Genomic DNA, 144,179 nt, shown 5'->3' on the forward strand with positions numbered 1-144,179 from the left:
CTGGAGTCTGGGTGTTCTGCAGAATAAAAGGAGTCAAAGAGGCTGCAGATGGGCCTCAGGCCCCCTACTAAGAAGAGAGGAGGCTGGAGCTCCCAGCCAGCCCTTCACAGACCCATCCCCATCACAGTCACATCCCAGCTCTGCCTGTCCCCCTCTATCCCACATCCAGGGGGCCCAGAACTGGAGTTATGATGAGCAGCCTGCCTCTCATAACCCTCCTTCTGTGGGTGTCATACACAGGCCTGGCAGGGAGCATGCCTGCCCGTAGTTGAGGGCACTAGTTGAAGACGCTAAGGTCCCCTCCCACCCTTGGGCACCTCGGCCTGCGTCATTGCGCTCTGCCTGGCTGCGGCCGCTGTGGCCGACACCTCCCCGGAGCTCCTGGAGAGTGAGGCGAAGAAAGACTCAGCCGTCACAAGGCAAAGGTTCAGTGGGTTGAGGGTTCGAGGACACGGAACGGGTGCCTGGGTGGAAAGCGGTCACCAGGTGTGAGTGTCACCGTGGGGCCAGTGCCCAGTTTTGCTGCCCCCACTTCCTGAAGATCGCAGCTGGAGCCACCTGGGCGCAGCGTTTGATGTGGCACCTGCAGTGGCCAAAGTGACACCCAACCGTGAGGACGCTGCAGGGAGTCGGCACGGAGACGTCTGTCCCCTCTGTCCCAAGGTCCCAGTTCCTGGCCAGCTTTGACCAAAGTGAGAGGCTGGACTTTGGAGTGTGGGTATGAGTGCATGAGCTCATGTCCAGCCCCCCAGTGCTGGGCACGACAAGGTGACACCCTCTAGCATCACCACTGCCCCCACCCTGCTTTCATACCTGGTGGGCTAATAGGGGTGCTGGCAGATGTCCCAGGGCTGTGGGGCCGCTGGCTGTCAAGGTCAGGAAGAACGTGGTGGCTCTTCTAGAAGGGTTTGTGGGGCCAGCAGGGGGAAGGGTGCGCCCATCCCAACCTGCAGGCATAACACGGTCCCCGAGGTGCAGCACCTACAGTCCCCCAGCCGAGTCGGGCTAAGTGCTGTGCATGCCACCTGCTCCTTACATGTGCCCCAGGCTCCACGCAGTAAGCTGAGAGCAGTGGCTTGGTGGGCGGCTGCCAGGCACCTGCCCACTTGGGACAGCCATTCTAGGGGGACTGAGGCTTCCTCATCCCTAGCCTGGCAGCTTTGCAGGAAGGCTGTCGCCTGATAAGTGGAAGGGGAGGGTTTGGAGAGGGACAATGGCCCAGCCAACCTGAGTAATTTCCAAGTGAATGAGCTGGGGATCTGGCCCACAAGGTGGGGCTGGTGGTTGGCTTCTGTCTGCAGGAAGCCCGGGACCCCCATCTAACAAAGGAGGACCCAGGCTGGGGTGAGGAAGCTATCAGAGTCACCAGGTGAGTGAATTGCCAATTGGCTAACTTTTTGTAAGTGGTGGCATATCCGGGTATGGAATGGGATTGGGTTAGTAGCCCAATTTAGGGGAGTTAGAGTGTCTCCTAAGGCAGATAAGACAAAAGGTCCCCTTTAATAAAAGGCAAGAACACTTGACAAAACTTGTGGTTGAGGCACAACTTCAAAAGGTTAGTCTTTTCTAAGATTTAGGGGGTTAGAGTCCCCTCTCAGTAAAGTCCCTCTGAGCTAAGATTAGATTTGGCATTATGAAATGTTAACCACGATTGTCTTTGTGTTTGTTTGTTTGTTTTGAGATGGAGTCTCGCTCTTGTCACTCAGGCTGGAGTCCAATGGCGAGATCTCAGCTCACTGCAACCTCTGCCTCCCAGGTTCAAGCGATTCTCCTGCTCAGCCTCCCAAGTAGCTGGGATTACAGGCACACGCCACCAAGCCCAGCTAAGTTTTGTATTTTCAGTAGAGATGGGGTTTCCCCATGTTGGTCAGGCTGGTCTCAAACTCCTGACCTTGTGATCCGCCCCCCTCAGGCTCCCAAAGTGCTGGGATTACAGGCATGAGCCACCGTGCCCATCCCTGTTTTTGGATTAATCTGCCTTGCACTTTTCGCTGATGACTGTGGCTGATAGAATTAGGCGAGTACAGGATCATGGAACAAGTGGAGCTTTTTCCTCCCTAAAGTGGGAAACTTGAGAGCAGATGGGACTGCCAAAAAAGATTCTTTCACAACCAACAAGTGGCCACCTAAACTTTTGATTCAGTGCAATGCATAGGTCTTTCTCAGGCTTTTCTGAGCTCCTCACCTTTCCCACCCTGCCATAGGCAATGCTTGTCTCTCTCTCTCTCTCTCTCTCTCTCTCAGAAAGAGAGATACACCAATGGAAGATGGGCTAATTTTCTCTTTTTGGGATCCAGGTTCTAGTATAAAATAGTAATCTTAATTTGGAGAGGGATCTGCTTGCCTTCATATATATGTGTATATATATACATATATGTATTTCCCTTTCCTATCTTTTCTGTTACTCTGGGCCACCATCTTTCCCAGAGACCACATGTTGAAACTTCTGGTCAGAAGTTCCTGAAACAGGCCTGGCAAGGTGGCTCACGCCTGTAATCCCAGCACTTTGGGAGGCTGAGGCAGGTGGATCACCTGAGGTCAGGAGTTCAAGACCAGCCTGGCCAACATAGTGAAACCTCATTTCTACTAAAAATACAAAAATTAGCCAGGGTGGTGGTAGGCACCTGTAGTCCCAGCTACTCAGGAGGCTGAGGCAGGAAGAACTGCTTGAACCTGGGAGGCAGAGGTTTCAGTGAGCCAACATCACACCATTGCACTCCAGCCTGGGAGACAGAGCAAGACTCACTTTCAAAGGTACAGAAAAGAAGTCCTTGAAACAAACAACAACAAAATGGATGAAGTTTCCCTCTTGTTTTATGTTCTTGGGAGCTTGACCTTGTAGCCATATGGCAATATGTTCTCTTGGTTTCTACCATCCAGCATACAGAAGTTTTACAATTTATGTTATAGTTAACCCTAAAAATTATCTTGAGCAGTTAAAAACCTTTGCAAGCTCAAAATTGGCTGCTGGAGGCTTCTTCTGGGAGACTCCAGTGGAGACTGCTCAGGGCTGTAGCTCAGTAGCTGGGCTTTGCTGTCTCACAGTGGCAGCCCAAGTTCAGGGTTCAATTTCTGGCTTAGGAAATGAGTCCTTTCTGATTTGATAACTGTGTGAACATTTGTGGATTCTCTTCCCCCTCATGAACTATCTTGGATTTTCCTTTCTCTGAGCTACTTTTAAAGATTTTATATTTTGTAAAAAGTGCTTGCCACCTTTTTGAAAATACCTTGTACACTTGTGGTTAGGTTAATAACCTTAGTTAAAACTTATTGATTTCAGGAGGCAGAAGTTGCAGTGAGCCAAGTTTGGCCACTGCACTCCAGCCTGGGTGGCAGAGGGAGACTCCGTCTCAAAAAAAAAAAAAAAAAATGCTTATTGGTTTCGCCTGGGAGGTTATGTTAGCAGAGTTCAAAAGTCAGAAATATTGACACTTTGGTATGGCCTAAGTCAAGTAATAAGAGAATGAAATAAATTTTTTGCCAGGCTTTGTGGCTCACATCTGTAATGCCAGCACTTTGGGAGGCCAAGGCGGGCAGATCACCTGAGGTTGAAAGATTGAGACCAACTTGACCAATATGGAAAAACCTTGCCTCTACTCAAAATACAAAATTAGCCAGGCATGGTGGTGCATGCCTTTAATCCTAGCTACTCGGTTGGCTGAGGCAGGAGAATTGCTTGAACCTGAGAGTTGGAGGTTGCAGTGAGCTGAGATCACACCATTGCACTCCAGCCTGGGCAATAAGAGCAAAACTCAGTCTAAAAATAAATAAATAAATAAATAAATAAATAAATAAATAAATAAACAAATTTTTTTAAAAAGTGCATCATGGTTAAAATTCAGCTTATTTTTGTAATTTTTTTTTTTCTGAGATAGTCTTGCTCTGTCACTCAGGCTGGGGTGCAGTGGAGCAATCTTAGCCTTACTGCAACCTCCGCCTCCTGGGATCAAGCAATCATCCTGCCTCAGCCTCCGGAGTAGCTGGGATTACAGGCACCCATGACCACACTCCACTAATTTTTGTATTTTTCATAGAGATGGGTTTCCACCATGTTGGCCAGGCTGATCTTGAACTCCTGATCTCAAGTGATCTGCCTTCTTCGGCCCCCCAAAGTGCTGGAATTACAGGTGTGAACCACCATGCCTGGCCCAAAAGTTTGCTTAATTAAATGCAGATATTCAAGCTCTAACAGCTGGAACTCCTTGGAAAAAACAGAGGAGGTGCCACAATAGGCATTTTGGGAAAAACATCTGTTTTCCTCATGAAACCCCAGGAATTGGAAGTGGATAGATCCCTCTCAAAGTCTAAGGCTCTGTTGCATTTTGCATTGCATTGTCTGATGGTTTTTACTTTCTGGAGTATCAGAAATTACTTCACATTATGAGAGAACTTAGATATGTAATAACTAGGTAGGAAATATACATTTAGGGATGGTGAATGGCAGCTATGGGGGGATACTCGGCTTTTTGCAAATTTGAATCAGAGAAGTGTGCTCTTGGCCACCTAGAAGATATGAAAATGTCCCCTCCCCCTACTGAGAGATAAGATGCCAATGGAAGATGGGCTAATTTTCTCTTTTTGGGATCCAAGTTCTAGTATAAAAATAAGAGTCTTAATTTGGAGGGATGTGTTTTGCCTTCCAGCTGTGCCTACTTACTAGGCTGTAGAAACTGCTTGTTTTTTGCTTTCCTGGCCCTGTTTCTCTGAGGCATCCACCCTAAAGCCAGGGTGGCAATCCAATTAAAAAACTGACAAAGGAAAAATCTTAAAGGTACTTGATCTTCTTCTTCCAACTGTGTATTTATATGTGTTGTGTGTGCAATATGAAAGAGCTTTGAATAATTTGTTTAAAAATAATAAGAGCTTAAAGCAAATATTTTACCAGAAAAATAGAAACCGTGGTGTATTTTACTAAAGTCATGTTTTAGTTTATATGACTTTAGTAATCTTTGGGAAATAAAAATAGTTTTACATGCTAGGTATGTAGAAAAAAGTAAAATGTGTTTTTGGTAAAAGATTACGAGAAGTCATGGGAATGTGGATTACTTTTGGCCTAAATTACAGAGCTGAAGGTTTAACCAAGTTGTGAAAGGTTTGTAAAAAATTAAATCTTGTAAAAGAAATTCTTTGTGTTAACATATTGGCTAAAGTTAAAGGAGCATTCAATTTTTTTATAAATTGAACACTGGAATAAAAGAACAGCTGGCTTCCTTTAGAGCACTAATCTGCTTTTTCACACAAAATTGTAAAGTGTTATCAGAGGATTATAGGAATTTTAACTTATGATCAAAGTGATTAAGACTAGATAGATTTGCCTATAAGATTTTATTAAGAATTAGGTTTGACATCAATAGTGCACTAATGCAAGGGTGAGATTTAACAAACTGTGAACAAGATTTTCATGTAATATTTAAAAAATGAAAGATTTTTGTCTGCTCTTTTGAATAAACTGGAGCAAAACGAAAAGAAAAAAAAGATTATTTGGAAAGTGAAGTCTTCCCTCTATTAATGAGTAAAGGTTTTTGCCTGTTTAAATTTTTTTTTTAAGATGGAGTCCTAGTCTGTCACCCAGGCTGGAGTGCAGTGGTGCAATCTTGGCTTACTGCAACCTCCACCTCCTGGGTTTAAGCAATTCTCTGCCTCAGCCTCCTGAGTAGCTGGGATTACAGGCACATGCCACCACATCCAGCTAATTTTGTATTTTTAGTAGAGACAGGTTTTCACCATCTTGGCCAGGGTGGTCTTGAACTCCTGACCTTGTGATCCACCCGCCTCGGCCTCCCAAAGTACTGGGATTGCAGGTGTTGAGCCACTATACCCGGCCTTAAAATTTTTGAGTTATCATTTTGGTTAATGAGTGACTTATGATAATATGGGATTTGATATTTGACAAACTTTTAAAAATCAAATTATAAATTATGTATTTTTCTTACCTAAATATCTTTTAGACATTAGATCTCTTAAAGGACAAAAATGACATTTGGCTTATTTGGTATAAAAATCATACAGGAAGAATTGTCAGAAAGCATTGTCAGGCTGGGCACAGTGGCTCACACCAGAAATCCCAGCACTATGGGAAGCTGAGGAGGGTGGATCACCTGAGGTCAGGAGTAAAAGACCAGCCTGGCCAACATGGTGAAACCCCATCTCTACTAAAAATACAAAAAAATTAGCCAGTTGTGGTGGCAGGCACCTGTAATCCCAGCTACTCAGGAGGCTGAGGCAAGAGAATTGCTTGAACCCAAGAGACGGAGGTTGCAGTGAGCAAGCTGAGATTGCAGCATTGCACTCCAGTCTGGACATCAAGAGCAAAACTATCTCAGAAACAAAAAAGAAAGCATTTGTTCTTAGAGTTAGATAGATACAAGCAGCCCTCCTCCAAAGATTGGTTCTTGATTTCGGTCCCCTATTCACACCCTTTATTGAGATGAGTCTCCACTTTCTCTGTGTATCAAACCCTCCCAATAAATCTAAGATGAAGAGAATGGAGCCAGGCAGTGTGCTGCCCAGGGAATTCTCTAATCCCTGGCCCATAGATAAACCCCAGCCATGCTCCCTCTCATGCTGCACTACCACCAGTGCCACCAGGGTCAGGTTTTGGTATCAGGATGGTGAAGTCCTCATTAGATGAGTTAGGAGGAGTCCCTCTTTTTCAATCATTTGGAATAGCTTCAGAAAAAATGGTACCAGCTCCTCTTTGTACCTCTGGCAGAATTTGGCTGTGAAAACATATGGTCCTGGGCTTTTTTTGGTTAATAGGCTATTTATTACTGCCTCAATTTTATAACTTGTTATTGGTTTATTCAAAGATTCAACTTCTTTCAAAAAAATTTCAAAAACAACAGATAAATCTAGAATTTAATAACAGATGTACCATAGTTCTTGAAGCATAATTTTTTTCTCTCTCCAGTCTCCCATTTTACTAAAGATGAATCATGGTATGACCAAGTTGCTTTATTATACTTGGCCTGATTATTTGTATAAAGTGCAGCAAGAATAATTATTTTTACATAGGTTTTAAAAATTGGATTTGATGAAACCTTGTTCCATGAAATGAATCTCAGATAAGACTTTTTAAAGCTGAACCCAGCCATGAGTCTATACCCTCAAATATGAGTTGCATAAATTTCTCTTTTGAGATCATAGGATAACTTGGGGCTCATGAGCCTGTCAGGAAGTGACATTATTTACTTACCACAGGTTAGGAACCCTGTACAGGGACTGTGTAGACAAGGTATAAAGCCAGTTTTCCCAAGGGACCTTTATTGGCTCTACAAGTCAAGTTTGATTCCTTAAAGGAAAGCATGCCATTCTAGTCAAAGCCTTGGCAAAATAACTAATTTCTCCAATTGTGTCCTGTTTACAGAAGAAAACACTCTTTTGCACTTATGCAAATTATATTGCCATAAGTTAAGAATACTCACAAATAGTTTCCAAATTCTGGAGTAAAACAGGTAGAGAGAAACAAATATGCTCCAAATTTTGTTTACGGAAGTATATTTTACTCAATTGCTAAAAGCTATAAATAGCTCAAAATAAAAGTTTCCTGGACTCTGAAAAACAAAACAAAGAATCAGTAATATTTTAAGCAAAGTAAGAAAAAAGTTTACTTCAATCTTATATTAGTTTACTCCATGCAGTTATGTCCTGTTCTGCTTGATATTCATGGACATTTCAGCTCTCCGTGAGAGTCCTGAAAGTTTTTTCTTTATTCTAATGCCAAAATTTCCAAATTTATCAGAAACCTGCATTTAAGAGCACCTGTCCACATCCTATAGCTGATTATCAATCACCTTTCAAAGAGGATTAAAACAAGACAACAATTGTCTGTCGATGACAAAGAAGTCTTAGGACAGCCACTATTAAAGCCACAATTGACAGGGAGATTTTGGTTACTTCTGTTGCATAGAACAATTTTACATAACAATTATTACTATTAATAACATACATAAGTCATATCAGAATTATAGGAGTTTTCCATTTTTTGAAACACATACCAATAACATATTTATACAAATACAACCCAAGGAAAACCAAACACCATTTCATATTTGACAATGGTTTCTTTCTTTTTTTTTTTTTTTTTTGAGATAGCGTTTCACTCTTGTTGCCTAGACTGGAGTGCAATGCCGCAATCTTGGCTTGCTGCAACCTGTGCCTCCTGGGTTCAAGTGATTCTCCTGCCTCAGCCTCCTGAGTAGCTGGGATTACAGGTGCCAGCCACCACACCTGGCAATTTTTTTTCTTTTTTGTATTTTTTGTAGAGACAGGGTTTCACCATGTTGGCCAGGCTAGTCTCTAACTCCTAACCTCAGGTGATGCATCCTCCTTGGCCTCCCAAAGTGCTGGGATTACAGGTATCAGCCACTGTACCCAGCCTGACAGTACTTTCTGACAATTCTTCCTGTATGATTTTTATACCAAATAAGCCAAATGTCATTTTTGTACTTTAGGGGACCTAATATCTAAAAGAATTTGGGTAAGAAAAATAAATAATTTATAATTTGATTTTATAAAATTTGTCAAATAGCAAATTCCAGATTATCATAAATCACTCATTAACCAAAATGATAACTCAAAAATTTTAAGAAGGAAAAAACCTTTACTCATTAATAGAGGGAAGACTTCACTTTCCAAACAACCTTTTTTTCCTTTCCTTTTGCTCCAGTTTATTCAAAAGGGCAGACAAAAATGTTTCATTTGTAAAATATTACATAAAAATCTTGTTCATGGGAAAAAGCTAAATCTCACCCTTGCATTAGTTGATGTCAAGCCTAATTCTTAATAAAATCTTATAGACAAATCTATCCATTCTTAATCAGTTTGACCATATGGTAAGATTCCTATAATCCTTTTATAATACTTTACAATTTTTGTGAAAGAGCAGGTTAGTGCTCTAAGGAAAACCAGTGTACTTTTATTCCAGTGTTCAATTTATAAAAAAACTGAATACCCCTTTAACTTTAGCCAATATGTTAACACAGAGAATTTCTTTCACAAGATTTAATTTTTTACAAACTTTTCACAACTTGATTAAACTTTCAGCACTATTTTACCTAACTTAAAACAATCCTGTTAACCCTTTAATTTAGGCCAAAATAATCCACATTCCCATGATATCTTCTAATGTTTTACCAAAAGCACATTTTACTTTTTTTACATACCTAGCATGTAAAACTGTTTTTATTTCCCAACGATTACTAAAGTTATGTAAACTAAAATACACCATGGTTTCTATTTTTCTAATAAAATATTTGATTTAATCTCTTATTATTTTTAAACCAATTAATCAAAGCTCTTTCATATTGCACACAAAACACATATAAATACACAGATTTATATGTGTTTTGTATTTTTAGTAGAGACGGGGTTTCACCATGTTGGCCAGGCTGGTCTGGTCTTCTTCCAGTGCAAGAAGATCAAGTACCTGTAAGATTTTTCATTTGTCAGTTTCTTAATTGGATTACCACTCTGGCTTCACGGTGGATCCCTAAGAGAAACAGGGCCAGGAAAGCAAAAACCAAGCAGTTTCTACAGCTTAATAAGTAGGCACAGCTGGAAGGCAAAACAGATCCTCCAAAATTAAGACTACTATTTTTATACTAGAACCTGGATCCCAAGAAGAGGGAATCAGCCCATCTCCCATTGGCATCTTACCTCTCAGTGCGGGGAGGGAACATTTCCATATCTTCTAGGTGGCCAAGAGCACACTTCACTGATTCAAATGTGCAAAAAGCCGAGTATCCCCCCATAGCTGCCATTCGCCATCCCTAAATGTATATTTCCTAACCACTTATTACATATCTAAATTCTCTCATAATGTGAAGTAATTTCTGATATCCTGGAAAGTAAAAACCATCAGATAATGCAATGCAAAATGGAACAGAGCCTTGGACTTAGAGAGGGATCTATCCACTTACAATTCCTGGGGTCTCAGGAAGAAAACAGACGTTTTTCCCGAAATGCCTATTGTGGCACCTCCTCTGTTTTTTCCAAGGACTTCCAGGCTGTTAGAGCTTGAATGTCTGCAATTAATTAAGCCAAATTTTGGGCCAGGCATTGTGGCCCATGCCTGTAATCCCAGCACTTTGAGGGGCCGAGGCAGGCGGATCACTCGAGGTCAAGAATTCAAGACCAGCCTGGCCAACATGGTGAAACCCCGTCTCTACTAAAAATACAAAAATTAGCCGGGTATGGTGGTGGGTGTCTGTAATCCCTGCTACTCAGGAGGCTGAGGCAGGAGAATCGCTTGATCCCAGGAGATGGAGGTTGCAGTGAGCCAAGATTGCACCACTATACTCCAGCCTGAGTAACAGAGCAAGACTCTGTCTCAAAAATAAATAAATAAATAAATAAATAAATAAATAAATAAATAATAATTAAGCCAACTTTTAACCATGATGCTCTTTTTTTAAAAAAAAAAAATATTTAATTCTCTTATTACTTGACTTTAGCCATGCCAAACTGCCAATATTTCTGACTTTTGAACTTTACTAACATAACCTCCCAGGCAAAACCAATAAGCTTTTTTGTTTTTGTTTTCTGTTTTGTTTTGTTTTGGTTTTTGAGACAGAGTCTCCCTCTGTCGCCCAGGCTGGAGTGCAGTGGCCAAACTCAGCTCACTGCAACCTCCACCTCCTGAAACCAATAAGCTTTAACTAAGGTTATTAACCTAACCACAAGTGTACAAGGTATTTTCAAAAAGGTGGCAAGCACTTTTTACAAAATCTGGAATCTTCAAAGGTAGCTCAGAGAAAGCAAAATCCAAAAAGGTTCGTGGAGGGGAAGAGAATCAACAAATGTTCACACAGATATCAAATCAGAAAGGACTCATTTCCTAAGCCAGAAATTGAGCCCTGAACTTGGGCTGCCACTGTGAGACAGCAAAGCCCAGCTACTGAGCTACAGCACTGAGCAGTCTCTACTGGAGTCTCCCAGAAGAAGCCTCCAGCAGCCAATTTTGAGCTTGCAAAGGTTTTTAACTGCTCAAGATCATTTTTAGGGTTAACTGTAACATAAATTTCAAAATCTCTGTATGCTGGATGGTAGAAACCAAGAGAAAATACTGCCCCATGGCTACAAGGTCAAGCTCCCAAGAACATAAAACAAGAGGGAAACTTCATTATTTTGTTGTTGTTTGTTTCAGGGACTTCTTTTTTGTTTCTTTGGTTTTTTTGTTTGTTTGTTTTTTTGAGATGGAGTCTCTCCTGTCTCTCTGGCTGGAGTGCAGTGGGACGATCTTGGTTCACTGCATCCTTTGCCTCCCAGGTTCAAGCAATTCTCCCTGCCTCAGCCTCCTGAGTAGCTGAAACTATAGGCACCCACCACCACCCTGGCTAATTTTTGTATTTTTAGTAGAGACGAGTTTTCACCATGTTAGCCAGGCTGGTCTTGAACTCCTGACCTCAGGTGATCCGCCTGCCTCGGCCTCCCAAAGTGCTGGGATTACAGGCGTGAGCCACCATGCCCAGCCTGTTTCAGGGACTTCTGACCAGAAGTTTCAACATGTGATCTCTGGGCAAGGTGGTGGCCCAGAGTAACAGAAAAGATAAGAAGAGAGAAAGAAGAGAGAGAGAGAAAAGTATGGCCTATGGTGGAGCAGGAAAGGTGAGGAGCTCAGGAAAGCCAGAGAAAGACCCATGCATTGCAGTGAATCAAAAGTGTAGGTGATCGCTTGTTAGTTGTGAAAGAATCTTTTTCAGCAGTCCCATCTGCTCTCAAGTTTCCCACTTTAGGGAGGAAAAAGCTCCCCACGTTCCATGATCCTGTACTCGCCTAATTCTGTCAGCCACAGCCATTAGCAAAAAGTGCAAGGCAGATTAATCCAAAGACAAGGCCGGGTGCAGTGGCTCATGCCTGTAATCCTAGCACTTTGGGAGGCTGAGGTGGGTGGATCAGCTGAGGTCAGGAGTTTGAGACAAGCCTGGCCAACATGGTGAAATCCCATCTCTACTAAAAATACAAAAATTATCTGGGTGTGGTGGTGGGCGCCTGTAATCCTAGCTGCTCAGGAGGCTGAGGCAGGAGAATCACTTGAACCTGGGAGGCGGAGGTTGCAGTGAGCCAAGTTCTTGCCATTGCACTCCAGCCTGGGTGACAAGAGTGAGACTCTGTCTCAAAACAGACGAACGAACAAACAAACAAACAAAAAAAAACATGAAGACAACAGTGGTTAACACTCCATAATGCCAAATCTAATCTTAGCTGAGAGGGACTTTACTGAGAGGGGCCTCTAACCCCCTAAATCTTAGGAAAGACTCTAACCTTTTGAAGTTGCGCCTCAAACACAAGTTTTGTCAAGTATTCTTGCCTTTTATTAAAAGAGACCTTTTATCTTATACGTCTTAGGAGAAACTCTTAACTCCACCCAATCCCATTCTTTACCTGGGTACACCCCCACTTGCAAAAAGTTAGCCAACTGGCGATTCAGTCTATTTCCTTTGGGTTGGGGGTTTCCTTAGTTTCGTCCCTTTGTGATTCACTGAAATGAAGCTTCCAGAAATGGTCCCAATTCAGAACCGAAGAGCGGGTTCTTGGATCTCGTATAAGAAAGAATTTAGAGCCAGGGGTGGTGGCTTCTGCCTGTAACTCCGGCAATTTGGGAGGCTGAGGTGGGAGGATCACTTGAGGTCAGGAGTTTGAGACCAGCCTGGCCAACATGGTGAAACCCCCATCTTTACTAAAAATACAAAAATTAGCCGGGCATAGTGGTGCGTGCCTATAATCCCAGCTAATCCAGAGGCTGAGGCAGGAGAATCTCTTGAACCCAGGAGGTGGAGGTTGCAGTGAGCCAAGATGGCGCCACTGCACTCCAGCCTGGGTGACAGAGGGGGACTCTGTCTAAAAGAAAAAAAAAAAGAAAAGAAAGAATTTTGGGTAAGTCTGCAGTGCAAAGCAAAAGCAAATTTATTAGGAAAGTAAAGGAATAGAAGAATGGCTAACCAAGGGGTGGATTATTAATGAGTTTTACAAGAAAAGGGTGGGCAAGTCCCAGAACTGAGTGTTTCTCTTCTTTTTAGACCATGTAAGGTAACTTTCTGATGTTGCCATGGCATTCATTAACTGTCATGGCGCTGGTGGGAATGTCTTTCACATTATAATTAGCGCGTAACGATCAGTGAGGATAATCAGAGGTCACTTTCACTCCCATCTTGGATTTGGTGGATTTTTTGGCTTCTTTACTGCAAACTGTTTTATCAGCAAGGTCTTAGTGAACTGCATCTTGTGCCAATCTCCTATTTACCCTGTGATTTAGAATGCCTGACCTCATGGAAAAGCAGTCCTGTAGGTCTCAGCCCCATTTTACCCAGCACCTATTCCAGATGCAGTTCCTCTGGTTCAAACGCCTTTGATATGGCCACAGAGTGCTGGAATATGGCTGGTCTGAACTGCAATGTGCTGGAAAGGTAAAATACAAGAGTACATTCAAAGATTTAGCTTCAAAAATGTATATGCTTTATTAACCATTACATACTAATCACATAGTAAAATAATAATATTTTGTATATATTGGGCTGATTAAATTGTTACAGTCAATTCCACCTGTTATTCCACCTGTTTCTTTCTTTTTTATTTTGAGACAGAGTCGCTCCGTCTCTAGGCTGGAGTGCTGTGGCATGATCTCAGCTCCCTGCATTCTCTGCCTCCCGGGATCAAACAATTCTCCTGTCTCAGCCTCCCTAGTAGCTGGGATTGCAAGTGCCTGTCACCACACCCAGCTAATTTTTCTATTTTTGGTGGAGCTGGGGTTTCGCCTTGTCAGCCAGGCTGGTCTCGAACTCCTGACCTCAGGTCGTTCACCACCTAGGCCTCTCAAAGTGCTGGGATTACAGGTGTGAGCCACTGTACCCGGCCCCACCTTTTTCTTTTTACTTTTTAACATTTGGCTACTAGAAAATCCAAAATTTACATGTGGCTCATATTTTACTGCAGAGGATTGTCTCCTTTTTGAAATCTCATGCTGCCTGCATGTATTAGTCCATTTTCACACTGCTATAAACAAATACCTCACACTGCGTAATTTTTTTAAGTGGTTTAATTGAATCATAGTCCTTCAGGGCTGAAAAATCCTCAAGAAAATTACAATCATGACCATGACAGAAGGTGAAGGGAAAGCAAGGCACATCTCACATGGTGGAAAACGAGAGAGAACCGGGAAGGTGGGGAGGGGGGATGTGCCACATTTTTAAACCATCAGGTATCTTGAGAGCTCCCTTATTATCCCAAGAACAGGATGAGGATAATCCACCCCAATGATCCAATCACCTCCTACCCGGTCCCTACCGTGACACATGGGAATTACAATTTTTTTTTTCTTTGAGACGGAGTCTCCCTCTGTCGCCTAGGCTGGAGTGCGATGGTGCCATGTCGGCTCACTGCAACCACCACCTCCTGGGTTCAAGCGATTCTCCTGCCTCGGGCTACCGAGTAGCTGGGACTACAGGCACACGCTGCCACGCCCGGCTAATTTTTGTATTTTTAGTAGAGACGGGGTTTCACCATATTGGCCAGGCTGGTCTGGAACTCCGGAACTCGTGCTCCGCCTGTCTCGGCCTCCCAAAGTGCTGGGATTACAGGTGTGAGCCACCGCGCACGGACGGGAATTACAATTTGAGATTAGATTTGGGTGGAGCCACAGAGTCAAACCATATCACTGCAAAGGATCCGCAGCAAGGAAGGTCATAAAATCCGAAATTTTAAAATAATTGTCATTGTATTATTTCAATTTGTGAATAACTATATTATATATCATTGATAAATGCATATGACGTTATACACAAGGTTAAATGCAAATATCCTCTGGTGTTGGCCTGGCTCAGATCAGGGAAGAAGCTCTGCCTGTAAAGGGTGCAGCTTAGGCTGTTATTTTTGCTTCATTCAGCCGAGCGTCTGATCAAATATTCTGTCGCTCAAGGCGTGAAGGGTGGGGCCTGAAACCTAATCCCATCAGGGGCCATATATTAGAAACTGTATAATCAGGCATGCAGCTGGAGAGAACAGGACGCCTCCGTAATTTTACCGTTCCTTTTGTGTTTCTCTGCGTCCAGAGCTCCAGTTCTTCTCTTCACTGCTCTGCGTCCTCTGCTCTTGGAGGTCAAGCCTCTGTGGCCTTGTGTCCTGCAGGTATCCGCAGATTTATGGCTAAAAGACCGGGACCCCCTGGAAGCCGAGAAATGGTGAGTGCTGGGTCTGTCATCGTGAGAGAGGGGTGGGAGCTGGTTGGAACCGGCTGAAAGTGGCTGCAGCAGGACCCATACTTCCTCACAGTCAGCTCCGGAGTCTGAGGACCCAAATCCTCCTTGGCCCAGTTCGGCTGTTAGCCCCCTCCAGCCCTAAGACGGTGCCTGGGCCAGCGGCTGGGACCCTGGGAATTCTGTCTTTTCCCTCTGCAGTGGCTTTGCCCTGGGCTGGAGGCCTCTCTGGGCAGCTCTGCACTCCCAGCGCCTCATCTCACCCAGATTGTACAGGGATTGGGAAAGTTATCAGGGGAGAATCCTGACACGGTGCAGGATTCATAAGTGGTAAGAGCTGTGGTCCCTGGGGTCCCTAGTTCCTCATTTTTCCTTTTAGAGATGTGTGGGAGTCACTGTAAAAATATTAGAGAATTTAATCAAAACGTGATTCAAGAATCATAGAGCGGGGCCGGGCGCGGTGGCTCACGCCTGTAATCCCAGCACTTTGGGAGGCCGAGGCGGGCGGATCACGAGGTCAGGAGTTCAAGACCAGCATGACCAACATGGTAAAACCCCATCTCTACTAAAAATACAAAAATTAGCTGGGTGTGGTGGCACGTGCCTGTAGTCCTAGCTACTCAGTAGTCTGAGACAGGAGAATCACTTGAACCCGGGAGGCGGAGGTTGCAGTGAGCAGAGATCGCGCCATTGCACTCCAGCCTGGGCGACAAAGCAAGACTCCATCTCAAAAAAAAAAAAAAAAAAAGAATCGTAGAGCGCCCAGCTATGGCTTGTGGATTGTGATCCATGGGAGAGACTTGAAGAAAAGTCTGTTATAAGTTGCATGATGAAGCAAACCAAATGCAATAATTGGTTTGGTACAGTTATTTAGTGTTTTTATTTGTAAGATCCAGGTGAAAATTTCTTGGTTATGTCATCAGAGATTCATTGGCAGATTGTGGTTGCCTAGGCCTGAATATTTTCTTCAAGATAGTAATTTCCAATAATTTTTTTTTTTTTTTTTTGTAGAGGGAGTCTCACTCTGTCCTCCAGGCTGGAGTGCAGTGGTGCAATCTCACCTCTTTACAACCTCTGCCTCCTGGTTCAAATGATTGTCCTGCCTCAGCCTCCCGAGTAGCTGGAATTACAGGTGTAGGCCACCACGCCCAACTAATTTTTGTATTTTTAGTAGAGACAGGATTTCACCACGTTGGCCAGGTTGGTCTCAAACTTTTGACCTCAGGTGATCTGCCTGCCTCAGCCTCCCAACAGGCTTGGGTTATAGGCATGAGCCACCACACTCAGTCAAGTTTTTTTTCTTTTACCTTTTATTTTAGGTTCAGGAGTACATGTGCAAGTTTGTTATATAGGTAAAATCATATCACGAAGTTTTTGTGTACAGATTATATTATCACTCACGTACTAAGCATAGTACTCAACAGATTTGTTTTCTGATTTTCTTCATCTTCTGACCCTCCACCCTGAACTGAGCCTCAGTGTCTGTTCTCTTATTTGCGACCATGTATTCTCATTATTTCGCTCCCACTTACAAGTGACAACATACAGTTTTTGATTTTCTGCTTCTGCACTAGTTTTCTAAAAATAAATCTCCAGCTCCATTGACGTTGCTGCAAAGGACATGATGTTGTTCTTTCTTATAGCTGCATCATATTTCATGGTGTTTACGTAACACATTTTCTTTATCCAGTCTACCACTGGAGACATACAGGTTTATTTCTGGTTTTTGCTATTGTGAATCATTTTCTGTAATAAACATATGTGTGCATGTGTCTTCATGGTAGAATAACTTACATTTATTGGGTATATTCCCAATTGTGGGACTGGGAATGGTAATTCTGTTTTCAGGTTTTTGAAAAAATGCCAAACTGTTTTTCTCAATGGTTAAACAAATTTATACTCTCACCAGCAGCGTATAAGCATTCAATTTCTCCACAACCTCACAAGCATCTGTTCCGTTTTTTTTTTTTTTTTGCCTTTTTAGTCTAATTGTTTTTATTTGAATTATTTCTTTTTTCTTCATTACTCTAGTGTTTTATCTATCTTATTATTTTTACACAGAATCAACTTCTGGTTTCGTTGAACTTTTTTTTTTTTTTGAGACGGAGCTTCGCTTTCGCCCAGGCTGGAGTGCAGTGGCGTGATCTCGGCTCACTGCAACCTTCGCCTTCCATTTTCAAGCGATTCTCCTGGGATTACAGGCATGTACCACCATGCCTAGCTAATTTTTGTATTTTTAGTAGAGACGGGGTTTCACCATCTTGGCCAGGCTGGTCTCAAACTCCTGACCTCGTGATTTGCCCGTCTTTGCCTCTGAAAGTGCTGGGATTCCAGGAGTGAGCCGCAGTGCATGGCCTGTTGAACTTTTTATAGTTATTTAGGTCTCAACTTTCTTCATTTCAGTTCTGATTTTGGTTATTTCTTGACTTTTGCGAGCGTTGAAGTTGGTTTGCTCTTTTGAAATTCTTTTAATTGTAACATTAGATTTTTAAATTGAGATCTTTCTAACTTTTTGATGTGATGTTTAGTGATATACATTTTGTTCTTAACACTGCCTTAGCTGTAACCCTGAGATTCTGGTATGTTGTATTTAATCTCTAATTGGTTTCAAAAATTTTATTTCTGCCTTAATTTCATTATTTACAAAATAGCCATTTGGAAGCTGATTATTCAATTTTTATGTAATTTCATCATTTTGTATGTTTTTTGTATTGAATTATTATTCTATATATTTTCTTTTTAAAATTAATGATAGAGAAACATAAGAATAAATAAAAATGCTGTGCTCTTAATCTAAATGATGAAAATTATTCAACACTTAGTACCAGCTCCCAGGGTGCTATGAAAATTAAATCACAAAATGTGTTATTCCCAGCACAGTGTTCTGTGATATGCTCCTGAGCACATAGTACCTGCTTAATAAACATTTTATTAGTACATGTGTGCAGGTTTTCCAGGTGCAGATTTACTCAGATATTGCTGCCTTCTGTTTTCTCTGTAAACTTAAAAAAGCCAACAAAAAATATAGTATTTCAGCATGGTGATTGGTTGTCTTTATTTGTACCAGATGTATTTGTTTTGTGACAAATTTGGTGGGTGTAAGGGACTCTTTGCTGTGCCTGCTTTCTCTCGCTAATGCTAATAATGTGTCTGGGAAAGCACAATCAGCATTTACAGGGGACTTGTTGAAAAAGCCCATTCCTGGACCCTTTTGGATCCTGCAGAATCACTTTGCATAAAGCAGGGCCAAGATTACCAAGTGATTTATAAACTTGAGGGGTTCAAGATACATTCAGGAGAGTTTAGTTCAACCTTTGCATCAAAGGAAGGCTGCACTGCCTGCCCTGTTTCAGTTTGGTAGGAAGAGGTCAGTGCGGTTCGTGCTCCCATTACTGTAAAGAACATTGCTGGAGTCTGATAGGGGAGGGCAGGGAAAAAGAAACTTATATTTTATTAGTTATGGAGAAGCTCATTGTTCTCTCATTGCTCTTAAATCTTTTCAATTATACACAACAAAAATGGGTGAATGTTTTCTGCAAGTCTCGGTCTTTCTGCCCATGGGTGTGTGTGGTGGTAGCAGGTGAATAGGTTGTGCTTTAAAGGCATATTCTCAAGATGCAGGTTTGATATGTCCAGAGCATCTTACCTGAAAATACATTTCAGAGAAAGAGGAGGAAAAGAAAAAAAATCACTTTTTCTCAGGTGAGCATGTTTCAGATCAAGAGCAGTGTCCACTCTGCCTTTTGGAATGCCATCTGTTTGGAAATTGTAAATTTTTACTTCTGTACTTGTACTGTTGATCCCTAATGAGTTTGTTTCAACTACTTTTTGTGATTTGTATGATAGTCAAGGGGTTCTGAAAAAAATATTTTTTTTCTATATGCTGTAGCGTTCTATACATTCTCTTCATCTTGGATTCTTGTATGCAATGCAGAATTCTCACTACAAATTTATAACCTGCAATATTTAAAATGTTCCCATTGTAGCTGTTGAACATGAGAAGGTGTAAATACTCAAGATTTCTATTGAGGAAACACAGTTGTCTTTGGATATTAGTGAAAAGTGAAACATACCTTGTTGAGGTTTCATCTGTGTGCTCTATTAGTTCCATGTAGAACAGGGTTTAGAAAATGTTCATTTAAACAGAATGGCATGTATTACCCAGAAAGTTCTGAAAAAACTATTAGGAGATACTTGCTCTCCAGGGTGCTAAACAAAGACTACTTAAAATTACTATTAAAAATTACACAACAGGGAAGTTATCTGTACCTTCAACTTTGCATAAAACTGATGTTTCTTTATAATTAAATTTAGGTCAGGCACGGTGGCTCAGGCTTGTAATCTCAGCACTTTGGGAGGCCGGGGCAGGCAGATCACATGAGGTCAGGAGTTCGAGGCCCGCCTGGCCAACCTGGTGAAACCCTGTCTCTACTAAAAAAATACAAAAAATAGCCAAGTGTAGTGCCATGCGCCTGTAATCCCAGCTACTTGGGAGGTTGAGGCAGGAGAATTGCTTGACCTCAGGAGGCGGAGGTTGCAGTGACCTGAGATTGCACCATTACACTCTAGCCTGGGCGACAGAGCAAGACTCCATCTCAAAAAAAAATATATATATATATTTATTTATTTATTTAAATTTAGTTATAATTTACTTTTCTGAGAGGAGAGAAATACCACAGCAGTGATGTTGTGTTGTGTGTGCATCAGCACATAATAAAAATGTGTCCTAATAAAGGTGATAACAATTTTAGTCACTTGGTTCAAGATCTCTATGACATTTTTTCCACGATAGAGTTAATTATTATTCTCTTAATTATTAAGTACACTTAGGAGATTTACTAGCTGAAGTGCATAAACGATCACATTTAATCTGGAAGCTGTCCTTTCTTTTCAGATGACTTTTGCATATATTTGTCTTTTAAAGTTGAAGGCTCTTATCTTTATTTACAGGTGAGAGAAACTGGGGAAAACCCAGACTGCCACTTACTGGATGTTTGACAAAATATTCTTACTAGGCTAGAAACATTGGTGAACTTGCTAAAAATTCAGAAATTCAGACTTTATCCCAAATCTCCTGTAACAAAATCTCACAACAAAATATTTAGTTTATTGCACATATTTAGACTTAAGAGGTACCCTTCCAACTCATCATGACTGTTTTATCTGAGAAATATACACAACTTATTCTGTATGATGTAAATATAGCACTCAAAAATAGACATGTCCGACCGGGTGAGGTGGCTCATGTCTGCAATCCCAGCACTTTGGGAGGCAAAAGTGAGTGGATCACGTGAGGTCAGGAGTTCAAGACCTGCCTGGCCAACATGGAGAAACCCCTTCTCTACTAAAAATACAAAAATTAGCCAGGCGTGGTGGCCTATGCCTGTATTCCCAGCTACTCGGGAGACTGAGGCAGGAGAATCGATTGAACCCGAGGCGGAGGTTGCACTGAGCCAAGATCATGCTACTACACTCCAGTCTGGGCAACAGAGTGAGACTTGGTAAAAAAAAAAAAAAAAAAGAGAGAAGAAAAAAGAAGGACAAGTCCATGTTGATGCCCTTAATTTTATAATTTATCATCCAGAAAATTATCAAAGCTACTGTGGTATTGTGGATCTTATGCTCTCCTCTTTTCTCAGAATTAGAGAATACTTCCATGTTAAAAATTATCTTACTGAGTAATTTTAGTCACTCTTGTAAGTGAGAAACACTTCTTTTTACTCTCTTTTTTAACTTGAGTCAAATAAAAATCTCTGCTTACGGCCATATGGTAAGTGTGTGTTCATGAGGTTTTTCTTTTTTTTCTTCAGGGACTGTTGACATTCAGAGACATAGCTATAGAATTCTCTCTGGCGGAGTGGCAATGCCTGGATCGTGCTCAGCAGAATTTATATAGAGATGTGATGTTAGAGAACTACAGAAACCTGTTCTCCCTGGGTGAGGGTAACTTCAATACATAATTCCTAATATATTGCCGTTCTCTCTTTTCTAAGATGATTTTGGTAATTTCTGCTTTGCATGAATGAATTTTAGCTCTCCGATTTAAAGAAAATCTTGGGGATTCATTGGTGTAGATTAAATTCTTCAAGATGTTTTATCTTGACCTGAACTTTTCCCTTTCCTGAGCTTATGTATCTTTTGCTCTAGGTTAGTGGCAATTCCAAAAATGTCATGGCATAAAATAGCATTGCCCACACCTTAGAATTCAGTTGTCACCAACGTTTGATTCAGTAGTACTGAGTAGTGAAAATAAGGACTTACAAATTTAAAATATTTTCTAAATATTGAGAAAGTTCTGTTACAAATAATATTAATTTTCTAGAATTTTCTATTATATCCTTTTTACTGAGCATAATACTAGTTTGGTAATTAAAGAATTCAGCAAGATTTACATGACCGGGCACAGTGGCTCACACCTGTAATCCCAGCACGTTGGGAGGCCGAGGCAGGCAGATCACAAGGTCAGGAGTTCGAGACCAGTCTGGCTAATATGGTGAAACTCCGTCTCTACTAAAAATACAAAAATTAGCTGGGCGTGGTGGTATGTGCCTGTAGTCCCAGCTACTCGGGAGGCTGAGGCAGAAGAATTGCTTGCACCTGGGAAGTGGAGGTTGCAGTGAGCTGAGATCATGCCACTGCACTCCAGCCTGAGCGACAGAGTGAGACTCCATCTCAAAAAATAAATAAATAAATAAGATTTAAGTTACTTTTTTTTCTTAATAAAACAGGTATGACTGTCTCTAAGCCAGACTTGATCGCCTGTCTGGAGCAAAATAAAGAGCCCCAGAATATAAAGAGAAATGAGATGGCAGCCAAACACCCAGGTAGGTGAGAGCAAATGAAGCAGATGACATGGATGAGATGTCCACAAGTCAAGGAGGTAGCCAGTCTTTAAAATGTGGTCTGCGGAGCTGTGCTTTGATGGAAAGAGTTTCTGAGAAGCTTGAGTATTTTTTATTTTTTATTTTTTTTATTTTTTTGCTCTCACATTGGGACACCTTCTGCCCCATGCTGTTAAATTCTCTAAGGATTCTACTTTCATTTCAATAATCTTTCTTCAGGTTCACAGTGTGAGCCAAAGTTTTCTTTATGGCTTATCAGGGACTGCACAAACTGACTACTTTGCCATTGCTTTTGGGGACACACTAATATCTGCATATTTTTGAGAAACTCTATGTTAAACCATTTAAAAAACTTTTTGCATCATGTCTAAAATGTGTGAGAATAGTAATTTCTGTTTCATTGGTGGTTGTCCATTTTTCTGTACATGTCATTCTGTTTTTATTACTGTAGCCTTGAAATATAGTTTAAAGTTTTTTACAATTTTTTTATTTTTTAATTTTATATATGTATTTATTTATTTAAAGGGTGGGTTATGATACTTGCTGTAGGGGGATATGCAAGCAGGGTACCTCATGTCTTCATTTTACTCTGTTGCATATTTTAGATATAGATTCATAAATGGTATTGCTGTGTTATATAATAATTTCATTTTTAATTATTTGAAGAACATTCGTGATATTTTTTATGATGGCTGCATCTTTTTTCTCATCAATAACTTTCATAGGTTTCAATTTCTTTACATCATCAACATAGTTGGTGTTTTTAAAAAAAATTATAGTGGTCATCCTAATTGATGTAAGGTAATTTTGTTTTGTATTGTGATTTTATTTTGCATTTTTCTATAAATTATTAATTTTGTGCAACCTTTCAAATACTTCTTCCCATTTGTATATCTTTTTATTAAAATTTAGTTTAATCATTTGTCCATTTCTTTTTTCTTTTTTTTTTTTGAAACAGAGTTTTGCTCTTGTTGCCTAAGCTGGAGTGCAATGGGGCAATTTTGGCTCACAGCAACCTCTGCCTCCCAGATGCAAATGATTCTCCTGCCTCAGTCTCCTGAGTAGCTGGGATCAGGGATGTGCCACCATGCCCAGCTAATTTTGTATTTTTAGTAGAGATGGGTTTCGCCATGTTGGTCAGACTGGTCTCGAATTACTGACCTCAGGTGATCTGCCCACCTCAGCCTCCCAAAGTTCTGGGATTACATGAGTGAGCCACTGCACCCGGTTCATTTGTGCATTTCTAAATCAAGTAATTCAATTACTGTTGTCTACTTCTAGGAGTCGTTTATATATTTTCAATATTAAGCCTTATCACATGTGATTTTCAAATATTGTCACCCATTTCTTGGGTGACACTGTCACTCTATTAAATGTTTTATTTGATTGCAGAAATTTTGAAGTTTAGCCCAGTTACATTTTCCTGTTCTTCTCTTTGTTGCTCATGCATTTGATGGCATGTCTAAGAAAATGGTGCCAAGACCAATGTCATGTCTTTCCACTATATTTTTTTCTAAGAGTTTCATTATTTTTTTTCAGTCGAAGTATTTTGTTTAAAATATTTTTTGTATATGGTGCAATTAAAGCATCCAACTTCATTTTTTCAATGTAGATATCCAGTTTTCAACATTATCTATTGAAGGGATTATATTTTCTCCATTGTCTGCTCCTGGCAACCTTGTGGCAGATTATTTGGTCATACACAGAAGAGTTCATTGCTGGGCTCCCTATTTTGTTCTATCATGTCTTTATTTGTCTTTGTGTGAATACCACATAGTTATTGTTATTGTTGCTTTTTATTATGTTTTGAAATCATGAAGTATAATGCCTCTGTTTTTCATGTGTGTTTCTCTAGATATAGTTCATAATAAAATTTAAAAATTTTAGGTCAAGTGTGGTGGTTCACACCTGTAATCCCAGCACTTTGGGAGGCTGAGGCGGGTGGATCACGAGGTCAGGAGATCAAGACCATCCTGGCTAACACGGTGAAAACCCGTCTCTACTAAAAAATACAAAAAATTAGCCAGGTGTAGTGGCGGGCACCTATAGTCCCAGCTACTTGGGAGGCTGAGGCAGGAGAATGGCATGAACCCAGGAGGTGGAGCTTGCAGTGAGCCAAGATCGCACCACTGCACTCCAGCCTGAGCAACAGAGTGAGACTCCATCTCAAAAAAAAAAAAAAATTTAAACAATATTTCAATAATAAATATACTTTTGGAATTTTGATATAGATTATATTAAATTTGTTCACCACTGTGGGATATATTGACATCTTAACAAATTAAGTTGTCACTTAAATATGTTGAGCCTTGAGCAAAAATATTAAATTAGGTTAAATTAAATTATTTGACCCTGTGCAAGAATACACTGAAGAGTGTGTTTATTTCCATATATTTTTGATCTGCCAGTTTTACTTTTTTTCTTTTTAGTTTTATTGAGCTTTGATTAGAAAACATACACTGTATGATTTTGCTCTTCTTAAATTTTTTTTTTTTTGACACAGGGTTTCTCACTCTGTTGCCCAGACTGTAGTGCAGTAGCACAATCTTGGCTCATCACAACCTCAACCTCCTGGACTCAAGTAATCCTTCCACCTTGGCCTCCTGAGTGGCTTGCACTACAGACCTACCCCGACCATGCCCAGCTAATTCTCAATTATTTGTAGAGACAGGGTCTCACTGTGTTCCCAAGGCTGGTATCAAAGTTCTTGCCCTGAATGATCCTACCACCTTCGCCTCCCAAAGTACTGGGGTTACACCTGTGAGCCACTGCACCTGGCTGATCTTTTTAAATTTACTAAGACTTATGTGTTCTAACAGAATGTACCAGATGCAAATAAGAATATTGTGTATCCACTTGCTTTTGACTGGAGAGTTCTGTACATGTCTGTTTAGCCTATTTGGTTTGTGATATGGTGTAGGTGCCCTCAAAATCTCATGTTGAAATGTAATCTCCAATGTTGGATGTGGGGCCTAATGAGAGCTGTTTGCATCACGGAGACAAATCCCTCATGAATGACTTGGCACAATCATAGAGTTCTCACGCTATTAATTCACATGAGAGCTGGTTGCTTAAAGGAACCTGGCTCCTCCAACTCACACTCACATCATCTTTCACCATGTGACATGTTTGGTTCTTTTTTGCTTTAGACTGTAATTGCAAGCTTCCTCATATCCTCACCAGAAACAGATGCTGGCATATACTTCTTGTATAGTCTACTGAACTGTGAACCAAAGAAATCTTTTTCATTATAAATTACCCAGTCTCAGATTGTTTTCTATAGCATTGCAAAATGAATTCATATACAATATAATGTTCTTCAGGTTTTCTGTTTTTTTAATTGATTTTTTATTTAAATTTTTTATTTATTATTGAAAGTGAGGTCTTAATGTTTATAATTTTATGTTGCTATTTTATTTCTTGCTTCATTTTTGTCAATATTTGCTTTATATATTTTGAAGTCCTGATGTTATATATGCATATGCATATAGATAGACATAATAGTTACAGATTCCTAGTAAATGGACTCATTTTACTATTATATAATATCAGTCTTTGTCTCATGCTAGTAATGGACTCATTTTCTTTTGTGTGTCTATAAAGATTTTTTCTTTGTGCTACATTGGAGATTTTATAAAACCTCTTAATGTTACAATAGTATATTTTACACTGGTAAAAAAAAATGACTTCAGTTGCATAGAAAAATTTGTCCTCATTATATCTACCCTGTGCTTCTTACTGATCTTGCTAATTGTATCTTTTTATGTTTTATGATTATTTTTATGCTTATATCTTTCAAATTTTAAAGAATAACTAAAAATGTTTTCTGTACAATCACAATAATGCCACAGAATTTTATTTTTTTGTATATGCATATGTTTTTCAGAAAGTTATGTATTTTCATATGATCTTTTTTCATTATATTATTTGAAGTGGAAAGACCTCTTTTCAGCATTTTATTTAGGGCACATGCAGTGCTTATATGATTTTCCAGCATTTGTTTATTCTGGAAGATCTTTATTTTTTCTTTATTTTGTAGTACATTTTTGATGGTTATATTTTCACTGTGAAGATTTTTTTTCAGCACTTTGACCATTTTACACAGTTCTTTTCTGACCTGAAATGTTTCTGTTGACAAATTCACTGGTTGTCTCGGAGGACTAGGCTTATAAATAATACCTCATTTTTATCTTGCAGCTCCAAACATTATCTTCTGGTTTGTGATTTTTGAAACTTTGCTTAAATATGTGTTATGGATCTTTTTGTGTATATCCTAGTTTGTTTGTTTAACTTCTTCATTTGTTACATTACTTTTTTCTTACCTTTAAATTATTTCAGTTTTCTTTTCTATGTCCACAATTGTTTATTTTTATTATTCCAACCCTTTTGTTGACATTCTCATTTATCTGATGTCTGGTTTTCCATTTTTTTCTCATTGAGCAAAATATGGATTATCTTAAATTTTAAAAATTAATATATACATCTTTATTTTTATAGTTGCTTTTCGAAAATTTTGATTTTTTTGATTGGACCATGTTGCCCAAATATTTTGTATACATTATAATCTTTGGTTGAGATTTAGACATTAACATAAAACTACCTTTCACAATCTTTGTAATGCAGCTCTTTCTTGGCATAGCCTGAAAGCAATTGTCTTGGGTAGAGATTCTGGGAGTCTTGCAAACATGTTCTCAGGATGTGTCTTGTCTGCAATTTTGTATTTATTTTTCAGTTAAGACTTCTTCATATTTCTCCTTACTGGTCAGTAACCACTTTCTACATCTATTTTCTGTCCATGATAGTGCAGTCTTTCTGCTGTTGTAACACTCACTTTTGATCTCAGAAGACTTAAAGCTGTCATTAAAGGCACCATGTTCTTCTACTGGGGATGAGGAAGGGCTGTGTTGGGTAAATGTAGCAGAATTTTCTCTATATATGGTTCTTGACATTGTGCTCACATGGTGCACACACTTACTTTATTTATAAACTTCCAACAAAGGTATTTTGATAACTATGATTTTGTTACATTTATATATCTATGAAGGAATTATGGCCTGTGGTATTTTGATATGCCATTTTGCTAATGTACCTTGAATAATTTTATATATTTGATTTGTACAGTATATTTATCTGAGTCTAGTAAGTGGAGTAACTTATGATTTTTATGTCTTTCAGTTACATGTTCTCATTTCAACCAAGACCTTCAGCCAGAGCAGGGCATAAAAGATTCACTCCAAAAAGTAATACCAAGAACATATGGAAAATGTGGACATGAGAATTTACAATTAAAAAAATGTTGTAAAAGAGTAGATGAGTGTGAGGTGCACAAAGGAGGTTATAATGACCTTAACCAATGTTTGTCAAATACCCAAAACAAAATATTTCAGACTCATAAATGTGTCAAAGTCTTCAGTAAATTTTCAAATTCCAATAGACACAATACAAGATATACTGGAAAGAAACATTTGAAATGTAAAAAATATGGCAAATCATTTTGCATGTTTTCACACCTAAATCAACATCAGATAATTCATACTAAGGAGAAGTCCTACAAATGTGAAGAATGTGGCAAATCCTTTAACCACTCCTCAAGCGGTACTACACATAAAAGAATTCTTACTGGAGAGAAACCCTACAGATGTGAGGAATGTGGCAAAGCCTTTAGGTGGCCCTCAAACCTTACTAGACATAAGAGAATTCACACTGGAGAGAAACCCTACGCATGTGAAGAATGTGGCCAAGCCTTTAGGCGCTCCTCAACACTTACTAACCACAAGAGAATTCATACTGGAGAGAGACCCTACAAATGTGAAGAATGTGGCAAAGCCTTTAGCGTATCCTCAGCCCTCATTTACCACAAGAGAATTCATACTGGAGAGAAACCCTACACATGTGAAGAATGTGGCAAAGCCTTTAACTGCTCCTCGACTCTTAAGACACATAAGATAATTCATACTGGAGAGAAACCCTACACATGTGAAGAATGTGGCAGAGCCTTTAACTGCTCCTCAACTGTAAAGGCACATAAGAGAATTCATACTGGAGAGAAACCATACAAATGTGAAGAATGTGACAAAGCTTTTAAGTGGCATTCAAGTCTTGCTAAACATAAGATAATTCACACTGGAGAGAAACCCTACAAATGTAAATAATGTGGCAAAGTCCAGCCCTCAGGCCTTATAATACATAAAATAATTTATACTGGAAAGAAAGCATGACAAGTGTAGAGAATGTAGCCAAGCCTTTATCTAGTTCCACACCTTAATTGTACATAAGAGAATTCATATTGGACAAAAATCTTATAAATGTAAAAAAATGTAACAAAGCCTTTAACCAACCCTCAAAGCATAATGAACCTAAGAGAATTTATTTAAAAACAGTTTTTTTTTTCTTCAGATGGAGTCTCACTTTTGTCATCCAGGCTGAAGTGCAGTGGCATGATCTCAGCTCACTGCAACTTCTACCTCCTGGGTCCAAGTGATTCTCCTGCCTCAGCCTGCCAAGTAGCAGGGACTACAGGCACATGCCACTAGGCCTGGCTAATTTTTGTATTTTTAGTAGAGATGGGGTTTCACCATGTTGGCCAGGCTGGTCTTGAACTCCAGACCTCAGGTAATCCATCCACCTCAGCATCCCAAAGTGCTGGGGCTACAGGCGGAGGTCACCACACCTGGCCTGCCAGTGGTCTAAACTGAAAATGAGTTGAAGAATTTTGTTCTCATAAATCAAATTTGTATTCTTTTTTACCCTATTTAGATTTTTAAAAAAATTTTGTGGGTAGTTAGCGTGCATACACATGCCGAGACCAGCTCGGTCAGGGAGACCCTAACCCAGTGGCACTAGAGGAATTAAAGACACATACACAGAAATATAGAAGTGTGAAGTGGGAAATCAGGGGTCTCATAGCCTTCAGAGCTGAGAGCCTCGAACAGAGATTTACCCACATATTTATTAAGAACAAGCCAGTCATTAGCATTGTTTCTATAGATATTAAATTAACTAGAAGTATCCCTTATGGGAAATGAAGGGATGGGCCAAATTAAAGGAATAGGTTGGGCTAGTTATCTGCAGCAGGAGCATGTCCTTAAGGCACAGATTGCTCATGCTATTTTTGTGGTTTAAGAACGCCTTTAAGTGGTTTTCCGCCCTGGGCAGGCCAGGTGTTCCTTGCTCTCATTCTTGTAAACCCACAACCTTCCAGCGTGGGCTTTATGGCCATCATGAACATGTCACAGTGCTGCAGAGATTTTGTTTATGGCCAGTTTTGGGGTCAGTTTATGGCCAGATTTTGGGGGGCTTGTTCCCAACATACACACAGCATATATGAGACATTTTAACACAGGCATATATTATTTAATTATCACAGCAGAGTAAATGAGGTATTCCTCATCACGAGCGTGTATTTATCCTTTGTATTACAAACAATCCCATTATACAGTTTTAGTTATTTCAATATGTGCAATTGAATTATTAACCACAGGGTCATTTTATGGTCATAAAAATTACATGATTATAATTAATATCCATACATTTCTGAGTCTTGATTAAATATTTTTAAAAACTTGTTTTATATGTATTTTTGTACATGTGCCTCTCTGCTGACAAACAAAAACAGACTTTTAGTTTTGATTTACATAGAGTTACATATACAAACATATTTCTCTAAAGATATATCAGCCAGACACAGTGGCTCATGCTTGTAATCTCAGCACTTTGGGAGGCCTAGTGGGGCAAATAATTTGAGGTCAGGAGTTCAAGACCAGCCTGATCAACATGGTGAAACCACATCTTTACTAAAAATACAAAAAATTAGCTGGGCGTGGTGATGCGTGCCTGTATTTCCAGCTACTATGGAGGCTGAGGCAGGAGAATCACTTGATCCTGGGAGGCAGAGGTTGCGGTGAGCCAAGATGCCACCACTGCACTCCAGCCTGGATGACAGAGCAGGACACCATTTAAAAAAAAAAAGATATACCGTATGCATAAGAAAGTTATGTAGCAAGTGAGTGTGTTTGTGTGTGAGTCTGTATGCATTTTCAGAACAGAAGAACAATATTGAAACAAAAAAGAATATTTTAATAAGGTGGATAATTAACAAAAAACCTGGAAACCTCAGAGAACCTCAAAAAAATAAACCTATATTCTGTGTCTTGTATTGAATTCATTACTGTAAAATCATATCCCACCCAAATCTTATCACAACTTGTAATCCCCACGTGTTAAGGGAGGGACTTGGTGGGAGTTGATTGGAACATGAGGGTAATTTTCCCCCATGCTGTTCTCATGATTGTGAGTGAGTTCTCAAAAGATCTAATGGTTGTATAACTGGTGGTTTTTTTCTGCTCTCTCTCCTGCTGCCTAGTGAAGAAGGTACTTGCTTCTCCTTTACCTTCCACTGTAATTGCAGGTTTCCTGAGACCTCCCCAGCCATGCAGAATTGTGAGTAAATTAAACCTCCTTTCTGTATAAATTACCCATTCTCTGGTAGTATCTTTATAGTAGTGTTAAAACAGACTAATACAGAAAATTAATACTGGGAGTTTGGGGCACTATAAAGATAATTGAAAATGTGGAAGTGACTTTGGAAATGGGTAATAGGCAGAGGTTGAAACAGTTTAGAGAGATCAGAAAAAGATAGAAAAATGTGGGAAAGTTTGGAACTTCTTAGAGACTTGTTGAATGCTTTTGACTGAAATGCTAAGAGTGATATAGATGATAAAGTCCAGGCTGAGGTGGTCTCAGATGGAGATGAGAAACTTATGTTTAAAGTGGAAGCAGAACATAAAAGTTTGGAAAGTTGGCAGCCTGATCATGATTTAGAATATAAAACCCCACTTTTTGGAAAGAAATTCGAGGCACTGCAGAAATTTGCAAAAGTAAAGAGAAGCTGAATATTGATAGCCAAGACAATGGGGAAAATGTCTTCAGGTCATGTTAAAGGTCTGAGGCAGGGCCTTCCATCATAGGCCAGGTGCCCTAGGAGGAAACACTGGTTTCATGTTCGAGGTCCAGGGCCCCATTACTCTATGAAGTCTTGGGACTTGGTGCCCTGCATCCCAGCTGCTCCAGATCCAGCTGTGGCTAAAAAGGGCCAAGGTACAGCTTGGGTTATTTCTTTAGAAAGTGCAATCCTCAAACCTTGGTGGCTTCCATGTGGTATTGGGCATGTCAGTGAACATAAGACAAGAGTTGAGCTCTGGGAACCTCTGCCTAGATTTCAGAGGATGGATAAAAATGCCTGGATGTTCAGGCAGAAGTCTTCTACAGGGGCAGAGCCCTCATGGAGAACCAGTAATAGGGCAATGCAGAAGGGAAATGTGGGGTTGGAGCCCTCATGCAGAGTCCCCCCTGAAGCTGTCTACTGGACTTGTGAGAAGGCCTCTATACTCCAGACCCCAGAATGACAGATCCACCATGAACTTGCACTGTGCACCTGGAAAAGCCACAGGCATTCAATTCCAGTCCATGAAGGAGCTGCCCAAGGTCATGAGGCCCACCCCTTGCATCAGCATGTCCCACATGTGAGACATGGAGTCAAACGAGATCATCTCAGAGCTTTAAGATTTAATGACTGCCCTGTTGGAATTCAAAATTGCATGAGGCCTGTAGCTCTTTGGTTTTGGCCATTTTCTCCCATTTGAAATGGGATAACTTATCTAAGGCCTGTACCCACACTGTATCTTAGAAGTTTCTACTTTGCTTTTGATTTACAGGCTCATAGGTAGCAGGGACTTGCCTTGTCTCAGATTGGACTTTGGAGTTAGACTTTTGGGTTGATGCTAAAATAAGTTAAGATTTTGGGGGACTCTTGGGAAAGCATGTTTGGTTTTGAAATATATAAAGGGTGTGAGATTTGGAAGGGGCCATGGGCAGAATGATACTCATGGTGTTCTCACGATAGTGAGTGAGTTCTCATGAGATTGGATGGTTTTATAAGTGGTAATTTTTCCTGTTCTTCACTTAGTGAAAAAGATACCTGCTTTTCCTTCACCTTCTGCCATTATTGTAAGGTTCCTGAGGCCTCCCCAGCCATGCTGAACTGTGAGTCAAATTAGCCTCTTTTCTTTATAATTTACCTAGTCTTGGGTGTGTCCTTATAGCAATGTGAGAATGGACTATTAGACACAGTAACTTAATAACAAAGGTATCATTATTATCTTTAATTTACAAAGAAAGAAACAGAGCCAGGGAGAGAAATAACTTGCCAGGGAGAGAAATAATAGCAGAGCCAGTATTAAAAAACAAGCAACTTTGACTCCAGAGATAATACTCTTGAATACAACAATAAAAACCCTGTCAAACAGAAAAGAAGTTACCTTTAACATCCATTCTTAAAAATTTAACAAAAATGAAAATGGATACATTTGTATTGTTATATATGTATATATGTGAATGTATACTATAAATACGAAATACTTCATACGAGCCAGAAAAAGATAAGTAATTCATGAATAAAATTGAAAAGTAGTTCAACTAATTATTATTTTCAGATGATATCTTTGTTTACTTAGAAAGACAACAAAAGCAACTGAAAGGCAATTTTAGAAATCTATTCAAGTGGGTAGGCAAAATTCTCAAGTGACCCTCAGATTCCCACTTCAGTGCACATCTGCTATGTAATCCTTTTCTCTTGAGTGTGACAAAATGTGTGACTGTGGTGGGACATTATTCATGTAATTATGTTACTAATGTATTGGCTTCCTGTTTATCATAAAAGATTATCTTGATTAGACTAAACTTAATCAGAGGTCTTTTTAAGAGAAAGAGCACATCATGGAAAAACACCATGATGTGCAGAAAACAGAGTTTGAGAGCAGAGAACTGGTTTGACCACAAATTTACCAGGGTGGAGTTTTTCCCCACCCTAGTAAGCCTGAGGGTATACAGGAGACCAGGGCATATCTCAGCTCTTATCTCAACCACAGAAGACAGACATTCCCAGAGTGGATGTTTATAGACCGCCCCCCAGGAATGCATTCCTTTCCCAGGGTTTTAATATATTAATATTAAAACCTTGCTAGGAAAAGAATTTAGTGATATCTCTCCTACTTGCATGTCCATTTATAGGCTCTCTGCAAGAAGAAAAATATGGCTCTTTTTGCCCGACCCTGCAGGCAGTCAGACCTTATGGTTGTCTTCCCTTGTTCCCTAAAAATCACTGTTATTCTGTTCTTTTTCAAGGTGCACTGATTTCATATTGTTCAAACACACATGTTTTACAATCAATTTGTACAGTTAACACAACTATCACAGTAGTCCTGAGGTGACATACATCCTCATCTTACAAAGATAACAGGATTAAGAGATTAAAGACAGGCATAAGAAATTATAAAAGTATTATTTAGGAACTGATAAATGTCCATATTAAAATGAAATCTTCAAAATTTTTGTTCCTCTACTGCGGCTCCAGCTGGTCCCTCCGTTCAGGGTCCCTGACTTCCCGCAACAGGTCAGGAGTTCAATACTAGCCTGGCCAACATGGTGAAACCCTGTCTCTACTAAAAATACAAAAAAATTAGCTGGGCATGGTGGTGCATGCCTGTAGTCCCAGCTACTCAGGAGGCTGAGGCAAGAGAATGACTTTGACCTTCCAGGTGAAGGTTGCAGTGAGCCAAGATCACACCATTACACTCTAGCCTGGGCGACAGAGTAAGACTCCATCTGGGGAAAAAAAGAAAAAGAAAAGAAATATGTCAGAATGCCCTTTGTTGACAGATCCCAGACAAGACAGTCACATCACCTAATTGTTGGGGCCAATGATATGTCACAATTATCCATGTGGGCAGGGCCCAGAAAAAAAGGATAGTCAAATCACCTAAGTGCTGAGCTCATTGATATGTCACAAGTGTCGCTGTAGGCAGGCCCCATGTAGAAGAGGAGAATCACATCACTTAGGTGCTGGGTGCAGTGTAATATCACTATCTTTCTGAGAGCAGGGCCCAGGCACATGAGTCACACCTCTTTGGTTCTTGGCCCAGGTATCTGTCACAATTTTATTTGTGAACTGGGCCATCTGGAGAGTCAAATTACTCACATGTTGGACAAAGTTATATGTCACAATAACACTGTGGAAAGGTCCAGTGATAAGTTCCATCATCCTGCACATGTCTTGACTCCAGGTAAAAAATTCATCATTGTGCTTGTAATTTGGTCCCAGGTATATGGCACAATACAACCTGTGGGGAGGAAGAGGCCAGAAAAGACACATCACTTGGGTGCTGGTCCAGAAATATGTCACAATCCCCCTTGTAGGCAGGACCCTGGCAGAAGAGTCACATCACTTGGCTGCTGGGCCCAGTGATATATCAAAATCCCCCTTGTAGGCAGAGCTTAGGCAGGAAAGGGGAATCACTTCACCTAAGTAATTAGCCTAGACAGGTGTCACAGTGGCCCCCATGGGCACAGCCAAGGCAGGAGAGTGACATCACCTTGCTGCCAGGCTCAGCAATGGGTCACAATCTCTCCAGTGGGCAGGAACTAGGCAAGGGGAGAATCACATCACCTAGATGCTGGGCTAAGTGATATGTTCCAATGCTTCCTGTAGGAAGAACTCAGTCAGGAGAGTCACATTACGTGGGTGCAGTACCCAGCTAAATGTCACAGTGCACTCTAAGTGCAGAGCCAAGGCAGTAGAATGAAGTCACATCACCTATGTAATGAACCCAGAAATAAGTCACAATGCTTTTTGTAGGCAGGGAGCAGGCAGGGGAGTCACAGGACCTGGGTTGATGCTGGTTGCTATGAAATGTAAAAATGCCCTTGGCAGGCAGGGCCCAGGAAGGAGTTTCACATTACTTAGGTGGGTGGTCCAGGTATATGTCACAATTTTATCTGTGGGCTGGGCCTAGGAAACAGTCAGATCACTCAGGTTCTGGGCAAAGGTATATTTCCCAATCACACACTTGGGAATGTACAGAAATGAGTTTCACAGTTTCACACGAGTCCTGGCTTCATGTATGAGAGGCAACCCCTCCTGTGAGTGGGGTTCAAGTAAAGGAGATACAGTCTCAACAATGCACAAAATCCATGCACAACAGCCCCAATCTCACCTGCAGATTGTGTTCCAATAGGGAACTCACAGCCTCACAGGTCTGCCGAATCATGGTTCGAGAGTCACCAAACCACCTGGAAACCAGATCCACATATGAGAGTAATAAATCCAACTTGCAACTGTTTTTATGTGTGAGATTAAGTGCCTCATTCGTAGGCTCTGTTTATCTGTAAGAATGAAGAAGAGCCTGTCGGCTGGGTCTGCATACAAGAGTCACAATCTCAGCTGTTAGCTAGGCCTTGTTATCAACTCTATCACTCTAGGGCTTCCTATGATAGTCCTGAGTGTTGTAATGTTCTGTGAACTTTATACAAGTAGGAGACCCAGGACATTACCTATGGCCTAAGCCTGGCTACAAAAGTCAAAATACCTCCCACTGGCTGTGTCCAGGTAAGAGAGTCATCATTGTGGTTGTGAGCTGGGCCCAGGTATATGCCACAATTTCACCTGCCGGCAAGAACAAAACAGGAGAATCACATCACCTGGGTGCTAGATCCAGTGATATGTCACAATGCCCACTGTAGGCAGGGCACAGGCAGGAGAGTCACATCATCTGAGTTCTTGGCTCAGCAGTATGTCACAATCCCTTCTGTAAGTAGGGCCCAGAGAGCAAGAAAAATCACATTACCTAGCTGCTGAGCCTGGCAATGTCACAATGCTCCCTGTTAACAGGGCCCAGGAAAGAGCACAGAGTCATATCACACAGCTGATTGGCCCAGAAATTTGTCAAAATCTTCACTGGTGGCAGGGCACAGGAAGAAAAGGAGAGTCATATTACCTAGGTGATGGACCCAGCCAAATGTCATGAACTTGCCTGTAAGCAGGGTCCAGGCAGGACAGGAGAGTCACATTACCTAGGTTATGGGCCCAGAGAGATTTCACAATTTCTACTGAGACCAGGGTCCTGGAATGAGAGAAAAGTTATACCACTTCTGTGAGGTGTCCAGAGGTATGTCACAGTGACCCCTTTGGCCTTGCCCACACAGGAAATGGGAGTCATATCACCTAGGTAATAAACCCAGAGTCATGTCACAATTTTTCCTGAAAGCAGGGCCAAGGCAGGAGAGTCACATCACCTAGGTTCTTGGCCCAGCAATATGTCACAATCCCTTCTAAATGCACAAGCAGCAAAGAAGAATCACATGACTTAGGTACTGGGCACAGAAATATGTCACAATCCCCAGTGGAGGCCAAGACAAGGCAAGTCAGTAGAGTCACATCACATAGGTGATAAGTCCAAAGATATGTCACAATGTACCCTGTGGTAAGGCCTGGGCTGGAGAGTTATATCACCTAGGTACTTGATCCAGGTATATGTCACATTCCCAACTGTTGGCTGGGCCCAAGCAAATTAGTAAAATAAATTAGGTGCTGTGTGAAAGTATACGCCACAATCACACCTGCGGGAAGGACCAGGAATAAATTTCACAATTCTACATATTTCCCAGATTTAGGTCTGAGAGTCTACACTTCTGGTGAGTTGCATCCAAATACACGAGACACAGTCTTAACACTGGACAGGATCCGTGCATGAGAGCTCCATCTCCACCTGCAAACTGAGTCCCCATAAGATAGGCACAGCCTCACCAGGGTGCTGAATCTTGGTCTCAGAGTCACTATCCTACCTGTTGACCAGATGCATGTACGTGAGTCAAACTTTCAACTTTTCATTGCCTCTGGGTGTGAGATTCAGAACATCAACAGTGAGCTGTGTCTATATGGGAGAGTGACCATCCTTATTGTTGGCTGGGTATCCATATGAGATTCACAATTTCCTCTATGTTTTTGGCTCTGTTATGACACTCTTTATACCATTTGAGATCTTCACACAACATGCTTGAGAGTGGAATTCTGCTCTGAGAACTTTATGTTTTTATGGATCCAAGATCTTACCCGTTACCCTAAGCCCAGGCAGAAGTTACCACATTTTCTCTTGCCTGGGTCCAGGTATGAGAGTCATCACCATGTTTGTGAGCTGGGCCCAGAAATGAGTCACAATCTTACCTGTGGTCAGGTATTACAGTATTACAGAGAGTGTCAACACAGCCCAATACAAAGTTGCGTACAGTATAATAGGGCATTATACTGTACGCATGAGTGTTGTGATTTTTTTGTGACCTTTGTACAGTTAGAAAACCCAGAACCATCCCCATTTTCCCAAGCGTAACAATGAGACAACGTCTCTTCTATTAGCTTGGTTCAAGTATAAGAGACAACACTGTGCCTGTGAGTTAGTCAAGAAATGACTTCCCCTTCGACCTGTGGCCAAATCCACATACGACAGTCACGATTCCAACTGTGGTCTGCATCCATATGTGAGATTTATAACCTCACCAGTGGGCTGTGTCTAGGTTTAAGAGTGATAATCCCATTGTTGGCTGGATGTGCCTATGAGAGTCACAATCTCACCTGCTTGTTGGACTGCATTATGACACAGCTCATAAAACTCATGGACTTTATAAAATATTTATGTCATATTTCCTGTGACCTTTTATAAGGAAATGCAGACCCTTACCTGTGTCCCTAAATCTAGCCAGGGGAGTAAAAAATCTGTTGTATTTGCTGGGTCTATGTATGAGAGTCATGTTCATGTCTGCTAACTGGGCCTGGGTATATGTAACAATTTCACTTCAGAGTGTGGATCAGGTAAAACAGTCATATCATCTGAATTCAGGGCCAGGGATATGTCAACATTCTCCTTGTGTGCAGTGCCACGGCAGGAAAGCCACATCACCTGAGTGCTGGGCTTAGTGATATGTTACAACACATGCTGCGAACATAAGAGGATAGTCACATCGCTTAAATGTTGGGCCCAGAAATGTCACAATTCCCACTGTCGGCATGGCCCAGGCAGGAGGGTAACATCATTTGGGTGCAGGATCCAGCGATATGTTACAATTCTTACTGGAAGCAGGACCCAGGCATAAGGGAAGAGTAACATCACCTAGGTGATGGGCCTAAAAATATACTATGATTTCCCCTGTGGGCCACATTCAGGCAGAAAAAGATGGTAACATAACCCAGGTGATATACCCAGAGATATGTCCAAATTTCCCCTAAGAAAAGGGCCAAGAACAGGAGAGTAATATCACCAAGGTGTAGCCCAAATATATGTCACTGTCTCGTGTGTTTTATCCAGGCAAAATAATCAAATATCATGAGCTGGGCCAAGGTATATGTCACAATCACACCTGCAGGAATGTCCAGAGATTAGATTCACAATCTCACATTGGTCCCAACACCAGGTATGGGAGTAAACACTTGTGAGTTGGGTACAAGTTTGCAAGTCAGAATCTCAGTGGTGATCTGGATTCCTGCATGAGAGCCCCAAGACCCCTGCAGACCTTTTCCTGGTAGAATAGTAACAGCCTCACACGTGTGCTGAATATATGAAAGTCGTCATCTTTTTCTGTGGAACAGATTCACATATAAGAGTCACAGTTCCAACTTTTGACTGTCTCTGAGCATAAGATTCAGAAGCTCAGCAGTGACTGGGCTGTGTCCATGTGGCAAAGTGACAATCCTGACTGTTGGCTGTGCCTATGAGAGTCACAGTCCCATCTGTGTGCTGAGCCCTGTTATGACACTCTCTGTGCCACTCAGGAACTTTATAAAATATGCATATGAGTGTTGTAATCTCTGACCTTTCTACAAGTAAAAGACCCAGTAGATTGCCTATTACCATAAGACTAGTTGGAAGAGTCAAAATCTTTTCTATTGTCTTGGTCCAGGTAAGAGAGTCATCATTATGCCTGTGAGTTGGGCTTAAGTGTATGTCACAATCTCACATATGGGCAGGGACCAGGCAGAAGTTCACATCACCTTAGTGCTAGGCAAGGAATATGCCAATATTTCCCTTGTGAGCAGGGCCCAGAAGGAGAGTTACATCAACTGGGATCTTGGCTCAGTGATATGAACAATTTCTTCTGTAGGCCGAGCCCAGGCAGGAAAAGAGAGTCAACATCATGTAGGTGTTAGGCAAAGCATTATGTCTCAATGTACCCTTTAATCTTGGCTTAGGCCAGGGAGCAGAGTCATGTCACATAGTTTATGGGCTCATTAATATGTCACAATCTTTAGTGGGGCTTGGCCCAGCTGGGAGTGTAGAGTCACATCTCCTAGGTGATGAACCCAGAGATCTGTCACAATGCCTTCTATAAGTTGGGCCTAGAAAGAAAGGGAGAGTCACATCACTAGGTGATTGGCCCAGAGATATGTAAAAATTTATCCCGAAGGCAGGGCCCAGGCAGGAGCATCACATCACCTATGTAGCCCAAGTATATGTCACAATTTCAACTATTGGCTGGGCCCAGGCAAAAAAGTAGAAGCAGTCAGGTGCTAGGCAAAGGTAGATGTCACAATCGCACTTGCAGAAAGATCCAGAAATAAAATTTCTAATCTTGCAAATGTCCCAGCTGGAGGTATGGGAGTCAACGTCTCCTGTGAGTTGAGTCTATGCATGCAATTCACAATCTCAACAGTGGACAGGATCCATACATAAGAGCCTCAACTCCACCTGCACACAGTGTCTTAGTAGGGCAGAGACACCCTAGCAGGAATGCTGAAGTTTTGTCCAAGAGCTGAGGCAGGAGAATTGCTTGAACCTGGGAGGTGGAGGTTGCAGTGAGCAGAGATGGTGAGACTGCACTTCATCCTGGGCAACAGAGTGAATCTCCCAGGTTTGAGACTGAGAACCTCAAGAGTGGGCTGTATGCATGTGTTGAGGGTGCAAATCTTAATTGTTGGCTAGGTGTACCTATGGGAGTCACAATTTCACATGTGCACTGGCCTGTTACAACATCTTTGTACCACCCAAGGTCTTTGTAAAATATGCATGAGCATCCTAATAGTCTGTGACCTCTCTACGTGTAGAATACTCAAGAGCATACCTGTTGTAATAAGCCTAACTACAATTAAAATCTCTCTTATTGGCTGGGTCCATGTATGACAGTTATCATCATGCCTGTGAGCTGGGCCTAGGTATATGTCAATCCCATCAGTGGGCAGGAACCAGGTAGGTGAGTCACGTTACCTTGGTTCTGTGCCAGGGATATGTCACAATACCCACTGTAAGCAGAATGCAGGCAGGCATGTGGGTGCTTGGCCCCGTGATATGTTTTAGTCTTTTCTGTAGACAAGGCCCAGGCAGAAAGGGAAAGTCATATTATTTGGGTGCTGGGCCCAGTGATTTTCACAATCCCCTTTGTAATCAGGGCCCAGGCAGGAGAGAAGAGTCATATCGCCTAGATAATGGGCCTGGTGATATGTCACAATCTTCACTTGGGGCAGGGCTAAAAGGGGAGAGTCACATTACCCATGTGATGGGCTCAGAAATATGTTTCACTGCTGCCTGTAGACAGGTCCTAGGGAACAGAAGTAAGTCACATTCCTAAATGTTTAATCCAGAGGTATGTCACAATACCCCTTAAGGGCAGGGCCCAAGAAATAGAGTCATAGGCCGGGTGTGCTGGTTCACCCCTGTAATCCTGGCACTTTGGGATGCTGAGGCAGGCAGATCACCTGAGGTCAGGAGTTTAAGACCAGCTGGCCAATATGGTAAAAACCCCGTGTCTACTAAAAATACAAAAATTAGCTGGGAGTGGTGGTATGCACCTGTAATCCCAGGTACTTGGGAGGCTGAGGCAGGAGAATCACTTGAATCCGGGAGGAGGTTGTGGTGAGCCAAGATCGCCCCACTGCCCCACTCCAGCTTGAGTGACAAAGTCAGACTCTGTCTCAAAACAAATAAACAAAAAAGAAAGAAAGAAAGAAAGAAAGAAAGAAAGAAAGAAAGAAATAGAGTCATAGACCAGCTTGGGCAACAAAGGGAGACCTCGTCGTTAAGAAAAATTTAAAAATTAAGCTGGGCATGGAGGCATGCTCTTGTAGTCCTAGCTATTGGGAGGCTGAGGTGGGAGGATTGCTTGAGTCTGGGAGGTTGAGGCTGCAGTGAGTCGAGATGGCGCCACTGCACTCCAGCCTGGATGACAGAGTGAGACTCTGTCTCAAGAAAAACAAAACAAAAAACAAAAAACCTTTTTCCTCTCAGTTAGGATCTGGTTTCCATCCTCCTAGTCACCCTTTCAGGTCTTTGCTTCCGTGTAACCTGCTTGGGGCAGTGCTCCTCCCCCAACCTCGGTGTTCTGTGATACTACGTACTTCCATTCATTCCATCCATAACAGGGGAAGGTGGAATAAGGAAACCACCTTCACCTTCATTCCCAATTGCAAGACAAATGCTTGGGAGTAGGGTGGTCTTGATTTAAGGATTTAATCTGGTAGATCCTTACAGGCAGTGACAGCAAAGCCTTAGCCAAATCATCAGAAGTGCAAAAGGTCTACTCTGGAGATGGGGAAAATGGAATCCGTGTACATAAGAAAAAGGAGACACAGGGCTGGCTTGTGAGAAACAAGAAGTAAGCCACCGAGAGACGGGACACTGGAAAAGAGAGAAGAAAGAGAGTCAAGAAGGATGAAGGAGCTCTGAGAAGTGAGATGCTCGGTGCTACTGGGAAGAGGATAGAGGGGTGTCTCAAACCCTCATTAGAATCAACTGCTGCTCCCACCAACACCACAGCGACTGGGTGTTTGTTTCAAGAATAGAACAGGGCTGAGTTCCAGATCCGGGCTGTCGTGAGACCTAACAAGGACCCTTCATGGGAACAGCAAGAAGGTTCACTGACTGACCCAATTCAGAGGAAGGAGGAACCTGACCTTCAAAATCACTATGACCATCAGAATGCCTTAGGAGATCAAAGAAATACTGGAGTGGGTGTGAGACCTTTAACAAATGTGTGCACTCAAACAGTGCAAAGGCAAACCTCCTGGTGGGTAATCAGAATTCAGACCCCACCTCTAGAGAGCTTTCTCTGCCAGCAGCAGAGGAGGAAGTCAGAGATTCAAAGTAGGCTGGAGATGCGATGCACTTTTGCTGACTTTGAAGATGGAGGGAGCAAATTGAGTAAAATGTGGGGGGACATCTACTTACAGAGAGCGGGTCCTAGCTAGCAGCGAGCAAGGGAACAAGGATCCCAGTCCTACAACCATGAGGAATTGGAAATTGGCAACAACCAGAATGGGTTTAGAAATGGGTTCTTCCCAGCACCTCTAGATGAGAGCCCAGCCTGGTTGATATACTGACTTCAGCGTTGTGAAAACCAAAGCATAGAGCCCAACGGAGTCTTCTGGACCCTGAACCATAAGTTCTACAGGACTATGAGCTAGCAAATGGGTGTGTTCTAAGCCACTACATTTGTGGGGACTTGTTATGGAGCAATAGAAGACTAATATACCTCTCATGTCCTGCCCGGTGGTGACCTCAGCAGCACTTTCTAGGTCTAGGGGACTCATGTAATATACTTTTTTTTAAAGACAGAGTCTCACTCTGTCACCCAGGCTGGAGTGCTATGGCACAATCTCAGCTCACTGAAACCTCTACCTCCAGGGTTCAAGCGATTCTTGTGCCTCAGCCTTTCGAGTAGCTGGGACTACAGGCATGTGCCACCATGCCTGGCTGATTTTTGTATTTTTTCTAGAGACAGGGTTTCGCCATGTTGGCCAGGCTGGTCTTGAACTCCTGACCTCAGGTGATACACCTGCTTCAGCCTCCCGAAGTGCTGGGATTACAGGTGTAAGCCACTGAGCCCGGCCATATCAACTTTTTAAATTATAATTTAATAAAATGAGAAATCAATAGCCAAAGAAAAATTTTAAAACTCACAAATATGTGGATAGTAAACAACATGTTCCTGAACAACCCATGGGTCAAAGAGAAAAACCAAAGGGAAATCAGAAAGTATATTGACAAAAAAAGAAAATAGAAACAACATACAATAACTTCTGAGATACAAAAAAAAAAAAGACAAACCCACAAAACAGTTCTAAAACAGAAATTTATAGTGCTATATTAAGAAAAAGGAAAAGATGTCAAATAAAAAACATAACTTTAATCCACAAAACACTTGAAAAAGAACAACTAAATAATCCCAGCATTAGCATAACAAAAAAAAATAGGCCGGGCTAGGTGGCTCATGCCTGTAATCCCAGCACTTTGAAAGGCCGAGGTGGGTGGATCACCTAAGGTCAGGAGATCAAGACCAGGTTGCCCAAAATGGCGAAACCCTGTCTTTACTAAAACTATAAAAATTAGCCAGGCACGGTGGCACAAGCCTGTAATTCCAGCTACTCGGGAGACTGAGGCAGAAGCATCGCTGGAACCCAAGAGGCAGAGGTTGCCATGAGCCGAGATCATGCCACTGCACTCTAGCCTGGGCGACAAGAGCGAAACCCCGTCAAGAAAGAAAGAAAGAAAGAAGAAAGAAAGAAAGAGACAGAGAGAGAGAGAAAGGAAGGAAAGAAGAAAAAGGAATAAAAATTAGAGCAGAGATAGATTTCATAGATACTTAAAAGACACAAAAAAGAAAAGAAGCAGAGAAAGAATTTACAAATAAAATGTATCTAAATAAAAAAAATTTCTTTTTTTAAAAAAGAAAAGGCCGGGCGTGGTGCCTCACGCCTGTAATCCCAACACTGTGGGAGGCCAAGGTGGGTGGATCATGAGGTCAGGAGTTCAAGACCAGCCTGACCAACATGGTGAAACCCTGTCTCTACTAAAAATACAAAAATTAGCCTGGTGTGGTGGCTCACACCTGTAATCCCAGCTACTCAGGAGGCTGAGGCAGGAGAATTGCTTGAACTCAGTAGGCAGAAGTTGCAGTGAGCTGAGATTGAGCCATCGCACTCCAGCCTGGGCAACAGGATGAGACTCTGTCAAAAAAAAGGAGTAAATTCTTTTTTTTATTTTTAAGTTGAATGATTGTCTTATTTTTATTTTGTATTTACGCTTACAATAAGCAGGCCGAAAAAATTTATCCTGAATTCATCGTCATTTGATTTCCAGTAGGGTTTGTATTTAGGCACCAGAGGTGTGGTTTTGAGTTTGTAAAAGAGCGTTTGTGGGGAAAAAAAAAAAAAGGCGAATAAGAGAACCTGATATAAAAAGTCTATGGGGGCAGGGCTCAGTGCCTCACTCCTGTAATCCCAGCACTTTGTGGAGGCTGAGGTGGGTGGATCACCTAAGGTCAGGAGTTTGAGACCAGCCTGGCCAAAATGGCGAAACCCCATCTCTTAAAAATACAAAAATTAGCTAGGTGTAGTGCACGCACTTGTACTTCCGGCTGCTTGGGAGGCTGAAGCAGAAGCATCACTGAAACTCAGGAGGCAGAGGTTGCCGTGAGCCGAGATCCTGTCATTGCACTCCAGCCTGGGCGACAAGAGTGAAACTCGAAAGGAAAGGAAAGGAGAAGGAAAGAAAAAGAAAGAAAGAAAGAGAAAGAAGGAAAAAAGGAGAGAAAGAAACAAAAGAAAGAAAGAAAAGAAGAAAGAAGAAAGAGAAAGAAAGAAAAAAAGTAAGAGAAAAAGAAAAAAGAAAGAAAGAGAGAAAGAAAGAAAGAAAGAAAGAAGAAAGAAAGAAAGAAAGAAACCTATGGGTAGGGAACAGTACACAGTTGGTGAAAAGACTGGTTAGGGCTACAGAGACTGGTCCAGGCAAGATAGCTCTGACTTATAAATGTGTGCATGCAGGCAGATGGGAGGGATGGATGACCCAGAATCCTAGGCTAGTGGAGAAAACGGGTCACTGGTGCAGATTCAAGATCTGGCCATAAAAAGAAACCATGAGTCCTCTGGGCACTTGCGTAGCCTATAGGTGGAAAACTCTAGCAACAGAAGTAATTTCAGCACAATTTCTGAAGGTGAAGCCTTGTCATGGGAGGACTGTAGCTACATCACTGCCCAGGGTGCATGGGTGTGAGTGTGCAGGAATCACTTTCTAGCAGCCAGGTGGGGAGAGGAGTCCGCCCTCAGAACTGCTTTCCTTTGAGTTCTCAGTTCCCCCTGAACCCGGATGAGACATGGAATCACAGGACAATTCACAGCGCAACAGCTTGTGTGCTGAAGAATAGAGTCTCCATTCCCCAAAAGACTCACAGTCTCCCTCCAGCCAAGGCTCCAGTGATGTCTTTCTTTTTAGACCAAACACACGGCATTTGCTGACACCAGCCAACTATTCAACACCAACTGGGTGTTCAACAACTCAATTCTGACAGAATCAAGAGTCATCATGGACCCAACCACATCAGGACTCAGTTCCTCAATACAGTCCCCAATGCACACACCAGTGACAGGCACCAGGGGCCCATCTATGCCTATAAGCAGCTATCTATAAATTATGGGCTTTTTAAAACTTCTCCCTGAAGTTTAATAATTTGATAAAACTACTCATAAATTTGATAGAACTTTACCAGGTTATTATAAATAATATAATTCAGAAAATGCCAATTGGAAAAAAATGTATAGGGCACAGAAAAGTGGGAGAGAAAGACGGGGTGGACTGGCCCAGGCAGAAAGGGAGAGTCATATCGCCTAGGTGATTGGCTCAGAAATATGTCACAATACCCCGGGAGGGCAAAGCCCAGGCAGGAAAGTCACATTATCTAGGCGCTCAATCTAAGTATATTTCACAATCTAAACTGTAGGTGAGGCCTAGGCAAAAGAGAAAAATCAGTCAGATACTGAGTGAAGGTATACGTCACAATCACGTCTGTGAAAAGGTCCAGAGATAAAATTTACAATCTCTTACATGCCCAACTTCAGGATCAGAGTCAATATCTCCTGTGAGTTGCACCCAAAATGCATATTGTGGCACCTCCTCTGTTTTTTCCAAGGAGTTCCAGGCTGTTAGAGCTTGAATATCTGCAATTAATTAAGTTGACTTTTGGGCCAGACACGGTGGCTCAAGTCTGTAATCCCAGCACTTTGGCAGTCTGAGGCGGGCAGATCATGAGGTCAGGAGTTCCAAGACAGCCTGACCAATATGGTGAAACTTGGTCTCTACTAAAAATGCAAAAATTAGCCAGGTGTGGTGATGGGCATGTGCAATGTCAGCTACTTGGGAGGCTGAGGCAGGAAAATTGCTTGATCCCGGTAGGTGGAGGTTGCAGTGAGCCAAGATTGTGCCACTGCACTCCAGCCTGAGTGACAGAGCGAGACTCCATCTCACAAAATAATAATGGTAATAATAATTAAGCTGACTTTTAACTGTGATGCTCTTTTTAAAAAAATTATTTAATTCTCTAATTACTTGACTTTAGCCATGCCAAACTGCCAATATTTCTGACTTTTGAACTTTACTAACATAACCTCCCAGGTGAAATCAATAAGTTATATTTTTGTTTGTTTGTTTCGTGACGGATTCTCTCTCTGTCGCCCAGGCTGGAGTGCAGTGGCCAAATGCAGCTCACCGCAACCTCAGCCTCCTGAAACCCATAAGCTTTAACTACGGTTATGAACCTAACCACAAGTGTACAAAGTATTTTCAAAAAGATGGCAAGCAGTTTTTACAAAATCTAGAATCTTCAAAGTAGCTCAGAGAAAGGACAATTCAGGATGGTTCATGGAGGGAAAGCAAATCCACAAATATTCACACAGATATCAAATCACAAATGACTCATTTCCTAAGCCAGAAATTGAACCCTGAACTCAGGCTGCCACTGTGAGACAGCAAAGCCCAGCTACTGAGCTACAGCACTGAGCAGTCTCCATTGGGGTCTCCCAGAAGAAGCCTCCAGCAGCCAATTTTGAGCTTGCAAAGGTTGTTTACTGCTCAAGATCACTTTTATGGATAACTATAACACAAATTTCAAAATTTCTATATGCTGGATGGTAGAAACCAAGAGAAAATACTGCCACATGGCTACAAGGTCAAGCTCTCAAGAACATAAAACAAGAGGGAAACTTCATCCATTTTGTTGTTGTTTGTTTCAGGGACTTCTTCTTTCTTTGTTTTTTAGCTTTTTGAGATGGAGTCTTGCTCTGTCTCCCAGGCTGGAGTGCAGTGGTGCCATCTCGGCTTACTGCAACCTCTGCTTCCCAAGTTCAAGCAGTTCTCCCTGCCCCAGCCTCCTGAGTAGCTGGGACTACAGGCACCCACCACCACCCTGGCTAATTTTTGTATTTTTAGTAGAGACAAGGTTTTGCCATGTTGGCCAGGCTGGTCTTGAACCCCCCCGCTCAGGTGATCCACCTGCCTCGGCCTCCCAAGGTTCTAGGATTACAAGCATGAGTCACCATGCCCAGCCTGTTTCAGGGACTTCTGATCAGAAGTTTCAACATATGATCTTTGGGGAAGATGGTGGCCCAGAGTAACAGAAAAGATAGGAAAGGGAGAGAGAGAAAGAGAGAGAGAGAGAGAGAGAGAGAGAGAGAAAGCATTGCTTATGGTAAGGCAGGAAAGTTGAGGAGATCAGGAAAACTAGAGAAAGACCCATGCATTGAATCAAAAGTTTAGGTGATCTCTTGTTGGTTGTGAAAGAATCTTTTTTGGCAGTCCCATCTGCTCTCAAGTTTCCCACTTTAGGGAGGAAAAAGCTCCCCTTGTTCCATGATCCTGTACTCATCTAATTCTGTCAGCCACAGTCATCAGCAAAAAATGCAAGGCAGATTAATCCAAAGACAGGGCCAGGCATGGTGGCTCATGCCTGTAATTCCAGTACCTCGGGAGGCCGAGGTGGTGGATCAGCTGAGGTCAGGAGTTTGAGGCCAGCCTGGCCAACATGGTGAAACATTGTCTCTACTAAGAGTACAAAAATTATCTGGGTGTGGTGGTGGGTGCCTGTAATCCCAGGTACTCAGGAGGCTGAGGCAGGAGAATCGCTTGAACCTGGGAGGCAGAGGTTGCAGTGAGCCAAGATCTCACGATTACACTCCAGCCTGGGCAACAAGAGCGAGACTCCGTCTCAAAACAAACAAACAAACACAAAGACAATAGTGGTTAAAGTTCCATAATGCCAAATCTAATCTTAGCTGAGAGGGACTTTACGGAGAGGGGCCTCTCACCCCCTAAATCTTAGGAAAGACTAACTTTTCTAAGTTGCACTTCAAACACGAGTTTCGTCAAGTGTTCTTGCCTTTTATTAAAAGGGACCTTTTATCTTATCTGTCTTAGGAGACACTCTAACTCCCCTAAATTGGGCTATTAACCCAATCCCATTCTTTACCCAGGTGTGCCACCACTTACAAAAAGTTAGCCAATTGGCGATTCAGTCTATTTCCTTTGGGTTGGGCGTTTCCTTAGCATCATCCTTTTGTGATTCACTGAAAAGAAGATTGCAGAAATGGTCCCAATCCAGAACCGAAGAGTGGGTTCTTGGATCTCGTACAAGAAAGAATGCAGAGCTGGGGGTGGTGGCTCATGGCTGTAACCCCAGCACTTTGGAGGCAAAGGCTGGCAGATCACTTGAGGTCAGGAGTTTGAGATCAATCTGGCCAACATGGTGAAACCCCATCTCTACTAAAAATACAAAAATTAGCTGGTCATGGTGGTGTGCACCTGTAATCCCGGCTCCTCCAGAAGCTGAGGCAGGAGAATCTCTTGAACCCGGGAGGCAGAGGTTGCAGTGAGCCGAGATGGTGCCACTGCACTCCAGCCTGGGTGACTGAGCAGGACTCTGTCAAAAGAAAGAAAGAAAAGAAAGAAAAAGAAAGAGAAAGAAAGGAAGGAAGGAGGGAAGGAAGGAAGGAAGGGAGGGATTTTGGGCGAGTCTGCAGTGCAAAGCAAAAGCAAATTTATTAGGAAAGTAAAGGAATAAAAGAATAGCTACTCCTTAGACACAGCAGCAGTGTTGGCTGCTCAACTAAAAATACTTACAGTTATTTCTTGATTATATGCTAAACAAGGGGTGGATTGTTCATGAGTTTTGCAAGAAAGGGATGGGCAATTCCCAGAACTGTGTTTATCTTCTTTTTAGACCATGTAAGGTCACTTTCTGATGTTGCCATGGCATTCGTTAACTGTCATGGCGCTGGTGGGAATGTCTTTCACATGCTAATGCATTGTAATTAGCGTGCAATGATTCCTGAGGACAATCAGAGGTCACTTTCATTCCCACCTTGGTTTTGGTGGATTTTTCTGGCTTCTCTACTGCAAACTGTTTTATCAGCAAGGTCTTTGTGAACTGCATCTTGTGCCAATCTCCTATTTATCCTCTGACTTAGAATGCCTGACCTCATGGAAATGCAGTTCTGTAGGTCTCAGCCCCATTTCACCCAGCACCTATTCCAGATGCAGTTGCTCTGGTTCAAACGCCTCTGACATGGCCACAGAGTGCTGGAATGTGGCTGGTCTGAACTGCAATATGCTAGAAAGGTAAAATACAAGGTTACATTAAAATATTTAGCTTTAAAAATGTATATGCCTTATTAACCCTTACATACTAATCACATATTAAAATAATATTTTGGATATATTGGACTGATTAAATTGTTACAATCAATTTCACTTGTTATTCCACCTGTTTCTTTCTTATTTTGAGACAGAGTCGCTCTGTCACCAGGCTATATTGCGGTGGCACGATCTCGGCTCACTGCAACCTCTGCCTCCTGGGTTCAGGCGATTCTCCTGCCTCAGCCTCCCAAATAGCTGATTACAAGTGTCTGTCACCATGCTTGGCTAATTTTTGTATTTTTAGTAGAGATGAGGTTTTGCCATGTTAGCTAGACTGATCTCAAACTCCTGACTTCAGGTGGTCGACCACCTCGGCCGCTGAAAGTGCAGGGATTACAACCGTGAGCCACTGCGCCTGGCCCTACCATGTTTTTTTTTTTTTTTTTACTTTTTAACATTTGGCTACTAGCACATTCAAAATTTACATGTGGCTCATATTTTACTGCAGAGGATTGTCTCCTTTTTGAAATCTCAGGCTGCCTGCATGTATTAGTCCATTTTCACACTGCTATAAACAAATACCTCAGACTGCGTAATTTTTTTTAAGAGGTTTAATTGAATCATAATTCTACATGGCTGAGGAATCCTCAGGAAACCTACAATCATGACCATGACAGAAGGTGAAGGGAAAGCAAGGCAATATCTTACTTGGTGGAAAAAGAGAACCGGGGATGGGGAACATGCCACATTTTAAAATATCTTGAGAGCTCCCTTACTATCACAAGAACAGCATGAGGATAATCCCCCCTAATAATCCAATCACCTCCCACCTGGTCTCTGCCCGGACATGTGGCAAATACAATTTTTTTTTTTTTTTGAGACCGAGTCTGGCTCTTTCGCCCAGGCTGCAGTGCAGTGGCACGATCTCGGCTCACTGCAAACTCCACCTCCCGGGTTCAAGCGATTTTTCTGCCTCAGCCTCCTGAGTAGCTGGGACTACAGACGCCCGCCACCACCCTGGCTAAGTTCTGTATTTTTAGTACAGACAGGGTTTCACCGTATTGGCCAGGCTGGTCTCCAACTCCTGACCTCATTATCCACCCGCCTCACCCTCCCAAAGTGCTGGGATTACAGGCCTGAGCCCCCACGCCTGGCCATGAATTACAATTTGAGATGAGATTTGGGTGGAGCCACAGAGCCAAACCATATCACTGCAAAGGACCCGCAGCAAGGAAGGTCATAACATCTGAAATTTTAAAATAATTATCATTATGTTTTTTCAGTTTATGAATAACTATATTATATACCATTTATAAATGCATATGACGTTATACACAAGGTTAAATGCAAATGTCCTCTAAGGTTGGCCTGGCTCAGATCAGGGAAGAAGGCTTGGCTGTAAAGGCTGCAGCCTAGCCTGTTATTTTTGCTTTGTTTAGCCCAGTGTCTGATCACATTTTTCGTCACTCAGGGCGTGAAGGGTGGGTCCTGAAACCTTATCCAATCAGGGGCCATATATTAGAAACTGTACAATCAGGCGTGCAGCTGGAGAGAACAGGACGCCTCCGTAATTTTCCGGGTCCTTTGTGTTTCTCTGCGTCCAGAGCTCCAGTTCTTCTCTTCACTGCTCTGCGTCCTCTGTTCCTAGAGGCCAAGCCACTGTGGCCTTGTGTTCTGCAGGTATCCGCAGATTTATGGCTAAAAGACGGGGATCCCCTGGAAGCCGAGAAATGGTGAGTGCTGGGTCTGTCACGGTGAGAGAGGGGTGAGGGCTGGTTGGAACCGGCTGAAAGTGGCTGTAGCAGGACCCAAACTTCCTCGCAGTCAGCTCCGGAGCCTGAGGACCCAAATCCTCCTTGGCCCAGGTGGGCTGTTAGTCCCCTCGAGCCATAATATGGTGCCTGGGCCAGCGGCTAGGACCCTAGGAATTCTTTTTCCTTTGCAGTGGCTTTGCCCTGGACTGGAGCCCTCTCTGGGCAGCTCTGCACTCCCAGCGCCTCATCTCACCCAGATTGTACAGGGATGGGAAAGTCATCAGGGGAGAATCCCGACTCAGGGTGTGGGATTCATAAGTGGAAAGATCTGTGGTCCCTGGGGTCCCTAGTTCCTCATTTTTCCTTTTAGAAATGTATGGGAGTCACTGTAAAAATATTAGACAATTTGATCAAAATGTGATTAAGGAATCATAGAGTGCCCAGCTATGGTTTGTGGGTTGTGGTCCATGGGAGAGACTTGAAGAAGTCTGTTATAAGTTGCATGATGAAGCAAACCAAATTCAGTAACTGCTTTGGTAAAGTTATGTAGTTTCCTTATTTGTAAGATCCAGGTGAAAATTTCTTGGCTATGTCATCACAGATTAATTAGCAGTCTGTGGTTGACTAGGCCTGAATTTTTTTCTTCAATATAGTAATTTCCAAGAAATGCAATATTTTTTTGAGAGGGAGTCTTGCTCTGTTGTCCTTACTGGAGTGCAATGGCACTATCTTGGCTCACTGCAACTTCTGCCTCCCAGGTTCAAGCAGTTCTCACGCCTCAGGCTCCCAAGTAGCTGGGATTATGGGTGCCCGCCACCGTGCCTGGCTAATTTTTGTATTTTTAGTAGAGATGGGGTTTCACCATGTTGGCCAGGCTGGTCTCGAACTCCTGACCTGAAATGATCTGCCCTTCTCGGCCTACCAAAGTGCTGGGATTACAGGCATGAGCCACCGCCCCTGGCCATAAGAGATACATTTGAGTTAGATTTTTTTTTTTAAGTGAGAGCTGAGAAAAATCAATCCACCTTAGTCTAATTGCCTGCTGTTTAAATATTTTTATACTCTACAGGAAACTGGCTTTCCCTTGGTTTTTTTTTTTTTTTTTTTTTTTTTTGAGACAGTCTTGCTCTGTTGCTCAGGCTGCAGTGCAGTGGTGTGATCTCAGCTCACTGCAACCTCCACCTCCTGGGTTGAAGTGATTTTCCTGCCTCAGCCTCTTGAGTAGCTGGGATTAAAGGCACCCACCACCACGCCCGGCTAATTTTTGTATTTTTAGTAAAGATAGAGTTTTGCCATGTTGGACAGGCTGGTCTCAAACTCCTGGCCTCGAGTGATCTGGCCGCCTTTGCCTCTTAAAGTGCTCTGATTACAGGAATAAGCTATTGCAGGCCGCCTGCATTTTTCAACTGTGTCTTTTTTTTTCTTTTTTTTCTTTTTTTTGAGACGGAGCCCCATTCCGTCACCCAGGCTGGAGTGCAGTGGCTCAATCTCGCCTCATTACAACCTCTGCCTCCCTGGTTCAAGTGATTCTCCTGCCTCAGCCTCCCGAATAACTGGGATTACAGGCCTGCACCACCACACCCAGCTAATTTTTGTATTTTTAGTAGAGATGGGGTTTCGCCATGTTGGCCAGGCTGGTCTCGAATGCCTGACCTCAGATGATCCGCCTGCTTGGCCTCCCAAGTGCTGGGATTACAGGCGTGAGCCACCACGCCAGGCCTCAACCGTGTCTTAAACAAGGTCTTAAGTCAGTTTCCCTGTTCCCACAGACTAACTGCCTTGCAGTAAAATATTAAATTTCCAGTTCCATCTGACATTCCCAAATGCCAACTTTTCTTTCTAACTCACATTATTACCTATTTGTCCTTTCTTATATGTTTCAGACACAGTACTTACACTAATTTTTTTTGAAAGTCATTGGATGACACTTAAAGAGTGCCATTCAATGCTTTGTTAAAAAAAAATTTCCCATTTATAAATATTTCACATAAGAAGAAAGCAGAGGTCAGGCGCAGTGGCTCACAACTATAATCCTAACACTTTGGAAGACCAAGGTGCAGATCACTTGAGGTCAGGAGTTAGAAACCAGCCTGGCCAACATGATGAAACCCCATCTCTACTAAAAATACAAAAAAATTAGCCAGGTGTGGTGGTGGGCGCCTCTAATCCCAGCTACTCAGGAGGCTGAGACAAGAAAATCACTTGAATCCAGGAAATGGAGGTTCCAGTGAGCCAAGATCATGCCACTGCACTCCAGCCTTGACAACAGAGTGAGACCATATCTCAAAAAAAAAGAAAAGAAGAGAAAAGGCAGAGAGTAATCCTCTGACACTGTATTGTAAAAAAATCTATGTGCCTCTTCTTTTGTCTTGTTCAAGCTCAGACGTCTTATCATAATGCGTGGGTTGAGTTTTTTTGGGGGAAACCCTACAGGGTAATGTTTCTTCAGCCACACTTTAGGTTTTTCCTGGTTCTGGGTCTTAGTACTGCTTTGGGATAAACCAAGATACCCACCGTGGCCATGTCTGCCACAGTGTCTAGTGAATATCAACCCACCTTGGCCATGTCTGCTGGAGTGTCTAGTGAATATCATCTCCTGAGTTATTTTCTTTTAGAGAACAGCACACGATATGAAGTGTAGCCTTTCAAGAGAAGAGAGCAAACGAATGCCTTGGGGCTGTGAGCAATCTCCTAGTATACTTTTCCTATAAAAAGCTAATCCCTTGCGACATTAGAATTGTCTTTACCCAACTCAGCTTCCATTTCATGGAGACACATTGCTAGTCAGCCAATCATATGCTGGTATTGAGGGAAAAACACAGAAGTAATTTCTGCCCTCTGGATTCTGTCAGATTTGTGAAGGAAAAAAACTATTTCTAAAGACAAGAAAAACTGACCCCAATAAGATGGTGCAAGAATCTCAAAGTAATTGCACCTGGGGAACTCACCAAGGCACGGTGCAGTGTCTCCTGGAATGGTTGTCATTGAGCATTTCAGTGAGCAGGATGCGCGTGGGAGACTCTCAAATGATTAGATAGCTTGACTTGACACATGAGTCAGACGTGTCTGTGTTCCAGTCAGCACTGCCACTCCCTGGGTTGGTCACCTTGAAAAGATATTTTCACTTCTTTCAACTTATGTTAGTTAACTGTAAATTGCATTTTATCAGTAGAGCTCAATATGTAACAAAATATTTACAAAGGTCGTGAAAGAGATGAGTTTCAGAAAAAAAATTCAGTCATGTATTCTGTTTGTTAAAAATTTGCATTTACCCTTTTGTTTTTCAGAGTGAGCATAGAAGTTTTCTCAGGTGTGTTATTTTTTGGCTGTGTGATTTCACACAGTATTCTAAGGCTTAGCTTTGTGAATATTACCAAGGGAAATAATATGAAAAATGTCTCTTCCATTATGGCTGTTGGAAATGAATACATTTGCACAAGAAAATGTGGTAGATAACTGGGGAATTACATAGATTCATCAAAACATCAGTGTCTCTTTTTGCAAAATTAATGTGACAGTAAATACTTCTGTTCTACATCCTGTTATCTTATTTTTATTTTTATTTTTGAGACGGAGTCTCACTCTGTTGCCCAGGCTGGAATGCAGTGGCATGATCTTGGCTCACTGCAACCTCCGAAAACTGGGTTCAAGTGATTCTCTTGCCTCAGCCTCCCAGGTAGCTGGGATTACAGGCACCTGCCACCATGCCCGGCTAATTTCTGTATTTTCAGTAAGGACGGGGTTTTGCCATGTTGGCCAGGCTGGTCTCGAACTCCTGACCTCAGGTGATCCAGCCACCTGGGCCTCTCCAAATGCTGGGATTACAGGCAAGAGCCACTGCTCCTGGCCCTGTTATCTTGATTTCTGAATTTTATGCTAAACTTTATGAGATGGGACTGCGCACCTTCTAGGAATTTGGTCATAGTACTAATTACAGAATGTCCTGTTATGGAAATAAGAAAATGATATGTGTATTGTCTGAAAGAGATAGATACTTTTGCTTTTCTCATTGAGCTATAAAATATAAGCACCTTAACATTTTTCCCTTTGTATAAACACTGTGTTTCAGTAATTTTTCTGAATTTATCTAACACTTAGTTTCAAAAACTAAGTGAACATCTCTGACTTGGAAATTAAAGCCTGAGCCCTGTAACTCCAAGCTAAGGGCAATATTGAGTCTGCAAAAGGAGGTTAATGAAGGCCTAGTCAGTTCTTTCTAGGGAGCCTCTCCAGCAGATGTCCCAGCCTGCTCACACCAGCAATGGAAGAAGCCTTTATACTGAGATGAGCAACAGAGCCCAGGAAAGCTGGGGACCCACAGACAGATGCAGTTAGAATTAGAATAGATGGGAATTGGAAAGACCTTACTGAAAATAAAGGTGTTGCTGTTTTGGGGAAGTTTCTAGACTTTGTAAAATAAAACAAAATCAGATTTAGGTAATAAGTTCTGAATCCCAACAACAGAAAAAAGTACCAGGTATAAGATTTTTAAGGATATCAATGTTTAGGCAGACAAGGACTTTCTTTCATAGAGAATAGCAAACAAATTTAGAAAGAAGGTGGAGTAAGTAAGAATGGTATGATATAAGGGGGCAAAATTAGATTCTAGATCAGAGAATGTTTTACCCTGAAGACAGCATGTTTTTAAGGAAAGACAGAAAATGGGGTTGTATGTTGGCTTAGACTGAAAGTAGCTCAAAGGTCAGAAGCCCTGGGAAAAAAGAAAAATGTAAGCAAAGTTGATTAAGAAGTATTTTGTTTTGACCACTGAAGAAAAGTATTTAGCAGATTCTTTCATAAGAAAAGTAGAAATTTGCAGAGTTTATGTCTGGCTATGTGATAAGTGAGAAAATACAACACCTTCTAAGTCATAATGGGGAGAATGTTTCTTTCTATTAAGCTGTTGCTGAAGACCACAAAGGATGGAGAATTTTATTTTGTTTTATTTTATTTTATTATTACTTTTTTTTTTTTGAGACAAAGTCTTGCTCTGTCACCCAGGCTGGAATGCAGTGGCGCGATCTCAGCTCACTGCAACCTCCATCTTTCAGGTTCAAACAATACTCCTGCCTTAGCCTCCCAAGTAGCTAGGATTACAGGCCCACCATGTCTAATTTTTTGTATTTTTAGTAGAGATGGGTTTTCTCCATGTTGGCCAGGTTGGTCTCAAACTCCTGACCTCAGGTGATCCACCTGCCTCAGCCTCCCAAAGTGCTAGAATTACAGGCATGAGCCATCATGCCAGGCTGGAGAATTTTACTAATCACAGCTATTTACCAAGATTATCCAAATGCCCCATCTTCCCCTTATTTTTTTTTTTGTCTTATACATCTTTTCCATTTCACTGTTTCTTGGTTGCATGTTTTATAGTAAACTGGCTAACATAAGTACAGGATTTTGCAGAATTCTGTGAGTATCTCTATCAAATTATTGAACTTGAGGGAGATTATGGGAGTCCCCAGTTTACAGACAGTAGCTGAGAAGCATAGATGAGTCCCTGGGATTTGTGACAGGCATATGCAGTAAGGGCAATATGATGAGACTGAGCTCTGAATTATGGTCTGTGCTGACTCCAGGTGGTATCAGGATGGAAATGTTAGACAATAAGTTGGTGTTAAAAAATTGCTTGTTGCCAACCTGGCCAACATGGTGAAACCCCATCTCTACCAAAAATACAGAAATTAGCCGAGCGTGGTGACAGGTGCCTGTAATCCCAGCTACTCAGGAGGCTGAGGCAGGAGAATCACTTGAACTCAGGAGGTGGAGGTTGCAGTGAGCTGAGATCATGCCACTGCACTCCAGCCTGGGCAACAGAGAGAGACTCCATCTGAAAAAAAGAAAAAAGAAAAAAAATTGCTTCCTAGTTAGCAAACTCCACAGATTTGGTGTCAGAAAAGAGATATTACAGAGGCCTGGCCTGGAGGGGGACTCTGGGTGTCTGGTAAGGTGAGGCTCTGTTCTCCTGCACACAGGCTGTCACACTGCACATTGTCCTGTGATTCTAGGTCTCCTCTCAGGGTGATAGGGGACTAAAAACTTAGAGAAAAGGAATTCTGATAACAGACCTCCTTCTTTCACCGCTACCACCACATGATTCTCACACATTCACAGACCCACTAGACATTGATGCGTCCACACCCCTCCCAGGACTAGGTATCACCCTCAAGTATTCCACCACAGCGCTTTTGCTTTTAGTGCTTCTTGCCAAAATCCCATTAATGTGCCTACAAGTTTCCTGGCATATCCCCAACCCCAGACACTGAATCTGCAGTAGCAACCTGTTTCCTCCACCAATGTAGGGATCTGTACCACTTGATCATAGTCTAATCTGCCTGCATGGACACAGGACTAAATCAGAGTATAGCCCCACTTGGATCTCTGTCTGTAGTACAAACCAGTCCTATCACTTACCTTGCACTCTTTCCCACCCATGAATTTTTTTATTTTTTTTTGAGACGGAGTCTTGCTCTGTCACCCAGGCTGGGGTACAGTGGCATGATCTCGGCTCACTGCAACCTCCGCCTCCCGGGTTCAAGAGACTCTCCCGCCTCAGCCTCCTGAGTAGCTGGAATTATAGGTGCGTGCCACCACACCCAGCTAAATTTTGTATTTTTAGTAGAGACAGGGTTTCACCATGTTGGCCAGGCTTGTCTTGAACTCCTAGCCTCAGGTGATCTGCCTGCCTCAACCTCCCAAAGGGTTGGGATTACAGGTGTGAGCCACCGCGCCTGGCAGAATTTTTTTTCTTTTACCTTTTATTTTAGATTCAAGAGTACATATGCAAGTTTGTTATATAGGTAAAATCATATCATGAAGTTTTTGTGTGCAGATTATTGTATCACTCAGGTACTAAGCATAGTACCCAATAGATTTTTTTTCTGATTTTCTTCATCCTCTGACCCTCCACGCTGAACTGGGCTTCAGTGTCTGTTCTCTTATTTGTGTCCACGTGTTCTCATTATTTTGCTCCCGTTTATAAGTGACAACATACAGTATTTGATTTTCTGTTCCTGCACTAGTTTTCTAAAAATGACGGTCTCCTCCTCCATTCATGTTGCTGCAAAGGACATGATGTTTTCCTTTCTTATAGCTGCATCATATTTCATGGTGTGTACATCCACATTTTCTTTATCCAATCTACCATTGAAGACATACAGGTTTATGTCTTGTTTTTCATATCGTAAATAGTGCTGTAATAAACATGTGTGTGCATGTGTCTTTATGGTAGAATAACTTACATTCATTGGTTCATATTCCCAATTGTGGGATTGCTGGGTCAAATGGTAATTCTATTTTCAGGTTATTGAAAAATTGCCAAACTGTTTTTCTCAATGGTTAAACAAATTTATACGCTCACCAGCAGCATATAAGCATTCCATTTCTCCACAACCTCACAAGCATCTGTTGTTTTTGGACTTTTTAGTCTGAGTGTGTTTATTTGAATTATTTTTTTCTTCATTAATCTAGTATTTTATCTATCTTATTAATTTTTTCATAGAATCAACTTCTGGTTTCGTTGAACTTTTTTTTTTTTTTTTTTTTTTTTGAGACAGAGTTTCACTCTTTCGCCCAGGCTGGAGTGCAGTGGCATGATCTCAGCTCACTGCAAACTCCGCCTTCTGGTTTCAAGCAATTCTCCTGTCTCAGCCTCCTGAGTAGGTGGGATTGCAGGCACCCGCCACCATGCCCAGCTAATATTTGTATTTCTAGTAGAGACAGGATTTCACCATGTTAGCCAGGCTGGTCTTGAACTCCTGACATCATGATCCGCCCGTCTTGGCCTCCCAAAGTGCTGGGATTATAGTCGTGAGCCACTGTGCCTGGCCTGTTAAACTTTTTATGGTTATTTATGTCTCACCTTCTTAATTTCAGCTATGATTTTGGTTATTTGAAGTTAGTTTGAAGTTATTTGAAGAAGTTGGTTATTTGAAGTTAGTTTGCTCTTACTTTTGGAATTCTTGTAATTATAATATTAGGTTTGTAAATTGAGATCTTTCTAACTCTTTGGTGTGGATGTGTAGTGTTATACACTTTGTTCTTAACACTCCCTTAGCTGTGACCCAGAGCTTCTGGTATGTTGTATTTCAGCTCTAATTAGTTTCAAAACTGTTTTTATTTCTGCCTTAATTTCATTATTTACAAAATAGCCATTTGGAAGTTGATTATTCAATTTTTATGTGATTGTATCATTTCGGATGTTTTTTGTATTGATTTATTGTTCTATATATTTTCTTTTAAAAATTAATGATAGAGAAACATAAGAATAAATAAAAATGCTGTGCTCTTAATCCAAATGCTAAAAATTATTCAACACTTAGTAGCAACTCCCAGAGTACTATGAAAATTAAATCACATTATGTGTTATTCCCAGCACGGTATTCTGTGACATGCTCCTGAGCACATAGTACCTGCTTAATAAACATTTTATTAGTACATGTGTACACATTTCCCAAGTGCAGACCTACTCAGACATTGCTGCCTTCTGTTTTCTCTGTAAACTTAAAAAAGCTAACAAAAAATATAATATTTCAGGGTGGAGATTGGTTGTCTTTATTTGTACCAGAAGTATTTATATTGTGACAAATGTAGTGGGTGTAAGGGACTCTTTGCTGTGCCTGCTTTCTCTCGCTAATGCTAATAATGTGTCTGGGAAAGCACAATCAGCATTTACAGGGGACTTGTTGAAAAAGCCCATTCCTGAACCCTTTTGGGTCCTGCGGAATCACTTTGCATAAAACAGGGCCAAGATTACCAAGTGATTTATAAACTTGAGGGGTTCAAGTTACATTCAGGAGAGTTTAGTTCAACCTTTGCATCAAAGGAAGGCTGCACTGCCTGCCCTGTTTCAGTTTGGTAGGAAGAGGTCAGTGCGGTTCGTGCTGCCATTACTGTAAAGAAAATTGCTGGAGTCTGATAGGGGAGGGCAGGGAAAAAGAAACTTATATTTTAGTGGTTATGGAGAAGCTCGTTGTTCTCTGCTCTTAAATCTTTTTAGTTATACCCAACAAAAATGGGTGAATGTTTTCTGCAAGTCTCGGTCTTTCTGCCTTGGGTGTGTGTGGTGGTAGCAGGTGAATAGGTTGTGCTTTAAAGGCATATTCTCAAGATGCAGGTTTGATATGTCCAGAGCATCTTATCTGAAAATACATTTCAGAGAAAGAAGAGGAAAAGAAAAAAATCACTTTTTCTTGGTGAGCATGTCTCAGATCAAGAGTAGTGTGCGGGCCGGGCGTGGTGGCTTACGCATATAATCCCAACACTTAGGGAGGCTGAGGCAGGTGGATCAAAAGGTCAGGAGTTCGAGACCAGCCTGACCAACATGGTGGAAGTCCGTCTCTATTAAAAATACAAAAATCAGCCGGGCGTGGTGGCACACACCTGTAATCTGAGCTACTGAGGAGGCTGAGGCAGGATAATTGCTTGAACCTAGGAGGTGGAGGTTACAGTGAGCCAAGATTGCACCACTGCACTCCAGCCTGCTCGACAGAGCAAGATGGTCTCAAAAAAAAAAAAAAAAAATTCAGTGTGCACTCTGCCTTTGGAATGCCATGTGTTCGGAACATGCATATGTTTACTTCTCTGCTTGTGCTGTTTATACCTAGTGAGTTTGTTTCAATTATTTTTTGCTATTTTTATGATAGTCCAGGGGTTCTGAAAAAAAATTTTTTCTATATAGCATAGTCTTCTTTTTTTGTTGTTTTTGTTTTGTTTTGTTTTGTTTGTTTTGAGACCGAGTTTTCACTCTTGTCCCCCAGGCTGGAGTGAAATGGCACAATCTCAGCCCACTGCAACCTCCGCCTTGTGGGTTCAAGCGATTCTCCTGCCTCAGCCTCTCTAGTATCTGGGATTACAGGTGCCTGCCACCACACCCAGCTAATTTTTGTATTTTTAGTAGAGACAGGGTTTTACCATGTTGGCCAGGCTGGTCTCGAACTCCTGACATCAAGTGATCCCCGCCTTGGCCCCACAAAGTGCTGGGATTACAGGCGTGAGCTACCGTGCCTGGCCATACCATAGCCTTCTAGATATTTTCTTCATCTTGGATTTTTGTATGCCATGCAGAATTCTCACCACAAATTTATGACCTGCAGTATTTAAAATGTTCCCATTGTAGCTGTTGAACATGAGAAGGTGTGGATACTCAAGATTTTTACTGGGGAAACAGTTGTCTTTGGATATTAATGAAAAGTGAAACATGTCTTATTGAAGTTTCATCTGTGTGCTCTATTAGTTCCATGCAGAACAGGATTTAGAAAATGCTAACATAAACAGGATGGTACTTATTACCCAGAAAGTTCTGAAAAAACCTATTAAGAGATACTTGCTCTCTAGGGTGCTAAAGAAAGGCTACTTAATGTTACTATTAAAAATTACAGAACAGGGAAGTTATCTGTATCTTCAACTTTGCATAAAACTGGTGTTTCTTTATAATTAAATTTAGGCCAGGTGCGGGGGCTCATGCTAGTAATCCCAGCACTTTGGGAGGCCGAGGTGGGTGGATCACCTGAGGTTAGGAGTTCAAGACAAGCCTGGCCAACGTGGAGAAACCCCATCTCTACTAAAAATACAAAAATTTGCCACGCATGGTGGCTCACGCCTGTAGTCCCAGCTACTTGGGAAGCTGAGGCAGGAGAATCGCTTGAACCCAGGAGGCGTAGGTTTCAGTGAGCCAAGATCATGCCACTGCACTCCACCCTGGGCAACAGAGTGAGACTTGGTCTCCAAAAGGAAAAAAAAAAAGAAAAAAGAAAAGAAAAAAATAGACATGTCCATATTGATGCCCTTAATTTAATAATTTATCATCCAGAAAAGTATCATGTCTACAGTGGTATTGTGGAGAGTTAGAGAATACTTCAGTGTTAAAAATTATCATTGAATAATTTTAGTCACTCTTATAAGTGAGAAACACTTCTTTTTACTCTCTAACTTGAGTCAAATAAAAATCTCTGCCTACGGCCACATGGTAAGTGTTTGTGTGTTCATGAGTGTTTTTTTGTTGTTGTTATTGTTTTTCAGGGACTGTTGACATTCAGAGATGTAGTCATAGAATTCTCTCTGGAGGAGTGGCAATGCCTGGATCACGCTCAGCAGAATTTATATAGAGATGTGATGTTAGAGAACTATAGAAACCTGGTCTCCCTGGGTGAGGATAACTTCAATACACAATTCCTAATATATTTCTTTTCTCTCTTTTCTAAAATGTTTTTTGGTAATTTCTGCTTTGCATGAGTGAATTTTAGCTCTCTGATTTGAAGAAAATCTTGGGGATTCATTGGTTTAGAACAAATTCTTCAAGATGTTTTATCTTGACCTGAACTTTTCCCTTTCCTGAGCTTATGTATCTTTCACTCTAGGTTAGTGGCAATTCCAAAAATGTCATGGCATAAAATATCGTTGCCCACACCTGAGAATTCAGTTGCTGCCACCAATTTTTGATTCAGTAGTACTGAGTAGTGAAATTAAGGACCTACAAATTTAAAATATTTTCTAAATAGTTAAAAAGTTCTGTTATGAATCAATATTAATTTTCTAGAATTTTCTATTATATCCTCTTTACTAAGCATAATACTAGTTTGGTAATTAAAGAATTCAGCAAGATTTATGTTACTTTTTTTTCTTAATAAAACAGGTATTGCTGTCTCTAAGCCAGACTTGATCACCTGTCTGGAGCAAAATAAAGACCCTTGGAATATAAAGAGAAATGAGATGGTAACCAAACACCCAGGTAAGTGAGAGTGGATGAAGCGGATGACACAGATGAGAGGTGCAAAAGTCAAGGAGGAAGCCAGTCCTTAAAATGTGATTTGGGGAGATGTGCTTCCATGGAAAGAGTTTCTGAGAAGCCCGAGTCATTTTTTTTCTTTTGCTCTCAGATAGAGATACCTTCTGCCCCATGCTTTTAAATTCTCTAAGGATTCTACTTTCGCTTCAGTAATCTTTCTTCAAGTTCACAGTGTGAGCCAAAGTTTTCTTTATGGCTTATCAGAGACTGACTGGTTTGCCATTGTTTTGGGGGCATGCTAATATCTGCATATTTTTGAGAAACTCTATGTTAAACCATTAAAAAATTTTTTTTGCATCATGTCTAAAATGTGTGAGAATAGTAGTTTCTGTTTCATTGGTGGTTGTCCGTTTTTCTGCACATGCCATTCTGTTGTCATTACTATAGACTTGAAATATAGTTTAAGGTTTTTTTACAACTTTTTTATTTTTTAATTTTTATCCATGTATTTATTTATTTAGAGGTTGGGTTATGAGACTTGCTGTGGGGGGATATACAAGCAGGATACCTCTTATGTCTTCATTTTACTGTGTTGCATATTTTAGATATAGATTTATAAATAGAATTGCTGTATTGTATAATTTCATTTTTAATTATTCAAAGAACATTCATATTTTTTATGATAGCTGCATCTTTTTTCTCATCAACAACTTACATAGATTTCAATTTCTTTACATCAACATAGTTGGTGTTTTTGAAAAAATTTATATTGGCCATTCTAATTGATGTAAAGTAATTTTGTTTTGTATTGTGATTTTGTTTCGCATTTTTCTATAAATTATTAATTTTGTGCAACCTTTCAAATAGTTCTTCCCATTTGTATATCTTTTTTATTAAAATTTAGTTTAATCATTTGTCCATTTCTTTCTTTCTTTTTTTTTTTTTTTTTTGAGACTGAGTTTCACTCTTGTTGCCTAGGCTGCAGTGCAATGGCAATTTTGGCTCAGGGCAACCTCTGCCTCCTGGGTTCAAATGATTCTCCTGCCTCAGCCTCCTGAGTAACTGGGATTATAGGAATGTGCCACCATGCCTGGCTAATCTTGTATTTTTAGTAGAGATGGGGTTTCGCCATGTTGGTCAGGTTGGTCTCAAACTCCTGACCTCAGGTGATCTGCCCACCTCGGCCTGCCAAAGTTCTGGGATTACAAGAATGAGCCACCGCGCCTGGCTCGCTTGACCATTTCTAAATCAAGTAATTCAGTTATTGTTGTCTACTTCTAGGAGTTGTTTATAAATTCTCAATATTAAGTTTTATCACATGTGATTTTCAAATATTGTCACCCATTTCTTGGGTGGCACTGTCACTCTATTAAATGTGTTACTTGATTACAGAAATTTTGAAGTTTAGCCCAGTTAAATTTTCCTGTTCTTCTCTTTGTTGCTCATGCATTTGATGGCATGTCTAAGAAAATGGTGCCAAGACCAATGTCATGTCTTTCCACTATATTTTTTTTCTAAGAATTTCATTAGTTTTTTTCCAAAGTATTTTGTTTAAAATATTTTTTGTATATGATGCAATTAAAGCATCCAAGTTTATTTTTTCAATGTAGATATCCAGTTTTCAACATTGTCTGTTGAAGGGATTGTATTTTCTCCATTGTCTGCTCATGGCAACCTTGAGGCAGATTATTTGCTTATACACAGAAGAGTTCATTGCTGGGCCCCCTATTTTGCTCTATCATGTCTTTATTTGTCTTTGTGTGGATACCACATAGTCATTGTTATTGCTGCTTTTTATTATGTTTTAAAATTAAGAAGTATATTGCCTCTGTTTTTCATGTGTGTTTCTCTAGATATAGTTCAAAATAAAATTTAAAAATTTTAAACAATATTTCAGGAATAAATATACTTTTGGAATTTTGATACAGATTATATTAAATTTGTTCACCACTGTGGGTTATATTGACATCTTAACAAATTAAGTTGTCATTTAACTATTTTGACCCCTGAGCAAAAATATTAAATTAAATTAAATTATTTGACCTGTGCAAGAATACATTGAAAAGTGTGTTTATTTCCATGTATTTTTGATTTGCCAGTTTTACCTTTTTTCTTTTTAGTTTTATTCAGTTTTGGTTAGAAAAAATAGGCTGTATGATTTTGCTCTTCTTAAATTTTTTTTTTACACGGGGTTTCTCACTCTGTTGCCCAGACTCTAGTGCAGTAGCACAATCTTGGCTTACTGCAGCCTAAACCTCCTGGACTCAAGTAATCCTTCCACCTTGGCCTCCTGAGTGGCTGACATTACAGACATACTCCACCATGCCCAGCTAATTCTCAATTATTTGTAGAGACTGGGTCTCACTGTGTTCCCAAGGCTGGTATCAAACTTCTTGCCCGAAGTGATCCTTCCACCTTGGCCTCCCAAAGTGCTGAGAGTACACCTGTGAGCCACTGCACCTGGCTGATCTTTTGAAATTTGCTAAGACCTATGTATTCTAACAGAACATACCAGGTGCAAATAAGAATATTGTGTATCCTCTTGCTTTTGACTGGAGAGCTCTGTGCCCTCCAAATCTCATGTTGAAATTTAATCTCCAGTGTTGGATGTGGGGCCTAATGAGAGGTGTTTGCATCGTGGAGACAAATCCCTCATGAATGATTTGGCACAATCCCCTTGGTAATCATGGAGTTCTCCCTCTATTAATTCACATGAGAGCTGCTTGCTTAAAGGAACATGGCTATTGCACCTCACACTCGCATCATCTTTCACCATGTGACATGTTTGGTTCTTTTTTGCCTTCCACTATAATTGTAAGCTTCCTCATATCCTCACCAGAAACAGGTGCTGGCATATACATCTTGTACAGTCTACTCAACTGTGAACCAAAGAAGTATTTTTCTTTATAAATTACCCAGTCTCAGGTTATTTTCTATAGCAATGAAAAATGAATTCATACACTATATAATGTTTTTCAGGTTTTCTGTTTTTTAATTAATTTTTTATTTCAATTTTTTATTTATTATTGAAAGTGAGGTCTTAATGTTTATAATTTTATGCTGCCATTTTATTTCTTGCTTCACTTCTATCAATATTTGCTTTATGTATTTTGAAACCCTGATGTTATATATACTTATACATATAGATAGACATAATAGTTATAGATTCCTAGTAAATGGACTTATTTTACCATTATATAATATCAATCTTTGTCTCATGCTAGTAATTGACTCATTTTCTTTTGTGTGTCTATAAAGATTTTTTCTTTGTGCTACACTGGAGATTTCATAACACCTCTAAATGTTACCACAATATTTTTTAAACTGGTAAAAAAAAAATGACTTCAGTTGCATAGAAAAATTTGTCCTCATTATATCTACCCTATACATCTTATTGATGTTGATAATTATATCTTTTTATGTTTTATGATTATTTTTATGCTTATATCTTTGAAATTTTAAAGAATAACTAAAAATGTTTTCTGCATGATCACAATAATACCACAGATTTTTATTTTTTGTATATGCATATGTTTTTCAGAAAGTTATATATTTTCATATGATTATGTATTTTTTTCATCATGTTATTTTAAGTGGCAGGACCTCTTTTCAGCATTTTATTTAGGGCACATGCAGTGCTTATATGCTTTTCCAGCATGTGTTTATTCTGGAAGATCTTTATTTTTTCTTTATTTTGTAGTATATTTTTGCTGCATTTATTATTCTCACCATGAAGATTTTTTTTCAGCACTTTGACCATTGTACACAGTTCTTTTCTGACCTGCAAGCTTTCTGTTGTCCAATGTGTCAGAGGACTATGCTTATAAATAATACCTCACTTTTATCTTACAGCTCCCAAGATTGTCTTCTGGCTAGTGACTTTTGAAACTTTGTTTAAATATGTGTTATGGATCTTTTTGTGTATATCCTAGTTTGTTTAGCTTCTTCATTTCTTACATTATTTTTTTCTTACTTCTAAATTTTTTCAGTTATTCTTTTTTAATTCCATGATTGTTTTGTTTTTATTATTCCAAGCCTATTGTTGTTATTCTTATTTTTCTAATTTTATTTAGGTGTCTGGTTTTCCATTTTTCTCACTGAGCATAATATGGATTATCTTACGTTTTTAAAATTAATATATGCCTCTTTATTTTCGTAGTTGCTTTTTCAAAATTTTTGATTTTTTTGATTAGACCATGTTGTCTTCATGTTTTGTATACATTGTAATCTTTGGTTGAGATTTAAACATTAACATAAAACTACCTTTCACGATCTTTATAATGCAGCTCTTTCCTGGCATAGCCTGAAATCAGTTTTCTTTCTTGGCTAGAGATTCACAGAGTCTCTCAAACATGTTCTCAGGATGTGTCTTGTCTGCAATTTTGTATTTATTTTTCCATTAAAAGACTTCTCCATGTTTCTTCTTACCAGTAGGTAGCTACTTTCCACACCTATTTTCTATCCATGTACTACAGTCTTTCTGCTGTTGTAACATTCACCTTTGATCTCAAAAGACTTAAAGGTGTCATTTCAAAGTATACTACCATTTGATTCAGCACTTTCTATCATGGAAGACAGAAAGGCCCCCATAAGCTGAAAGTAAAGATATAGGTGCCAGTATTTTTCTGGTCTTTTGTAATAAAAGCCAGTTTACTCCTAAAGACACCATGTTCTTCTATTGGGGATGAAGAAGGGCTGTGTTGGGTAAATGTATCAGACTTTTCTTTTCTGTCTATATGGCTCTTGGTATTGTGCCCACCTGGTGCCCACACTTTATTTATAAATTTCCAGCAAAGGTATTTTGATCACTATGTTTTTGTTACATTTATACACCTATGAAGGAATTATGGCCTGTGGTAATTTGATATGCCATTTTGCTAAAGTACCTTGTATAATTTTATATATTCGATTTGTAAAGTATATTTATCTGGGTGTAGTAAGTGAAGTAACTTGTGATTTTTATGTCTTTCAGTTATGTGTTCTCATTTCACCCAAGACCTTCCGCCAGAGCTAGGCATAAAACATTCACTCCAAAAAGTAATACCAAGAAGATATGGAAAATGTGGACTTGACAATTTACAAGTAAAAAAACGTAAAAGCATGGGTGAGTGTGAGGTGCAAAAAGGAGGTTGTAATGAAGTTAACCAATGTTTGTCAACTACCCAAAACAAAATATTTCAGACTCATAAATGTGTCAAAGTCTTCGGTAAATTTTCAAATTCCAATAGACATAAGACAAGACATACTGGAAAGAAACATTTCAAATGTAAAAAATATGGCAAATCATTTTGCATGCTTTCACAACTAAATCAACATCAGATAATTCATACTAGGGAGAATTCCTACCAATGTGAAGAATGCGGCAAACCCTTCAACTGCTCTTCAACCCTTTCTAAACATAAAAGAATTCATACTGGAGAGAAACCCTACAGATGTGAGGAATGTGGCAAAGCTTTTACCTGGTCCTCAACCCTTACTAAACATAGGAGAATTCATACTGGAGAAAAACCCTACACATGTGAAGAATGTGGCCAAGCCTTTAGCCGCTCCTCAACACTTGCTAACCACAAGAGAATTCATACTGGAGAGAAACCATACACATGTGAAGAATGTGGCAAAGCCTTTAGCTTATCCTCATCCCTCACTTACCACAAGAGAATTCATACTGGAGAGAAACCCTACACATGTGAAGAATGTGGCAAAGCCTTTAACTGCTCCTCAACCCTTAAGAAACATAAGATAATTCATACTGGAGAGAAACCCTACAAATGTAAAGAATGTGGGAAAGCCTTTGCCTTCTCCTCAACTCTTAATACTCACAAGAGGATTCATACTGGAGAGGAACCCTACAAATGTGAAGAATGTGACAAAGCTTTTAAGTGGTCCTCAAGTCTTGCTAATCATAAGAGTATGCATACTGGAGAGAAACCCTACAAATGTGAATAATGTGATAAAATCCAGCCTTCAGACCTTATAATACATAAAATAATTTATACTTGAAAAAATCACTACAAGTGTAAAGAATGTGGCCAAGCCTTTAACCAGTTCCAAACCTTTATTGTACATAAGAGAATTCATATTGAACAAAAGTCTTATAAATGTAAAAAAAAGTAACAAAGTCTTTAACCAGCCCTCAAACCTTAAGGAACCTAAGAGAATTTATTTGAGAAAAAAAATTTTTTGAGATGAAGTCTCACTTTGTCACCCAGGCTGGAGTGCAGTGGCATGATCTCAGCTCACTGCAACCTCTGCCTCTTGGGTTCAAGCAATTCTCCTGCCTCAGCCTCCTGAGTAGCTGGGATTACAGGTGCATGCAACCACACTGGCTGATTTTGTATTTTTAGTAGAGATGGGGTTTCACCATGTTGGCCAGGCTGGTCTTGAACTCCTGACTTCAAGTGATCTAACTGCCTCTCAGCCTCCCAAAGCCTAAAAGAGTTTATATTAGAGAGACTCTATGAAGGTAAAAAATGTGACAAAGCCTTTAAGCACATCTCAGGCCTTACACAATATCAGATAATTCATTTTAGAGAGAAACCCTACAAAAACAAAAATGTGGTTAAAAGCTTTAGCTTTTAACTAGTCTTGAACCCTTATTCTACATTAAGAAAATTAATACTGAAAAGAAACCCTACAATAAGGAATATGGAAATGTCTTTAAAAAGTCCTCAAATTTTTGTTTGAATAAATGTAAGATAATTGATATTGGAGACAACCCCTGCAATTGTAAAAAAAAAAAAAAATGTGGCAAAGCCTTTAACTGGTTCTCCATCCTTATTAATTAAAAATTTTATGCTGGAGAGAAACTCTACATACATAAAAAATGTAACACAGCATTTAACCACACCTCAAACTTTCTAACAAAGAGAAATCATCCTGGTGAGAAACTCCAGAAATGTGTTAAATGTGGCAAGGCCTTTAAATGGTAGTCACACATTAGGGTAGGTAAGATAATTTATACTGAAGAAAACTCCTACAAAAATGAAAAATGTGTCAAAACTTTTAACAAATTCTCACACCTTATGGCACAAGAAAGCATTTATAACCAGAGAAAAATTGTACAAATACAAAGAATGTGAAAAGCCATTAATATCTGTTCACATCTTACTCAATATCAGAAAGTTTATACTTAATAAAAGCATTATAAGCCAGGTGTGGTGGCTTATGACTGTAATCCCAGCACTTTGGGAGGCCAAAGCAGGTGGATCATGAGGTCCAGAGTTCAAGACCATCCTGGCCAACATGGTGAAACCCCATCTCTACTAAAAATAGAAAAATTAGCCAGGCATGGTGGCATGCACCTGTAATCCCAGCTACTTAGGAAGCTGGGGCAGGAGAATTACTTGAACCCAGGGGGCGGAGGTTGCAGTGAGCCAAGACTGGGCCACTGTACTCCAGCCTGGGCAACAGAGCAAGACTCCATCTCAAAAAAAAAGTATTATACATGTGATTACTGTAAAAAGACCTTCAGAAAATATAGGCCTTTAAAGTAAAGACTGTTTATTCTGAAGACAAACATTTCAAACATAAAGAGGATTGTAGTACCTTTACTTGTAATATAGATTTTATTGTACACATTTTATATTAAAGGAAAACCCTGAAGCAGATGCTCAAACTTTGGTGAACGTCAGAGAATTTATATTTGAGAGAAAGCCTGAAAATGTAATGAATGTGAAAGAACATTTGTTCAAAAACTACAGCTTAGAAAACACCAGTTTCTACTAAAAAATATTTTTGCAGATGTAGCAGATGGGGAAAATATATTTAATCAAAAATTAAGTCTATATAAACATTTGAGAATTCACAGTAGAAAGAATGAAGGCACTGAAACTTCAGACATTACACTAAATCAGGGTGCTAGTTATAAAAATGATCCAAAGCTAACATTATATACATTTTAATGAAGTAGTTTTTTTTGGAGATTTATAATTACATCCGAGGTATGCTTCTTTTTCTGTAAAAAAAATATACATTTTCTGAAAAGCAAATAATAATGTAACCCAAGTCTCGAGTTACCTCATGTTGATTCTTTCTTCCCATTGTTTGTGTAAGTATTTGATGAATTGTTGCATCAGAGATATAAGAGATTATTTTTTATAGGTGTCCATTATTCATGAACTTTCCTATGAAAGAGTAAGGACATTAGGTTGTAACATGCATAATGAAAAATCTAAATGGAGAGGCTCTTTGTGGTTGACTTATAAAATTGTTTTAGTGATGTATAAGGTGGGTGTTCACAGTAATATTCTGAATTCTAGTGAGAGGAAAACCTTTCAATGTTAGTAATAAATTATTTTATCAATTGTACCTTTGTGTAATAAAATGCAATAAATTTAAAATTTTTTAAAGATTATGTATGAACTTAATTTTTTCATTAAACAAAATTGTTTTTAATGTGTTAAGACTTGTGCTTTGAAAGAAGTGTTAATTTGCTATCAATTTTAACGTGTCCCATCTTACTTAAGGTTCTAGGTTAAAGATGGTAACAATACAGTATTTGTTAATGTAGGGGAATGACATGTCTAGTAATCTCTTTTTTGCCAGTGTGTGTTTGTTTGTTTGTTTGTTTTGAGACAGAGTCTTGCTCTGTCACCCAGGCCGGAGTGCAGTGGCGCAATCTCGGCTCACTGCAACCTCCACATCCTGGGTCCAAGCGATTCTCCTGCCTCAGTCTCCCAAGTAGCTGGAACTACAGGCACATGCCACCACACCTGGCTAATTTTTGTATTTTTAGTAGAGATGGGGTTTCACCATGTTGGCCAGGCTAGTCTCGAACTCCTGACCTCAGGTCATCCACTTGCCTCGGCCTCCCAAAATGCTGGGATACACGTGTGAGTCACCATGCCTTGCCTGCCAGCGGTTTTAAACTGCAAATAAGTTGAAGAATTTTGTTCCCATAGGTCAAATTTGTATTCTTTTTTATCTTATTTAAAATTTTTTTAACTTTTGTGGGTAGATAGTGTGCATACACACTTATGGCATGTATGAGATATTTTAACACAGATATACAATATTTAATTATAACAGCAGAGTAAATGAGGTATTCATCACCTCGAGCATGTATTTATCCTTTGTATTACAAACAGTCAACTTTTAGTTATCTCAGTATGTGCAATTGAATTATTAACCATAGGGTCATTTTGTGATCATAAAAATTACATGAGTATAATTAATATCCATACATTTCTGAGTTGATTATTTTTTTAAATTTGTTTTATATATTTTTTTACATGTGACCTCTCTGCTGACAAACAAAAACAGACTTTTAGTTTTTATTTACATAGAGTTATATATACAAATATACTAAAGATACACCAGCTGGGTGCAGTGGCTCATGCTTGTAATCCCAGCACTTTGGGAGGCTGAGGTGAGTGGGTCATTTGAGGTCAGGAGTTCAAGACAAGCCTGGCCAACATGGTGAAACCCCATCTCTACTAAAAATACAAAAATTAACTGGCCATGGTGGTGCGTGCCTGTAGTCCCAGCTACTCAGGAGGCTGAGGCAGGAGAATTGCTTGAGTCCGGGAGGTGGAGGTTGCAGTGAGCTGAGATGGCACCACTGCACTCCAGCCTGGGTGACAGAGTGAGACACCATCTAAAAATAAATAAATAAAAGATATACCTTAAGTGTAAGAAAGTTATGTAGCAAGTGAGTGTGTTTGTGAGTTTGTATGCATTTTCAGAAGAAAAGAACAATATTGAAACAAAAAAGATCATTTTAATAAGGTGGATAATTAACTAGAAACCAAGAAACCTCAGAGATTCTGAAAAAAATACATATATATTCTGTGCCCTGTATTGAATTTGTAACTTTAAGATCTTATACACCCAAATCTTATCTCAAACTGTAATCCCCACATGTCAAGGAAGGGACTTGGTGGGAGGTGATTGGAATATGGGGGTAATTTTCCCCCATGCTGTTCTCATGATAGTAAGTGAGTTCTCAAAAGATCTGATGGTTTTATAAATGGTGGTTTTTTCTGCTTTCCCTCTCTCTTGCTGCCTAGTGAGGAAGGTATTTGCTTCTCCTTTGCCTTCCACCATAATTGTAGGTTTCTTTAGACCCTCCCCAGCCATGCAGAATTGTGAGTAAATTAAACCTCCTTTCTGTATAAATTACCCATTCTTTGGTAGTATCTTTATAGTAGTGTGAAAACAGACTAATACAGAAAATTAATACTGGGAGTTTGGGGCACTGCTATAAAGATAATTGAAAATGTGGAAGTGAATTTGGAGCTGAGTAATAGGCAGAAGTTGAAAGTTTAGGGAGCTCAGAAAAAGAAGATGTGGGAGAGTTTGGGACTTCCTAGAGACTTGTTGAATGCTTTTGACCAAAATGCTAATAGCTATATGAATGATGAAGTCCATGTTGAGGTGGTCTCAGATGGAGATGAGAAACTTATGTTTAAAATGGAAGCAGAATATAAAAATTTGGAAAATTTGCAGCCTGACCATGACATAGAAAATAAAACCCCAGTTTTTGAAAAGAAATTCAAGGCACTGCACAAATTTGCAAAAGTAAAGAGAAGCTGAATGTTGATAGCCAAGACAATGGGGAAAATGTCTTCAGGTCATGTTAAAGATCTGAGGCAGGTCCTTCCATCACAGGCCAGGAGCCCTAGGGAGAAACAATGGTTTCATGGTCGAGGCCCAGGGCCCCACTGCTCTGTGAAGCCTCAGGACTTGGTGTCCTGCATCCCAGCTGCTCCAGATCCAGCTGTGGCTAAAAGGGGCCAAGGTACAAGCTTGGGTTATTTCTTCAGAAAGTGCAATCCTCAAGCCTTGGTGGCTTCTGTGTGGTATTGGGCATGTGAGTGCACATAAAACAAGAGTTGAGCTCTGGGAACCTCTGCCTAGATTTCAGAGGATGGATAAAAATGCCGGGATGTTCAGGCAGAAGTCTTCTACAGGGGCAGAGCCCTCATGGAGAACCTGTAATAGGGCAATGCAGAAGGGAAATGTGGGGTTGGAGCCCTCATGCAGACTCCCCCATGAAGCTGCCTACTGGAGTTGTGAGAAGGCCTCTATACTCCAGACCCCAGAATGACAGATCCACCATGAACTTGTACTGTGCACCTGGAAAAGCCACAGGCATTCAATTCCAGTCCATGAAGGAGCTGCTCAAGGCCACAAGGGCCCACCCCTTGCATCAGCATGGCCCAGAAGTGGGACATGAAGTCAAATGAGATCATCTCAGAGCTTTAAGATTTTATTACTGCCCCGTTGGAATTCAAACTTGCATGAGGCCTGTAGCTCTTTGGTTTTGGCAAATTTCTCACATTTGAAATGGAAGAATTTATCTAATGCCTGTACCCCCGTTGTATCTTGGAAGTAACTAACTTGCTTTTGATTTACAGGCTCATAGGTAGCAGGGACGAGACTTTGGAGTTAGACTTTTGGGTTAATGCTAAAATGAGTTAAGACTTTTGGGGACTGTTGGGAAAGCATGTTTGGTTTTGAAATATAAAAAGGGCATGAGATTTGGGAGCGGCCAGGAGCAGAATGATACCCATCGTGTTTTCATGATAGTGAGTGAGTTGTCATGAGATCGGATGGTTTTATAAGTGGTAATTTTTCTGCTCTCCCTCTCCACTGCCACCTAGTAAAGAAGATACCTGCTTCTCTTTCACCTTCTGCCATTATTGTAAGGTTCTTGAGGCCTCCCCAGCCATGTGGAACTGTGAATCAACTAAACTTCCTTTCATCATAAATGTTCCAGTCTTGGGTAGTATCTCTACAGCAGTGTAAAAAGAGACTAATGCACAAATATAAGACAGGACTATCTGTGTACTAGATGCTTCATAATTAGCCATAGTTATTCCTGCTTGATTTTCTTTGTAACACTCAATCACAGATGGAAAATATTCATGGTGAAAATATAACATTGATTCTGCATGTGCAGAGGACATCAGTTCTTAGGTTGCAAAATGGCCTCTCTGAATTTAAATAAAAATTCTACTTTTTAAATTTTCTGATTATCTTTTGTTTTGTGGCTTTTTATGTTTATCCTAATGATGTGTCCATCACAGCCCTTCCCATTTATTTCTGTGCTATGGCTACAGCTTTCTCACTGTTCTCTCTGTGCCACATCATTTCACACAGTACTTTGTAGGTTCTGATGAGAAAATTGGAATTTTTTAATATGGTGAAAAACTGTGTTAAACTTGGGAGTTTCAGCTTATTTATAGCTTCTCAGTGTAGCTTCCACATAAGTTAATTGAGATAAGAGGCATACACTGTCCACAGGTGAGACAATTAAGTCAGATAGCACTATTTGTCTTTGCAAAAAAATTTTTTATTAGATTCTAAGACGAACTGAAGCATATACAAAATTATTTAGAAAATATATCTTATAAATCTGAAGCAGGTGGATCACAAGTTCAGGAGAGTTAATATTAACGGATAATTATTAAATAATTTTTACGATATATTTATAGCACAACTTAAGTTTTCATGCAGGATCTTGTATTTTTGAGTGTGAATGTTAAATGTTGCAAATAAAATGAGCTCTATGAATTTAAAAATTGGAATAATATTTCCTTTTCATATTAATGTTACATATTATGAACATATAATGTTTCATATTAATGTTACAATCTTGAGAGATTTTTCTATTATTTTATGATTATTTTTTAGTGGGTGAGATTCAGTCTACAGTTTTCACTTACTCACCTAACCGTAGCCAACATTTTGGTCATTTTCTCTGGGAAAATTTTGGAGATTATGGCAGATTTAGATTAAAACAATTACTCAGTTATTTTTCATGCAAAGATGTTTATTGTGTTCACAGAGTGACCAATCATGTGACAGGTGGCAACACCTGATTTTTAGTGTCTTCCGCTACATTGCCGTCAGCACCAGAAACTAAAGGTTTCCAAGCGAAAGTAAAAGCCCTGAAGTATATTGGCTCCTCCCATATTCTGCTGGACCCAGAATATGCTGTAAATATCAGAGTTTCTATTGCTATTGCTGACAAGTTAAATAACAGAAACAGCACAGAAAAACTGAGTTATCTTTAAGTTCTATCTAGGTGATGGTATTAATATTGTAATTGCTTATAAGATAGCAAGAATTGGCCAGGTGCGGTGGCCCACGCCTGTGATCCTGGCACTTTGGGAGGCTGAGGTGGGCAGATCACAAGGTCAGGAGTTCAAGACCAGCCTGGCCAATATGGAGAAACCCCATCTCTACTAAAAATAGAAAAAATTAGCCGGGCATGGTGGTGCATGCCTGTAATGCCAACTATTCAGGAGGCTGAGGCAGGAGAATTGCTTGAACCCAGGAGGCGGAGGTTGCAGTGAGCTGAGATCGCACCACTGCACTCCAGCCTGGGCGACAGAGTGAGACTCCATCTCAAAAATCAGAAAACAATAAAAAAAAAGAATTACTCTGTTTGGTCTAATGCAAAGTAGTTATTTCTCTTCTAAATGTAAATGGTAAATAGAGTTTCTATGATCATAAGCATATAAGGTATTTTAAGATGATCACTAAGATTAGAACAAAATTCATAGGCTTTTAGCAACATAAATTTTAATTTTTTTCTAATAGAAGTGAAGAAGCAATAGAAATAAGTTGTTAAAATGAGTTCAAGGAAACTACACATGTGGTCATTAAATAATATTAAAAACCACGTTGTAAGTGACTGGTTAGTAATTGTAATTTGTTTCATTTTAGTCACTGAGAAAACAATATGCTTTAATCATTCTATATGAAAAAGTATTCTTTTTTTTTTTTTTTTGAGACAGAGTTTCGCTCTGTCACCCAGGATAGGGTGCAGTGGCGCGACCTCAGCTAACTGCAACCTCTGCCTCTCAGATTCAAGTGATTCTCCTGTCTCAGCCTGTTGAATAGCTGGGATTACAGGCACGTGCCACCATGCCCAGCCAATTTTTGTATTTTTAGTAGAGACAGGGTTTCACCATGTTGGCCAGGCTGATCTCGAACTCCTCACCTCGTGATCTGCCCATCTCGGCCCCCCAAAGTGCTGGGATTATAGGCGTGAGCCACTGCACCTGACTGAAAAAGTATTCTTATATTAGTGTTTTCAAAACTTTCAGAAACTTTAGACCACTCAATGAATAATGATGTACATTTAGATCACAAATTTTAAATAAAATAATAGGCTTATTCTAGCTTTTTTTTTTTTTTTTCAGATGGAGTTTTGCTCTGTTGCCCAGGCTGGAGTGCAGTGGTGTGATATCGGCTCACTGCAACCTCTGCCTCCCAGGTTCAAGTGATTCTCCTGCCTCAGACTCCCAAGTAGCTGGGATTACAGGCACCGGCTATCACACCCAGCTAATTTTTGTGTTTTTATTAGAGACGGAGTTTCAATATGTTGGCCAAGCTGTTCTCGAACTCCTAACCTCAAGTAATCCACCTGCCTGGGCCTCCCAAAGTGCTAGGATTGTAGGTTTGAGCCACTGCACTCAGCTTCATTCTAGCTTTTAATATAAAAGATATTTTTCAAAAGTACCATTAGTGACTCTTTTAAGTAATGGGAGGAATAAGGTCATTAGAAACCATTTACCAACCAAAATATTTGTGATAGGCTTTGTTTTGAGCCCTTTGAACCCTAAATGAAGTTCTCTATACTATCTAGGGGTGAAAAAAGTTGTTTTTAAATTCTGCTTCATTTCTAATAAATTAGAAAATTCAAAGCAAAAATGTTAAATAAAAAATGGAAAAAAAATTGAGTGAGAGGGGGCTGGCCATAAGGGCTAATATTAAAGCTAGCTATCTGGTGGTCCCTGATTACATCCTGGTTCTGCCACTTATGGGCTGTGTGACCTGGAGACAGTTTCTTGACATCTCTGTGCTTGACTCTTCAGCTGTACAGTAAGGATAATACTGCCTAAATCCTAGGGTTTTGATAAAATTAAAGCAATTAATACAAATGAAGGTGTCAGAAGAGTGCCCAGCATAGAGCGAGTGTACAGAAAATTTATTAGCGCTGGTGATTTGTAAAGTTTTTTAGATCAGGACCAATGTTACGCCTGGGATCAACAAGGTGGCCACACCAGGGGGTTGTAATTTATGTTCATTTTAATTGGTCAGTTTGGGACTATAATAGTCGATGGATATTTTTAATACTATCCTTGGCAAATTTTCATATATTCTCATACAGCATGAATATAAATACTAAAAAGAGATCCCTCATCTTGTTCTGCTCTTTACCACTCTAGTAACACTAGAGAATAAGCACTTAAATGCTGAGTGTTATCAGTTTTAAAATTAGAGAAAGAGGCAAATTGTTTTCTGATCTATTTGTTTAATAAATTCTTTTTTGCCAGCTAATTTTTTATGTTCAGTTTATAAATTTAAAGGTAGTTTAAAATATATATTTAAATAACTTTATAAGTGAAGAAAATCATTTATGTTGAGAAGATTTTACTTTAAACAGTTGCTTTAGAGTCTGTCTTTGAAAGTATTCTATTATCAAATAAGGCCAGGCACAGTGGCTCATGCCTGTAATCCGAGCACTTTGGGAGGCTGAGGCAAGTGGATCTCCTGAGGTCGGGAGTTTGAGACCAGCCTGACCAACATGGAGAAACCCCGTCTCTACTAAAAATGCAAAACTAGCTGGACATGGTGGCACATGCCTGTAATCCCAGCTACTTGGGAGGCTGAGGCAGGAGAATCAGTTCAGCCTGGGAGGCAGAGACGGCAGTGAGCCGAGACTGCACCATTGCACTCCAGCCTGGGCAACAAGAGCAAAACTCCGTCTCAAAAAAAAAAAAAAAAAAAAAAAAAGAAAAAGAAAGAAAGAGAAAGAAAAAGAAAGAAAGAAAGAAAGAATTGTATTATTCTGAACAGTAATAATTAACATTTTATTATTGAGTGGTAGGTTCAGACTATTCACAATATCAAAAGTTTACTTATCTACATCACTAAATAAGCAAGCCATGTGTAATTAAAAATATATGTATATTTTCCTGAAATTATAAGATATGAAGAAACATTTATTTCTCTGGCCCAGTTTTTTAAAGTTAATTTAAAAAAAACATGTATTACTAGTATATTTGGTTGACTAATCAAAATTGTATACATTTATGGGGTACAGAGTAATGTTTTGATATATGTATAAAATATGAACTAAGTCAATTAACATATCTATCACCTCACTTACCTAGCATTTTTTGTGGTGAGACATTAAAACTTACTGTTAGTTATTTTGAGATATACAATACATTATCATTGACTATAATCACTCTACTGTGCAATAGATCTCAAAATCTCTTTGTCCTGTCTGTAAAACTTTGCATTCTTTTATCAACAACTGCCTCTGGTAACCAATTATTCCACATTCTACTTTGTAAATAACAAATACAACTTTATTAGATTCTACATACAAGTGAAATCATGCAGTATTTTTCTTGTGTGTCTGGGTTATTGTACTCAGCAAATATTCTCTAAATTTATCCTTATTTTTTCAATTGACAATATTTCCCTCTTTTCAAGGCTACATAGTATTCCATTGTGTATACTATTATTCTAAATGTATATACCACCTTTAAAATAAAATTGTAATTCAAATATATATTCATCTATTGGTTGGAAAACTCATATGTAATGGAAAAATATTTGTGTGAAAGCATGTATTAACATAATTCAGCATATAAATATCTCATTAATAATAGCTAATTTGTACTGAGCACTAACAATAACATTATACATGTGTTAATAAATTTTGTTGTCACATTGATGTGGTCTGGCTGTGTCCACACCCAAATGTAATTTTGAATTTTAGTTCCCATAATTCCTATGTGTCATGGGAGACACCTGGTGGGAGGTAATTGAATCCTGTGGTCAGTTACCCTCATTCTGTTCTCATGATAGTGAGTGAGTTTGCATAAGATCTGCTGGTTTTATAAGGGACTTTTCTCCCTTTTGCTCAGCACGTTTTCTCTTCTTATCACCATACGAAACAGGATGTGTTTGCTTCCCCTTTCATTATGATTGTAAGTCTCCTGAGGCCTCCCCAGGCATGCTGAACTGTGAGTCAAATGAACCTCTTTCCTTTACAATTTACCTAGTCTTGGGTGTGTCCTTATAGCAGTGTGAGAATGGACTAATAGACACAGTAACCTAATAACAAAGGTATTATGAGCCTCAATTTATAAAGAAAGAAACAGAGCCAAAGAGAGAAATAACCTGCTCACAATAGCAGAGCCAGTATTAAAACACAAGCAACTTTGACTTCAGGGATAATACTCTTGAATACAACAATAAAAACCCTGTCAAACAGAAAAGAAGTTACCTTCAACATCCATTCTTAAAAATTTAACAAAAATTAAAAAGGATACATTTGTATTGTTATATATGTACGTATGTGAATATATAATATAAATGAAAAATACTTCATATAAGCCAGAAAAAGATAATTATTTTAATGAATAAAATTGGAAAGCAGTGAAATTATTATTTGCAGATGATATCTTTGTTTACTTAGAAACACAACAAAAGCAACTGAAAGGCTATTTTAGAAATCTATTCAGGAGGGTAGGCAAAATTCTCAGATGACCCTCAGGTCCCCACTTCAGTGCACACCTGCTGTGTATCCTTTTCTCCTGAGTGTGAGAAAATGTGTGTGACTGTGGTGGGACATTTTTCACGTAATTAGGTTACTAATGTATTGGCTTCCTGTTTATCATAAGAGAAATTATCTTGATTAGACTAAATTTAATCAGAGGTGTTTTTAAAAGAAAAAGCACGTCATGGAAAAACACCCCTGCTTCCCTGAAATTAATCAAACTTCTAGGTAAGCCATGTTGTAAGCTGCTTATGGTGGCCACATGACAAGGGATATATTTGTATACTGCCTCCATTTCTGCCTTCAACATGTTGCTTTCTGTAGGGATAACTGGAGGATCTCATGGCAGAGAAAAGAGAAGAGATCTCACTTATGCAAGAAATAATCACCCTTCATCTGGGACAGCTTAATAAAAACAGAGGCCAGAACATGACCACATCAATGGGAAACAAAGGCAACTTGGTTGCAAGGGCTCACTGGCATTAGGAAGTAATGTCTACACAGCTGAAGTAAATGATCAGCCTCTGGGATACCAGTAGTCTACCAACAAGGCTGAATTCATTCTCATTCTGATTAAATTAGCATTTCTGTTCCATTCTGTTAACTCAGTTTTACATAATTCATGACAAAAATACCAGGCAGACCAGTAAGTACTCTCCTAGAATTGAACTTATCATGAAAAAGCATACCCAATTATTTAATTTCAACACTGGAAAATGTTGAAAAAATAATGAATTTATTAATAATAATTTGACATTGAAATTTCAGAGAATTCTACTATTCTGTAATAGAATATCGAACTTTGAACATCTTAACATATTTCTTGAATGCACAAATTGTGATGTAGATCATTTCTCTTTTAGATTAACACAATAAGACTAACAATTAGAGAGAACATTTGAAATAAAATAACAGTCATCAGAACCACATCTTTCAATGGCTTGGCATAATTGCCATGTTCTTTGAAATTGTCAAGAAGCAAAGACAAGATTTTGGCTTTGCCCAATTATTAAGTCCTTGACCTTTTAAAATCTAATATCCTGGCTAAAAAATTAGGAGGGAATATTTTTTAGGTGGCTGCCTACAGTGTCAAAGGCAATATGAGAAGAATTTTGATAGTTAGGCAGGAAAATGCATACTACATACCCACACTACTCTTCTCTGATTTGCTTTAACATTGAAAGATTGGAAACTGCAAATCTAGTCCCTCAATTGAGGGTAAATTAACAAAGGTTCATGTCTCAGCTGAGCAAGTTATTGTATGAAACTTATAGGTAACAGATGTCATTAGCTGCAAAAAACAAAATAGTATGACTACATTCAGTAACAATCTAGCCATGCAAATGATAGACCAATTAGATTAGTATCCTAATAGGTGCATGCAAAAAGAATTTATGTGCAATATTGTGACCCTCCCCCAAGCACTTTTTCTGTCTCCTTACAGAGATACCAGTTTTTCCTGAATGACTCAGGGTGAATACTGGGAACTGAGAATGCTCAGTGTTCAGAGTTGATACCGGGAACATAGTTAACCACATTTCTTCTATATTATAAAGAAATTTTATGAATCTTACTCTGCCTCAGAAAGGCTTTTAGCAAAAGATTGTTCATGTATAACACTCTATTTGGATTCATGGAAATTTTAAATATTCCATTTAAGTCAGAGACACTGAAATGTCAACCAAATTTCATAAAACATATTTGAATGAGATCAAGCCTTTCTTAGCTAAGAATTTTATTTCATTAGTACATTTAGAGGAAAATAATAAATGTGTGTACTTTAGGCCAAATCACTGTGTTTGCCACATGGGAACGATTCAGACAAGTGCTCTTCATCATTACTCTTAAAGTAGCACTAGCAAAACACCCATTTCCTGGCACCAGCTGGCCTGTTTTTCACTGAAAGGAAGTGCAGAAGGCATTGAAACAGTGAAGAAGGGTGATATAAATGGAATGAAGTACAATTGTTAATAAAAAGTAGCATGACCCATAGTTAACCTGGACCATACACAGACTACTCACCAGTTGTCGGGGAGTCAAACACGCATATCTGTGGACCAAACCGATGACATTTCTCCACACCTACCAAAGGGAATTGGGTTCCCACATGCACTTAGGAAAAAAGAAAGACCACGTGGGCACCAGATATTGGGTGAAATTCACCCCCGATATTTCATGTGGGTCCTTTTCTACTTTCCCCTAAGTGTCGGCTGGTCTGAGAAATAAAGGGAAAGAGTAGAAAGAGAGAAATTTTAAAGCTGGGTGTCCGGGGGAGACATCACATGTCGGCAGGTTCCATGATTCCCCCCAAGCCACAAAACCAGCAAGTTTTTATTAGTGATTTTCAAAAGGGGAGGGAGTGTACGAATAGGGTGTGGATCACAGAGATCACATGCTTCACAAGGTAATAAAATATCACAAGGCAAATGGAGGCAGGGTGAGATCACAGGACCACAGGACCGGGGCGAAATTAAAATTGCTAATGAAGTTTCAGGCATGCATTGTCATTGATAACATCTTATCAGGAGATAGGGTTTGAGAGCAGATAACTGGTCTGACCAAAATTTATTAGGCGGGAATTTCCTCATCCTAATAAGCCTGGGAGTGCTACAGGAGACCAGGGCTTATTTCTTCCCTCCGCTATGACTGTAAAAGACAGCCATCTCCAAAGCGGCCATTTCAGAGGCCTCCCCTTAGGGATGCATTCTCTTTCTCAGGGATGTTCCTTGCTGAGAAAAAGAATTCAGTAATATTTCTCCTATTTGCTTTTGAAAGAAGAGAAATATGGCTCTGTTCCACCCGGCCCACAGACAGCCAGAGTTTAAGGTTATCTCCCTTGTTCCCTAAACATTGCTGCTATCCTGTTCTTTTTTCAAGGTGCCCAGATTTCATATCGTTTAGACAATTTGTGCAGTTAACGCAATTATCACAGGGTCCTGAGGCAACATTCATCCTCAGCTTACGAAGATGATGGGATTAAGAGATTAAAGTAAAGACAGGCATAGGAAATCCCAAGAGTATTGATTGGGGAAGTGATAAGTGTCCATTAAATCTTCACAATTTATGTTCAGAGATTGCAGTAAAGACAGGTGTAAGAAATTATAAAAGTATTAATTTGGGGAACTAATAAATGCCCATGAAATCTTCACAATTTACGTTCTTCTGCATGGCTTCAGCTGGTCCATCCGTTTGGGGTCCCTGACTTCCTGCAACACTGAACCTTGGTGTGAGAGTCACCATCCTACCTGTGGACTGCATTCATGTATGAGAGTCACAATTCCAACTTTTGACTGCCTCTGAGTGTGAGATTCAGGATGTTGTAAGGAGGCTGTGTTCAGGTGGGAGGATGAGAATCCTTATTGTCAGCCAGGTGTGCATATGAGAGTCAGAATCTGACCCGTTTGCTGGTTTCTGTTATGACACTCTCTGTACCACCTGAGGGTTTTATATGGCACATGTGAGACTCACAATCTGCTTTGAGACCTTTGTGCTTGCCCAGGTGTTTCTTACAATACCAAATGTAGGATCTCACCCATTGCCCTAAGCCCAGGCATGAGAGTAAACATCTCTCTTATTTTTGGGTCCAGGTAGGAGAGTCATTTTTGTTCCTGTTATCTGGTTACAGAAATTGGTCAACATCCCTCCTGTGGCTCAATCCACATGTGACAGACATGATCTAACTGTGGACTGTGTCTGTCAGTGAGATTCAGGAACTCACTATTTTGCTCTCTCCTATGTAAAGGTGACAATTTTAACAGTCAGCTGAGTGTGCATACAATAGTCACAACCTCAGTGTTGTGCTGGGTCCTGTGATGACACTCTCTGTACCATCTGAGGGCTTTACAGAATATGCATGTGTGTGGTAATCACCTGTGATATTTTTTAAAGTAGAAAACCCAGAACTTTATTTTTTGGCCTAATCCCAGCTATGAGAGAGAGTTAACACCTCTCTTATTGGTGGGGTCCAGGTATAAGAGTCATCACTGGGCCTGTAAGCTGGGTCCAGATATGATCCACCATCTGACCTTTGTCCAGATCCACATGGGATGGTCAATATTCTAACTGTGTATTGTGTCCTCATATGAGAGTCAGGACCTCACCAGTAAGTTTTGTCAACGTGTGAGGGAGACAATTTTAATTGTCTGCTGGGTGTGCCTGTAAGAGTCACAATTTTACTTCTGTGCTGGATGCTGATATGACACTCTTTATATCACCCAAAGACTTTATAGAATACGCATGAGTGTGATATATTGTGTGATCTTTCCACATGTAGAAGACCCAGATCATTGCCAGTTTTTCTAAGCCTAGCTAGAAGAGTTAAAATTTCTTCTATTGGCTGGGTTCACATATGTGAGTCTTCATTACACCTGTGAGCTGGGCCAAATGTGTGACCATCCCACCTGTGGGCAAAGACTAGGAGGGAGAGTCGCATCAACTAGGTGGTGGCCCAGCGATATGTCAATATTTTTACTAAGGGCAGGGTCCTGACAATAAAACTTACAACTCCTGGGTGCTAGGAAAAGCAATATGTCACAATCCACCCTGTAAACATGTTCCAGGTAGAAGACGGTCACACCATCTAGGTGATGGGCCCAGTGATATGTAACCATTTCTCATGTAAACAGATTCAAGGCAAAAAAAGTCACATAACATAGGTGATGGGCCAAAGGATATCTCATGGTAACCCCTGTGGACTGGCCCAGGCAGAAAGGGAGAGTCACATCGCCTAGGTGATTGGCCCAGAGATATCTCACAATACCCCGGGAGGGCAGAGCCCAAGCAGGAAAGTCACATTATCTAGGCCCTCAACCTAAGTATAATTTACAATCTAAACCGTAGGTGCAGCCTAGGCAAAGAGAAAAATCAGTCAGATACTGAGCGAAGGCATATGTCACAATCACACCTGTGAAAGTGTCCAGAGATACAATTTACAATCTCTCACATGCCCAATTTCAGGATCAGAGTCAATACCTCCTGTGAGTTGCACCCAAAAGGCAAGTAACAACCTCAACAGTGGACTGGATCCATGTTTGAGAGCCACAACTCCACCTGCAGACAGTGTTCCACTAAAAAAGTCAAAATATCACAGGGGTGCTGAATCTTGGTCCAAGAGGTGTATGGAATCCATATATGATGGTAACAATGCCAACTTTGACTGCCTCTAAGTGTGATATTCAGAACCTTAACAGTGCACTGTGTTCATTTGGAAAGTGACCATACTGTTGGCTGGTTGTGCATATGAGAGTAACAATTTCACCTGTGTTTTGTGCCCTTTTATAATGCTCTCTGTAGTACCTGAGGGCATTATAAGGTATGCACAAGAGTCACAATACTGTCTGAGATTTGCGTGCTTGTGTGGACACATGATCTTACTGATTACTTTAAGCCCCGAGAGGAGAGTCAACATCTGTCCTATTTGCTGTGCCCAGGAATGAGATTTATCACTGTGCCTGTGAGAGGGGTCCAGAAATGAGTCACTATCCCACCTTTGTGCAGATCCATATATGACCGTCACAATATCAACTGTGAACTGCACCCACAAGAGATTTAGGACCTCAGCAGTGATCACTGTGTGTGTGAGGGTGACAATCTTAATTTTTGACTAGATGTGTATATGAGATTAACAATCTTAACTCTGTGCTGGGCCCTGTTTAGACCTACTCTGCCTGTACCACCTGAGGGAATTATACCAGTTATACTATGTGTTAGGGTTTCATAGTCCTCTGTGACCTCTGTACAGGTAGGAAAAGCAGGACCTTACCCATGGTCCTAAGTCTAGCTATGAGTCAATATCTGTCCGATTGGCTTGGTCTAAGCATGAGAGTCAACACCATGCTTGTAAGCTGGATCTAGAAATGACTCACCATGCAGCCTGAGGCCAGATCCACATATGACAGTCACAATTCCAACTCTGGACTGCATCCATGTGTGAGATTCAGAATCTCACCAGAGCGCTCTGTCCACGTGTGAAGGTGACAATTGCGATTGTTGGCTACATGTGTCTACAAGAGTCACAATCACCCCTGTGTACTAAGCCCTGTTTATCACTCTCTATACACCCCAAGGGCTTTATAAAATACATGTGAGTGTCATAATCTTTTGTGACCTTTTTATAATTACTAGACCAAGGCTTTTAGTTGTTGCCCTAAGCCTAGCTATTAAAGTCCAAATTTCTCCTATTGGCTGGGTCCATGTAAGAAAGACACCATCATGACTGTTGCCTGGGCCTAGATATAGGTCATAATCCCACCTGTGGGCAGAATCAGGGAGGAAAGTCACATCACCTGAATGCTGGACCAGGGAAATGTCAATATCCCTCCATGGGCAGGACCCATGCAGGAAAGCCGTATCACCTTTATTGCTAGGCTTAGTAATATGTCACAATGCCCACTTAGGAAGAACCCAGTCAAGAGCCACATCACCTTAGTGCTTAGCTTAGCAATATATCACAATCCTTTGTGTAGGCAAGGCCCATGCAGGAAAGGGGTGTCACAACACCTAGGTGCTGGGCCCAGTACTGTGTCACACTCCACCCTGTTAACAGGGCCCAGTCATGAGAGGAGAGTCATACCACCTAGATAACATGCCCAGATTATATGTCACAAATCTTACTGGAGAAAGGGATAGTCAGGAAAGTAGAGTCTCATCACCTAGGGGATGGTCTCAGAGATACCTTACAATGCCTCTTGTGGGCAGGGCCCAGGCAGGACAGTCACATCACCTAGGTGTTTGGGCCAGGTATGTCACAATCCCAACTGTTGCCTGAGCTCAGGCAAGACGGTAAAGTCAATCAGGTGCTGGGAAAAAATTATATGTCAGAGTCACACCTGCAGTAAGGTCCAGGGATGAGATTCCCAGTCCCACATATTTCCTGGCTCAAGGTTTAAGAGAAAACACCTTTTGCGAATTGTATTTAAGTACACAAGTTACAATCTCAATTGTGGACAGAATTCATGCATAACAGCTCCAGCCTCACCTGCAAACACTATCTCATTAGGGCAGTCACAGCCTCACAGGTGTGCTGAGTTTTGGTATAAAATCATCATTCTACCTGTGAACTGCATCCATGTAACAGATTCAACTTTCAATGGATGTGGGAGTGATACTCAGAACCTCAACAATGGGCTGTGTCCATATGGAATGATGACATTCCTCACTGTATGTTGTGTGTGCACAGAAGAATCACAATGTCACCTGTGTGCTGGGCCTTTGTATGATACCCTCTGTTCTACTCAAGAGCTTTTTATTTTTTATTTTTTTAATGCATGAGAATGAAAACCTGCTCTGAGACCTTCATACTGGTATAAACTCATGATCCTACATATTGCCCCAAGTTCAGGTATGAGAGTCAACGTTTCTCTTATTTGTTGGGTCCAGATATAAGAGTCATCAGTATGCCTGTAAGCTGGGTCTAGAAATTTGTCACCATCCCACTTGTGGATGGGTCCATATATGACAGTCACAATTCCAACTGTGAACTGTTTCTTTGAGTGACATCCAGGACCTCATGAGTAGATTGTTCACATTTAATAGTTACAATCCAAACTGTGGCCTGTGTACGCATGAGTCACAGTCTCAATTTTGACAGGAGCCCTGTTTTGACACTTTTTGTACCACCTGAGGGCATTATACAATATGCATGAGTGTTGTAATTCTCTGAGACCTCTGTAAAAGTGGGAAATCCAGTACCTTATCCGTTGCTCTAAGCCTAGATACAAGAGTCAACATCTCTTCTATTAACTGGGAGCAGGTATGAGAGTCATTGAGATGCCTATGAGCTGGGTCCAGAAACGAGTCACCTTCTGACCTATGGCCAGATCCACATATGACAGTCCCAAATTCAACTGTGGACTGTTTGCACATGTGAGATTCAGGACCTCACCAGTGGGCTTTGTCCATGTGTGACAATCCGAATTGTTGGATAGTGTGCCTCATATGAGAAGCACAATTTTACCTCTGTAATGAGCTCTGATATGACTCAAGTATTTTATAGAATATTTATGAGTGTCATAATCCTCTGTAATTGTGATACATTTAGGAGACCCAGAACCTTACTGATTGTTCTAAGCTCAGCCATGAGAGTCAGAATCTCTTCTATTGGCTGGGCTCTCATATGACAGTCATTATTATTCCTGTGATCCGAACCTAGGTATATGCCAGAATCCCACCTGTGGGCAGAACCAGGCAGGAGAGTCACATCATCTGAATACTGAGCCAGGGGTATATTAGTATCCCCCCTGTGAGTTGAGTGCTGGTAGGAAATTCACATCACTATGGTGCTGGGACCAGTGATGTGTCAAAATGACCCCTGTGGGCAGAACCCTGGCTGAAGGTTTACATCACAGAAGTGCTGGCCTCAGCAATATGTCACAATCCCCTTGTGAACAGGGTCCAGGCAGGAGATGATAATCACTCCTCTGGAAATGAGACCAGAGGTACATCGCAATGCCACCTGCAAGAAGGGATTAGGCAGGAGGGTCACTGTACCAAGGCTATTGGCTTAGGCATATGTCACAATTCAAACTGTGGGCTTTATTCAGGCAGTATAGTCTAATCAGTCAAGTTCTGGCTGGGAAAAGTTATTATGTCACAATCACACCTGTGAGAAGGTCTAGGAATGGAATTTACATTCCTGAACATGTTCTGTGTCCAGGTATAAAAGTACACACCTCATGAACTTTTACAAACCTCATGTGTCCAAGAATGCAAATCACAATTTCTTTTCTTTTTTTTATTATTTATTTATTTTAATATTTTATTTTTTTTGGAGACACAGTTGCACTCATGTTGCCCAGGGTGGAGTGCAGTGGCATGATCTCGGCTCACTGCAACCACTGCCTCCTGGGTTCAAGTGATTCTCCTGCCTCAGGCTCCTGAGCAGCTGGGATTACAGGTGTGTGCCACCACACCCAGATAATTTTTGCATTTTTAGTAGAGACGAGGTTTTGCCATGTTGGCCAGGCTGGTCTTGAACTTCTGACCTCAGGTGATCCACCTGCCTTGGCCTCCCAAAGTGCTGGGATTACAAGCATGAGCCACCATGCCCAGCTGCACATCACAATTTCAACAGCAACTTGAATCCACGCATGACAGCCAAACCTCAGACAGCACCTATTAGGAGAGTTAGAGCCTAACATAGGTGCTGAATCTTGGTCAGAGACTCATCGTCTCCCCTGAAGGCTGGATCCACATATAAGAGTAAAAATACCAACTTCTGACTGCCTTTGGGTGTGAGATTCAGAACCTCAACAGTGGGCTGTGTCTATGTGGGAGAGTGACCTTCTTTACTGTTGGCAGTGTATGCATATGAGAGTCAAAATCTCAGCTGTGTACTACTGGACCTTGTTATATTACTCTTTGCGTCATGTGCGGCTGTATATATGTGTAAGACTTGCAATGCACTCTGAAACATTTTTGCCTATATGAACCCATGATCTTACTCATTTCTCCAAGTCTAGGGATGAGATTCAACATCTCTTCTATTGACTGGTTTAGATATGAGAGTCATTACCATGCCTGTGGGCTAGGTCCAGCAACAAGTCACCATTTTACCTGTGGCCAGATCCACATATGACAGTCAAAATTCCAACTGTAAACTGTGTCTATTAGTGACATTCAGGACCTTAACTGTGGGCCCTGTCCATGTGTGATATTGACAATTTTAACTGTTGGCTATGTGCTGGGCTCCAGAATGACATGTTCTGTACCACCAAAGGGCATTATAGAATATGCATAAGCTTCCTCATACTTTGTGATCTTACCAGAAGCTGGAGACTGAAGACATTATACATTGTCATAAATCCAGCTAGAAGAGTCAAAATCTTTTCTATTGGTTGCACCCATGTATGATAGTCATCATCATGCCTATGAACTGGACCCAGATATATGTCACAATACCACCTGCAAGCAGGGACTAGGAAGGAAAGCCACATCACCTGAATACTGAGCCTGAGTAGGTCAATGCCCCTGCTGTTGGAAGAGTCCTGGCAGGAACGTGACATCATCTGGCTGCTGAGCCCACTCATATGTCACAATGCCCTCTGTGGGCAGGACCAAGGCAGGAGAGTCAAATGATCTGGGTGCTGGGTCCAGCAGTATGTCACAAATTACCCTGTGGACAGAGCCCAGGAAAAAGAGGAGACTCGCATGACTTAGGTGATGAGCACAAAGATATATCATGATGTTCTGTGAGAAAAGGGCTCAGAAAGAACGGTTGCATTACCCAGATGTTTGGCCCAGGTATATGTCACAATCTCAGCTATATATAGGCACTGCTAAGACAGAAAAGCCATATCACCTGGATGCTTGGCCCACTGATTTGTCACAATCCCTTCTGTAGGCAAGATCCAGGCAAAAAAGACAGTAACATCTGCTAGGTGCTGGGCCCAGTAATTTGTCTCAATTCCCCATGTAAGAAGGTCCAAGGCAAAAGAGGAGATTCATATCACCTAGGTGATAGGCCCACGGATATGTCCAAATTCCAAATGGGGGTGGGGCCCAGGCAGAAGAGGAGAGTCATGTCACCTAGGTGATGAACCCAGTAATATGTCACAATGCCCCTGTGGGCTGAGCCCAGGCAGGAGAGGAGAGTCACATTAGCTAGGTGATGGCTGCATAAGATATTTCTAAATCACCTCTGAGAGATTGGCCCAGGCAGGAGAGTCCCATCACCTATGTGCTTGGCCTAGGTATATGTCACAATCCCACATTTAGTCGGAACCCATGCAGAAATGTAAAATCAGTTAGGTGCTGGGCAAAGTTATGAATCAAAATCACACCTGCAGAAAGGTCCAGGGATGAGATTAACAATATTGCATATGGCCTGGCTCCAAATATAAGAATTAGCAGCTCTTGTGAATTCTGTCCAAGTACCTGAGTCACAATCTCAACCGTGGACTAGATCTGTGTATGAGACCCCCAAGCTCATCTGCAAATAGTATCCTGATAGGGGAGACACAGCCTCACAAGGGTGTTTGATCTTGATTCAGAAGTCATCATCTTACCTGTGATCTGGATCCATGTATAAGAATCACACATCCAACTTTCAATTGCCTCCAGCTGTGAGATTCAGAACTTCAACAATGGGCTGTGTCCATATGGAAGGGTAATAATCCTTACCATCAGCTGAGTGTGAAAACAAGAGTCACAATTTCATCTGTGTGCTGGGCCCTGTTATGAAATTCTCTATACCTCCTGAGGGCATTGTATAATATGTTTGCGTGTTGTAAAGCTCTTTGACTTTTGTACAAGTAAGAAACCCAGGACATTACCTGCTGCCCTAAGCCTAGTTACTGAAGTAAACATCTCTTCTATTGGCTGGGTCTTGGTATTAGAGTCCTTACCATGCCTATGAGCTGGGACCAGAAATGAGTCACCATCCCACCTGTGGCCAGATTTACATGTAACAGTCACAATTCCAACTGTGGACTTAATCAGCATGTGAGATTCAGGAGCTTACTAGTAGGCTCTGTCCACATATGAGAGTGACAATCCTAATCTTCTGCTGGGTGTGCCTATGAAAGTCACAATTTCACCTGTGTTCTAGTTTGTATTATGACGCTGTCTGTACCAGCCAAGGACTTCATAATATATGTGTGTGTGTAGGAACCTTCTGTAACCTTTCTACAAGTAGGCGATTCAGGACCTTATCATTTGCCCTAAACCTATCTATGAGAGTCAAAATCTCATCATTTGGCTGGTTCTACATCTGAGAGACATTATAATTTCTGTGTGCTGGGCCTAGGTAGAAGTCACAATTCTACCTGTGTGTGAAAAGAAGGCAAGAAAGTCATATCACTTGGGTGATGGGCCATTGGTATGTCACAATTCTTTCTGTTGACAGTCCATAAAAAGGAGTTACATCACCTGGGTGCTAGGCTCAGTGATAGGGCACAATGCCCTGTGTAGGCAGGCTACAGGCAGGAGAGTCACATTACCTGGGTGCTTGGCCCAGTGGCATTTTTTTTTTTTTTTTGAGACGGAGTCTGGCTCTGTCACCCAGGCTGGAGTGCAGTGACTCGATCTCGGCTCACTGCAAGCTCCACCTCCAGGATTCACACCATTCTCCTGCCTCAGCCTCCTGAGTAGCTGGGGCCACAGGCACCTGTCACCATGCCTGGCTAATTTTTTGCATTTTTAGTAGAGACAGGGTTTCACCATGTTAGCCAGGATGGTCTCGATCTCCTGACCTTGTGATCTGCCCACCTTGGTCTCCCAAAGGGCTGGGATTACAGGCGTAAGCCATTGTGCCCCGCCCTGGCCCAATGGCATTATAATCCCGTATGTAGAAAGGGCACAGGTAGCAAAAAAGAGTCACATTACCTAGTTGCTTGGCTCAGCTATATGTCACAATTGTTTTAGTTAGCAGGGCACAGCCAATAGAGAGCCATATCACAAACTGGTGAGCTCAGTGACATGTCAAAATGCTTAATGGAGGCAGAACATAAGCAAGAAAGTAGAGTCAAATCACTTAAGTGATGGGCCCAGAGACATGTCACAATGTCCCCTATGGGCTGAGCCCAGGTCAGAGACTCACATCACCTAGGGGCCTGGTTCAGGTATATTTCATAATCTCAACTCCAATTGTTGGCTAGGCTTCCACAGGACAGAAAAATCAGTCAGCTGCTGGGCAAAAGTATATGTTACATCTGCAGGAAGGCCTGTGAATAAGATTCATAATCCCACACATTTTCAGGGTTCAGGTATAAGAGTCAACACCTTCTGTGAGTTTTGTCCAAGTATGTGAGACAGAATCTCAATGGTGGACAGGATCCCTGAATGAGAGCCTCAACTCCATCTGTGAACAGTGTCTCAGTAGGGTAGCCATATGCTCACAGTTGTGCTGAATCTTAGTTTGAGAGTCACCCTCCTAACTGTGGACCAGATCCACATAGAAGAGTCACAATGTCACCTTTCAACTTCCTTCAGATGTAAAATTCAGTGGGCTGTGTTTATGTGAGAGGGTGTAAGTTCTTACTGTTGGCTGGGTATACACACAAGGGTAACAATCTCACCTGTGTGCTAGGCCCTGTTATTACACTCTTTGTATCACAGAAAGCTTAATAGGGTATGTGTGAGAGTTTCAGCCTGCTCTGAAACTTTAGTGGTGGTATAATCCCATGATACTACCCATGGCCTTAATTAAGCCCAGGCACAAGAGTCGATACTTCTCTTATTGGCTGGGTTCAAGCATGAAAGTTATCACGTTGCCTGTAAGCTGGGTTCAGAAATGAGTCACCATCTTATTTGTGGCTGGATCTACATATAGTAGGTACAATTCCAACTGTAAACTGTGCCTACAAGTGAGATTCAGGATCTCACCATTGGTCTCTGTCCATGTGTGAGGGTGACAATCCTGTCAGCTGGGTGTGCATAGGACAGGAATAATCTTATCTCTGTGTTGGGTCCAGTTATGACACTCTGTGTACAGCCTGAGGGCTTTATATGATATCTTTTAGTGTCATAGTCTTCTGTGTACTTTGTACAAGTAGGAGACTCTGGGCATACCCATTGTTCTAAGCTTATCTACAAGAGGCAAAATCTCTCTATTGTCTTAGTCCAGATATGAGCGTTATTACCTTACCTGTGTTTTGGGCCCAGATATATGTCACAATTTGAACTCTGGGCAGGAACCAGGAAGAAAAATCCCATCACCTAGGTGCTGAGTACAGCAATATGTTAAAATCCTCCTTACTACAGGGCTCGCCCTGGCAGGAGAGTCACATCGCCTAAGTGCTTGGCCCAGGTGTATGTAACAATCCCATCTGATGCGTGCTGGGCCCACACATGAGAGTCACATTACTCAGATGTTAGACAAAGGTATATGTCACAATCACACCTTCGGTAAAATCCAAACATGAGATTCACAATCCAGCACGTGTCTCAGCTCTAGGTATGAGAGTTAACATCTCCTGTGAGTTGGGTTCAAATACATGAGTCACAATCTTAACACTGGACTTTATTTGTGCATGAGAACCCCAATCACACCTGCACACTATGTCTTGGTAGAAAAATCACAGCCTATTAGGTGTGTTTAATCCTGGTATCAGAGTCACAATCCAACCTGTGGACTGCATTCATATACAAGGATCACGGTTCCAATTTTTGACTGTCTCCGGTTGTGAGATTCAGAACCTCCACAGTGTGCTGTGTTCACGTGGTAGACTGACAATCCTTCTGTCAGCTGGGTGTACATATGAGGGTCAAAATCACAGCTGTGTGCTGGGCTCTGTTACAACACTCTCTGTACCACTGGAGAGCTTTATATGATATGCATGAAAGTTGCAATCAGCTCTGAGAACTTCATTCTGGTATGGACCCATAATCTTACCTGATTTTCTATTTTGAGGTACAAGAGTCAACATATTTTTTGTTGGCTAGGTCCAGGGATGAGAGTCATCACCATGCCTGTGAGCTGAGTCCAAACATAGGTAACAATCCCACCTGTGAGCACTGACCAGGTGGGAGGGTCATATCACCTGGGAGCTGGGTCAGGAATATGTACCCATTGTTCTAAGCCTAGCTACGAGAGCCAAAATCTCTATTGTCTTGGTCCAGGTAGGAGAGTTATTACCTTAACCTGTGTTTTGGGCCCAGATATACATCACAATTTGAACTCTGGGCAGGAACCACGAAGAAAAGTCATATTATCTAGGTGTCCCCTGTGGGAGAGGTCCCGGTAGGAGAGTAACAACTTCTTGGTGCTAAGCCAAGTGAAATGATTCAGTGCCCCCTGTGGGCAGGGTCCACACAGGCGGGTAGAGTCACATCGCCTAGATGCTGAGTTCAGCAACATGTAAAAATATCCCCTTAGGGCAGGGCTCATGCAGGAGTGTCACATCTTCCAGGTGTTTGGTCCAGGCATATGTCACAATCCCTCCTGAAGGCCACACTTGGGCACAAAAGGAGAATTACACCACCAAAGGGATGGGCCCAGAGATGTCACAGTGCCTCTGTGGGTAGGGCCCAGGTCACATCACATGGATACAGGGCCCAGGGATATTTACAATCCCCACTGGGGCACGGCCCAGGGAAAACGTCATGAGCCACATCACCAGGTGCTGGGCCCAGTGATATATTAAAATCCCCTCTGAGGACAGCATCAAGGCAAGAGTTACATCATCTAGGTGCCTGTGCCAGGTATATGTCACAATTCTATTTGTGGGATTAGCCCAGACTAAAGTGGCAAATCACTCAGGTGCTAGGAAAAGGTATATGTCAAAATCACACCTGTGGGTGTGAACCAGAAAACATGTTACAACACCTGGTGCTGAAGCAGTGATATGTAAAAAGTATTTCTGTTGGCAGGGCCTAGGCAGAAAAATAACATCTCTTGGATGCTGGGCCCAGTGATATGTCACAATTACTTTTGTGGGCTGGGCCTAGGTAAAAAAGGAGGGTCATGTGGCCTAAGGGACTGGGTCCAGGGATATGTCACAATTCTCCTCGTGGGGAGGGCCCAGTCAGGAGAGTCACAGCACTTGGGTGCTGAGCTTAGAAATATGTCATGCCAGGCGCCGTGGCTCATGCCTGTAATCCCATCACTTCGGGAGGTCAAGGTGGGTGGATCATTTGAGGTCTGGAGTTTGAGACCAGCCTGACCAACATAGTAAAATCCTGACTCTACTAAAAACACAAAAAAATTAGCCAGGCATGGTGGTGCATGCCTGTAGTCACAGCAACTTAGGAGGCTGGGGCAGGAGAATCACTTGAACCTGGAAGACAGAGGTTGCAGTGAGCTGAAATCACACCACTGCGCTCCAGCCTGGGTGACAGAGCAAGACTGTGTCTGGGGGGGGAGAAAAAAGGAGTACGTCACAATGCCCTTTGTTGACAGGTCCCAGACAAAAGAGTCACATCACCTGATAGTTGGGGCCAGTGATATGTCACAATTATCCATGTGGGCAGGGCCCAGGAAGAAAAATTCACATCACCTGAATGCTGAGCCCATTGATATGTCAGAAGTCTTGCTGTAGGCAGACCCCATGTAGAAGAGGAGAATCACATGTCCTAGGTGCTGGGTGCAGTGTAATGTCACTATCTTTCTGAGAGCAGGGCCCAGGCACATCAATTACACCTATTAGGTTCTTGGCCAAGTATACGGCACAATTTTATTTGTGAACTGGACCCAGTCTGGAGAGTCAAATCACCACGTTGGGCAAAGGCATATGTCACAATAACACTGTGGAAAGGTCCAGTGATAAGTTCCACCATCCTGCACATGTCTTGACTCCAGGTAAAAGACTCATCATTGTGCTTATAATTTGGTCCCAGGTATATGGCACAATACAACCTGTGGGGAGGGAGAGGCCAGAAAAGACACATCACTTGGGTGCTGGTCCAGAGACACGTCACAATCCCCCTTGTAGGCAGGACCCTGGCAGAAGAGTCACATCACCTGGCTGCTGGGCCCAGTGATATATCAAAATCCCCCTTGTAGGCAGAGCTTAGGCAGGAAAGGAGACTCACTTCACCTAAGTAATTAGCCTAGACAGGTGTCACAGTGGCCCTCATGGGCACAGCCAAGGCAGGAGAGTGACATCACCCTGGTGCTGGGCTCAGCAATGGGTCACAATCTCTCCAGTGGGCAGGGACCCGGCAAGAAAGGGAATCCCATCCACCTAGGTGCTGGGCTAAGTGATATGTTCCAACGCTTCCTGTAGAAAGAACTCAGTCAGGAGAGTCACATTACGTGGGTGCAGTACCCAGCTAAATGTCACAGTGCACTCTAAGCACAGAGCCAAGGCAGTAGAATGAAGTCACATCACCTATGTAATGAACCCAGAAATAAGTCACAATGCTTTTTGTAGGCAGGGAGCAGGCAGGGGACTCACAGCACCTGGGTGGATGCTGGTCGCAGTGAAATGTAAAAATGCCCTTGGCAGGCAGGGCCCAGGAAGGAGTTTCACATTATTTAGGTGGGTGGTCCAGGTATATGTCACAATTTTATCTGTGGGCTGGGCCTGGAAAAGAGTCAGATCACTCAGGTTCTGGGCAAAGGTATATTTCCCAATCACACACTTGGGAATGTACAGAAATGAGTTTCACAGTTTCACACGAGTCCTGGCTTCATGTATGAGAGGCAACCCCTCCTGTGAGTGGGGTTCAAGTAAAGGAGATACAGTCTCAACAATGCACAAATCCATGCACGACAGCCCCAATCTCACCTGCAGATAGTGTTCTGATAGGGAACTCACAGCCTCACAGGTCTGCTGAATCATGGTTTGAGAGTCACCAAACCACCTGGAAACCAGATCCACATATGAGAGTAACAAATCCAACTTGCAACTGTTTTTATGTGTGAGATTAAGTGCCACATTCATAGGTTCTGTTTATGTGTAAGAATGAAGAGCCTGTCGGCTGGGTCTGCATATGAGAGTCACAATCTCAGCTGTTAGCTAGGCCCTGTTATCAACTCTCTGTATCACTGTAGGTCTTCCTATGATAGTCCTGAGTGTTGTAATGTTCTGTAAATTTTATACAAGTAAGAGGCCCAGGACATCACCTGTGGCCCTAAGCCTGGCTACAAAAGTCAAAATATCTCCCACTGGCTGTGTCCAGGTAAGAGAGTCATCATTGTGCCTGTGATCTGGACCCAGGTATATGCCACAATTTCACCTGTGGGCAGGAACAAGGCAGGAGAGTCACATCACCGATGATATGTCACAATGCCCACTGTAGACAGCGCACAGGCAGGAGAGTCACATCATCTGAATTCTTGGTTCAGCAATACATCAAAATCCCTTCTGTAAGTAGGGCCCAGGCAGCAAGAAGAGTCACATTACCTAGGTGCTGAGCCTGGCAATATGTCACAATGCTCCCCGATAGCAGGGCCCAGGAAAGAGCAGAGTCATATTGCACAGCTGATTGGCCCAGAAATTTGTCACAATCTCCACTGAGGGCAGGGCACAGGAAGAAAAGGAGAGTCACATTAACTAGGTGATGGGCCCAGCCAAATGTCACAATCTTTCCTGTAAGCAGGGCCCAAGCAGGATACTAGAATCACATTACATAGGTTATGGGCCCAGTGATATGTCACAATCCCTACTGAGACTAGAGTCCTGGAATGAGAGAAAAATTGCACCGCTTCTTTGATGTGCCCAGAGATATGCCACAATGACCCCTTTGGGCTTGCCCATGCAGAACACGAGAGTCACATCATCTAGGTGATAAACCCAGAGTCACATCACAATTTTTCCTGAAGGCAGGGCCAAGGCAGGAGAGTCACATCACCTAGGTTCTTGGCCCAGCAATATGTCACAATCCCTTCTAAATGTACAAGCAGGAAACAAGAGTCACATAACTTAGGTACTGGGCACAGAAATATGCCACAATCCCCAATGGAGGCCAAGACAAGGCAAGTCAGTAGAGTCACATCACATAGGTGATAAGTCCAAAGATATGTCACAATGTACCCTGTGGTAAGGCCCAGGCTGGAGAGTTACATCACCTAGGAACTTGGTCCAGTTATATGCCACAGTCCCAACAGTTGGCTGAGTTCAAACAAATTGTAAAATAAATTAGGTGCTGTGTGATAGTATACGCCACAATCACACCTGCGGGAAGGTTCAGGAATAAATTTCACAATTCTACATATTTCCCAGCTTTAGGTCTGAGAGTCAACACCTCTTGTGAGTTGCATCCAAATACATGAGACACAGTCTTAACATCGGACAGGATCCGTGCATGAGAGCTCCATCTCCACCTGCAAACAGAGTCCCCATAAGATAGGCACAGCCTCACCAGGGTGCTGAATCTTGGTCTCAGAGTCACTATCCTACCTATTGACCAGATGCATGTATGTGAGTCAAACTTTCAACTTTTCATTGCCTCTGGGCATGAGATTCAGAACCTCAACAGTGAGCTGTGTCTATATGGGAGAGTGACCATCCTTATTGTTGGCTGGATATGCATAGGAGATTCACAATTTCCTCTATGTTTTTGGCTCTGTTATGGCACTCTTTGTACCATCTGAGATCTTCACACAACATGCTTGAGAGTGGAATTCTGCTCTGAGAACTTTATGTTTTTATGGATCCAAGATCTTACCCGTTACCCTGAGCCCAGGCAGAAGTCAACATAATTTCTCTTGTCTGGTTCCAGCTATGAGAGTCATCACCATGTTTGTGAGCTGGGTCCAGAAATGAGTCACAATCTTACCTGTGGTCAGATCTGCATATAACAGTCACAATTTCAACTGTGAACTGTGTCCACAAGGCAAAGTCAGGATGTCACTAGTGGGATCTGCCCACATGTGTGGGTGACAATTCTTACTGTCAGCTGGCTATGGGTATGAGAATAAGTCTCAACTTTGTATTGGGCTGTGTTGACACTCTCTGTACCACCACAGGGCATTATACTGTATGTGATTTTATGTTGTATGTGTTGTGATTTTTTTTGTGACCTTTGTACAAGTAGAAAACCCAGAACCATCCCCATTTTCCCAAGCGTAACAATGAGAGTCAACGTCTCTTCTGTTAGCTTGGTTCAAGTGTAAGAGACAACACTGTGCCTGTGAGTTAGTCAAGAAATGACTTCCCTTTGACCTGTGGCCAAATCCACATACGACAGTCACGATTCCAACTGTGGTCTGCATCCATATGTGAGATTTATAACCTCACCAGTGGGCTGTGTCTAGGTTTAAGGGTGACAATCCCATTGTTGGCTGGGTGCACCTATGGGAGTCACAATCTCACCTGCGTGTTGGACCATGTTATGACACAGCTTATACCACCCAAGGGCTTTGTAAAATATTTGTGTCATAATCTCCCATGACCTTTTATAAGAAAACCCAGAACTTTACCTGTGTCCCTAAGTCTAGCCAGAAGAGTAAAAAATCTGTTGTTTTGGTTGAGTCTATGTATGATAGTCATTATCATGTCCACTACCTGGGCCTGGGTATATGTAAAAATTTCACCTCTGGGTGTGGATGAGGCAAGAGTCACATCACCTGAATTCTGGGCCAGGAATATGTCAACATTCTTCTTGTGTGCAGTGCCATAGCAGGAAAGCCACATCGCCTGAGTGCTGGGCTTAGTGAGATGTTACAACGCCTTCTGTGGACATAAAATGATAGTCACGTCACTTATATATTGGGTCCAGAAATATGTCACAATTCCCACTGTTGGCATGGCCCAGGCAGAAGAGCCACATCATTTGGGTGCAGGATCCAGCGATATGTTACAATCCTTACTGGAAGCAGGACCCAGGCAGAAGGGAAGAATCATGTCACCTAGGGGATGGGTCTAAAAATATATCACAATTTACCCTGCGGACAAGGTTCAGGCAGAAAAAGATGGTAACATAACCCAGGTGATAGATCTGGAGATATGTCCAAATTTCCCCTAAGAAAAGGGCCAAGACAGGAGAGTAATATTGCCAAGGTGTATGGCCCAAATATATTTCACTGTCTCATTTTTTGGTGTTATCCAGGCAAAATAATCAAATCTCACAAGCTGGGCAAAGGTATATGTCAGAGTCACACCTGTAGGAATGTCCAGAGATTAGATTCACAATCTCACATTGGTCCCAACACCAGGTATGGGAGTAAACACTTGTGAGTTGGGTACAAGTTTGCAAGTCAGAATCTCAGTGGTGACCTGGATTCCTGCATGAGGGCCCCAAGACCCCTGCAGACTTTTTCCTGATAGAATAGTAACAGCCTCACACATGTGCTGAATATTTGAGAGTCATCATCTTTTTTTGTGGAACAGATTCACGTATGAGAGTCACAGTTCCAACTTTTGACTGTCTCTGAGCTTAAGATTCAGAAGCTCAGCAGTGACTGAGCTGTGTCCATGTGGCAAAGTGACAATCCTGACTGTTGGCTGTGCCTATGAGAGTCACCATCCCACCTGTGTGCTGAGCCCTGTTATGACACTGTCTGTGCCACTCAGGAACTTTATAAAATATGCACGAGTGTTGTAATCTCTGATCTTTCTACAAGTAAAAGACCCAGTAAATTGCCTATTTCCATAGCCTATTTAGAAGAGTCAAAATATTTTCTACTGTCTTGGTCCAGGTAAGAGACTCATCATTATGCCTGTGAGTTGGGCTTATGTATATGTCACAATCTCACATATGGGCAGGGACCAGGCAGAAGTTCACATCACCTGAGTGCTAGGCAAGGAATATGCCAATATTTCCCATGTGAGCAGGGCCCAGGAGGAGAGTTAAATCAACTGGGATCTTGGCTCCATGATATGTAACAATTTCTTTTAGGCATAGCCTGGGCAGGAAAGGAGAGTCACATCACATAGGTGCTGGGCACAGCAATATGTCTCAATGTCCCCTTTAATTATGGCTTAGGCTGGGGAGCAGAGTCATGTCACCTAGTTTATGGGCTCAGTAATACGTCACAATCTTCAGTGGGGCTCGGCCCAACCGGCAGTGTAGAGTCACATCTCCTAGGTAATGAGCCCAGAGATCTGTCACAATGCCTTCTGTAAGCTGGGCCTAGAAAGATAGGGAGAGTCACATCACTAGGTGATTGGCCCAGAGATATGTAACAATTTCTCCTGAAGGCAGAGCCCAGGCAGGAACATCACATCACCTATGTAGCCCAAGTATATGTCACAATTTCAACTGTAGACTGGGCCCAGGCAAAAATGTAAAAGCAATCAGGTGCTAGGAAAAGGTATATGTCACAACCATACCTGAAGAAAGATCCAGAAATAAAATTTCTAATCCTGCACATGTCCCAGCTGGAGGTTTGTGAGTCAACACCTCCTGTGAGTTGAGCCTACACATGCAATTCACAATCTCAACAGTGGACAGGATCCATACATAAGAGCCTCAACTCCACCTGCGCACAGTGTCTTAGTAGGGCAGACACACCCTAGCAGGAGTGCTGAAGTTTTGTCCAAGAGCTGAGGCAGGAGAATCGCTTGAACCTGGGAGGCGAAGGTTGCAGTGTGCTGAGATCGTGCCACTGCACTCCAGCCTGAGTGACAGAGTGAGAATCTGTCTCAAAAAAAAAAAAAAAAAAGTTATAATTTTACCTGTCAATCAAATCCCCATATGAGAGTCACAATTCCAAATTTGACTGCTACCAGGTGTGAGATTGAGAACCTCAAGAGTGGGCTGTATGCATGCATTGAGGGTGAAAATCTTAATGACTGGCTGGGTATGCCTAGGGGAGTCACAATTTCACATGTGCACTGGCCTGTGACAACATCTTTGTACCACCCAAGGTCTTTATAAAATATGCATGAGTGTCCTAATAGTCCGTGACCTCTCTATATGTAGAATACCCAGAAGCATACCTGTTGTAATAAGCCTAAGAGCAAAAATCTCTTATTGGCTGGGTCCACGTATGACACTTATCATCATGCCTGTGAGCTGGACCTAGGTATATGTCACAATCCCATCAGTGGGCAGGAACCAGGTAGGTGAGTCACGTTACCTTGGTTCTGTGCCAGGGATATGTCACAATACCCACTGTAGGCAGAATGCAGGCAGGCGAGTGACATCATGTGGGTGCTTGGCCCAGTGATGTCTTAATCTTTTCTGTAGAAAAGGCCCAGGCAGGAAGAGAAAGTCTTATTATCTACATGATGGGCCCAGTGATTGTCACAATCCCCCTTGTAATCAGGGCCCAGACAGGAGAGAAGAGTCATATTGCCTAGACAAAGGGCCTGGTGACATGTCACAATCTTCACTTGGGGCAGGACAAAAAGAGAAGGGTCACATTATCCATGTGATGGGCTCAGAAATATGTTACAATGTTGCTTGTAGACAGGTCCTAGTGAACAGAAGTCAGTCATATTCCTAAGTGATTAACCCAAAGGTATGTCACAATACCTCTTAAAGGCAGGACCCAAGAAATAGAGTCAAAGACTGGGTGTGGTGGCTCACGCCTGTAATCCCAGCACTTTGGGAGGCTGAGATGGGCAGATCGCTTAAGGTCAGGAGTTCAGGACCAGCCTGGCCAATATGGTAAAACCCTGTCTCTACTAAAAATACAAAAATTAGCCAGGCATGGTGGTGTGCACCTGTAATCCCAGCTACTCGAGAGGCTGAGGCAGGAGAATCACTTGAACCCGGGAGGCGGAGGTTGCAGTGAGCTAAGGTCACGCCACTGAACTCCAGCCTGGGTGACAGAGCAAGACTGTCTCGGGAAAAAAAAAAAAAAAAAGAATATATTACATGAGTCCCCTAGACCTAGAAGGTGCTGCTGAGGTTAACACTGCACAGGGCATGAGAGGCATATTAGTCTTCCATTGCTCCGTAACAGGTCACCAGAAAATTAGTGGCTAGGAACACACCCATTTATTAGCTCATGGTTCTGTAGAACTTATGGTTCAGAGTCCGGCAGGCTCCACTGGGCTCTCTGTTTTAGTTTTCAAAATGCTGAAGTCAGAGTATCAACCAGGCTGGGCTCTCATCTAGAGGTGCTGGGAAGAACCCATTTCTAAACCCATTCTGGTTGTTGCCAATTTCCAATTCCTCATGGTTGTAGGACTGGGATCCTTGTTCCCTTGCTCACTGCTAGCTAGGACCCACTCTCTGTAAGTAGATGTTTCCCCACATTTTTCTCAAATTGTCCCTCCATCTTCCAAGTCAGCAAAAGCACATCGCATTTCCCTCCTACTTTGAATCTCTGACTTAGAGAAAGCTCTATGCTCTCAAAGTCCTGCATAGTTAGGCCAGGCCGACCTGGATAATCTTCCTATCTTGAAACATAACACAATCACGGGACTGAAATCCCATCATATTCAGAAGTTCCCGAGATTTGGACATTTTTGGGGAATTTTAGAAATTCTGTCTACTACAAGAGCTAGGACTCAAAAAAGAGGCTTGGAATCCTAACTGGCAGGTCTTTGACAGCAGCCAAAAATCCAAATGAGACTTCAGTGAGGGTAAAAGTGGGTCTGAATTCTGATTACCCACCAGGAGGTTTGCCTTTGCACTGCTTGAGTGCACACATTTGTAAAAGGTCTCACACCCACTCCGTTATTTCTTTGATCTCCTAGGGCATTCTGATGGTCATAGTAATTTTGAAGGCCAGGCTCCTCCTTCCTCTGAATTGGGTCAGTGAACCTTCTTGCTGTCCCCATGAAGGGTCCCTGTTATGTTCCATGACAGCCCAGATCTGGAACTCAGTCCAAACAAGCCTGTAATCCCAGCAATTTGGGAGGCTGAAGCGGGTGGATCACCTGAGATCAGGAGCTGAAGACCAGCCTGGCCAACATGGCAAAACCCTGTCTCTAGAAAAAATACAAAAATTAGCCGGGCACGGTGGTACGTTCCTGTAGTCCCAGCTACTCAAGAGACTGAGGCAGGAGAATTGCTTAAACCTGGGAGGCGGAGGTTGCAGTGAGCCGAGGTCATGCCATTGCACTCCAGCCTACACAACAAGAGGGATACTCCGTCAAAAAAAAAAAAAAAAGAGTGTTTTACCATTTATTAGGAGGGCAAAAGTTTTATTTTCATCCATATTTGCATTGTATTTTAATGCACAGCAGGAACTTATAAGAGAAAACCCAGAAAAGTAATTAGGGTAAGTCTGGGCGCTGTGGCTCACGCCTGTAATCCCAGCACTTTGGGAGGCTTAGGCGGGGGGATCACCTGAGGTCAGGGGTTTGAGACCAGTCTGGCCAACATGGTGAAACTCTGTCTCTATTAAAAATACAAAAAGTTGGCTGGGCATGATGACAGGCGCCTGTAATCCCAGCTACTCAGGTCCCTGAAGTAGGAGAATCTCCTGAACCCAGGAGGCAGAGGTTGCAATAAGCCAAGATTACACCATCGTACTCCAGCATGGGTGAAAAGAGCAGGACTCCATCTGTCTCAAAAAAAAAAAAAAAAAAAAAAAGAATAGAATAATCACACCTGCAAAAAGTAAGTGGATTAGCTTTACATAACAAACTTTAAAGGTGAGGACTGGCCAGGCTCCGTCACTCTCCAGCTCACTCAAAAAAACTAACAATTATCAAGGGTAAGAAATAGAAAAGGGAAGGCCCAGCTCCAGCTAGTTTCCTCCCTCCCCATGAGGCTATTTTTTTTGCCAGTTTTGTATCGACAAGAAGAAAATGGAGTGAGAATGAGATCTGTACCCTTCGGGACTCTGGCAGTGAGAAACAAAGTAGAATATGAGATATGCTTAAATATCCTAGAGAAAGATTTCTAGGTTAAGATTTGAAATGCTCCAAAAACTTGTGTGGTGTTAATGAAATGACTCAACCTCTGGGTGTCAGTTTCCTAACCTGTAAAATGGGGATCTATGCCTACTTCATCAAATTGTTGCCAGAGTTAAATTCTTTTTTTTGAGACAGAATCTCGCTCTGTCGCGCAGGCTGGAGTAAAGTGGCACAGGCGTGAGCCACCGCACCCAGCCTAAATTCACTAATATTTAAAAATGGTGGTTACTTCAAGTGTCCACATTATTAATAAAATAGTATCAGTGGCTGGGTGCAGTGGCTCATGCCTGTAATCCCAGCACTTTGGGAGGCCGAGGCAGACGGATCATCTGAGGTCAGGAGTTCGAGACCAGCCTGGCCAAAATGAGGAAACCCTGTCTCTACTAAAAATACAAAAATTAGCTGGGCATGGTAGTGGTGGGCACCTATGGTCTTAGGTACTCCAGGAGGCTGAGGTAGGAGAATCACTTGAACCCAGGAGGCAGAGGTTGCAGTGAGCCAAGATCCTGCCACTGCACTCCAGCCTGGGCAACAGAGCAAGACTCTGTGTCAAACAAAACAAAACAAAACAAAAAGGTATCAGACTTCAAAATATATAAAAGAGATAATATTGATGAGACCAAAGACACAATTCCCAGATTCATAAAGAGTCCAGGAATATCCGAATGAGAAGACTGACAAGTAAGTTGAATTCTTCACAGCTCCACTGGAGAGAATGAGCATGGGGGCTCCAGCAAGATAAGTACCTGGCCAATGTCCAGTCACTAGTCTAGTAAGGGTAGAATCCCTAAAGACCCTGGGAAATACAGTTAAACAACAGGCTAACAGGAAAAAAAGTGGAAAAACCACACAACCCAGCAGATACTACCAGGAATGGGAGAGCAGAGGAGGGTCAGAGCCACAAAATCTAACCAGAAGACACCAAATTGCAAGGAGCTCCTGCTCCGTGCACAGCAGCTGTGGCTGCATCAGGACCAGTCTTCTCAGACAGCTGCCGTGAGATGGCTGACAGCACAGTGTCTTTGCAGCCACACACCAAACAGCAGTGCATCTAAACACAGGTCCCAAGACTCCTCTCCGTTAATCCTCATTTTAAAATGATGTGTAGGTTCACATTACAACATTCCCTTTCAACACTTGTGAGCAAGTGTAATCAGACACCCTTACCTAAAGAGGGAACAGGGAGTAGGGTGAGAATACTGAGGGATAGGGGAGGGATGCAAGCACTTTACCACACAGACTGTCACTAAGGGCCTTACTTTTAAAAAGAGCAGCACCTGGCTGGCGTGGTGGCTCACGCCTGTAACCCCAGCAGGTTGGGAGGCCAAGGAGGGTGGATCACCTGAGGTCAGGAGTTTGAGACCAGCCTGGCCAACATCATGAAGCCTTGTCTCTACTAAATATACAAAAATTAGCCAGGCGTGATGGCAAATGCCTGTAAAGCAAGCTACTTGGGAGGCTGAGGCAGGAAAATTGTGTGAACCCGGGAGGCGGAGTTTGCAGTGAGCCGAGATTGCACCACTTCACTCCAGCCTGGGTGACAGAATGAGACTCCGTCTCAAAGAAAAAAAAAAAAAGACTAGAGCCCCAGTATTGTGCTGTCATCTCCCTATACTTCCTCATCTTGCCACCTGCATAGATGACACATGGTTTCTCTTCCTTTCTTTACAAAGGCAGTGATGAATCCAGGTGTAATTAATCCTGAAGTGGTAAATTCTTCACAAGTTTCACAAGTACAGTAATAGATTTCCATGGTCACAATCATGTTTTCCCATTTTTTTTGATAGTGTACCACATTCAGAAATCACAAATGAAAAACTATTGGAATGTGTGACATGAATGAACTATCACTTTCCTGTAGATTAACACCCGGGTTATTACAGATTAGATATAAAAACAAGAAAGCTTGTACCAACTTTCTGAAAGTAACTTTCTTTTTTTTTTTTTTTCTGAGATGGAGTCTTGCTCTGTCGCCCAGGCTGGAGTGCAGTGGTGCAACCTCAGATCACTGCAACCTCCACCTCCTGCCTCAGCCTCCCATGTAGCTGAGATTACAGGCACACACCACCATGCCCAGCTAATTTTTGTATTTTTAGTAGAGATGGGGTTTCACCATGTTGGCCAGGCTGGTCTCAAACTCCTGGCCTCAGGTGATCCACCTGCCTTGGCCTCCCAAAGTGCTGGGATTACAGGTGTGAGCCACTGTGCCCCGCCAAAAGTAACTGTTTCTGAGTACTTAGTATTTTAGGGACATCAATTATTAAGAGGCTACATGGAAGCAGAAGTGCTCCTGGATGTTTCCACTATCTAGACAGAACATTTCAACAGATCAGTCCCAGCAAGTTCAGTTACATCCCTGACTGCAGAAGGTCATGAGCTTTCCATCCAAAGCAGAGATGTTAAACCTCACAGGTTCAAATGCCTTCCAAATGATCTACACCTTGAAAGTTGCTCCCACAAAGCTGGAGTGCCATCTGTTCCAGAGAGAGCTGGTCACCATCTATGTCTTTGAGACACTGGCCAGTCAGGTCTAAGGTGAGATGAAGCCATGATCACATGTGTAAAATATCAAAACAATCATTACCTTTAGGTTGATTTTTGGAGGCCTAGCCCCTTAAATGGGTTGGTAAAAATGGCCCACCCAGACACATGCCTGGAAACACTGGGGCTTTCTCCTCTGCTTTTAGCAGATCCCGGGTAAGCCAATAATTACTCTCCCTCATGTCTCGACTTCTACTTCCACGAAAAAGGGGTCAGTGAGGTTGACATTTTCACCAAACCACAGCCCATGTTACCCATTGCAAAGCTCAAGTTGTTTACGGGCGGCCCAGGCAGCAAATTTCTCCCAAATGCTGCTGAACTGGCGCTCTGCCTGGAGTAAGCAGAGGCCGGTGGCACAATGTACAATGTCTCAGACAGCCATCAGGCCAGTTTCTGTAGTAGTTTAGGAAAGCAGGCGGCTCCATGGGCTGAAGGAGGCGCGATGCCATGGAAAGACCAGCGGATAAGGATAAAGAGAGGAAGAGCTGCTCAGCCGGAGGTAGGACCTGCCAGATTTGGGCAAAAGCCCAGATTTATCCCTTATATCTCTCTCCAAACTCACTCCCCATGGAGACAGGGCAGCAGGGGGTGAGCGGGCAGCACTGCTTTGCCAGGTCCACACCACCCTGCCCCTCCCACTGAGCCCGGTGCCTGCTGGAATTGTAGTCCTGCAGCCAGGCGACCAGAGAGCCGGGAGCCGTTAAGAGACTACAACGTCCCCGCACGCCCGGCAAGGTGCGCAGCGCCCTGCCTCTCTTTCTTCTTCTTTCTTCTTTCTTCTTCTTCTTCTTCTTCTTCTTTTTTTTTGTTTTTTTTGAGACGGAGTCTCCCTCTGTCGCCCAGGCTGGAGTGCAGTGGCGCGATCTCGGCTCACTGCAACCTCCGCCTCCGGGGTTCAAGACTGCCTCAGCCTCCCGAGTAGTTGGGACTACAGGCGCCCGCCACCACGCGCGGCTAATTTTTTGTATTTTTAGTAGAGACGGGGTTTCACCGTGTTAGCCAGGATAGTCTCGATCTCCTGACCTCGTCATCCGCCCGCCTCGGCTTCCCAAAGAGCTGGGATTACAGGCGAAAATCACCGCGCCCTGCCGCCCTGCCTCTCTTTCTAAGGCTATGCCCAAACCCCGAGCCCGGAGCATGCCGGGATTGTAGTCCTGCAGTCCTGCAACCTAGGGACTGCGAGCGGTTAAGAGACTACATCTCTCAGCATGTCTAGCTAGGCGCGCACCGCCGTGTCCCCAGGGCTTCGCACCGCCCCCAGACTTGCGCATGCTGGGATTGTAATACTGTCGCCTTGCCACCAACGGGCTAGGAGCGGTTAAGAGACTACAGCTCCCAGGATGTACGGTGATGGCACCCGTTTGGACTCCGCCCCTCTGCGCGTCTAGAGCTGTTCTCCCGTGCGGAGGGGATCCTGGCTGTTCCCAAATCTCGCCTGCCTGCGAGGAGCCAGCGTGCCCCGGGCAGCTGATCTCAACCTGTGATTGTGACATCACCCCTACCTGAGGAAGCCTCTTTCAGCCTGCTCAAGGTTGCCGTAGTTAGGTTTACCCTCCCTTCCTTCCCTCACCCCGTCCTTTCCCTCATCCCTGCCGCTTCCTCTGTCCCACGCGGCTTTCAGAGATGCATAGTGCAGCCCCTCGGTAAAGGTGCAGCTAATGGCCCGTGGGCCTAGCAGTTGTCAGGCCTTTTGGGAGCCCATGATGGGAGCTCCCTGGTAAGTGAAACCGTCAATTAACTGCCTAAAATGACAATACCCCGTCTCTGGTATCTTTGCACTTGCCTCTTCAAAGCCACCTTTTCCTTTTCTCTCTCTCTGGACTGTCACAGATCCTCCTCTGTACCCCAAGAACACCCCATTGGATTTCCAGGCTGGCTGCTTGGCCTACACACCTGGGTCAGGCCTCTCGCAGGGATGCGCCTGCCACTGTAATAAAGAGGAGAAAACGTCACACGGGAAAGGCCTGACTCCTTCGTACAATCAGAATACTCAACTGCACAGAGAAGGGACCCCTTTAAGCCACTTTGGGAGCCACATCCACCACTCTGTGACTCCCACACAGGCTGGTTCCCAGGTATCAGGTGTCCTAGTGTTAACACGGGCCAAAAGGACAAAACAGGACCCTAGGTCCTTCCCAAAACATTAGGAAAGTTTGTGCACTGAGGTAATGTACAATGTCTTTTTGCCCTGAATAGGGCTCCCTTAAAAACTCTTTTAATAATCATTTTTAAATATCTCTCTGGAACCACTTTTAGTAATTTGCTGAAGGAACATAAAAGTAATTACCTTAATTCATGTTTTTCTTTTAGTTTTTCAGATTAACTAAGTAATTCATACTGTACATTTCTGAAATTGAAGTACGCACAGCTTCAATTCTGTGCAGGGAGGATGCAACAGGAGAGAATATCCTGGGCACATCTTTCTGGAGAATCATTTTTACTACAAGATTTGTAAGAAACAAATTTATTTCCAAGGTAAGAAATTAAAACTCTAAAACAAGGCTAGAAAGTCATCTGCCTTTAATAACCCTTAGTCATCTGTGCCTGATATGTGAGACTTTCTCCAAGATAAATCTCTCAAGGATAACCTATTTTCCATCATTATAATTAGTAAAAATTAGAAATTTTAGAAAGTCAATTGGAAGCCCTGTCCTGCCAGTTTCTTAAATCACAATGTGGCCTTTGTACGATTTTACTTGGATTTTCTTTTTGGAATCTGTTGACTGCTTGGGTATAAAATGTGGGGTTTTGACAAATTTTTGCGAGTTTTCAGCTATTAGTTGTTACTTTTGCACCCCATTTAATTTTTCTGTCCCTTCACTCTTTCTAGGACACAATCTGCCCACAGATTGTAAGACTCTGTTCATTTTCTTCAAACTTTTTTTACTCTTTTTTTCAGATTGAATAGTTTCAATTGTTCTGTCTTTTTCTAATCTATGAATCAACCTAAAAGTACTATTTAAAATTTCATTATCTTTCTATTTGGTTCTTTTTAATAATGTGCATTTCTCTGCTGAGATTCCACATGTATTCATTCATTATGAGAATTTTTTTTCTTCACCCCATGACTATAGTTTTAATAGCTGCTCTCAAATACTTGACTGCTGATAACAACATCTTGGACATTTTGGGGATAGCTTCTAATGCCTATGTTTTATCTTGTGTATGGATAACATTTTTGTGTTTCTTCTCATGTCTCTTAAATTTTAAAATTGTATTTTAAAAACTGTAAATAATACTTACAGAGACTCTGGATCCTGTTGTATTCCTCTGAAGAGTGTTGTTAATTTTTGAAGAGGGAGTTAATTTGGCTGGATTCAAATTCAAATGCCTGTCTCCCTTTCAGTGGGCGCAGCTAAAATTATCATTCGCTTCTTATCCCCACATATATCATATGTATGATATATAGATGTGTGTTTCTATATAATATATGACATCGTATCCAGATTTTACCATTATTTGTAAGAGTAGTGTTCAACAAGCTACTCCACTATCACTGAAAGCCAAAACCTCAATTTTATATTCTTTTTGGATTTTACATAAATGACATTATATAGTATGTATACTTTTACATATACTTTCTTTTGTACATCATATTTGTAATATTCATCAATCCTGCTGTAGATATGTAAGTACTGAGATTACAGGCATGAGCCAACGTGCTCAGCCTAAAATATTTTAGGAGGTTAAGGTGGGAGGATCACTTGTGGCTGGGAATTTTAGACCAGCCTGGGCAATAGAGTGAGACCCTCTCTCTACAAAAAAATTAAAAATTAGCCAGGCACGGTGGCATGTGCCTGTTATTCCAGCTACTCAGAAGACTGAGGCAGAAAGATCAGTTGAGCCCATGAGTTCAAGGCTACAGGAAGCAATGATTGCACTCCTGCACTCCCGTCTGGGTAACAGAGCAAGACTCTGTCTCTTAAAAAATAATATAAAAATTTAAAATAATTTTATACATTATGTTAAAATACACATAAAATTAACTATTTTAACCATTTTAAAGGTTTCCATTGAGATGAATTAGGTACACTCATTATTTTGCTACCATCATTCCATATATAAAAAGCATATTCCATTTTTTGAAACTGAAACTGTACCCATTAAACAACTCCTTATTCTCCCTGTAGCCCCTGGGAAACACCCTCCTACTTTGTGTTTTCTATGAATTTAACTACTCTTAAGTACCACATATGAGAAGAATCATATAGTAAAGAAATCATGAGGAAGAATGATAAAAAATGTATCACATCCTTATTAATTTTCAATAAAAACACCAACAGAGATCAGTAGTACCTGTTGATTATAAATAAACAGATAAATGAGAAAAAGGAATTGGCAGTGTGCATTGTATTTATGACAATGGGGCCTCAAGTACCATAGCAGTGAGTCCTCTGCCCCAGGCACAGGGCTGGTCAGTGGTGGAGCTGGAAGCCCAGTGTAGCTGTCTGACACCCGGATCCCATGCCTAACCCAAATGTCACTGAGCCCTAAGGCACTTCGCTCCTGCGGGTCCAGGCAGTCAGTGTCCCCTAAGATTCATCATGGCATGTTCACCATGGCCTTGAGGAGTTGCTGGCCTACTGGGATAAGCGATCCAGCTGGCAGGACAGGTTGTAGCTACAAGTCATAGAGGCAGATGTGAGGTCTCTATGTAGGAGCCACACCCCTAGTCTCCTTCCCAGTGCCTGCCCAGCTGGAGTGCTGGGCCCCAGGGGTCACCATGCAGCAGGGCCTGACACTGACCAGGGAGCCATGGCCACAGGCTCTTGGCAGCTGGCCCAAAATAAATATTCTCCATAACCTCTGCCAATCTGCTGGACCCTCACCTCTCAGTCTCACTGAGCCACTCCGTTAACTGGAGGCAGACCCAAAATTGCTCCACAGGCTGAAGGTGATAATTGTCTACAGCCAGCTGAAGCAGCTGCATCTCCTGAAGAACTTTGATCTCCTGCAGCTAAAGGGAGGGACAAGTGGAAGATGTGGATAGGAGGGTCCAGGAGACAGGGGATTATGAGATTTCAGGGGACAGGCCTCGAATGGACACCCAAAAGTGAGTAGTCATCCCCATCACCACCCGACGGCACAGGGTGTTGCCTCCATCCTGGGCACATTTTCCAGTTATCTGGTGATGGGAAACCCTGCCAGATAGGATTATATGGATGGGAGTGAGCCTGGGATGGGCAGGGCTGGAACCAGAATCCTGAGGCTTGGGAGAAGAGAATCCAGGACTACACCCTTAGATCTCAGCACTTGGCAAACTTCCTCTCATGGGAGCCTCACGGCTGCCTCTGTGAACTGAGGTATCAGGCCTCTCTTCCCTATGAATGTTGAAGATTCCACACCAGCCACCAGTCCCTGTTCCCTGAGTGATGAAGCTGCAGAGCTGCCTGCTTGCAAAGCCCAGTGAGGTTTTGCCTGAGCTGGACTCAGACTCTCCCTCAGATGGTGCCAATGGAAGGATAGTAAACTTAGGCCTCTCCAAGGGCAGGCAGCTCGTATGTGGCTGAGCACTTTTGTTTTTTGTTTTTTTGTTTTTTTTTTTTTTGAGATGGAGCCTCCTCTGTCGCCCAGGCTGGAGTGCAGTGGCATGATCTTGGCTCACCGCAAACTCCGCCTCCCAGGTTCAAGCAATTCTCCGCCTCAGCCTCCTTAGTAGCTGGGATTACAGGTGCCCACAACCACGCCCAGCTAATTTTTGTATTTTTAGTAGAGACGGGGTTTTGCCATCTTGGCTAGGCTGGTCTTGAACTCCTGACCTTGTGATCCACCATCCTCAGCCTCCCAAAGTGCTGGGATTACAGGTGTGAGCCACCGTGCCTGGCCTGGCTGAGCACTTTTTTAAATGGGAGCCCTCAGTTTTTATGTCTGTCATCAAAGAGAGTTGGGGTGGGAGGTCCCTGAGCCTCAGCTCCCATTGTCCCCTTTGAACCTCAGAACCTGATGCAGACCCAAGTCCTGCTTTGTGCACATCCCCTGACCCTGGTGGCCCTGGCAGTAATGCAGTATGAAGAGTGTGGGGAGGGGACCTAGTCAGGGTCCAAGGGGCCTTTCTGATGAACATTGGCTGACTTCTAGGGAAATGTAACACCCAGAAAGAAAAGGAAGGTGAGCAGCTGGGGCAACATTGGGAGAGAGTGGGGAGGTGAAAGTCAGCAACACCCTGTGCTATCAGGTGGTGATGGGGATGAGTATCCACTTTTCGGTGTCCATTCAAGGCCTGTCCCTGAAATCTCATAAGCCCCCATCTCCTGGACTCTCCTATCCACATCTTTTACTTGAAAAAGCCAAAGACACGCAGCTGCCTCTCTCCAACTCTCTCCCCTCTTCCTAGCTGGCCTCCAAAAACGTGAAGCACTCCCTTATTAACTCTGTGGTGAGATTTTAACAAGTCACAATGTTATGTGGTCCCTAGCTCCACCGTTTCCCAAATCCACTCAGCCCAGCTCTTCCAGGCCTTTACTCTGATTTCTCTTATAGAGGCATTTCAGGGACTGTTGCCACAGGAGGGAAGGGCTGAGGGAGAAAGGCCCCTTGCTCTTTTGATGTGGAGGCCTCCAGCTGGGAGGGAGGAGCTCTTCCCTCTGAATCCCTGGAGCTCTTCCCCATCACAGGGACCTGCCTTTTTGCTGCTTTAGCCTCATCTGGGCTTTCTGTGGTTTCTTCTCTAGGGTGGCCAACTTGGGTGTCTTCACCTGCCAGGGTCAAGGACAAGGTCAGTGATATTATGCTCCCTTCACCCAGTTATGCCCAGTTACATTGACCTGGTACCCTGGATAACTGGTGTGAGTTAAGCTGGTCCAGTGCTCCTGCCACCTCCAGTAAGCTCTCATTCTAGATTCACTCCCTGCTGCAACACTCACTGTGTGTGGAACCTTGGGCATGCAGCCAGGCCTCCCTGAGACTGTTTCTCAACTTGAAAGTGTGATGGGAACCACACCTACCTCACTGGGCCTCGTGAGGACTCAGTTATATGTAGCCGTCACCATTGTTCTCATCATCATCTCTCTCAGGAAGAGCCAGGCACAAGCACTCTCAAATTTTTCTCCTTTGAAGCTCCTCATTACCCTGTGAGGCTCATCATCCCTACATTTTTTAGATAAGAAAACAGAGGCCCAAAGAGGGCAGTGACTTGCCCAGGGCCCTAAGAAGAGGCGGGCTCCTCCCCACACCTGGAGGCCCTGACCTAGCTGACTTTACCCCACAGCCCAGCACTATCCCTGACTAGGGTCCCATCTTGGTTCTCTATGCTTGTTTAGGTCCTCAGGCAGGCTCAGCTTTGGTGGGAAAGAAACAGGGTGTTTTGGGAGGCCTGGGCGAGTGGCACCTCTAACCAATCTGCTAGGCCCTCACCTCTCAGTCTCACTGAGACACTCCATTAATTGGAAGCAGACCCAAAATTGCTTCACAGACTGAAGGTGATAATTGTCTGCAACCAGCTGGTGCAGCTGCATCTCCTGGAGGACTTTGATCTCCTGCAGCTAAAGGGAAAGACAGGATGCTGAGACAGGGCCTGCAGCATACACATAACTATAATTCAGAATGTAATATATACACACACACGAAAATATAATCAGAAAGTGATATAATCTTATATGCAAGGTTAAATACAAATGTCTCTCAGGAGGGCCAGGCCCTCAGCACAGGGAGGACTCGCCTGAAAACGCTGCAGGCAAAAACCTGTCACTCTTGCCTCATTCAGCCCAGTGTCTGATTACATCTTCTGTCACTTAGGATTGAAACGGGTGGGGCCTGGAGCCCTAGCCAATCAGTGGCGCTAGCGTGAAACTGTCCAATCAAGTGCGCAGCTACAGAGGAAGAGGCGGCCTCTTCAATACGGCGGGGCCTTTGTCTCCTAGCTTCCGGGCTCTGATCCTAGTTCGCGTCTCCACTGTTCCATCTCCTCCGTTCCTGGAGTTCCTCGGTGACTCTACCATAGTTTCTGTTATCCTGTGACCTGCAGGTACTGGGAGATCCATAGGGAGGACGGCGGAACATCTGGAGGCTGGGAAATGGTGAGTGCGTGGAGTGGGTGTCCCTAGAATGGGGAAGAGGCTGTTTGAATCCGGCCGGAACCGGCTGCGGTGGTATCTGGGCCTTCTCGCGGTCGGCTCTGGAGTCTGCGTCCCCGAGTCCCCGCGGGCACAGCTCAATCCTCATTTCCCTCCACCGCAGATTAGGGGCTGAGCCAGCAGCCAAAACCCTACGCCTTGTTTTGTCCCTAAACTCGAATTTCTCCCCAGCTCAGATCCCTTTCTGGGCAGCTCTGTGCCGCAACCTCGAGTCTCCCTCCTCCAGATTGTGTGGGGGTGATGGGAGTGTCATAAGACGGGAATTCTCATTTAGGGTCTGGAGTTCCTCCGTGGAAGAAGCAGTGGGCCGTGGGGTCCTTAGTCCCTCCTTTCTCCTTTTAAAAATAAAATTGTGGCCCTTTTTTTTATTTATTTTTGAGACAGTGTCTCACTCTGTTGCCCAGGCTAAAGTGCATTTCGGTTCACTGCAGCCTCCACCTCCTGGGCTCAGATGATCCTCTCACCCCAGCCCCCCAAGTAGCTAGGACTAGAGGGGTGCGCCACCACGCCTATTTTGTTTTGTTTGTTTTTGTAGAGACAGGCTTTTGCCATGTTGCTCAGGCTGGTCTCGAACTCCCCGAGCTCAGGTCTCAGGTGATCCGCCCGCCTCGGGCCTCCTAAAGTGCGGGGATTACGTGCATGAGCCACCACCCTAGCCTAAATTGAGGCAACTTTAGGATATAGTTTGGATGTGTTTTCCAGCCCAAATCTCCTATTTAAATGTAATCCCCCATGTTGGAGGTGGGGCCTGGTGGAAGGACTGTGGGCCCGGATTTCTCACGAATAGTTTAGCACCATTCCTCTTGGTATTGTCCTCTCAATAGTGAGTGAGTTCCCTGAAGTTCATCATTTAAAAGTGTACAGCACCCCACCTTGCCTCTTTTTCAAGCTCTTGCTTCACCTTCATCCATGATTTTAAGCTTTCTGGGTGGGGCCTCCCCAGAAGCAGACGCTGGTGTTATGCTTTCTATGCAGCCTGTGGAACCATGAGCCAATTAATCCTCTTATAAATTACCCAGTCTGAGGTATTTATAGTAATGCCAGAAGCAATTAATACAAATAGTTTATTTGCACAAACAGCAATTTATCAATCAGAGAACACCCAGCTATGATTTGTTGTTTGGGGGCTTTTCAAAGGAGGGTCTTGGAACAAAAGGTTGTTTTTTTTTTTTTAAGAGGTATGAGGAAGCAAACCAGATTCAATATTTGATTGGTTACAGTTACGTATTGCATTTGCAGCCCTCCGGTGGAAATGTCCTGGTTATGTAATTAGAGCTTTTTATTGGCAGCTTGTGGTTGGTTAAGCCTAAGTTGTTTTGTTGTTGTTCTTTTTTCTCAAAGTTAGTAATTTACCAGAAATTCCTTCGACGTAGTTAGGTTTCCTTAGGCAGAATCCCAGGGCACCATGGCCACTTCAGCCTAATTGCTAGCTATTTAATTATTTTAATGCTCCACAGGGTCGTTGGTTTTCTCTGCATTTTTCAAATGTTTGGCAAGCAGGGTCTCAAATCTAAAACTGTTCTCCCAGCCTAACTGTTCTAGGGACTGTATAAAATTCTAAATTTCCAATTTCTTTCCCACATTCCCAAATGCCAACTATCCCTCTCCAAATCACATTATGAACTATCAGTTCTTTATTTAATTTTAAAGCGGATGTGGCATTTTGTTTATTTTTGTTTAACAGAGCCGTGGGTGGCTCCTTTTAATATATTAGTCTGTGCATATTTCACAGGACAGAAAAGCAAAGAGTAGTCACCTGACACTGCGCATCTCCTCTCATCTTCTCTAGGCACGCGCGCCTTCCCAGAATGTCTCTGGATCCTTTGCAGGGTGATGTGTCCTCAGTCGCTCTCCTGTGTTTTCCTGGTCCAAGTATTACAACTTTCTGGGGATGATCCAAGATACCCACAAGGACCATGTCTCTTGGAGTGTCTAGCAAACATTAACCCCTGGGTCATCTCCTTTCAGAGAAGAGCCTGAGGCATTGGGTGGAGCCTCTCAGGGGAGCAGCTGGACGCCCTCGTGCTGAGAGCAGTTTCCTGATACACCCTTCCTCTAAAAAGCTAACTGCTTTAACATTAAGATTTTTTTCCCCTCAATCCTAGTTTTCATTTCTTGCAGACACATTGGTGGTCAACCAATCAGGTGCTGGTATTGAGGGGAAAAGGCACAAATGCATCTTGCCCTCTGGTTTCTCTCAGGCTTGTGAAGGAGAATAACTGTCCCAAAGTACAGGAAAGATCCACTCTAGTGAGGGAGTGTATAAATTTGCAAAGCAAAATACACATCCGCCACACAGGGGGCAAGTGCAGTGTCTTTTGGGAGAGTGATGATCAAGTACTTTAGTGAGCAGAATGGGGGTGGGAGAATCTCTCAAGTGATTGACACGAGTCTAAAACATCTGTGTTCCAGTCAGCACTACTTCTCCCTGTGTTTGTCACCTTCAATATATATGTTCACTTATTTCAACTTCAGTTTTTCATTAATTGTATAATGGACTTTATCATTAGAGCTTGAAAGATTAAAAAAAAAGTTTTCTAAGAGAAAAGGGGTAGATTTTAGAAAAAAATAGTTTAAATTCCATTGGTTGAAAATTCTCATTTACCTTTTATGTTTCCCACAGTGAGTGTAGTGAGTGATTCTGAGTTTGTTCTATTTAGCATGATTTCAAACAGAATCCCAGGGCTTAGCTTTGGGAATGCTACCTGGGAAAAGACAGAGGAAATGTCTCTCTCATGATGCCTGCAGAAAAATAAATACATTTCTACAAGAAAGTGTGGTAGATTAACACGTAAATTATAAAACATTCATGAAAACATCAGTTTCTCTCTTGTGCAGGGTGGAGAATTTGTGACGGTGGCCAACTAATTTTTTTTAAAAATTTCTACTTCGTAGGAAGTATTTATGTGTACACAATAAAAAGATATTTCCCACCATACATACATATCTTTGCTCAGGTAATGTATATAACCTAAAGCAATATGATTGTCTAGTATAATCGTAGCCAGTGAATCAGTAGCTTTTTTTTGAGCTGCAATGGATGTAACAGTTTTATCAGTAATTTTTTCTAAGCTTATAAAAATATTTTTAATCATGTGTTCATGGGAGGTGACACCTCACCAAGGCAAAAACATTTTTTTCCAATAAAATGAATGAAGCTGTTTTTTGAAAGCCAGGCAGATAATTAGCAGATTTTTTTTCAAATAGAATCTTAATCTAAAACAGATTGGTGGCCATGCCTGTGGAAGTTAGAGAGAATTTGTCCAGTACTGGGTTTTTTCAGAGCCATGTAGAGAGAGCAGTGACCAGATATGTTAAAAGACATTACCCTTCAATTTAGTGGCACAGGTACTGGCCAAGAAAATCTAATATGGTTCCTTCCAACAAATTTGGAGTAAATCTTCTTCATAAAAATAGAAAATCAAATTTTATTTTTATATTATTAATATTAAAGCTAACTTTAGGAAAGCATTATAAACAGATGTATTCAATCTCAATCAGCTTTGACCATACAAGATTTCTATAAACCTTTTATAACCCCTTAAAATTTTATTTTTCTCTTTCTTTCTCCAGCTTTCTATATCCATTAAGTTTACCTCATTTTCTTTATCTTTTTTCTCTCAATTTTATGTATTTTTTAAATAACCTCTAAACTCAGCAAAATTGCCTTTTCTTTAAGAAAAACCACATTCTCACATCTGTTTCTAAAATTTTTTTTTTTCATCAAGAAACACATTTTCTTTGTACTGTGTATGTAACGTTGTTTCTTTCCTTAACAATAGTTTTAGTTATGAATCTTGGGCAGAATTTTAATTTTTAGTAATCTTAATTTATAGTGAAAGCCTGAGAAGTAAGCAATTTTAACTATTAGTCATGAACTAAAATTTTATAAAGATATATTTTATAATTTTTAGAAACATAGGATTTTAAATGGAAACATTTTTAATGTGGAATAGGACATACTAACAGATCTAAATATCTTTGGTTTCTGTGAAGAAACCAAAGATATTTAGCTTAAACTTATATTTAAAAATTAATATCTTAGCATTTTGTCTTACTTGGAGATAATTTAGATGTTTAATGAATAGCCATCATTTAATGTAGCTTAGCAACAGTCTACGAGTATAGTTTCCATAAAGATTTGAGAAACTAAATTAAACACATTACAAAACAATCAGTATTGTGGGGGGGTCTCCAGTTTATAAACTTTTGTCCCATTTACATGTTTTATTTATTTATTCTTAACAATTATTTTTGTAAAATCTCATGAAACAGACTAATATACTCATCTAAAGTTAAACTTCCTATTATCCATTTTTATATTACCGTGTTGGGCAAGTATCATAAAAGCAATAAACTTGAAGTTAAATATATACATATTTTGCTGAGAAGTCAAAAGACTTTTTTTAAATTAAACTAACAATATTAAACTAGTCATGTTTACCAAAAGATTTACTCAATTCACATATTCTTAAAAATATTGGGCTTATTTTTTTAATTCATGAGCAGTTATCTTTAAGTTAATTCAGTACCATGTAGATAATACACAAAGACATTTATAGACATATATATACATGTAGACACAACATATAACTTACTCATGTTTGTATCTAAAAGCCCTAGAGAGGGAGTTCATTGTAAAAGGGAGTAGAGCTTCAGACCTCAAAAGAAACTGTTTACCCACAACTCTGGGGGCTTCATGAGGAAAAACAGAGGTACCCTGCCAAAAAGGAGAAGCCTGTGGTGCTTTATCTGTGCTCTTCAAGGGGTCTCAGGCTGCTAGAAGTTTCCTTTAGTTGTCCTCTATAGTGACAAAAGGTTTTAAGTGGAACATGAGACAGATAGAAGTAAATGGAAGAATTAATTCCAGAGGAGACAGTTTGAGAAGACTTTGTTTTCCAAAAAGCCAGTAAAGTTTTACATTATCCTTGCAAAAATCATGTCGGCAAGAGAAGAAACAGGCACATAGAGATGCTAGTTTAGGGACAGAGAAATTCAGTTAACTAACGACCTTATATGGGAAAACCATAGGCCTCAAATACGTATGTATATGTATGTGTGTGTGTGTATATATAAAATATGTGTATGTATGTGTGTGTGTGTATGTGTATATGTGTGTGTGTGTGTATATATATGCCTGATTAAACATGACTGTCAATTCTAAATAAATGGACTTTTGACTGTAGAGCTTTTAAATTTTTTAAAATTAGATTTTACCCAGGTAAATAGAAAACATTTCTTCCTTTTTTTTTTTTTTTTTTTTTTTGAGACAGAGTCTTGCTCTGTTGCCCAGACTGGAGTGCAGTTGAGTGGTCTTGGCTCACTGCAACCTCTGCCTCCTGGGTTCAAGCAATTTTCCTGCCTCAGCCTCCCAAGTAGCTGGGATTACAGGTGCCTGCCACCACGCCTGGCTAATTTTTTGTATTTTTAGTAGAGACGGGGTTTCACCATGTTGGCCAGGCTGGTCTCGAACTCCTGACCTCATGATCTGCCTGCCTTGGCCTCCCAAGTGCTGGGATTGCAGGTGTGAGCCACTATGCTCAGACAAAAACATTTCTTTACTTGTCTTTTTCTTTCTAAAATTTATCTTTTTCTTTCTAAAATTTACATCAAGAAGGAATTTTGGAGATGGGGCATTTTTGTTTACTGGAGGCCTAGGGTAATCACTATTCAAAGCTGTTTCTCTTTGAAATTTTTCTTTTTTCCAAACCACAGTATATGGTTTTATTTAGTTCCAGAGAGAAGACTAAACAAACAAAACAACAAAAGTTTCTATTACACTCTAAATATAAACTGAAATTTTAAATTAAAGGGATACCTGAATTAGTGACTAAAAACCAACACCAACATTCATGAGGCCAAATCCAAGAAATCCTGTATGACTTTAAAACTTCAGAGAAATAACAAAAAAATTGTAGCTCTTCTGTAATCAAAACTTCTCCTAAGAACAGCTTACTGCAAGTGGGTTGCAATCTATATTTTCAGGCCACATTTTTTAGTATCTCAGCTTCTCAGTTTACCATCTACCCACAAAGGCCAGACACAAGATTTTAAGAAATGGTTGGTAAAACAGGAGAATGAAAGCTGTCTATGGGAGTAGACAAGTTTACAAATGTGGACTCCAGAAGGTCAAGAGCAAAAATCAAATAATAAAAACAAATACATTAGTAATTAATTATTATGTATGTAATGTTTTTTGCCTAAGCTAGAGATAATTCATTGAGAAATAAAATTTTGAGGTTTGGTCTAAAAAAACTTCAATTTTTTTTTCTCCAATTTGATCTCAGCTAGAATGCTGTTTTGCTAATTCTCTGGATGTTAACATTTCAAATACACGGTAAGATTTACATCTCCGAGAGACTGAGAAAAGACTGGAAAAAGTTAAAGTATGTATTGTAAATCCTGCAGCAATCAAACAGGCAGTTTGAACATTTAAAAGGTTTTTTTTTTTTTTTGAGGAAGTGAAAGAGCCCTCTTAAAATGTACTTTGAAATCTCTTATTAGAATGTAGCCAGGCAAAACAGAAAGAAGGCCTTTCATTAAATTTCATTCTAAAACCTGCCGTTTCCAATTGTGCATGGAAAGATATTAATTTAGAAATGTCATAAGACCTTCATTTTTGTCATTGCATTTTGGGCTCATCTGAAGTCATGTCGGTCCATTTACCCAGGCATTTGCAAGATGAAGCTCCATAGGTATTATACATAAGTTCAGCTTATGTTTCTAAGGCATGTTACCTAGAAGGAAAAGAATGGTTTTGATGATCAGTTTTCCATAATTTAGAAACTTTTCAAAGGTGATCATGGCCAGAGCAGTGTACCAGGTCTAAGTGTGCAGTGTATGAGCATCACTCCTCAAGGTGTCACCCAAGAATTGCTGATTATAGTGCTGGGTGAGCAATGCTTATGTTTACCTTCCAGCTTAGTTAAAAGTCTCTGCAGGTGTTTTTCTTTTGGGAGGACCCTGTGAGACTGGTACAAAGCATTGAAAATCATCCTAACACCTCTACAAAGTCTCTAGTTACCTAGAGCACCCAAATGAGTCAGTTAAAGAAATTGCCTTTTATCTTTGGGATGAGAGAATTCACTCCCATGCACCTTTTGATTCGAAGATCCCAAAAAATCAAGTTCAAATTAGAAGCAATAGAAAACAGCTGTGTTTTTTAAAGCATGTTATCTAATTTTAGAACAAAAGAAGTAAAACCACCAGGGCTAGACTGCCAGTATTATGACCCAGATTTTCTGTCTTGAGACAGAAGCAGAGAAAGCAGTTAAAAATATTGAAATTAAAATCTTCTGACTTTAGCCAAAAATGGAAATATTTTTTCTAGAAAGTGAGGGTTGAAAAGAACAGCTCAAGCAAAGTCTTGACCTCACAAAATAGTAGGGAGATCTGAATTCAGGAGGACTCACCCCTTACACTCAACAATGTGCTGGGAGCTGGAAGAATACAAGGGGTTCTCATTGGCTAGTTTCTGAGTTCAAGAGGGGGATGTTGGATGGTTGGGAGCGTCCCTCTGAATCCTGCTCACAGCACCAGAAATATCAATCCAAAGGAAGAAGCAGGGGCAAAAAAATAAAATTTTAAAGAATTTACTTCAGCCAAGGTGAGGACAGCTGCCTGGAAGACTCAGATGCATGTTACCTAAGATATGAACTTTGGCCTTTTTAATACGGTTTATAAAGTAAGAAGCAGAATAAGTAGTCAGCCATTGTCAGGAATTCTCGTTAGTTTGCAGAAATAACATTGATTAGTGATAAGCTGTATGTTGTTGAACTACAGTCTATGAATTTAGCAATGAAATAGCTGGATCATATAATTCTATGTTCTAAACATAGAAGAAGGTACATTTTATGGTTTTTTTTTTTTTTTTCAAGAAACGTCCACATTGTTTTTTATAGTGGCTACACCATTTTACATTTGCACCAGGAGTTAAAAATCATTCTAATTTCTCCCTCTTCTTTTCACCGCTTGTTCTTTTAGGGATTATGCTGTTGTTTTTCGTATAATAGCCATTCTCGTGTGTGAAGTGGTATCTCAATATGATAGAACATCAATTTTTATATTTATTTTATAAACAGTTTTATTTTTTATGCTGCCACTATGCTAAATCTTGGTATTTGTCAAATCTCTTGAGTTTCTAGGTATAGTATATCATCTACAAATAGAAATTATGTTTTTATTTTTTTCCTTTGGGAATCATGTTTGATAATGCTATGTACAATATGCCAAGCACTGTTCTAAGAAGTGTTAAGATAGTAACATCAAAATACAGTGTGAGCAGGAGTGAAGATACAGACTTTTCTAAAATTACGGCTGAGAATGTGACAAAGACATCTAATAGAGAAGAAAGTTCGCTTTAAAAAGGACCTGAAACCTATTCTCACAATTAAAAAGTCAGCTTTTATAAGTTACACAGCCTCTTTGTGTCTCACAGCTCTTATTTGTGAAACAAATAATAATAACAGATTATTTATTGTTGAGTATGTTAAGAGACAGAAGTAATATCCTGACTTGAAAATTAAAATATTTATTAGTGTAATTAACTGAGATAACAGTAATAAGAATATGTCAATTATTGGAATAGATTAGATAATAGTTTAATAGGACCATCAACATTTTAATTCTATAAAAAATGTATGTCTTTCTGTTTACTCTTTACAAAACTACTTAGTCACTCTCTATTACTTAATTACTAAAACCTCCTAATTCTTAGTAAGGCCTTTCTAGGGCCACCTAAACTTACAGTCTTTAACCACACTGTTTATCAGGATTCCCTTCTTTAGCGCCTTCTTTTTTTCCTTATCTTGCCTGGTGCAAACCACAGTTTTGCTCTGCTTTTCTGTCTTATGTGTTTGTATAAAGACGTCTGCCTTTATGTAAATTCTAACCAATTACAGCTGTGACATTTTCCTCGAAACACGTAAATTCTGTGAGTTCTTTTTTATTTGAAATCTCTTGTATCTTTACCATATTATGGGCACTCCTTTGAAGTAATAAACATTTTTTTAAAATACCAGATAAGAAATTTTGAAACACAGCCAACAAATATTCATAACAAATATTAAACTACAGTTGCTTATTGAGCATGAAACACTTGTGATTACATTTCAATAGGTTCCGTGCTCTCAAAGTATGTTTTAAAAATTTATTTTTTTCAATTAACCTTAAGCAGTATATTGTTTTTAAAAGTAAAACAAAAAAAAATACTATTCACAATAGCAAAGACATGGAATTAACCCGCATTGCTTTCAACAGTAGACTGGATAAAGAAAATGTGGTAGATATATACCATGGAATACTATGCAGGCATAAGAAGGAAAAAGATCATGTCCTTGACAGGGACATGGATGGAGCTGGAAGCCGCTATTCTCAGCAAACTAACACAGGAACAGAAAACCAAACGCTGCATGCTCTCATACTAATAAGTGGAAGCTGAATGATGAGATACATGGACACCTTGGGGGAACAACACACCCTGGGGCCTGTCAGGGGGCGGGGAAAGCATCAGGAAGACCAGCTAATGGGTGCTGAGCTTAATACCTGGGTGATGGGTTGATCTGTGCAGCAAAGTACCATGACACACATTTACCGGTGTAACAAACCTGCACATCCTGCATATGTACCCAGGAACTTAAAAGTTGATTTTTTTTAAAAAGTAAAAAAATAAATACCTAAAAGCAGGGGGTATTTGTGGTACAAAAATTCATAGTAAACACATACAAACTATTTGAAAACATAATCTTATCTCTTAATGCAGTTATATTCTGCTTTATTACTTACATATTATAAAATATGGATTCATGGCATAATTGTCAAAGGCTTCCATCTATTCCTATCACATATCCATTTTTGCTGATTTTGTTCATTTTCTTTTTTTGTTTTTGATTTGTTCATTTTCCAACAAAGCTGGGTTAAAAACATCTTCATGCTCATGCTATAATAACTTCTCACAATATGCCGTGGGTTACTCAAAAGAAAATGGAGTTGTTTTTCTCATGTTTTTGACACTTGAGTCAATCATCAACAAATAACATAAGAGGAGCCAAGGACATGTGCGTGCCTGTGAATCACTCAGCAAGTGTCAGGCAGGCCCTGGGCTGAAGGGAGACTCCAGGTGTCTCAGAAAAGGGAGGTTCTGCTCTAGTGCACACAGACTGTCACACTGTAAATTGTTCTGTGATGCCATGTTTCTCCCAAGGTCAACAGGAACTGAGGACACATAGGAAGTGATAGGAAGTGAGTTAAGAAGGCAGACTTCTTCTCCCATTTAGCTACCAGTATGTGATTTTGCCCCCCCGGACACATGCACACTGTATAAGAATGTGCTCACAACCCTCTTAGGACAAATCTCCATGCTCACAAATTGCATCCACATTTTCTTTGCTCCTAGAGTTTTCAGCCAGATACAAGTGCCTAGAGGACTTTAGACTTATCCCTGTCCTCAGACCCTAAATCTGTGGCAACAATCTGCTCCATCCAGTCAACTGGGCTTCTGAGTCACCTGATCATAGTCTCATCTACCTGCATAGACACAGAAATAAGGCAGAGCCTAACCCTTTCTGAGCCACTATCTGTAGCACAAATTAGTCTTTCCACTAACTCTGGACTTTCCCCTGCCCATAGGTCCTATGAAACTAAATAATTCAAAATTTAAGCTGTTTGATACTCTAAATTATTCTGGGTCTTAAAGGAATGTAAGTACAAAATCTGGGTAATATGACAGGCAGCAGTAACAAGGCAGCTGTAACCTTTGTTTTTCTGTTTATGGATTACACCTACTTCTACATCTGCATTCTTTTGTCAGGTGTTGTCAATGGCCGAAGTGCTCCATGGAAGACCTCTTTACCCTTCACTATTGACTTCCGTTATAGATTAACCTCCCTCTTACCTATGGCTATTGCATTGTCTTAAGATGAAATGTTAAATACACACTTAGGTTGAAAAGGAAAGAAAAACCAGTGGTAAAAAAAAAAAAAAAAAGTTGGAAAAATACATTGTAACCAATTAATTTTTTGTAAATCTTAAGCCAGCCTTGTATAGAAACTGTTGTAGTCTTGTTAAATTTGTTTTTCGCCTGTAGAAATAAGAACTTAACTTTCACCTATGAAGCACTCATCTCATTTCACTAGAGCTTTTGTCTCCTGGATGACTATTTCTAGCTTTTCACTTGAATAAACTCTAAAATTGGATTTTGAGGCTTTATTGATTATTCAGATTATTTCAGATTAACAGTCCTTCATAGCATCTTTCTTCTGCCTTTACTTCCTGACTAAACCCTCTTTCATGTGAACAAATTGTACCCAATGCCACTCCTCGGGTGCCTGATTCAAATGCCTACTGGAAATCAGATGTCCATGAGTTCAAGGTCATGGCGTTAGAAACTTGGCTGTTGTAAGGGCAAATACAAATTAGAAATACCAGACTTAATTATCCAACTTGAAGATAAAAGAAGACATTTTACTCTCCTTTTAAAAAATAATTTTAGAAAAATTTTATAGGTAAATTTATTTTGTGTCTCTATTAAATATATGTACATCATTTAAATAGGTAAATAGGACTTTGTCAGCCTTTTTAACTTAGAAATGTCTTTCTCCAGGACCTGGAAACCATTGCATTGAAATGTAAATGGATTACCTTTCTGTCCTACAGTAGGTAACTTCATAAAATATTATGAAGCCAAGGAAATCTTATTTTGCTTTTGAATATAGCCAATTTAAATTTTCATTGAATATACCCAATATACATATAGGCTTCTCAATTACCTGGTTCATTTAAGATGAACTATATATGACAAATTATGCTGTTAAGTCTTCTACTTAAAGACTAAATATGGTGATTTTTATTTCTGCTTTTGTAATCTCAGCAGATTGCCTATGATGGATATCACATTGTGGTTTAATTATGTAAAAAAAAATTTTCTTTCTCTTGTACCATTTTAGAGTGTCTCTGAATTTGGAGATAATTTTGTTTTTAATTATGTTTTCCAAACACTGTACAGAAAGAATTACCAGACAGGATATAAACACAGGAGGTACACACAAGGCTTTAGTTCAGAGAGGCTTTTCTCTCTTTGGCTTGCCCCAAAATCTGCAGGCAGAATATTTATCTGCCTATTTTTAATACACAGTCCCTTCCAGAGCAGTTCAGCCAGATTTGTAGAAAAATAGCTTCACAGCAGAGCAATCAGCCATTCCAGCCCCATCTTTCAATGCACTTGGCACCTTCAGACCTGAAAGTAATTCAAACATCATGGGACCCTGAATCCCAAATCTTTAGCCAATGGGCTAATGTTTTGTAAATTTTATCTTTTAAAAAAACTAACTTTTCATTATGTTTCTTTTGAATTTTTGTTTTTATATTTATTTCTGCTATAGTTTTTATTTTTTCCTTCTAATTTTGGGTTTGGTTTGCTCTTTTCTAGTTCTGTATGATATATCAATAGTTTATTTGGAGATTTTTTTTACCTTTTTTTCATGTAGGCACTTACTGCTATAAACCTTCTTAGTACTTCTTTCATTGTATTCATAGTTTTGTTATGTTTTCATTTTCATTTGTTTCAAGAACATTTTAAATTTTTTTCTTAAATTCCTTATTGGCCTACTAGTCATTCAGGAGCATATTTTAATTTCTCTGTGTTTGTATAGTTTCGAAAGTTTTTTCTGTTAGTGATTACTAGTTTTATTCTATTATCATCAGAGAAAATACTTGATATCATCTTATTTGGGGGGAGATTATTTTAAGAGTTATTTTGTGACCTAGCTTGTGGTCCATCCTTGAGAATAATCCAGGGGCTGAAGTGTAGCATTTGTATTCTGTAGCTTTTTGATGAAATGCTTTGTAAATTTCTATTAGGTCTATTTGGTTCATAGTGCAGATTAAGTTCAATGTTTATTTGTTGATTTTACTATCTGGATGATCTGTCTACTGTTGAAAGTCTCTGTTGTACTGGAGTTGATCTCTGTCTCTTTAGCTCTAATATTTGCTTCATATATCTGAGTTCTCCAATGTTAGGTGCATATAAATTTGCAGTTGTTGTATTTTCTTGCTGAATTGGCCACTTTATTATAATAACTTTTGTTGTCTCTTTTTATAGTTTTTGTCTTAAAGTCTGTTTTGTTTAACGTAGCTATTCCTCCTCTTTTTTGGTTTCCATTTGCATGAAATATCTTTTTCTATCCCTTTATTTTCAGTCTTTCTGTGTCTTCATAGGTGAAGTGTGTGTCTTGTAAGAAACAAATTGTCGGGTCTTGGGTTTTTTTTTGTTTGTTTGTTTGTTTTAACTCATTTGGCCAATTTGTGTCTTTTGATTGGGGAGTTAATTTATATTCAGTGTTGTTATTAATAAATAAAGACTTACACCTGCCATTCTGTTATCTGCTTTCTTGCTGTTTTGTGGTCCTTTCTCTCTCCTTTTCACTCTCCCATTCATCCTTTCTTTTAGTAAAGATGATTTTTTCTAGTGGTACGTTTTAATTTTTAGATTTTATGTATGTGTGTCTGTTACAGGTTTTTTATTTGAGGTTACCATGAGGCTTGCAAATAACATCTTATAACCCATTATTTTAAACGGATGGCAATTTAACACATATTGTAAAAATGAACAAACAAAAAAGCAAAGAGAAAACTAATAAAAACTACAGTTTATCTCCCAACTTTTTAACATTTTATTGTTTGTATTTATATCTTATACTGTCTATGTCTTAAACTTGTTGTGGTTAGTATTTTTAATAACTATAACTGCCTCAAAAGTGGAAATATGAGTTATGGCCTTAAGGAGGTAGAGAGTTATTACTTTTCATAATTACAAGTAGTTATAGACTAATCTTTTAGTCTTCTCAAAATATGAATAGTTTACACACCACATTTATAGTACTAAAAATTTTGTCTTTGTCTGTGTCCTTCATATTACCAGTGAGTTTTGTACCACATGTTTTCATATTGCTCATTAATGTCCTATTCATTTAGATTGAAGAACTGCCTTTAGCATTTTTTGTGGGACAGGTCTGGGGGTGTTAATAAAATCTCTCAGCTTGTTTGTCAGTTGTTTTTTTTTTTTTATGGTAGAAGGATATTTTTGCTGGATGTATTATTCTAGGATAAAAGTTCTGGCCTGTAAGATTTCCACTGATGAGTCCACTGTCAAACATATTGGTGCTTGTTTGAATGTTATTTATTTCTTTTCTCTGCTGCTTTTAGAATCCTTTATCTTTGACCTTTGAGAGTTTTATTAAAGATCTTCAGGTAGTCGGCCGGGCGCGGTGGCTCACGCCTGTAATCCCAGCACTTTGGGAGTCTGAGTCGGGCGGATCACAAGGTCAGGAGATTGAAACCATCCTGGCTAACATGGTGAAACCCCGTCTCTACTTAAAAAATAAAAAAAATTAGCTGGGCGTGGTGGCGGGCGCCTGTAGTCCCAGCTACTTGGGAGGCTGAGGCAGGAGAATGGCGTGAACCCAGGAGGTGGAGCTTGCAGTGAGCCGAGATTGTGCCACTGCACTCCAGTCTGGGCGACAGAGCAAGACTCTGTCTAAAAAAAAAAAAAAAACTTCAGGTAGTCTTATTTAAGTGAATTGTGCTTGGTATTCTATAACCTTCTTGTACTTGAATATTAATACTTTTTTTTTAGGTATGGGAAGTTCTAGTTATCCCTTTGAATAAACTTTCTACCCAGAACTTTTTCTCTACCTCCTCTTTAAGGCCATATTTCTTAGAGTTGCCCTCTTGAGGCTATTTTTTTTTTTTTGGTCTCATCTGACTGTATCTGTTCAAATAACCTGTGTTCAAACTCACTAATTGTTCTGCTTGATCAGTTCTGCTGTTGAGAGACTCTAATGAATTCTTCAATGTCTTTTGAATTTTCAGCACCAGAATTTTTGCTAGATTCTTCAAAATGATTTTAATCAAGTTATCAATTTTATTGAATACAGATTCTGAATTTTTTTCTTCTTTTTTTTTTTTGTTATTTTGAATTTTGCTGAGCTTTTTTGAATTTCCTGTCTGAAAGGTTACATATCTCTGTCTCAAGATTTGCACACTAGTGCCTTATTTAGCTCATTTAATGAGGTTGTGTTTTCCTGAATAGTGTTAATTTTTGTGAATGTTCATTGAAGTCTGGGCATTAATGAGTTAGGTATTTATTTTAGTTTTTGCATTCTGGGCTTTTTAATACCTGTCTTTCTTAGAAAGGCTTTCCAAGTATTCAAAGGGAACTGAGTATTGTAATCTAAGTCTTTGATCATTGCAGTCGTATCTGCATTGGGGGCACCCCAATTTGAATAACACTGTGATGCTTGCAGACTTGTAGAGGTACCACTTTGGTGGTCATAGGTAAGATCCAAGAGAGTCTCTGGGTTACCAGGCAGACTCTTTTTCTATTTTTTTTACATTCTGCCAAATAAATGGAATCTCTCTCTCTCTCTGCATGCTGAGCTACCTGGAGCTGGGGTGGGTGTAACACAAGCACCCCTGTGGCCACCATCACTAGGACTACACTAAGTCAGACCCAAAGCTAGCACAGGACTGGCTCTCACATAAGGCCCACAGTGACCTGATGTTCACTCAAGACCCAAGTTCTCTTCAGTAGGTGGTGAATCCAGCCAGGCTCATGTCCTTTCCTTCAGGGCAGTGAGCTCTGGGCTGGGGGTAGCAAAATGCCTTTGGTAGCAAGAACATGGAGTCAGAAACCTTAGGAATCTACTTGGTGCCCTATTCTGTTGTGGCTTAGCTGGCACCGAGGCCATGAGACAACATCCTTCCTACTCTTTTTTCTCTTTTATCAAGCATAAGAAGCCACTCCCCATGGCCACCACCACCCAGAGTCCACAACAAGTACTGCTAGGCTACTGCTGATATCCACTGAAGACCTAAGGGGTCTTCGGTCAGCTTGTGGTGATCTCTGCCAGGCCTGCTTCTTTTGCTTCAGGGAAGTGGGGTTTTGTTTTTGAGACGGAGTCTCGCTCTGTAGCCCAGGCTGGAGTGCAGTGGAGCGATCTTGGCTCACTGCAAGCTCCGCCTCCCGGGTTCCCGCCATTCTCCTGCCTCAGCCTCCCAAGTAGCTGGGACTACAGGTGCCCACTACCGCCCCGGCTAATTTTTTTGTATTTTTTAGTAGAGACGGGGTTTCACTGTGTTAGCCAGGATGGTCTCCATCTCCTGACCTCGTGATCCACCCGCCTCGGCCTCCCAAAGTGCTGGGATTACAGGCCTGAGCCACCGCGACTGGCTGGGAAGTGGGTTTTTTTCCTGACCTAGGGTGGTTCCAGAAATGTCATCCAGGAGCCAAGGCCTGAAATCAGAGACCTCAGGAGCTACCTTGTTACGGCCACTCCACTATGGCTGAGCTGGTAATCAAGCTTCAAGACAAAGTCTCTTCTTCTTCCCTCTCTTTTCCTCAAGCAGGAGTCTCTCCACATGGCTGCGGCAGCTTGGATTGCACAGTACTGGGTCTCACCCGCCGAAGGGCTGCAGTAAGTTACTGCTAACTGGTTACTGCTGATGTTTATTCAAGGCCCAAGGGCTCTTTGCTCAGCAGGTGATGAATGCTGCCAGAACTGGTACCTTCCCTTCAAGGCAGTGTGTTCTCTTCTGGCCTAGGGTATGTCTAGAACCGTCACTCAGGAACTAAGTCCTAGAATAGGAGCCTCAGGGCTTTTTCTGATGCCGTATTCTACTGTGGCTGAGATGATGTCCCAGTTGCAGGACAAAGTTTTTATTAACTCTTCTCTCCCCTTTCCTCAAGTAGAAAGAAAGATTTTCTCCTGGAGCTGTGAACTGCACTGCCTGTGCCTAGGGTAAGGGTAATGCAGGCACTTTCTCGGCCATCCCAGTTGGCATCTCACAAGGTCACATGCACTTCAAGTTTTCTGGCTCTGAGCCTAGCAAAGCACCAGGATTTGCCCAGGAGTTGCAGTCCCAGTGGCTTAGACTGCCTTTCAAGTTTATTTAGAACCCCGTAGTGCTTTAGCCCATGGTGGTGGGGCTACCTGAAACTCAGGTTTTGATTACTGAAATGGACAATTCCTTTGTGACTAGGGCTAGTCTGAGTGCTCCCTCTGTAGGCTCTGGCTGAATTCTGCCCCATGCTGCTTTCTGCTATGACAGGCAGCACTGAGTTTTACTGCACAGTCTCACAATCACCGCACTCTCCCTTCTGTAAGCACATGGATTTTCTCTCTCTGCCGAGCTGCACTCCCAGGGAATGGAGGAGGGCTGCTGTTGGTAATTAACAGCTTTCTTTCTTACCCTCTTCACTGCCTCTTTGATTTGATGCTAAAACTAGGTCCTGTGATCACTCCTCAGAGTTTTTTGCTCTTATGAAGATGCTTCTTATTTGGACAGTCATTCTATTTGGTGTTTTTTCTGGGGGATGATTGCTGGAGGATGCTATTTAGTCATCTTGCTCCACTTCCCTTGCAGCCATGTTGTTTGAATTAAGTGCCACATATGAGGCTAAGGTGAGCCCGGGGTCAATCACGAGTGCTTTCAGATACATTCACGAGAGGTGAGTTTAGCTTTAGTTCCAAATGAAGATCATAGAGACTGCTCTGCTTGGATTTGGTAGGGGCAGGTCAGTGTGGCCCATATTCCCATTGCGGCAGTAGAAATTTCTGGCATCTGTGGCAGAAAAAGGCAACTGAGTGTTGGAAAGGGGAAACTCACATTTTGGTTTTTATGTAGGACTTTACTGGTTCTGAACCTCTCGTGATAAAGAGCAAAGGCAGACTTTATCTGCAATTCTAGGTCCTTCTGCCTGTGGGTGTGGTGGTTTCAGGGGAGGGAGTTTTGCTCATGCTTCAAAGGCATATTCTCAAGAAACAGGTGTAATTTGTGCAGATAATCACACCTTGGAAGGGATCACAGAGAAGGAGGAAAAGAAAGAAATGGCTTATTCTGAGGTGAATGTGTCTCAGGTCAGAGACTGTGTCCACTTTTTCTTCTGAAATATGTGTGTAGAACTTGCAAATGTTTACTTCTCTACTATCAGGGGAAGCTGCCCCCAATATTTCAACATAGGTTCTATTTTCCATAAGTGTCGGCCGGCTGAGAAATAAAGAGAAAGGGTACAAAAAGAGGAATTTTACTGGGCCACCAGGGGTGACATCACATATTGGTAGGACTGTAATACCCACCTGAGTCTCAGACTAGCAAGTTTTTATTAAGGGTTCCAAAAGGGGAGGGGGTGTAAAACAGGGAGTAGGTACAAAGATCACATGCTTCAAAGGGCAAAAAGCAGAACGAAGATAACATGCTTCTGAGGGAACAGGACAAAAGGCAAAACAGAACTGATAAGGGTCTGGGTTCAGCTGTGCATGTATTGTCTTGATAAACATCTTAAACAACAGAAAACAGGTTTCAAGAGCAGAGAACCCGTCTGACCACAAATTTACCAGGGCGGAGTTTTTCCCCACCCTAATAAGCCTGAGGGTACTGCAGGAGACCAGGTGTATCTCAGTCCTTATCTCAACCACACAAGACAGACACTCCCAGAGCTGCGATTTATTGACCTCCCCCCAGGAGTGCATTCCTTTCCCAGGGTATTAATATTAATATTCCTTGTTAGGAAAAGAATTTAGCAATATCTCTCCTACTTGCATGCCCGTTTATAGGCTCTCTGCAAGAAGAAAAATATGGCTCTTTTTGCCCGACCCCGCAGGTACTCAGACCTTATGGTTGTCTTCCCTTGTTCCCTAAAAATCACTGTTATTCTGTTCTTCTTCAAGGTGCAGTGATTTCATATTGTTTAAACACACATGTTCTACAATCAATTTGTACAGTTAACACAATTATTACAGTGGTCCTGAGGTGGCATACATCCTCAGCTTACGAAGATAACAGATTAAGAGATTAAAGTAAAGACAGGCATAAGAAATTACAAAAGTATTATTTGGGAACTGATAAATGTCCATGAAATTTTCACAATTCATGTTCCTCTGCCGTGGCCCCAGCTGTTCCCTCCATTCAGGGTCCCTGACTTCCTGCAACATGCTACTTGTGATGCTTTGCCTTATCAGTTTAACTCCTTTTTCACTTTTTATTCTCATGATAGTCAAGGGGCTCTGAGAAATACTTTTTCCTTATATACCAGAGCCTTCTCCTTATTCCCTACATCCCAGCTTTTAATAAGCCGTGAAAAAATTGTCACCATGAATTTATACCTGCAACATTACAAATGTTTCTTTTGTGGCTGTCGAACATGGAAAGGTGTGGAGGCCCAAGATTCCTGTTTGAGATGGGATCAAGTCTTTGGTTATCAGTGAAGAAGGAGACCATGTACTGTTTAGCTTCCATTAAATCTATGCAAAACTGCTTATAAAAATGCACATTTAATGAGAATGGTCTTTATTGCCCAGGATAACTCAGAAAGTTCTGAATGAAAAATAGAAGAGACTTCCTCTCTAGGATGCTAAAGCAAGGAAATAAAAGAGGACACAAATGGAAAAAAAAAAAATCTGTGCTCATGGATAGGAAGAATCAATATCATGAAAATGGCAATACTACCCAAAATAATTTATAGATTCGATGCTATTCCCATCAGGCTACCATTGATTTTCTTCGCAGAATTAGAAAAAATACTTTAAATTTTATATGGAACCAAAAAAGAGCCCATATAGTCAATACAGTCCTAAGCAAAAAGAACAGAGCTGGAGGCATCATGCTACCTGACTTGAAACTATACTACAAGGCTACAGTAACCAAAACAGCATGGTACTGGTACCAAAACAGATATATAGACCAATGTAACAGAACAGAGACCTCAGAAATAACACCACACATATACAACCATCTTATCTTTGACAAACCTGACAAAAATAAGCAATGGGGAATGGATTCCCTATTTAATAAATGGTGCTTGGAAAACTGGCTAGCCATATGCAGAAAACAGAAACTGGACCACCCTTCCTTACACCTTATACAAAAATTAACTCAAGATGGATTAAAGACTTAAATGTAAAACCTAAAACCATAAAAACTCTAGAAGAAAACCTAGGTAGTACCGTTTAGGACATAGGCACGGGCAAAGACTTCATGACTAAAACACCAAAGGCAATGGCAACAAAAGCCAAAATTGACAAATGGGATCTAATTAAACTAAAGAGCTTCTGCATAGCAAAACAAACTGTCATCAGTGAACAGGCAGCCTACAGAATGGGAGAAAATTTTTGCAATCTATGCATCAGACAAAGGGCAAATACCCAGAATCTACAAGGAACTTAAATAAATTTACAAGAAAAAAGCAATCCCATCAAAAAGTGGGTGAAGGATGTGAACAGACACTTCTCAAAAGAAGATATTTATGCAGCCAACAAACATAAAAAAAAGTTCATCATCACTGGTCATTAGAGGAATGCAAATCAAAACCACAATGAGATACTATCTCACACCAGTTAGAATGGCGAGCATTAAAAAGTCAGGAAACAGATACTGGCGAGGATGTGGAAAAATAGGAACGCTTTTACACTGTTGGTAGGAGTGTAAATTAGTTCAACCATTGTGGAAGACAGTGTGGTGATTCCTCAAGGATCTAGAACCAGAAATACCATTTGACCCAGCAATCTCATTACTGGGTATATGCCCAAAGGATTGTAAATCATTCTACTATAAAGACACATGCACACGTATGTTTATCGCAGCACTATTTACAATAGCAAAGACTTGCAGCCAACCCAAATGCCCATCAATGATAGACTGGATAAAGAAAATGTGGCACATATACACCATGGAATACTATGCAGCCATAAAAAAGAGTGAGTTCACATCCTTTGCTGGGACATGGATGAAGCTGGAACCATCATTCTCAGCAAACTAGCAAACTAACACAGGAACAGAAAACCAAACACTGCATGTTCTCACTCATAAGTAGGATTCGAACAGTGAGAACACATGGACACAGGGAGGGAAACATCACACACCAGGGCCTGTCAGCAGATGGGGGCAAGGGGAGGGAGAGCAATAGGACAAATACCTAATGCATGTGGGGCTTAAAACCTAGATGACGGGTTGATAGGTGCAGCAATCCACCATGACACATGTATACCTATGTAACAAACCTGCACATTCTGCACATGTATCCCAGAACTTAAAGTTTAAAAAAAAAAAAGTTTAGCCAAAAATTAGAGATTACAGAACATGGGAGACATTTGTAGCTTACATTTTGCCTAAAACTGATGTTTCTTCATGACTAGACTCAGATTAAGTTGACCCTTTTTTGTGTTAATGTTAATAATAGCACAGTAGTCTTGTATCCTTCTTTGTTAATCAGCACCTGATACAAATTTCTTTTAATATAGTTGATCTTAATTTATTTACTTGGTAAATACGCTTTCTGACAGATATTTTTCACTCTACAGTTAATTATTTTTCTCTATTAATAGGTACCTTGGGGAGTTTATCAAGTGATGTGCAAAAACAAGATTAAACCATGTTTAATCTGACAGCTCTTCTTTCTTCCTACCTTTGCATATCGCTTGCTATGGAAAATGAAGGCTCTCGTCTTTCTTTACTGGTCAAATAAACTAAAAACCTAGGCTGTGCCACTTACTGAATTTTTGACAAAATATTCTCCTTGGACCAGAAGCAACGATACCACTGGCAAACTTCTTACAAATTTGGAAACTCAAGCTTTACGCTAGATCTTCAGAGTCAAAATCTAGGTTTTAACAAGATCTCCTGTTCATTGCTATACACAATAAGATTTGAGAAGTATTCTTTTAACTCACCATGAAGTTTCCATATGGGAACTATAGACAACTTTTCTTGTATTATGTAAATGTAGCATTAAGAAATGTACATGCCTGTGTTAATGTCCTTTATTTTATACTGTATCATCAAGAAAAGTATTGCACATACACTGGTTTCATGATCTTATGCCATCTTTTCTCAGAGTTAAAAATACACTAGAGAATATTTCTGTGCTAGAAAGTATCCTACTGGATAACTCCAGTAACTCATATAAGTCAGAACCAGCTCTCTTTATTCTCATTTTACCTGATGTCAAATCAAGAATTCTTTCTATGGTCACTTGGTAAATATGTTTTGTTTTCCAGGGAGTGTTGACATTCAGGGATGTGGCTGTAGAATTCTCCCCAGAAGAGTGGGAATGCCTGGACTCTGCTCAGCAGCGTTTGTATAGGGATGTGATGTTAGAGAACTATGGAAACCTGGTCTCCTTGGGTGAGAAGAACTTCAATATACAACTCATATTCTACATTAAATATTTTATTTTCTTCTGGTTTTTTTGGAGGTTCTGCTTTGCATAAATGAGTTTCAGAATCCTGCTTCAAAAAGAAAAAAATGGGTATCTGTTGAGGTAGAAAATATAATCTTCAAGATGTTTCATCTTAACATTAATCTTTCCCTTTTTTGAGCTCATCTGTATACTTCAGTCTAAATTAGTGGTAATATCAGAAATTTAGTAGCATAAAATATTGTTACCCACACCTAAAAATGCAATTTTCACAGCTGATTTTTGATTCAGTATTACTGGGTAATAGAGCTAAGAACCACAAATTTAAAATACTTTCTAAATATTGTAAAGTTTCTGTTAGGAAACAGTATATTGAAATTAATTTTCTAGAGTCTTCTATAATGTTCTCTCTTCTCTACTGAGCATAGTACTAGATTAGTAATCAGATTATCCTAGCAAGAGTCATGTTATTTTTTTCTAATAAAACAGGTCTTGCTATCTTTAAGCCAGACTTGATGACCTGTCTGGAGCAAAGAAAAGAGCCTTGGAAAGTGAAGAGACAGGAGGCAGTAGCCAAACACCCAGGTAGGTGGGAGTGAATGAAGCAGATGACACAAATGACGGATCCCAATGTCAAGGAGGAAGCCAGACCTTTAAACATGCTTCCAGAAGCTCTGCTCCAGTGGAAATGGTTTCTGAGAAACCTTCATTTCTTTCTCTTGCTTTAACATAGGGACATTTTTTGTCCCATTCTTGTGAATTTTCCAAGCACTGTACTTCCCCTTCAGTAGTGTGTGGTGTGTGTGTGTGTTTTGTTTTGTTTTTTGTTTTTAGTTTACAGCAATAATGAAAGTCTTTCATGGCTTGACAAAATGTGTGATTTGACTGCTTTTCCATTGCTTTGGGGAAACAGCAATATCTGTATTTTTGAGAAACTCTATATTAAACCATTTTTTTAAGTTCTGTTTTTGGATAATGTCTAAATATATAAGTTTTGGTGATATTACAATTTGGATCAGAAATCCCAGGAACACCACAAAAAGATGTGTGCTTCCTGCTTTATAATTTTCTATTCTATGGAACCTTCAAATGTGATTTTACGGAAATTTATACTCAGTAATTATATCAAAACACTAAGCATCTCCCTAAATGAAACAAACTCTAAAATTGTGTTACTTCAAATGTTACTCTTTTCATATAAACAAATGTTGGTAAATATGGCCAAATTCCTCAACTGTATGTAATATAGTTCAGTGTATCTACTTCATACGTTTATTAAATATACTATGTCATTGGGGAGCTTAAAACATTGCTGAGTATTTTTTTTGTTTTTTTGTTTTTTGTTTTTTGTTTTTTCTGAGACACAGTTTTGCTCTTGTTGCCCAAGCTGGAGTGCAATGGCACGATCTCGGCTCCCTGCAACCTCCGCCTCCCAGGTTCAAGCGATTCTTCTGCCTCAGCCTCCCTAGTAGCTGGGATTACAGGCATGTGCCACCACACCTGGCTAATTTTGTATTTTTAGTAGAGACGAGGTTTCTCCATATTGGTCAGGCTGGTCTCGAACTCCCAACCTCAGGTCATCTGCCTGCCTTGGCCTCCCAAAGTGCTGGGATTATAGGTATGAGCCACTGTGCCCGGCCTGCTGAGTACATATTAAACTCTCAATTTTAACTTTATTTTAAACGACATCATTTTGTGGTTTTATTTAGTATGAAGCTTACTGTGATTGTGTCATTCATATGTATATATATATAAACACATTTATATACGCATGTGTATGACACACATATAATCTCAGTAACGCGAATTTTTTCACAAATAATGCTGAAACTGAGTCACTGAACTGTTTCAGAGAGCACAGTAAAGGCCAAGGTCTGCAGACCTACTGCTGTAACCACAAACAGGCATCTTTCTCTGGGTCTCTGGATATGCAGAACCACTCCTAGGCTATGGCTGGAAGGAGCTGGAGATGGTTATGGAGTCACTACAGAATTTTAAGTCAAGTCAAAATAGTTGAACCATTTCTTGACCTGTAGCCACAGACCAAGGGTTTTCAAGTTTGCCACCTATATGAGGACCTGCCTTTTCAAAATGACTTCAATCAATCTTTAGTTCTAGCAGGTTTTAAAACCCTCTCCCTGAAAAACAAAATTATTTTAAAGGTCTCTTCTTTGAGAAGGAGTCTCACTATATCACCCAGGCTGGTCTCAAACTCCCGGCCTAAAATGATTCTTCTTCTGCCTCGGCCTACAAAGTTGCTAGGATTACAGGTGTGAACCACCATATCTGTCAACATAATGGACTCCATGTAGTAGTTCTTATAAGACCTTTCTAGGGGTAATGAACACCCTTACCTTTGGTTCATGTTAGAAAGTCTTTATTTTTGTCTTATTTTTAAAGTAAATTTCTCCCAGATTAAGTATCCTTGGTTGCTAGAATTTTTTTTCATCACTTTGAAATTTAGGAAGTTCTTAGTGAGTCCCTTTTTTCTTCAAATAACCTCTCTATGACTTTTCTCCTGCATTCTTCTTCAAAGATTCCTTTCATGAATACATTGGTCTCCTTAATCATATCTAATAAATTAGTTACATATTCCATGTTGATGTTTTTCAACTTGTTTTATTTTTTTCGTGACTCAATGTTTATAAATAATATGTCTTTAGTTTTCTGATTTTTGTTTTCTGATCATTCTGTTGTGACTCTACAAAAATTTTCAACAATTATTTTTCTGCCACGATTTCTACTGGGTTCTTTTTTTAAAATCTTTGTTCTATTTTTGTTATTGAGCATACTTAGTATCATTATTTTGACATCTTTGTCAGATAATGCAAAGATCTTCTTTTCTTAAGGATTGAGTTTTGGAAATTTATTTCTTCAAGTGGTGTACGTTTTCTGTCTTTTTTTTTTTTATGTTACGTGGTCCTTTTATGAAATTTGAAAACTTAAAAACAGCCATCTAATCTAATATTTAAAGACTTGCTTAAAGAATGGCTGTAGCAATGAGCCAGGCTATAGATTTTTTAGTGCTTCACAAACATGTTCTCAGTTATGTCTTTGAACTTTTGTGTGTAATTTCTAAGTTAAAGAGATTTTTCCTCATTTTCTTGTCAGATTCTATAATCTTTTGCTTCCTTAGATGACTGTAGCATGGCAGTTCCTCTAGTATTATAACAACATTCACCTTCTAGCAGATACAAACTGTAATTCTCATTACTCCATCATTTTCATGTTAAGGGAGACAGACTCTATTAATCAGAACTTTAAACAGACCTGTTGTTTTAGATTTCTCTTGAGGATAATACTGGGAGTTGATTGTGTTTTACTTAGACCAATTGCTGTTGAAGGAAAGAAAGGTTGTGTTGGAAAGTCTTTAAGCTAGACCTGGTTACCTTCTGCAGCATAGAAAGTATTACTGGAATGTGAAACGAGTGGAAAGAATAGCCATACACTCAGATAGGTGTGAATGATTTAGCAGATAACACATGTGAAAGGTCCAAAGGTGAAGGAGAAAACAAGAGTTTAAAATGTGGATTGGGAGGCTATTCTCCAATGGAATTGATTCTTGAAAAGCCTCTTACTGTCATGGAGGACAATTTTTTGATGTATGCTTATTAAGCTTTTGAATTCTTTAAGTCTTCTATCCATTTAATCTGCTGGTGCATTCACAGTGAGAGACAACTCCTTTTTATGCTGTAAGGATCTAAATAATCTAACTGCTCTTCTATTGCTTTGAGGGATCTGGAAAATTTGTCCAAATTTTTGGAGGTGTTTTTAAAAATCTGTGCGTTATGTTAGAGAGGAGTAGGGAGATTTGGTTAAGAGATTTGAGAGAGGCCCGGAACAGATGTCATATGTTTCTGCTTTATAATTTCCAGTCAGTTGATCATACAGAAAATGAAAGTGAGAACTTTTATCAGAGCACAAAGCATCTGCAGAAAATCTAAACATCTATTTCACTTCAAAAGTATATTTTTCTTAGTAGGAACTAAACTTAGAAATTTAAATTCTATATGACAATTGCCTCTACTGTGGAATAGTTGATTTTATCTACTCACCTCACAGAATTCCTAAAAACACTAATACCATAGGTTACTTAGAACACTGTCCAGGACATAATAAACATAATAAATTCCAAATTGTTACCTATTTCTTAATAACTATTATTTTATAATTTTATCTTTACTATGAAGACTACTAGGGCTGTGTCTTATATATATGTTTTTCTTTCTGATTTGTGTGTAACAACTATGCCTGTAATTTCACAAGTTCTGAAGTAATGTGCTCAAATGTATATGTTGTATAAAAGGTGAACTTGATAACAGGCACACCATATATTATAATCTTTGATTTATATGTGTAAGTTTACTGCATACAAAAAGATACTAGCATTTTCATCAACTTTTCTCAAACTTTGTCTATGTGATTGTATAAATTTATTTCTAATTATTTTATTTTATTCCATATTGTACTGTATTTATGTTGTTTATATTATTTTAGTAATATAATGCTTTGCTTCCAAAGGTCGCCTTGCCTTTACGTTTTGTGCAAAAATAGCAGCTGTACATTAATGACATCATAAGTATGTCTAGTATTATTTAAGTGCCTATTCATATTTTCTCATCAAAGCTTTTTATGAATGATTATAATGCATTTTCTATAAAATGTTATTGCTTTCACTGTATACTAGTGATTCAAACTTTATTGTCTTCAACAGCAATGACATGAAATCACTCTAGTTGCCCATCAGTGGTGGATTGGATAAAGAATATGTGGTACCTATATACACATTGAAATACTACACAGCCAAAAAAAATTGTGTTCTTTGTAGCAACACTGATGCAGCTGAAAGCCCTTATCTTAAGTAAGTTAATGGAAAAAAACCAGAAAGACAAATACTGCATGTTCTTACTTATAAGTGCGAGCCAAATATTGAGTATACATGGATATAAAAATGAAAACAATAGACACTGGGGACCACTAGAGGAGGAAGGGAAGAAAGAGACAAGGCCTGAAAGCTACCTATGGGGTACTGTGCTATCTATCTGAGTAGTAGGAGCAGTTATCCCAAACCTTAGCAATACATAATATACCCATGTAACAAACCTAGACATGTGGCCTCTGAACCTATAGGAAAAGTTGAAATTAAACAAAAATACCAAAATATGTGCTCTTTATAAATGTGCAGTCACAGTTAAAATGCATGGCTCTCTAGAATAATTATTGTTTGGTAGTACACTATGTTGATTCAATATTTTTTGGTTAATTTTTTTGTTAAATTTTGTTCCACCATTTTATATTTTAGTGGCTTATGTTTTACAGTAGGCTATGTCACATTAATTAATTGTGTTTTTAGTTTTTATTTATGTATCATAATTTTATATGACAATAATTCAACTCTGTACACATTAAAACAATGTTTGGACAAAAGTCAGATATTGATCAGTCATACATAACGTTGCCAATATAATTATTTCTGTGTTTGCCTGTGTAAATATTACCCCTATTTTATGACTTGTATATTTGCTTTTTTTTTTTTATTTTTTTGTTAGTAGTCAATGATTGTTTTATTCTTAATTGTAAGAAATACAAGGGCCGAGCATGGTGGCTCACACCTGTAATCCCTGCACTTTGGGAGGCGAAGGCGGGCAGATCACCTGAGGTCAGAAGTTCAAGACCAGCCTGGCCAACATGGCAAAACCCCGTCTCTAGTAAAAATATAAAATTAGCCAGGTGTGGTGGTGCGCACCTATAATCCCAGCTCCTGCAGAGGCTGAGGCAGAAGAATCACTTGAACCTGGGAGGCAGAGGTTGCAGTGAGCCAAGACGGCACCACTGCACTCCAGCCTGGGCTTCAAGAGCAAAACTCTGTCTAAAAAATAAAAATTAAAAAAATTAAAAAATGTATACTCTTTAATATTTTCAGTTATATA

General features: G+C 40.9%; 3 protein-coding genes and 1 long non-coding RNA gene across 7 annotated transcripts in view; 3 read left to right on the top strand and 1 right to left on the bottom strand.

The window, feature by feature from the left end:
• Nucleotides 1-15,137: 15,137 nt before the first annotated feature.
• ZNF735 (zinc finger protein 735) lies at nt 15,138-28,185 on the top strand. Its single transcript, XM_014345677.1, has 4 exons — nt 15,138-15,176; nt 21,002-21,128; nt 21,920-22,015; nt 27,209-28,185. The coding sequence occupies exons 1-4, from the start codon at nt 15,138-15,140 to the stop codon at nt 28,183-28,185; spliced, it is 1,239 nt and encodes a 412-aa protein (XP_014201163.1).
• An 8,195-nt stretch (nt 28,186-36,380) lies between these two features.
• Nucleotides 36,381-70,089, top strand: ZNF679 (zinc finger protein 679). Of its 2 annotated transcripts, XM_057302696.1 has the most exons (5): nt 36,381-36,559; nt 50,910-51,038; nt 62,076-62,202; nt 62,689-62,784; nt 67,754-70,089. In XM_057302696.1, exons 2-5 carry the CDS (start codon nt 51,000-51,002, stop codon nt 68,725-68,727), a joined length of 1,236 nt encoding a protein of 411 aa, XP_057158679.1. In that variant the 5' UTR covers nt 36,381-36,559; nt 50,910-50,999; the 3' UTR covers nt 68,728-70,089. The 2 variants fall into 2 exon arrangements, with proteins under 2 accessions (XP_057158679.1, XP_008965978.1); XM_008967730.2 differs by lacking the exon at nt 36,381-36,559 and having other exon boundaries at nt 50,819-51,038.
• Nucleotides 70,090-96,391: 26,302 nt separating this feature from the next.
• Nucleotides 96,392-105,701, bottom strand: LOC117981004 (uncharacterized). Its single transcript, XR_008625939.1, has 5 exons — nt 101,965-105,701; nt 101,641-101,764; nt 100,260-100,365; nt 97,477-99,014; nt 96,392-96,602 (listed from the first exon to the last, which is right to left on the bottom strand). It is a non-coding gene; the product is annotated as an uncharacterized LOC117981004 (long non-coding RNA).
• A 1,530-nt stretch (nt 105,702-107,231) lies between these two features.
• ZNF736 (zinc finger protein 736) overlaps nt 107,232-144,179 on the top strand; it is a 47,280-nt gene continuing 10,332 nt past the window's right edge. Inside the window, exons 1-6 of one of the 3 annotated variants that reach the window (XM_063605748.1) lie at nt 107,232-109,522; nt 110,302-110,466; nt 114,663-114,706; nt 115,726-116,006; nt 138,110-138,236; nt 138,739-138,834. In XM_063605748.1, coding sequence (XP_063461818.1) covers nt 116,004-116,006; nt 138,110-138,236; nt 138,739-138,834 — 226 coding nt within the window. In that variant the 5' untranslated portion in view covers nt 107,232-109,522; nt 110,302-110,466; nt 114,663-114,706; nt 115,726-116,003. Of the gene's footprint in view, nt 109,523-109,989; nt 110,157-110,301; nt 110,467-112,656; nt 113,045-114,662; nt 114,707-115,725; nt 116,007-138,109; nt 138,237-138,738; nt 138,835-144,179 lie in introns of those variants that run through there. The other 2 variants (XM_055114982.2, XM_055114981.2) reach the window with 2 other exon arrangements.

Source organism: Pan paniscus, chromosome 6 (assembly GCF_029289425.2).
Source record: "Pan paniscus chromosome 6, NHGRI_mPanPan1-v2.0_pri, whole genome shotgun sequence".
Taxonomy (NCBI): Eukaryota; Metazoa; Chordata; class Mammalia; order Primates; family Hominidae; genus Pan; species Pan paniscus.

Excerpts from the sequence above, each read along its gene's own strand:
- ZNF735 (XM_014345677.1), top strand. The coding sequence starts at position 15,138 with ATGGCTAAAAGACCGGGACCCCCTGGAAGCCGAGAAATG. Across the intron at positions 15,177-21,001 it reads CCCCTGGAAGCCGAGAAATG|GGACTGTTGACATTCAGAGA; the intron begins GTGAGTGCTGGG and ends TTTTTTCTTCAG. Across the intron at positions 22,016-27,208 it reads GATGGCAGCCAAACACCCAG|TTACATGTTCTCATTTCAAC; the intron begins GTAGGTGAGAGC and ends TATGTCTTTCAG.
- ZNF679 (XM_057302696.1), top strand. The coding sequence starts at position 51,000 with ATGGCTAAAAGACGGGGATCCCCTGGAAGCCGAGAAATG. Across the intron at positions 51,039-62,075 it reads CCCCTGGAAGCCGAGAAATG|GGACTGTTGACATTCAGAGA; the intron begins GTGAGTGCTGGG and ends ATTGTTTTTCAG. Across the intron at positions 62,785-67,753 it reads GATGGTAACCAAACACCCAG|TTATGTGTTCTCATTTCACC; the intron begins GTAAGTGAGAGT and ends TATGTCTTTCAG.